The following is a 144,179-nucleotide window of genomic DNA, read 5'->3' as shown; positions in this document are numbered from 1 at the left end:
GGAAACCAGTCCAACGACTTGCCTGGCCTCTATTGTCTAGAAAGGCCTTTTATACCTTTTCGATTGTACATAGAGATCAATGGATAATACAAAATTATGCAGCATCAGCAGCCCTGACTCTTATCAAAACCAGGCTTTCTCTCTACATACCCATTGTATACACAAGTCATAGGTGATTTACATCATCTTCTGGCCAGAGGGCCAATTAACATTTTACAGCCCTTTTCTGATAAGGGTTTGTCAACCAGAAGACTTATTTGTGTTGTTCTTCCCAAAGTCTGGTGCCACTCTCAGAAAGCACTAAATAAAGTTACATTCTTACATAGCAAAGATACAACAATTTATAACAAGTAAAAGGAGTACAGTGATTTATAACAAAGAAAAGTAATTAACTCAAAAGTCTAGTGTTGCTAACATCAAAACTACTATATTTCTATTTCTGTATCCCAATTACATTGATTAATATCCTCCAGGTGCCTAAAAGATAAAGAATATGGAGGCCTGGCAGCAGTCATTGACTCAACGGTGAAAACCTGTCACCAATATAATTTTTAGCTCTTTAGAAAAGGCTCTGTATCTTTAAGATGCTTTAAGCTTTGTGCCTCTCAGGGTCAGGGGTGCTGTAGGCAATTCACAAATTGTAAAAAGTCCGGGGGAACCTGTCAGGCAACTTAGAGAGCCATCAGAGGGGTTTGAGCTGAAACACTCCTATATATATGCAGGAGACTATTAACTGGAGCCCTGAGTTAACTCTTTCCAGAGAAAAGTGGTGGTGTGCAAGCAGACTCTGGTATTTTGGGGGTAGATGTTCAGGAAAATTCAGGGGGAACCCCTGAAGCTAGATCACGCCTTTGCGTTTTGTCTGGCTTCCTTCCTCAGGACCGTTGTCACGGGCGGGCTTCCTCACGCTGGCTCCCGGCAGTACATCATGAGAAATGCCAGGCTGGATGAAGCACAAGCTGGAAATAAGATTCTCGGGAGAACTATCAATAACCTTAGATATGCAGATGATACCACCTTTATGGCTGAAAGCAAAGAAGAACTAAAGAGGCTCTTGATGAAAGTGAAAGAGGAGAGTGAAAAACTCAACATTCAGAAAACTAAGGTCATGGCATCCTGTCCCATCACTTCACAGCAAATAGATGAGGAAACAATGGAAACACTGAGACTTTATTTTGGGAGCTCCAAAATCACTGCAAATGGTGAATGAAGCCATGAAATTAGAAGAAGCTTGCTCCTTGGAAGAAAATCTATGACCAACCTAAACAGCATACTAGAAAGGAGACATTACTTCACCAAAAATGTCCATCTAGTCAAAGCTATGGTTTTTCCAGTATTCATGTATGGATGTAGGAGTTGGACTTTAAAGAAAGCTAAGCACTGGAGAATTGATGGTTTTGAACTGTGGTGTTGGAGATGAGTCTTGAGAGTCCCTTGGACTGCAAGGAGATCCAACCAGTCCATTCTAAAGGAAATCAGTCCTGAATATTCATTGGAAGGACTGTTGCTGAAGCTGAAACTCCAATAGTTTGGCCACCTGATGTGAAGAAGTGACTTATTGGAAAAGACTCCTATGTTGGGAAAGATTGAAGACAGGAGGAGAAGGGGACAACAGAGGATGAGATGGTTGGATATAATCACCAACTCAATGGACATGAGTTTGAGCAAGCTCTGGGAGTTGGTAATGAACAGGGAAGACTGGTGTACTGCAGTTCATGGGGCTGCAAAAGTCAGATGTGACTGAACTGAACTGAACAAGAGGCTCTTTAGTTCCCCTTCACTTTTGGCAGTTAGAGTGATATGATTTGCCTATTTGAAGTTGTTGATATTTCTCCCAGCAATCTTGATTCTGGCTTGTGATTCATCCAGCCCAGCATTTTGAATGATGTACTCTGCATATAAGTTAAATATCTTGGTGACAATATACAACCTTGTTATATACCTTTCTCTTATTTGTTTTTGTTCATTTGCTAAGTCATGTGTGACTCTTTGCATTGGATTATTTGAGACCTCATGGACTATAGCATGCCAGGTTCCCCTGTCCTTCACTATTTCCCAGAGTTTGCTCAAATTCAAATCCACTGATTCATTGAAGTTTCTCTTATAATTTCTTTCAAATTTCTCATTGCAGAAGTCACGATCTGAGAAGCAATATATATGTATATATGTGCATGCTAAGTTGCTTCAGTCTTATCTGATTCTTTGTACCCTATGGACTGAGGGCACCAGTCTCCTCTGTCCATAGGATTCCCTAGGTATGAATCCTGGAGTGAGTTGCCATGCTGTCCTCCACACTTCTTTCAAATTTTTCATTGCAGCAGTCACCATCTGAGGCTCAATATACATGTATATATGTGCATGCTAAGTTGCTTCAGTCTTATCTGATTCTTTGTGACCCTATGGACTGAGGTCACCAGGCTCTGTCCATAGGATTCTCTAGGCATGAACCCTGGAGATTCCTCCTTGCCATGCCCTCCTCCATGCCTTCCTGACCCAGTGAAGATCCCAACCTCTGTATGTATATAAATTATATATATGCAAGTTATATATATAATTTATTTTATTTTCTTCTTGACTACATTCTTACAACTTTAGTTTTTTAGAACCCTATACTCATTGCCTATACATGCCTGGAACAATGTCATCATTCAGTTTATATTCCCCAGACGAATTGCAATTATTTCTCAGTAAATATATGGAATACATGATATCCTGGAGAGAAAGCTAGAAGTTGGACAGCTTTACAAGTTTGAGATGACATAGGAAATTTCCTAAAGAGACAGTATACACAAAATATTAAAATTAGTTAGGCAATTATAATTAAATGTAATTAAGTAAAATATAAACAATAGTTTTTCAACACTGTGAGCAATGTCTGTTTTTGTGAAAATAGTCATGCTATTATCTCCTTTTCTTGTAGTCACACCCACCACATGGAACCAAGAAACAACAAATGTTTCAGAATTTTTTCTTGTATTTTCAGAGAAACCAATATGGCAGTCTCTCATATTTGGGCTTTTCCTCTCCATGTACCTGATCACTTTGGAAACCTGCTCGCTGTCTTGGCCATCAGTTCAGACTTCCGTCTTCACACACCCATGTACTTCTTCTCCAAACTGTCCTTTGTAGACATTAGTTTCACCTCCGCCACCATCCCAAAGGTACTGCGGAACATCCAGACTCAGAGCAAAGTTATAACCTGTGATGGCTGCATCACTCAGGTGTATTCTTTCACACAGTTTGTATGTTTGGATGACTGTCTCCTGACTGTGATGGCCTATGACCACTTTGTGGCCATCTGCCTCCCCATGCACTACAGGATCATCTTGAACCCTTGGCTCGGTGGACTGCTGGTTCTGATTAGCTGGATCATCAGTGTCTTGGATTCATTCTTACAAACCTTAATGGTGTTGAGGCTGTCCTTTTGTAGAAAAGTAATAATCCCTCGCTATTTCTGTGAACTCAAAGAGTTGGTCCAACTTGCTTGTTCTGACACATTTCTTAATAACATGGTGATGTATTTTGCAGCTGCCTTGTTGAGAGGTTCACCCTTAGCTGGCATTCTTTATTCTTTCTGTAGGATAGTTTCTTGCATATGTGGACTCTGATCAACTCAAGGGAAGTATAAAGCATTTTCTCCCTGTGCATCTCATCTCTTGTTTTTTCGTCTCATTTTATTGTACCTGCTTAGCAGTGTACCTTAGCTCCGCTGCTCCCTACAGCTCACACTCAAGTGCAGTGGCTTCAGTGACATACACTGTGGTCACACCCATACCGAGCCCCTTCATCTACAGTCTGAGGAACAAAGATATAAAGAGGGCACTGAAAGTATTCTTTAGAATGACAACTATAAAAAGTCCAATTGCTCTGAACTGAAGAAAGAAACACAATTGAAAGATTTCAAGCCTCAGAGCCAGAAAATGAAAATTTTGATCAGATCATGGAAGTAGATCTTGCTCCTTTTATTTCTTCACATAATTTATGTAACTCACTTGATTCAGCCTAGTAATTTCTCTCATATCCGAGACTTGTTCCCTTTATGGTTCTCACTGTCTCAAATTTGTTCTCACACTTGGATCTGAGCAATTTGGGAATTGCTGTTTATAATATTAGTCAATAGAATTGTTAAGAGCAATTTATTCTCAAATAATATTTATGGTACCAATTGTTTTTCTTATGTTTTAATAAAGAACAGTCATGCGTTATACTTCTCCTATGGGAAAACTAGTGTAAACACTCATGGCTCTGTATATGTTTATAACAGATCAGTGACTTCATGTTTGTATACAACATCCCTTTGTATATCATCATCTTAGCTGCTCTCCCTGATATTCTCAACTTCAACATACATTGTGTTTTGTTCATTGTCACTGAATTTTATTCTCTTTGTCAGGATTATATTCTCTTACTCTGTTTCCATAATACCTACCATAGTTATAGGAAAAAACGGAGTATCACATATGTGTCTCCATGTGGAGTTTCTACTGTAATATAAATTTGAATAAATCATTTGACATCACAAATATGTGAAATATGTGGGGAAGGAAAATGTTAAAATATAGTTCATATCTCTAGGCAAAATATTTTACTTTCCTATACTACTCAAATTATGGAGATCAGTATTCACTTGAAGAGTGTTTTATCTTGGAGTCAAGTAGTTGATGACTTACTTTATGGGTTTTGTAAAGTTGAATTCTCATTGAAAACATCCAATTCTGCCTACAGGTGAATCTTCCATTGGTCTAAATGAAATATCTCCCTCTTTTATAAAATAGCTGGCATAATTTAAAGTGCTTCAAATATTCATTATAAATATTATCCATTATAAGTCATCTTTATGATCAGGAATCTTTTCATTCATTTGATCAAGAGTGACTCACAAGAGAAGTTCAATTCCTGCCTAGAACTTTGATTCAGGGTCATAAATTTTTCTCCATAAACATCCATTTCCTTCCAAACTTCATTGATTTCCCCAGAAAGTCATATTTTAATATAGGTTTTTGAAATAAACTTCAACAGTGGAATTATCATTAATTTTGTGTCAATATAAAATCAAATGTCAGGAATAAGAATCATTAAATGTTTATAATTGTCTTCATTTCTATTCCTTTTGATTACTGTATCAGCAAGCTATTGCTGCATAACAAGTCATCCTGAAAGCAAGCGATTTGACACTATGTTTTACTAAAATGATACCATATGTAATGAATTGTTTTTATTTCTGCTGGGATTCTCCTGTGTCTTAATTTACCTATAAGTGAGCTAGGGTGGCTCTGTTAATCTTGGATGAGAGTTCTAACATACTGGGGCCTCAGTTAGCTGTAGGCTGATCTATCATGCCCTTGACTGGGACAGACAGGCCCTGCTCCACATGTCCTCTCATTCCCTGGATGGCTCACCCAGATTTGTTTACATTTTTTAGATAATTCACAAAGAGATCATCAGAAATTCATGAAATCCTCTTAAGGCACATCATCATTTTCTCCATATTCCACGGGCAAAAGCAAAATTACACAAACAAAGATGAGTCCAGAGTAGATACACAGATAGAGAAGTAAACTCCATGACATGATGGAAGGTATCTAATGTCACTTTGTAAAATACATGGATACAGATAAATGTGGAGAACTGGGGCCATGTCTGCAAATAGTCTAACACAGAATACATTTCAAGTTATTATAGTTTTATTGTCTTTAAAGGTGAGTCTTCTTGAGGCAGAATGTATTTGAGTCTGGTTTTTTAATCCATCCAGGCACTTTGTGATGTTTATTTGGTGTGTTCAATCCATTTACATTTAGTGTGATCATTGGTAGATAAGGACTTACTTATTGGTAGATAAGTACTTCCATTTCCACTTTTGTATTCAGGTTGCTCTGTTTTTCCACTGTTTCTTTTACCTTGTGTTTCCATCGGCCATTTCAAGTTGGTGAATTTCTATGATGTGTTTTTCAATTTCCTGTTTTTTGATGTCTTACGTCTCTACTCTAGATTTATAGTTACCATGAATTACTATGAAATGTCTTATAGATGAAATAGTCCTTTTCCCACCCATAGCATCTTCTTTTCATTTGTATATATGGTTTTATTGTTTCATCTTCCCCTTTTGCATTTTAATTCCCTCAATTATCCCTTTTTATATTGTGAGTTTGTTAAAGTAACAGCAGTTATCATTTATTTTTTCTGTCTCCTTTATATTTTATGCTATAACGAAGTGTTTTAAAATTTATTCTGATAGAATTTTACAATTTTCTGATTCTATCTATTTAGCACCTTACCCACTTTTGAATGCTTTTGCATTTTTGTTTTTGGGAGTGTGTCACATTTATTTTTTTAATTTTTATTGGAGTATAGTTTATATACTTTATATTGGAGTTATATATATATATTTATATATATATATATATATATATATATATATATATATATATATATATATATTGGTGTATAGTTGATTTATGGGTTTCCCTGGTGGCTCACATGGTAAAGAATCTGCCTGCAATGCAGCAGACCTGAGTTCGATCTCTGGGTTGGGAAGATCCCCTGGAGGAGAGTATGACAACCCACTCCAGTAATCTTGCCTGGAGAATCCCATGGACAGAGGAGCCTGGCAGGCTACAGTCTATGGGGTCACAATGAGTTGGACATGACTGAGAGACTAAGCACACACAATTGATTTATAACATTGTATTAGTTTCAGTAACATAGATACATTTATCTATTTTTTTCCAGATCCCTTTCCCATATAGATTACTATAGAATACTGAATAAAGCTCACTATGATATACACAAACATATATATATATATAATATATATATGTTACATATATAAAAACTATAAGGTCCTTGTTGGTTATCTATTTTATTAGTCATTCATTTATTCTTTTTTTTTTTTTTTTGTCTGTGTCAACAGCATGTGGGATCTTAGTTTCCTGACCAGGTATCAACCCCATGCCTCCTGCAAAGGAAGTGTGGAGTCTTAACCATTGCACTACTAGGGAAGTCCTCTATCTCTTTTATATACAGTGGTGTGTATTTTTTAATTGCAACCTCCTAATTTATCCCTTCACCCCATGTTTCCCTTTTGGTAACCATACATTTGTTTTCTATAACTGTGAATATGTTTTATATTTTCTAAATAAATTCACTTGTATCATTTTTTTTTGCATTCTACATATGAGTGATATCAAATGATATTTTCTTTCTCTATCTGACTTACTTCACTTAATAAATAATCTCTATGTTGCTGAAAAAGGCATTATTTCATCATTTCTATGGTTAACATACCATTGAATAACACAGGAAAATATCTTCAACATTACCAGACAAATGCAAATCAAAACTACAATGAGGTTTCACTTCATACCACTCAAAATGGCCATCATAAAATGTCTATAAATAATAAATGCTGGAGAAGGTGTGGAGAAAAGGAAATGCTTCTGTGCTATTGGTGGGAATGCAAATTGGTACATCCAATATAGATAACACTAGGAAAGTGTGGCCTTGGAATACAAAATGAATCAGGGCAAAGGCTAACCGAGTTTTGCCAAGAGAACATTCTGATCATAGCGAACATCTCTTCCAACAACACAAGAGACAGCACTACACATGGACATCACCAGACGGTCAATACTGAAATCAGATTGATTATATTTTTTGCACCTGTAAATGGAGAAGCTCTATTACAGCCAGCAAAAACAAGACCAGGAGCTCACTGGCTCAGATCATGAACTCCTTATTGCAAAATTCAGACTTAAATTGAAGAAAGTAGGGAAAACCACTAGACCATTCAGGTATGACCTAAGTCAACTGCCTTACAATTATACAGTGGAACTGACAAATAGATTCAAGGGATTGGATCTGATAGAGTGCCTGAAGAGCTATGGATGAAGGTTCATAACATTGTATCAGTTCAGTTCAGTTCAGTCACTCAGTCGTGTCCGACTCTTTGCGACCCCATGAAAAAGGGGGCACGCCTTTGCTGCGGCATGCCAGGCCTCCCTGTCTATCACCAACTCCCGGAGTTCACTCAGACTCACATCCATTGAGTCGGTGATGCCATCCAGCCATCTCATCCTCTGTCATCCCCTTCTCCTCCTGCCCCCAATCCCTCCCAGCATCAGAGTCTTTTCCAATGAGTCAACTCTTCGCATGAGGTGGCCAAAGTACTGGAGTTTCAGCTTTAGCATCATTCCTTCCAAAGAAATCCCAGGGCTGATCTCCTTCAGAATGGACTGGTTGGATCGCCTTGCAGTCCAAGGGACTCTCAAGAGTCTTCTCCAACACCACACTTCAAAAGCATCAATTCTTCGGCACTCAGACTTCTTCACAGTCCAACTCTCACATCCATACATGACCACAGTAAAAACCATAGCCTTGACTAGACGGACCTTAGTCGGCAAAGTAATGTCTCTGCTTTTGAATATACTATCTAGGTTGGTCATAACTTTTCTTCCAAAGAGTAAGCATCTTTTAATTTCATGGCTGTATAGGAGGTGGTAATCAAAACCATCTCTAAGAAAAAGAAGTGCAAAAAGGCAAAATGGTTGCCTGAAGAGGCTTTACAAATAGTTGAGAAAAGAAGAGAAGCTAACGGCAAAGGAGAAAAGGAAAGATATACCTATCTGAATGCAGAGTTCCAAAGAAGAGCAAGGAGAGATAAGAAAGCCTTCCTAATGCAAAGAAATAGAGGAAAACAATAGGATGAGAAAGGCTAGAGCTCTCTTCAAGAAAATTAGAGATTCCAAGGGAACATTTCATGCAAAGATGGGCACAATAAAGGACAGAAATGAGTGGACCTATCAGAAGCAGAAGATATTAAGAAGAGGTGGCAAAAATGCACAGAAGAACTGTACAAAAAACTTCTTAATGATCTGGATAGCCATGATGGTGTGGTCACTCACCTAGAGCCAAAAATCCAGGAGTGTGAAGTCGAGTGGGCCTTAAGAAACATTACTACAAACAAAGCTAGCAGAAGTGATAGAATTCCAGCTGAGCTATTTCAAATCCTTAAAGATGATGTTCTTAAAGTGCTGTACTCAATATGCCAGCAAATTTGGAAAACTCAGCAGTGGCCACAGGACTGGAAAGGCAATGAAAGTCACAAAGAAAGGCAATGCCAAAGGATGTTCAAACTACAGCACAATTGTACTCATCTCACACACTAGCAAAATAATGCTCAAAATCCTTCAAGCTAGGCTTCTACAGTTATGTGAAGTGAAAATTTCCAGATATATAAGTTGGATTTAGAAAAGGCAGAGGAACCAGAGATCAAATTTCCAACATCTGCTGGATCATAGAAAAAGCAAGAGCATTCCATGAATACATCTACTTCTGCTTCATTGACTATGTTATAGTATTTTACTGTGTGGATCATAACAAACTGTGGAAAATTCTTACAGAGATGGGAATATTAGACCACTTTACCTGCCTCCTGTGAAACCTGTATGCAAGTCAAGAAGCAATACTTAGAACCAGACTTGGAACATTAAGAATAACAGAGATGTGAAAACTAGCTGGAAACATGTATATAGGATAATCTATTACCACTAAGGATGTGGGAGAATTTTCATTTTCTCTTTTTGTTTTTAACAAAGATTGACACATTAAGAATATTAAAGCAGAAACTAAATGATTTTGGTAATAAAAAATTAAAAAGCTTTGGATGGGATACAATGTACATTACAATGACTATAGTTAATAATGCTCTATTGCATATTTGAAAATTGCTAAGGGACAGTAGATCCCAAAAGCTGTCTTATCAAGAAAAAAAAAAAAACACTGTAATCATGTGGCGACAGAATCTGACTATATTTACTGTGGTTATCATTTAGCTGTGTAAACAAACAGTGAATCATTATGCTGCACAACAGCAAAGAACATAACTTCATATGGCAATTATACCTCAAATTCTTAAGAAAAAAAGCAATGGTTAGGACACTATATGACTGACCAGTAGATCTGACCAATAAAACTAATAAGCTCTTATACTATCCCCACAAAATTTTCAAAGAATTCAATAAAAAAGAAATAGCAATATTCTGACATCACAATATAAAACAAAGGATTTGTACAGACTTTTTAAAATAGAGAAACACTAAATGACTAACAAGCCCACAAATATATTCAGCCTCATAGGTAATAAAATATCAGTAATTGCAAAGTAAAGTTCATTAGCATATTCCAGTGAAATAAAGACTGTTTCATTGTGAATACCCAGACTGACAGAAGATACTATGATACATATGTTTCCTGCACAGCTATCATAACAGTGTATTTGCAAATAGTCCTCGGTCTAGATCTTTCTCATACATGTGGAAATATAGTCCAAAATTCCCCATCTTGCAATAAAAAGACATGCCTTCACTTACTGTATCTCCTTCCACAGATAATACCTTATTTGTCTATTACTGTTATTAAGAAATTTAGACTTATCTTTTCCTTTAATGGAAGCAGTTTATGCCTCACATTTCTTCTAATTGAACTTCCATTCAGTTCAGTTCAGTCTCCCAGTTGTGTCTGACTCTTTGCAACCCCATGGACTGCAGCACTCCAGGACTCCCTCCCTGTCCATCAACTTCTCCCAGAGCTTGCTCAAACTCATTGAGTCAATGATGCCATCCAATCATTTCATCCTCTGTCATCCCTTTCTCAACCCGCCTTCAATCTTTCCCAGCATCAGGGTTTTTCCCAGTGAGTCAGTTCTTCGCATCAGGTGGCCAAAGTATTGGACTTTCAGCTTCAGCATCAGTCCTTCCAATAAATATTTAGGACTGATCTCCTTTAGGATGGACTGGTTGGATCTCCTTGCAGTCCAAGGGACTCTCAAGAGTCTTCTCCAACACCACAGTTCAAAAGCATCAATTCTTTGATGCTCAGCTTTCTTTATAGTCCAGCTCTCAAATCCATACATGACTACTGGAAAAACCATTGACTAGACTGACCTTTGCTGGCAATGTAATGTCTCTGCTTTTTAATAAGCTGTCTATGTTGGTCTTAACTTTTCTAAGCAGCAAATTCCTTTTAATTTCATGTCTATGTCACCATCTGCAGTGATTTGGAGCCCTCAAAATAAAGTCTGTCACTGTTTCCCCTGTTTCCCCATTTATTTGCCATTAAGTGATGGGACCAGATGCCATGATCTTAGTTTTCTGAATCTTGAGTTTTAAGCCAACTTTATCACTCTCCTCTTTCACTTTCATCAAGAGGCTCTTTAGTTCTTCGCTTTTGGCTATAAGGGTGGTGTCATCTGCATATCTGTGGTAACTGATATTTCTCCCGACAATCTTGATTCCAGTTTGTTCTTCATCCAGCCCAGCATTTCTCATGATGTACTCTGCATAGAAGTTAAATAAGCAGGGTGACAATGTACAGCCTTGACATACTAGTTTCCCAATTTGGAACTGACTGTTGCTTCCTGACCTGTGATTTCTCAGGAGGCAGGTTAGGTGGTCTGGTATTCCCATCTCTTGAAGAATTTTCCACAGTTTGTTGTGATCCACACAGTCAGAGGCTTTGCCATAGTCAATAAAGCAGAAGATGTTTTTCTAGAACTTTCTTGTGTTTTTGATGATCCAACGAATGTTGGCAATTTGATCTCTGGTTCCTCTGCCTTTTCTAAATCTAGCTTGAACATATGGAAGTTGACAGTTCACATACTGTTGAAGCCTGAACTTCTATTATTACTATTTAATTGTCAGCACTAACATTTGCATTTTGGAGTACAATGTTCAATTTTAGTTTTTATCATCATAAACACACTGATTATTAATGATAGGAAAGCCACCAAAAGATGATAGTTATCTCTGGCCTCTGGAGTAGGCTAGGATTGGTCCTCAGGTGAACTCAGGTACAAGTTTCTGGCTCCCATCTTCTCTGATCCTCTCCTATAGTTTCAGTGGAGCCCTCAGACTCAACTCCTTAGGAACTTTGAGATGGAGATCCCTGTTGAAGTCCCAGTTCCCCACTAAGTACTTGATAATGCAGACCCAAGTTCCTTCTCCATACAAGACAAGAAGAAGAGATCAAGCATTAATCTTCCAGTCAGATTTAGTACTACAACTGAAAAGATTACATTCCATCAAAACTAAAGTAGCACAGGCTGAGGGATTGCAGCAGAGGAGGTATTTACAGCTTCCTGTAGCTGGTTCATTAGACATGTTTTCCTCTTGTTGCTCCAATCTCTAAGTACATTATTTCCCTTGGGGACACTAGACTGGACAAAACGGAATTCTCTCCTTCTGATTCTCTCATTTTAGAGACGGAATTATAAATTAGGTGAATTCAGTTTTTATTATTCCTTTAACTCTCCTGCTTTCAAAGCTCTGCTGCTGCTACTGCTGCTGCTAAGTCGCTTCAGTCGTGTCCGACTCTGTGCGACCCCATAGACGGGGGCCCACTGTCTCTGGGATTCTCCAGGCAAGAACACTGGAGTTTGTTGCCATTTCCTTCTCCAATGCATAAAAGTGCGAAAGTGAAGTCGCTCAGTCGTGCCCAACTCTTAGCGACCCCATGGACTGCAGCCTACTAGGCTCCTCCATCCATGGGATTTTCCAGGCAAGGGTACTAAACCTCCAGAACCTCATCACCCTGCTGAGTTCAAATTTTCTCAAAAGTGCAATATTGATGATTTGTCTTAAACAGATTCTTTGGGTCTTGAAAGCTTTGATTTGTGGTGGGAACACAGCCATTGAAATTTCTAAGAACGACTATTCCCCTCTTCATAAAGGGGGATAATTTTGCTCTTTTAGTATAAAATCATAGTGCTATCATTTTTGATTTCATGAAAATTTTGCAAATTCAGCTAGGATTGCCTACTTATATCAGAAATTAATAGCTGTCATTTAGTCACTTATTATAAAACATAAATATAAGAGACAAACAGATATTGTTATCTACCACTGGCTTAACATATTTAAGCCATATTAAGTTCAGTTCAGTCACACAGTGGTGTCCAACTCTTTGTGACCCCATGAACTGCAGTACACCAGGCCTCGCTGTCCATCACTAACTCCCAGAGTCCACCTAAAGCCCTGTCCATTGTGTTGGTAATGCCATCCAACCATTTCATCCTCTATCATCCCCTTCTCCTCCTGCCCTCAATCTTTCCCAGCATCAGGGTCTATTCCAGTGAGTCAGCTCTTCACAACAGGTGGCCAAAGTATTGGAGTTTCAGCTTCAACATCAGTCTTTCCAATGAACACCCAGGACTGATCTCCTTTAGGATGGACTGGTTGGATCTCCTTGCAGTCCAAGGGACTCTCAAGAGTCTTCTCCAACACCACACTACAAAAGCATCAATTCTTCAGTGCTCAGCTTTCTTTAAAGTCCAACTCTCACATCCATACATGACCACTGGAAAAACCATAGCCTTGACTAGACGGATCTTTGTTGACAAAGTAATGTCTCTGCTTTTCTTTTTTTCTTTTTCTTTCTTTTTGTTCACATTTATTTATTTTAATTTACTTTACAATACTGTATTGGTTTTGCCATACATCAACATGAATCCACCACGGGTGTACACGTGTTCCCAATCCTGAACCCCCCTGCCACCTCCCTCCCCATACCATCTCTCTGGGTCATCCCAGTGCACCAGCCACAGGCATCCTGTATCCTGCATCAAACCTAGACTGGCGGTTCATTTCTTATATGATATTATACATGTTTCAATGCCATTCTCCCAAATCATCCCACCCTCTCCCTCTCCGTCTCCCACAGAGTCCAAAAGACTGTTTGATACATCTGTGTCTCTTTTGCTGTCTCGCATACAGAGTTATCATTACCACCTTTCTAAATTCCATATATATGTGTTAGTATACTGTATTGGTGTTTTTCTTTCTGGCTTACTTCACTCTGTATAATAAGCTCCAGTTTCATTCACCTCATTAGAACTGATTCAAATGTATTATTTTTAATGGCTGAGTAATATTCCATTGTGTATATGTACCACAGCTTTCTTATCCATTCGTCTGCTGATGGACATCTAGGTTGCTTCCATGTCCTGGCTATTATAAACTGTGCTGCGATGAACATTGGGGTACATGTGTCTCTTTCAATTCTGGTTTCCTCAGTGCGTATGCCCATCAGTGGGATTGCTGGGTCATATGGCAGTTCTATTTCCAGTTGTTTAAGGAATCTCCACACTGTTCTCCATAGTGGCTGTACTAGTTTGCATTCCCACCAACAGTGTAAGAGGATTCCCTTTTCTCCACACCCTCTCCAGCATTTATTGCTTGTAGACTTTTGGATCGCAGCCCTTCTGACTGGTGTGAAATGGTACCTCATTGTGGTTTTGATTTGCATTTCTCTGATAATGAGTGATGTTGAGCATCTTTTCATGTGTTTGTTAGCCATCTGTATGTCTTCTTTGGAGAAATGTCTATTTAGTTCTTTGGCCTGTTTTTGATTGGGTCGTTTATTTTTCTGGACTTGAACTGCAGGAGTTGCTTGTATATTTTTGAGATTAGTTGTTTGTCAGTTGCTTCATTTGCTATTATTTTCTCCCATTCCGAAGGCTGGCTTTTCACCTTGCTTATAGTTTCCTTTGTTTCGCAGAAGCTTTTAATTTTAATTAGATCCCATTTGTTTATTTTTGCTTTTATTTCCAGTATTCTGGGAGGTGGATCATAGAGGATCCTGCTGTGATTTATGTCAGAGAGTGTTTTGCCTATAGTTTTGCCTATAGGAGTTTTATAGTTTCTGGTCTTACATTTAGATATTTAATCCATTATGAGTTTATTTTTGTGTATGGTGTTAGAAAGTGTTCTAGTTTCATTCCTTTACAAGTGGTTGACCAGTTTTCCCAGCACCACTTGTTAAAGAGATTATCTTTAATCCATGGTATATTCTTGCCTACTTTGTCGAAGATAAGGTGTCCATAGGTGTATGGATTTATCTCTGGGTTTTCTATTTTGTTCCATTGATCTATATTTCTGTCTTTGTGCCAGTACCATACTGTCTTGATGACTGTGGCTTTGTAGTAGAGCCTGAAGCCAGGCATGTTGATTCCTCCAGTTCCATTCTTCTTTCTCAAGATTGCTTTGGCTGTTCGAGGTTTTTTGTATTTCCACACAAATTGTGAAATTATTTGTTCTAGCTCTGTGAAAAATACTGCTGGTAGCTTGATAAGGATTACATTGAATCTGTAGATTGCTTTGGGTAGTATACTCATTTTCACTATATTGATTCTTCTGATCCATGAACATGGTATATTTCTCCATCTATTAGTGTCCTCTTTGATTTTTTTCACCACTGTTTTATAGTTTTCTATATATAGGTCTTTAGTTTCTTTAGGTAGATATATTCCTAAGTATATTATTCTTTTCATTGCAATGGTGAATGGAATTGTTTCCTTAATTTCTTTTTCTACTTTCTCATTATTAGTGTGTAGGAATGCAAGGGATTTCTGTGTGTTGATTTTATATCATGCAAATTTATTCACTGATTAGCTCTAAAGATGCCACAAAAAAAGAAAACTACAAGCCAGTATCACTGATGAACATAGATGCAAAAATCCTTAACAAAATTCTAGCAATCAGAATCCAACAACACATTAAAAAGATCATATGCCATGACCAAGTGGGCTTTATCCCAGGGATGCAAGGATTCTTCAAAATCCACAAATCAATCAATGTAATTCACCGCATTAACAAATTTAAAAATAAAAGCCATATGATTATCTCAATAGATGAAAAGAAAGCCTTTGACAAAATTCAACATCCATTTATGATAAAAACTCTCCAGAAAGCAGGAATAAAAGGAACATACCTCAACATAATAAAAGCTATATATGACAAACCCACAGCAAACATTATCCTCAATGGTGAAAAATTGAAAGCATGTTCCCTAAAGTCAGGAACAAGACAAGGGTGCCCACTTTCTCCACTACTATTCAACATAGTTCTGGAAGTTTTGGCCACAGCAATCAAAGCAGAAAAAGAAATAAAAGGAATCCAGATTGGAAAAGAAGAAGTAAAACTCTCACTGTTTGCAGATGACATGATCCTCTACATAGAATGTCTCTGCTTTTCAATATGCTGTCTAGGTTGATCATAACTTTCCTTCCAAGGAGTAAGCATCTTTTAATTTCATGGCTACAGTCACCATCTGCAGTGATTTTGGAGCCCAGAAAAATAAAGTCAGGCACTGTTTCCACTGTTTCCCCATCCATTTTCCACGAAGTGATGGGACCAAATGCCATGATCTTAGTTTTCTGAATGCTGAGTTTTAACCCAACTTTTTCACTCTCCTCTTTCACTTTCATCAAGAGACTCCTTAGTTCTTCTTCACTTTCTGCCATAAGGGTGGTGTCATCTGCATATCTGAGGTTATTGATATTTCACCTGGCAATCTTGATTCCAGCTTGTGCTTCTTCCAGCCCACTGTTTCTCATGATGTACTCTGCTACTAAGTTAAATAAGCAAGGTAACAATATACAGCTTTGACGTATTTCTTTTCCGATTTGGAACCAGTCTGTTGTTCCATGTCCAGTTCTAACTGTTGCTTCCTGACCTGCATATAGGTTTCTCAAGAGGCAGGTCAGGTGGTCTGGTATTCCCATCTCTTTCAGAATTTTCCACAGTTTATTGTGATCCACATAGTCAAAGGCTTTGGCATAGTCAATAAAGCAGAAAAAGATATTTTTCTGGAACTCTCTTCCTTTTTCGATGATCCAGCAGATGTTGGAAATTTGATCTCTGGTCCCTCTGCCTTTTCCAAAACCAGCTTGACCATCTGCAAGTTCTCAGTTCACATATTGCTGAAGCCTGGCTTGGAGAATTTTAAGTATCACTTTACTAGCGTGTGAGATGAGTGCAATTGTGCAGTAGTTTGAGCATTCTTTGGCAATGCCTTTCTTAGGGATTGGAATGAAAACTGAGCTTTTCCAGTCCTGTGGCCACTGCTGAGTTTTCCAAATTTGCTGGCATATTGAGTGCAGCATCATCATTTAGGATTTGAAATAGCTCAACTGGAATTCCACCACCTCCACTAGCTTTGTTCATAGTGATGCTTCCTAAGGCCCACTTGACTTCACATTCCAGGATGTCTGGCTCTAGGTGAGTGATCACACCATCGTGATTATCTGGGTCATGAAGATCTTTTTTGTACAGTTCTTCTGTGTATTCTTGCCACCTCTTCTTATTATTATAGAAGCTGTCAAGTTTGGTTTTCTGGAAACTGTCAACCTCCTACTCATTAGAGCAGGATTACCTGAAGTTTTCTGAACTGACAGAGGTTTGAAACTTCTCACTCAGAGGTCACCTCAGAGTACATTTTCACCTATCCATGTTAGTTATAGTTAGAGAACTACCAAGTCACAGAACTCTCTGCTCAAACCAATGTACCCGGAGAAGAATCCAGAGTGCCCTGTGTGTGTCTTTCCTTTCTTGAGAATCATGCTGTGTGGGAACCTAACAAACTGAACTTTTGACTCAAGCCATATGTTCCAAATCAGAAATATAGTTTGTTTTATTCACCTTAGTTTTATTCAGATTGACAACTGCCTACTTTCATCCCTGAGCTTTCTGAAAGAATGAAGCTGGTTGTCATGCCTTGGTAGGAGTTCTTCTCAGAGTTAGTTATAGCAGACTTAAATTGAAGAAAGTAGGGAAAACCACTAGACCATTCAGATATGACCTAAATCAAATCACTTATGATTATACAGTGGAAGTGAGAAATAGATTTAAGGGCCTAGATCTGATAGATATAGTGCCTAATGAACTATGGAATGAGGTTCGTGACATTGTACAGGAGACAGGGATCAAGACCATCCCCATGGAAAAGAAATGCAAAAAAGCAAAATGGCTCTCTGGGGAGGCCTCACAAATAGCTGTGAAATGAAGAGAAGTGAAAAGCAAAGGAGAAAAGGAAAGATATAAGCATCTGAATGCAGAGTTCCAAAGAATAGCAAGAAGAGATAAGAAAACCTTCTTCAGCGATCAATGCAAAGAAATAGAGGAAAACCACAGAATGGGAAAGACTAGAGATCTCTTCAAGAAAATGAGAGATACCAAGGGAACATTTCATGCAAAGATAGGCTCAAAAAAAGACGGAAATGGTCTGGGCCTAACAGAAGCAGAAGATATTAAGAAGAGGTGGCAAGAATACACAGAAGAACTGTACAAAAAAGATCTTCACAACCCAGATAATCATGATCTGTGATCACTAATCTAGAGCCAGACATCCTGGAATGTGAAGTCAAGTGGGCCTTGGAAAGCATCACTATGAACAAAGCTAGTGGAGGTGATGGAATTCCAGTTGAGCTGTTTCAAATCCTGAAAGATGATGCTGTGAAAGTGCTTCACTCAATATGACAGAAAATTTGGAAAACTCAGCAGTGGCCACAGGACTGGAAAATGTCAGTTTTCATTCCAATTCCAAAGAAAGGCAATGCCAAAGAATGCTCAAACTACTGCACAATTGCACTCATCTCACATGCTAGGAAAGCCATGTTCAAAATTCTCCAAGCCAGGCTTCAGCAATATGTGAACCATGAACTTTCTGATGTTCAAGCTGGTTTTAGAAAAGGCAGAGGAATCAGAGATCAAATTGCAAACATCCGCTGGATCATGGAAAAAGCAAGAGAGTTCCAGAAAAACATCTATTTCTGCTTTCTTGACTATGCCAAAGCCTTTGACTGTGTGGATCACAATAAACTGGAAAATTCTGAAAGAGATGGGAATACCAGACCACCTGACCTGCCTCTTGAGAAACCTGTATGCAGGTCAGGATGCAAGTTAGAACTGGACATGGAACAACAGACTGGTTCCAAATAGAAAAAGGAGTACGTCAAGGCTGTATATTGTCACCCTGCTTATTTAACTTCTATGCAGAGTACATCATGAGAAACACTGGACTGGGAGAAACACAAGCTGGAATCAAGATTGCCGGGAGAAATACCAATAACCTCAGATATGCAGATGACACCACCCTTATGGCAGAAAGTGAAGAGAAGCTAAAAGGCCTCTTGATGAAAGGGAAAGAGGAGAGTGAAAAAGTTGGCTCAAAGCTCAACATTCAGAAAACTAAGATCATGGCATTTGGTCCCATCACTTCATGGGAAATAGATGGGGAAACAGTGGAAGCTGTATCAGACTGTATTTGGGGGGGCTCCTAAATCACTGCAGATGGTGACTGCAGCCATGAAATTAAAAGACTCTTACTCCTTGGAAGAAAAGTTATGACCAACCTAGGTAGCATATTCAAAAGCAGAGACATTACTTTGCCGACTAAGGTCCGTCTAGTCAAGGCTATGGTTTTTTCAGTAGTCATGTATGGATGTGAGAGTTGGACTGTGAAGAAAGCTGAGCACTGAAGAATTGATCCTTTTGAAGTGTGGTGTTGGAGAAGACTCTTGAGAGTCCCTTGGACTGCAAGGGCATCCAACCAGTCCATTCTGAAGGAGATCAGCCCTGGGATTTCTTTGGAAGGAATGATGCTAAAGCTGAAACTCCAGTACTTTGGCCACCTCATGCGAAGAGTTGACTCATTGGAAAAGACTCTGAGGCTGAGAGGGATTGGGGGCAGGAGGAGAAGGGGACGACAGAGGATGAGATGGCTGGATGGCATCACTGACTCGATGGACGTGAGTCTGAGTGAACTCCGGGAGTTGGTGATGGACAGGGAGGCCTGGCGTGCTGCGATTCATGGGGTTGCAAAGAGTCGGACATGATTGAGTGACTGTACTAAACTGAACTGAACTGTCTGCTCAAATAATGGTTCTCCCAGGATCCACTCAGCCCTTCTGTGTCTTTAGGTTCTTCAGAAACCTGCTGTGAATGATCCTGAACCCCAGCTTTGGGTTAAAGCTCTCTTTTCTGCATCCAAAGCCTAGTTGTGTTTAGACTGAAAGTTACTTGGAAAACATTTTGCTTGCTTGTGTTTTATTCAGTTCCACCAATTCTTTAATCATATCCTGTTGGTTTTGGACATCAAAGGAAGCTGCTTTCAACTCCTTGTTAGACGGTCATCTCAGAGTACATTTTCACCTAAGCAGACTAGGTAGACTCAGAGCACTCTCTGGTCACAGAACTCCTTGTTGAACACCAGTATTCTCACAGGAGGATCAAGTGCCCAGGTTGTTTCTTTACATTATTCTGAATCACGCTGTGAACACAGAAACCAGAGCTTGCTTTCTAAAGTCTCTCTTTTTTTTTTTTTTTTTTTTTTTTTGCCTCAGAAAGCTTAGATTTTATAGTGTAAGTTACCAAGAAACCCCTTGGTGGCTTTCCTTTGCTTCTGATCAATCACTTCCAGGTCTGATTCTTGAATTTTCTCAAAGAGAGAAGCTGCTTTCACCTCCTGTGAGGAATTCATCTCAGAGCATATTTGCAGGTCACCAGCTGAGCTGTAGTGAGAAAAGTAACTATGCACCAAACTCTCTGCTCAAAGCAGTGTTCTCCCAAGGAGATCCTGTGTGCCCTGTTTGTGTCTTTACATTTTGATTCAGAAATTAGGTGTGCGTGAACATCGCAAGCCAAATTTGTGATTCAAGCTGTATTTCCTGCTTCAGGCAACTAGCATCTTACAATACACTGCTCTCTTTGGTTTCCTGGAGATTGACAACTTCCTACTCTAATCCTCAGGTTTTCTGAACTGACAGAGATGTTTGCAACTCCTCACTAAGAGGTCATCTCAGAGTACATTTTCACCTATCTGTTAGTTGTAGTTAGAGAACTAGCAAGTCACAGAACTCTCTGCTCAATCCAGTGTACCAGAGAATAATCCAGAGTGCCCTGTGTGTCTTTCCTTTCTTGAGAATCATTCTGTGTGGGAACCTAGCAAACCGATCTTTTGACTCAAGCCATACATTCCAAATCAGAAATCTAGTTTGTTATATTCAACTTCATTTTATCCAGATTGACAACTTCCTACTTTCATCCCTGAGCTTTCTGAAAGAAAGAAACTGGTTGTCATGCGTTGGTAGAAGTTCTTCTCAGAGGTAAAATCCACCTATAAGTTAGTTATAGTTAACTGCTCAAACAACGGTTCTCCCAGAAGGATATGCTCAGCCCTTTTGTGTCTTTACATTCTTCAGAAACATGCTGTGAGTGATCCTTGAACCCCAGCTTTGGGTTAAAGCTCTCTTTTCTGCATCCAAAACCTAGGTGATTTTACATTGAAAGTTACCTGGAAAACACTCTGCTTGCTTGTGTGTTATTCAGTTAAACAACCTCCTTGAGCAAATGCTGTTGGTTTTGGAAACCAAAGCAAGCTGCTTTCAACGCCTTGTTAGAGGGTCATTTCAGAGTACATTTTCACCTAAGCTAGCCAGTTAGACTCAGAGTACTCTCTGGTACTATCCAGGACAGTGGCCCCTGGTTCAGGGACCACATGGTTCCTCTGTGCCTTCAGGAACAGCAGAGGTAGGAGGAAACCCCCGCAGCAGTGTCTCTGGAGGTTGTTGGCAGTGAGGCTAGGGCTGGATGCGCCCTTGGAGCTCCCCCATCAACTGCTGTCACCTTCACAATCACTCCATGGGCTCTGGCCGATTCTTCACACTTTGCAGGTGAGAAAATTGATCAGCTGATCTGAATCATCATCATCTTTTCATTTTTTAACAAACGGCAGAAAAACATAGAGAAGGAAGCTGGTGGGAAATGTGAGAATTTAGCAGCAAAATCACACGTTTCCTAGTCTCCCTGCCGGGTCATAATTCAGATCATCCAGGGCTGGCCACGGGTTTTCCTTGTGGAAGCCGTTACTCAGGACTCTTGTGCTGGGAAAAAAAAAAAAAACAGGATCCCTGGAATAACATTTGTGCAGAAAATAGGAAACTCTCCCCACAGTGCCTCACATCTTGGCAGTAGAATTGCACCAGCAAACTGCATTTTACAATAAAGGCTGGAGGTGAGTCGAGGCATTATTTTCATCTCCAAATGGTCATTTTTAGGTCTAAGTTGTAGAAAAAAGAAATTCAAATAAGATAAATAGCAGAACCGTAGTCTAGCTGGCCCACAGAAAACAAACAAATCATTTGTCCTCCAGGTTAATGGAACTCTATATTGCCCTATCAGAGCTGTATTTTTCTCTGTGTCCCCAATTTAAGATTACTTTTTAAAAAAATTCAAACCCAAATGTGTTTTGCCACATTTGTAGGCAACATCTCGAATTTTACAATTAGCTGATATCAATTTTCAAAAATGAGACAGTCAAACACAGAGACATCCCTGAGTCAGGAGAGAGAATGCCTGTGGCTTTTCAAATTAGGGCCAAAAAGATGGGAGACTGGCATCCAGACCTTCACATGTGGAATATGCTGGCACTCTCATCTGAGGTGTATTAGCATATTCACTTCCTTTCAAAAATTTGTTTGAAGGTAAAATAACTGGAACTGATTTTCACAACAGTTAATCAACTCCTATCCATTTGGTTCTGGACTCTCAATGTGAAAATCTAATTGCTATAGTTGAATATATACTTAATTGCAAGATGTTTTATTTTAGGAAGTGAAAGCTGTGCTTAGCTTTTTTCTATTGGGAAAAAGATATTATGGCATTTTGATAGTTGTGCAATTTTTGGAGAAAGGTTTCACATTATTTCTAAAGCATTTTTCAAACAGATGTCAGTTCTACCCAAACACAAATCAACTAGAAAATTAAATAAATTAAACCATCAACTTCTGTTTCGTTGACAGGAACTGACTTCTTAGTTTACTGTCTACAGACAAATGTGATTCTGAGTATTTATTACATTCTATTAGTTAAGCTAAGACAGCTCAAATAAATCCCAATACAGTTGTCTCCTGGTGCAACCTCTTCTACCTACTTATTTATATGTCCTGGAAACCAGGCCACTCTACAGTCATGCAATTCAGAAAAAATAAAGGGCGTGCCCTCCCCCCATGACTGCCCTCAGTGCCGAGGGAGCCGTGCTGGATTCTGGGCTCTAGTTAAAGGACTGCAGTGAATCTCCACAAGCACCATGAAGGAACGCATAGATTACTGTGACAAGAAGGCAGAGGGTGGGTGTGTGACTGGCTTCTAATCACTGCTCAGGGCTCTGGCCAAACCCAGTCTTTGAAACCAGTGAGCTCTGGATGCTCAAGTCCCTCCTCTGAGATTTCACCTGAACCACCAATTTCCATATCTCCAACCCACTCCAGTATTCTTACTTGGTAAATTCCGTGGACAGAGGAAGCTAGCCGGCTACAGTTCATGGGGTCACAAGAGTCAGACATGACTGAGTGACTCTCACTTTCACAAGAACAAATGAGAAAATCTAGCTTTTCTTTCTCACCTGAATTGGGGAGGGAAACTGAAACGCATTTGTCACAGTCCGGGGCACAGAGTCACCAAAAGATGAGCCTTCATCACAGAACTCGAGAACCTTCCCATCCCCTCATACATCGTACCTCCATATTAACAGGCTCCTTGTGTAATAACAGGAGTAAAATGAAAATAATTAAATGTCTCAGCACTTAAGAAGAAGCATCTAGGGAAAGCCAAAGATGACAGGGAGATGAGAACAAGAAAACACCAGAGACTTTAGCCTCTGAGGCCAGTATCTACAGCAAATGGCAAACACACCCCAGCCCCTGGCAGATGAAAAGAAAACCTCACATAAAAGAACTATTTACTTCAGTTCCTCTACCCAGTGTATCATGTCTGATATTCAACAAGAAATTACAAGGCACACTAAAAGTCAAAACAGCTTGAAGAAACAGAACTACCATCAGAACCAGACTCAAAATATGGCAAAGATGTTGGAAAGTATGAACATGCCCAGAGACTGAATAAAGGAAGAGGGCAACATGCACAAATGGCAATATAAGCAGGCAGGGAAACACTAAGAAAGAATGAGAAGGAAATGCTGAAATCAAAAACACCATATCACAAGTGAAAAGCGCCTTTGATGGGCTCAGCAATAGACTGGACACAGCTGAGGAAAGAGTCAGTGAGCTTGAAAAAAGGTCAATATAAACTTCCAAAATCAAGGTGCAGAAGACTTACCCCAAAGTGAAAGCTCTGAAAACTGAAAATCAGTTAATGTAATCTATCACATCAACAGGCTAAAGAAGAAAAGTCATATGATCATAGCAATAGATGCAGAAGAAGCATTAACAAAACCTTCCATCTCACCACTGTTTTTCAATATTATCTTGGAAGTCCTAGCCAATGCAATAAGAAAAGGAAATAAGCCATTTGCAGATAGGGAGGAAAGACATAACACTGTCTGTTCACAGATGATGTAAACTTCTATGTATAAAATCCCAAAAAATAAGTTTAAAAAACTTGTGGAACTAATAAATGATTATAATAAGGTTTAAGGATGCAAAGTTAACATAAAAAAGTAAGTTGCTTTCCATACATCAGCAATGAACAAGGAGAATTTGAAATTACACAATACCATTCGTGTACATTTTCACCCCCAAAATGAAATGCTTAGGAATAAATCTAAAAAATATATGCCAGATATATATGAGAAAAACTACAAAATTCTAATGAAAGAAATCAAAGAAAAAATAAGTGGAGAAATAATTTATGTACATGGATAGGAAGACTCAATAGCATCAAGATGTCAGTTCTTCAGAACTTAATCTATATATTTACTGCAATCTCATTCAAAAACCTATTTTTTTTTGTAGATTGATAGACTGGTTATATACACATATATATAAACAGCTAAGGCACAGACCAGCCAAAAAAATATTGAAGGAGAAGAACAAAATTAAATGACTGACACTCCCTGAATTCAAGGCTTCCTATAGTGCTACAGTGTGGTATTGACAAAAGAGTAGGCAAATAAGTCAGTGAAACAGAATAATAGCACAGAAATAGACCCACAAAAATACAGTTAACAGATTTTTGATCAACAAGCAAAGATAATTCAATGGATGAAGAATAGTCATTTCAACAAGTGGTGCCAAGACAACTGGACTTTCACATGTAAAAAAAAATCAATCTGGACCCAAACTTTACACCTTTTACAAAAATCAACTCAAAAATAGTCAACTCAAATCAGAGATCTAAATTTAAAATGCAAAACTATAAAACTCCTGAAAGATAACATAAGAAATAATCCAGATGACTTTGGGTTTGGAATGACTATTTAGATATACCAAATGCATCATCCATGAAAGAAAAATTTGACAAGTTCAGTTTCATTAAAATTTAAAACTGCTCTGTGGAATATACTGTGCTTCCCAAGTGGTGCTAGTGGTAAAGAACCTACCTGCAAATGCAGGAGACATAAGAAACGCATGTTCGATCCCTGGGTAGAGACGATCCCCTGGAGGAGGAAATGGCAACCTGTATTCTTGCCTGGAGAATCCCATGGACACAGGAGCCTGGAAGGCTATGGTCCGTGCGGTCGCAAAGAGTCAGACACGACTGAAGTGACTTAGCATGCATGCACATGAAATATATTGTTAAAAGAACGAAAAGATAAGCCACAGACAAGAAGAATAACTTTGCAAAGCGTATATGTGATAAAAGACTTGTATCTAACCTGTACGAAGAACTCTTAAAACTCAACAATAAGAAAACAAACAACCCAATTAAAAAATGGGCAAAAGATCAAACAGATATTTCATCAAAGAAGATATTCAGATGGCAAGTGAGCATATGAAAAGATGTTTACCTATCCTATGTCATTAAGGAATGGCAAACCAAAAAAGTTACACACCTATTAACCTGGCTAAAATTGAAAACACTGACAGCGTCAAATGCTGGTGAGGATGCAGAGCAACAGGAACTCTCGTTCATTGCTTGTGTGCAAATGGTTCATCCACTATGAAAGACAGTTTGGTTTTTTACAAAACTAAACATACTCTTACCCTATCATTTAGTAATCACATTTCCTGGTTTTTACTTAGAAAAATTGAAAACTTATGTCCACACAAAACTCTGCACGCAGACGTTTAAAGTAGCTTTATCCACAGTTGCCAAAACTTGAAGGCAACCAAGATGTCCTTTAGTAGATGAGTGAATAAATAAACTGCTGTGCAGCCAGAAATGGAATATTATTCAGCTAAAAACTGCATGGACTGCTACCTCCAGTATAATGTTCTGCAACAGTGCTGGTACTGGGTATGATTGCTTTTTCTTGATTTCAGTGAAAGTACTCTCCTCTCAGGGCTCCCCAGGTGGTGCTAGTGAAAAGAACATGCCTGCCAGTGCAGGAGACATAAGAGCCACAGGTTCAATCCCTGGGTCAGGAAGATTCCCTGGAGGAGGGCGTGGCAGGCCACTCCAGTATTCTTGCCTGGAGAATCCCATGGACAGAGGAGCCTGGTGGGCTGTAGTCCATGGAGTTGCAAAGAGTCAGACACAACTGAAGTGACTTAGCACACATGCGCTCATTCTCATATTAAGCATGAGAATGTATTTTATACTTAATATATTTCTTAATAGTAAGGAAATATCCATCTATTACATTTTATTCCATGTTATCGTAAAGAATGTTTTTAGAAATACTTTTGTGGCAACTCTGAAGATAATCATGCAGTTTCTTCTTACGATTATTGATGTGATGATTATATGAATAGGTAAATCTTACAGACACATCCTAGCATTGCTAATCACCTTGCATTATTTCTAATGTGCTACTGACTTTGTTTCTAGACTTTTCTTACCTTTTCTGCATTGACATGTACTGGCAGGTTGTTGAAAACCTGTAATTTCCTTTGGAACAATGTTTTCAGATTTTTGTCACTAATGTTATATTCATTTTCTAGAAAAAGTTGGAAGTTTACTTTCCTTCCCAGTGCTCTAGAAATTTTTATTTTGTTTTTGTTTGTTGTTTTTTTTTTAAATATGTGTCCAAGTCCTAATTCTTTTTTTAATAAATTAACTTATTTTATTTTGGGGGTCTTCATTGCTGCATGCAGGCTTTCTCTAGTTGCAAAGAACGAGAGCTGGCTACTCTTTAGCTGCAATGCACTGGCTCCTCAATGCAGTGGCTTTCCCTGTAGCAGAGCATGGGCTCTGGAGCACAAGCTCGGTAATTTCTGTGCACGGGCCTCTCACTGTGGTGGCTTCTGTTCATGCAGAGCATGGGCTCTGGGTGCACAGGCTCCATTGTTGTGGTGCATGGGCTCAGTTGCCCCCACACCCTGTGGAATCTTCCTGGACTAGGGATCAAACCCATGCCCCCTGCGTGGCCAGGCAGATTCTTATCCAGTGTACCACCAGGGAAGTCCTGGAAACATTTTCAAGGTGTTGGAGACAGCTCTGTTCTGTCACAGAAATAAGCTATGAAAAGAGAGCTCATCATCTGATTCCAGAATGAAATGTCTCTATACATTTAAAAATATATGACCTAGGGGGAAATTTTAATGATGAGCCACAGGTTACACTAGACTGGAGTCTATGACTTTCTGATTCTGCAAAAAGATTGAAGTAAAAATGATTATTCTTCTTGTCCAAACAGGAGTCAAGGTTAAGGATACAGGAGCCAGTATAGAGGTGGGTGTGATGACTGAGCCATGAGAAAACAACTTCAGACCCACAGTCTTGAGATGTGGTTCCTTCCCATCATTTGCATGGTTTCTACGTCTGCATTAGGTGGCTGCTTCTGTTCAGGCCACCGGCAAGTGGTGCCCATGGACTTTACGGCTGCAGGGACCACAGGCATGTTGTGTACAGGGACCACAGGCATGTTGTGTGCAAGTCAGGGACACACTCAGCGTGTGCTGGTCTCACACTACAGCAGGCATTCACCTCAGGTCAGTGGGTAACATGAGGCAGACTCCAGCACTGGACCAAGCTGATGGACGCACCCAGACCTGGAGGAATTCAGGTGTTTCCACCCTGAAATCCTGGAAGCTGGTGGTCATGGCTTGAAATAAACACCAGGGCTATTTGGTTGTGTGTGGAGACAGAGTCAGCCTGCAGGCAATCGGTGCACACACAAGGCCATGCCGGGGCGGGAGCACCATGCCCCGACACCCGGAAGCCTGGGGCTCCCTGATGCCAGGGTCCAGCCCCGGTGGATCCAGGGTGATTCGAAGGTGGGGACGGAGTCGGTGTCCTTGGAAAAATACATATTTAATTACAGATATATAGAGAGATTAGAAATGGATAGTGTAGTAGGAAGATTAGTAGAGAAAAAGAGGCTGAATAACTTGGATTACGTGGAATAGCATCCATGCTCCAGATGGGAATTCAGCCAGAAAAACGAGGAGCAAGAAAGAACGACATAGTGGAATCAGTCTTTCCGGAAACTGATCCAATTTCTTTATTTTGGGGTTTTCTTATATACCTTTTGTTACACATAGGGATGAATACAGAGTCACGCGGGGGTCAGCAGTCCTGACCTTTATCAAAATCAGGTGCTTCACATAAATGTAAAAAAAAGGTCTTAGGAATATTACATCATCTTCTGGTCATGAGACCCGCTGACATTTTATGATCCTTTCTTTCTGATAACCAAAAAACTTATTTTTTCCAAGGGTGTTTTTTCTTAAACCAGGCACTACCCTCCAAATAAAGTTACATTCCTATAGGGTGAGGGTGTAGTGAGTTACAATCAAGAAAGGAATTTATTTAACCCAAGGTTAACATGATTAATCTTAAAGGTTAATGCTTATTTCTCCTATATGCTTAAAGGTTAATACTTATTTCTCCTATATGCTAGTTATATTCATTATAAGGGCAGGGAACATGGAGATTTAGCAGCAAACATCAGTCCAACAAATGAAAATCCTTTCACCAATGCTCCCCTTAAGATCTATTTAGTCTTAAGATAGTGATAAAGTTACATTTTTACATAGCAAGGACACAGTGATTTATAACAAAGTACAGTGATCTATTACAAAAGAGAAAATTCATTAACTCAAAAAGTCTAGTATTGCTAACATCAAAAACTACTATATTTCCTTTTCTATATTCCAAATACATTGATTAATATATTCCCAGGTGCCTAAGGATATGGAGGCCTGGCGGCAATCATTGACTCAACATGCTAATTAAGACTCAAAATACTCCAAAACTCTCTGTGCTGTTTATGGTTGAGAGGTAGTAAACAATCATGTGCATAGTGGCAGGAGTATGGATAATCCTGTCACACAAGCTAGTCTGTCAGCAGCGAGGTTTGACCTGAGACATCCTTGTCCCACCCAGGGGAGGGAATTAGCAGCAATTATTGACCCAACAAATGAAAAACCCTTCACCAATATAATTCCTAACCAACCCACTATACTAATAATTTCCAACTCCCCAAAAGAATTTGCCTTTAGTAAGTCTAAAACATCTCGTGCCTCTCAGGTTGGGAAGCTGTAAACAATCACATGTGGCCGGACGAACCTATACAGGTGCGCTAGATAACCTTCAGAGGAGTCCGTAAGCTGAAACACTCTTGTCACGCCCAGGAATTTTTATTGCCTTGGAGCTGCACGTTTACTCCTTCTCCGAGAGAAACGGTTATGGGGGAGAGCCCCCCGTAAAGTCAGAGGTGTAGGTGAGAGCATAAAACAGACTCTGGTTTTGGGGTAGATGCTCGGGAACAGGGGGTTTCCTGAGGCTTGATCACGCCTTTGCGTATGCCAAGCCTCCTTCCTCATGACCTTTGCCATGCGCGGAGTTCCTCATGATGGCCCCCGGCACCCTGAGGCTCTGGCTGTGTGTCTTTTGTGTTCACTTAGTCCCCGGAGCAGACAGCTGCACACAACGCTTCCACCCTGGTCGCCGCTTCTCCCCGCCCTTGTTAACTGATTGGTCCCCTTCGCTTGGGCCCCTGTCCATCTCTGCTCCTCACAGCTCCTCGGCCGAGGCCTTGAAATCCATCCTCAGATGTGTGTGTGGAGCGTGAGCTCCCAAGGGCAGGGATCTCCAGCTGCCCCGTTACTGGCATCCAGAGCACACTGTACACCTCAGGGTGTGTCACATGGCTCTCTGGTGTGCGTGTATGTGTTAATTTCATGAATGGCGGGAAGGATCTTGCTGATGCCACTCTTCTGTGATGCTTTCTTGTCTCCACCATGTCTGAGACATCTGTCCACGTGCTGTATCAACACCTCAGTCCCCTTCAGCATGTCCCACCTGCGGGGATGTGGGTCCCTGCATGCTCCTGGGCCGACACCCTGCGGTCACTGCCCAGGACTCTGCCAGCCCCACTGTGGTCACCAGCATCCCATGGGTACCTTCCCAGGGTGTTCAGAACCGATGTGGGTCTCCTGGTTGCTACTCAGTGCTGCACTGCTCTTCGTCTCCAGGGACTTAGGAAATATGCACATGGAGTGTCCATGCTCCCTCTTCTATGCACTGGGGAGTGGTTTCCTATGGCCACGTCGACAAGTTCCCCCATCACTGCACTCTTATTCTGCTGCAGGTCTGAGGACGGCACCTAGGACTGGGTCCAATCAGGTTGGGTTCCTCTGGGGGTTCTGGGAGATCAGCTTCTCCGGCTTCTTCAGCCTCAGGAACTCCAGGTTCCCAGGCCCTGGCTCTGACTCTCTCTGCCTGTTCCCGTCCTCCCAGCTACTTTGTGGCCCTGCCTCCCTGTTAGGTGGACTCACCCAGACAGCTCAGTAGAGTCACACCTACACAGCTCCTCTGCTCAATGAGGTGGCCTCATCAGAAATTCTGGACTCAGAACCTGGACACCTTTGAGGGAGAAGATGTCCATGTTCTGCCCACCACAAATGCTGTTCCAAGTTATTTGCAAAGTTTTCTGTTGGATTTTTTTGTCTTTTTCTGGATGATTTGGGGAAGCTCTTTATATATTTTGGAATATAATCCTGGTGGTGCTGGTTTAGTTGCTAAATCGTGTCCAACTCTTTGCAACCCCATGGACTGTAGGCGACCAGGTTCCTCTGTCTGCGGGATTTCCCAGGCAAGAATATTGGAGCAGGTTGCCATTTCCTTCTCCAGGGGTTCTTCCAGATTCAGGGATCAAACCCAGGTCTCCTGCACTGCAGGTGGATTCTTTACCAACTGAGCCACCAGGGAAGCCCCAGTATAATCCTGGTTGTATGAAATATGCATGGCGTGGGTTTCTGAACTCTATGGTAAACTTCACTAAGATTGACATAAGATTCTATCTTTTAACTTTATGAATTGTGTTTTGAGATCCTTGTTTAAAAATCTCTCCCTGGCTACTAAGATCCTTACTGTGATTGTCCTGCTTTCATCTCTAACATTGGAGAATGAGTCTCTCTGGAGTCTACCTCTGCACCAAGGCTTTGATGAGGCACTAGCTCTGTTTTTACCCATGCGGTCATTTTCTGCACACAGACTAAACGACCCGCTACGTCTCCTGCATCACTTATCTGGGTCACTGTTTAAACTCTACTTGTTCCCATTCATCTGTGAAAATGTTCCTGTGTCAGTACTAGACTGAATTTTTAAAAATATTGTCATCGTTGGAAAAACAATTTCTAGAGGAGAGAGCAGTACACATCCGCACACGGTCCCTGCCCGGCTTCTACAACAATAGGCCCCCTGCTCACACTGTTTGCACTGTGACTTACCGTTTTCCCTCCTGTGTTCCCTTTGTAACAGAAATCGCATCTACTGACAGGCATTTCTGCTTTCATATTAGTTTAGAATAAATTTGAGGTCAACAAAAAATCCAGCTGACAGAGAAAATTCATAGTTTGAAACACTTGTAATAATAAAAAGGAATAACTGAAAGTAGATTGATTAAGCTCGTGACTCAAAAAGCTGGGGAAAGTATAAAAAGTAACCTGGAGGGAAAGGATTACTGAAGATAAAAGTAGAGTTTCATGAGAGGGAGAGGGAGAGGGAGTGACAAATAACTCTTTGGAAAATAAAGTAGATAAACCATCCGATAATGTCATCAAGAAGCAGGGGGGTGGGAAGCACAGACACGAAGGAGGAGGCAAGAGTGAGGAGAACCGTGAGGCTGCAGTGACCTCAGGTCACATGCTCCATGAGCTTCGGCCTGCTGGAACCTGCTGGGCTGCTCATGAATGCAGAGGCTGGGGTCCCTGGGGAGGCCTCTTCCTGGCCCAAGGACGGGCCCTCTTGCTGTTCCTCAGTGACCTCTGCCTCTTCTTACAGGTCACCGATCCCACTGCAGGCCCCCATCATGACCTCATCCAACCCTCAGCAGCTCTGAGGGCCCCTCCAAACACCCACACAGAGGGTGCACTTGGGGGACATTCTGTCCAGACCAGCAGGTTCCTGCACCACCACCCCACCTCCTCTCCTTTCTGCTGCGGACACATGAGGGGCCTGTCCTGTGGCCGGCGGCCACGTGAGGCCTCTGGAGCTAGGGGACCAGCCAGGGTCTCTGACCCTCCCACAGCCTTGGGACGAGATGCTCCCGTATCATCTTAGCTGCCTGGGGGCACAGGTCCCCATGATGCCTAGAAAAGCCTCCTTCTGAACCAGAACAGGCTGTTTGCAGAGCCCAGCAGGGGCAGAGCATGGCCACGGCCACTTCCCCATGCCCTGGGTCCCCGTCTGTCCAGAAGGGGCTTCAAGCTTGCTGGGTCTTTTAGGTGGCATTCAATACAGTTCTGGGAAGGTAAGCAGCTGAGCACAGGTAAAGGGCCAGTCCTCTGGGCAGGTGAGCACAGGTGAGGGGTTGTTTTCTAAACTGGTGGTTGCAAAGGGCAGGCTGGTTTCCTGGGCTGGTTTCTGCAGGCTGTGGTTAGGGTTCCACTTTTGCACCTAATCTGGCTTTATCAGTGCACACGGCACTCGCTCTCCCCTTCTGAAATGACAAGAGCTCCCTGTCTCAGGCTTGACTGGAGCAGAGACCACTGCCTGAGGTCACGGTGGTAGTCTGCTGTCCCCTCACTGTGCTCAGAGCCCAGCTTTGCTCCTGATCACCCTTCCTGGGTGATGCACAGGACTGATCCCCCACCAGGAGTGACCACTGGCCATTCTGGCCATTTTGTTCTCCTCTGAGTGGCCGCTTTATGCGAGGGCTTTGGCCACATCAGGTCAGCCCCCTCAGGTGGACTTTGTGGGAAGGGGCCTTCAAACGTGCAGAAGGAGGGACCTGTGAGGGGGTGCCCTTACATTTCTTCTGCAAGGTCAGCCCCTGCCCTCCAACCATAGAGAGGGCCCAGGAGACGCCACTACCCTAGTGACAAAACATGGGGAGAGAGACAGCCTTCTTCCTAAGAATGGCACCCCCGCACTTCGTGTTCCTTGGGACAAGGAGAGTCCTAGGGCTGTGTCAGACTCCACTGCAGGCTCGTCCTCTGCTCAGACAGGCTGGACGCTGGGCATTTACTGATGGGCATTTGTACAGAGTCTGTCCTGGGGAAACATTCAAGCCCAGAGTCGGAGCGGAAGGTTTTCCAGGGAAGCCTGGTGTCAGTCATGGCAGCACTTGGCTGTGACAGGTGCACAGCTTAGGGGAGTAGGGGGTCAGGCCCCCAGGTGAAGCCCCAACCTCAAGCTCTTTGACGTCAGTGGTTGTGTTCCCACATAACTCCTGTGCTCACAGAAAAGTAAGATCAAGTGGATTTGCAGCTGTTATTCTAAACATTCCCTTTGTGAGTAAAAAAATCCACCCATCGGGTTATGAAACTACCACAATCCTGTTATAGATCAAAGAGCCCTGCTTCCTGTGACCTGAAGGGAAAACAGGCCGGAATGTTCCCTGGGGAATTGGTGGTGGGGGAGGGAAGCAAGAGGGAGGGCTGACCAAACCCAGCCTGCACAGTCTACGGCCTCCACAGGGGATGTTGTTCAGGAGTCAAGTTCACAGTCCAGAGAAATGTCTTACTCATTCTGGTTGTGAACCAAACCATTTGAAAACTTTTTAAAAACCCCAACATTTCACACTAAGTCAGCAATTCAGATAATTTTTTTTAAACGTTTCAAAATTCTTCCTATAGATTTTACACTCACTCAGAGGATACAAATACACTTTCCACAGGCTCAGAACTCGTCGTGTGTGTGTGTGTGTGTGTGTGTGTGTGTGTGTGTGTGTGTGTGTGGAGGGGCAATATCACACAAGCCAATAAAATAATAATAAAAGGTCAGAGTAGCAGCAGTGAAGGGAAACAGTCCTGGCCTAGAGGAGGGACACACAGGTGCTCCCCGGGATCTCCCCACCATATGGACGGCCCACACAGGAGCCTGAAGGGAGGGACGGGGTGGGGGGGGGACACTAAAAACCAACTTCTGGAACCGGGGTAAAGCAACTTCACTTCAGACAAAATGATTAAAGCCAAGTATGTTTAGTTGTTTGGCTCACATATGTGAGGGAAAATGAAAGAAGGAATTCTCAAAAACAGGTGGAAACTTCCCAGGATGCACCAGGAGCCTCAGGAAGAAGGCAGTGTGGGACCTCCGGCCGTGGCCACGATGGCCTGGGCTGGAAACTGCTCCTGCTCCTCCCAAAGTGGCAACATTAGAAGCTACTTAGAAAAATAGAGGAATTGCAAGGGTTCCGAAGTGTAAATGGTATAAAGTAGAATCTACCTGGTGAGAGCAATGCACCCACCCCCACCCCCAGGCACTGAGACTGCCCCCTCAACACACACACTCCCCCACCAGGTGTCCAGGTGGCTCCTTCCTTCCTCGGGGAACTGGGATGATTCCATCTGGAGAGGGGCCGGGGGGTAAGCTTCCCGTTGAAGGAAGTGCAGTTATTACTGAGTTCCTTGTGGCCGAGAATCTGCAGACAAAATGCTCTAGAGGAGACACCGAAGGAAGAGAAGAGGAGGAGGAAGAGCTTTCACTGCCCACACACGGAAAAGCCTTTGCCGAGGAGCAGGGGCCGGGGGTCCTCACAGGCCAGCTGCCTCCTCATCTCAGGGCAACTGGGTGCTGTTCACAGGCCTCCCTCAGCTCCCGTTTGCTGAATGAACACTGACCTCAGCACAGGCTGGGGTCTCAGGGTCTGTGTAAAACATCTGGGCTCTGGCAACTTGTTTAAAGATAAGAAGAGAGAACTTGGGGGGAATTTAGACATGACTGAGTGGGGTTGGTGATCTCTTCTCTGAAGGAAACGGGCACATTTACAGGTCAGGAAGCAGAGATGAACATGTTAAACCATCCTGTGAAGACTGTTTTTTTTTTTTATTTTCCAGTAGGAATGTCTTCTGCATCACCCCCAGATGTTTCTCTTACCTTGGCTGGTGACTTTTACCTGCAAAAGGTCAAACATTGTTTTCCTGCTTCCTTTTGTTGGGAGAGTGTGTAATTTCCTTGGTTCTGTCTTGCCACAGCAAAAATTTGAAGCGACAGACGGACCAGTGTTACAGCTCAGTTTTATTGACAATCAAAGGAAAATACATCCTCGAGGCGTGAGGGTGGGCCAACCCAAAAGACTCTGCGAGAAGAGAAGCCCAAAGCTCAATTTTGGCCCCTCTTTTTACATGTTTTTCCCTCCCCCTGAGCCTGCCCTGTGTAAATTGGGCTAGCCAGGAGGGCTGTTTGTTCTACCTGAGGTCCTCATTCCGGTCCTTGGATCTTCCTTTGTTCTATTTTCGTAGGCTTTTCCCTTCTTTGTCTTTTAGCCACCGCCATCCTGAACTCCTTTTTCCTATTCTAACTACCTAACACTTTCCTCCTGTAAAAATCAAGAATTCTTTCTAACACATGTTCTTAATCATACTTGATGCTCATCTTCCTCTAGTCACGTTCAGTATACAATTGTGACAAAAGTGACTTTTTTTTTTCATTCCTTGTCGGGCCAAGAATGCTGCCATGGAAAAATAATTCCTGCCTGCTTTAAAATCTGTAGGCATCAAATTGAAATCATGGCTAATGGCTTAGCTCATCATTTGGAGCCTCTGGCTAATCTACCCAGAAGGTGGGAGCAGGGGTGTGGCTCTGAAGGTGATCCTGCAGGACGACCAAGGAAAATGAGGGCAGAAACCAGAGAGAAGAGAGAGGGAGACAGACAGGACACAGGAGCTACTACCTCTGATTAAAAATTGCTTTAAAATTACATATAAATAGTGCCAGCCAAGTGGTCTGCCTGTTCTGGGCTGTACTTTCTGTGTGTCAGTTAACTCTTTTTCTCCCAGGACATCAGTAAGACTTTCTCACTGCCTTTTAAATCTAGTAAATATTGACTACCTCTGTGAACTCTTTGTAGAACAGAACCCTTCCTACCAACTTGTATCTCTTTAACTGGAAGGGAAATTTACTTTCTCCTCTTCCCCAGTAGAGCAGCCCTTAGGGGAAGAAATCTCAGAATCTTGTTCCACTGGAGAGGTAAGAGCATAAATATTATTCTGAAAGAAATTGTACCCATATTAGACTCCATGAATATGGGATTGGAAGTGGGAATTCATGTGGCCCCCACTGAAACATGATACAGTGCCATCAATTGAAAAGTCAGCCTTTAAGGGTCAGGTTCTTAATACATACAGTCATCCCCCGTGTCCTCAGGGGTGTGTTCCAGAATCCCCAGTGGAAGAGCACTGGACCCTACATATGCAATGTGACTTCTGTCCACACACCCCAGGACAAAGTTCACTTTACAAGCCAGACACAGTCTGATGGATCCCCAGTATCACTCCTCCTGGGCTGTGGGGCTGTTAAGTAAAATCAGAGCCACTTGAACACAGGCTGTGACACCTCAGCCACCACTCTGATAACCAAGATGGCTACTGGTGAGGGATGAACAGGACACTCTGGCCAAGGGCCAATACACACCCTTGGTGGGACAGAGCAAGGTTTTGAGAGGGTTAACAGGCAGGAAGGCTAGAGAACCCCAAGTGGAGGTAATAGACTGCAAGTGTCAGACATTTTTTTCCCTTCTCTATACAAAATTAAAAGGAGGTTTCTTTTAAAATTCTGTGTTGCCATGACAACACCTAGTTTCACCTGAACTTAACTTTTCTCAAACCTTGAGCTAACCAATGCATTTTTTAATGGAAATGTTTTTTCTTAAGATATGTTAATGAACTATGTATTTACCTTAGACTCTGTCTTTCTTCAAGTGGGTTCCACATAAGACTCAGAACCAATAATGGCTCAGCAAACCAGTATGTTTTACTCACGGAAATGTTATCTTAAACTATGTTAATGAGACTGTATTTGCTTGAAAATCTGCCTTTCTTCAAGATTCATGTCAATTGTTTTATGGCCCAGGATGACTCACCTTGTGCCACTGCTATCTCAAAATGCAGGTTGTGGGTGAAGACCTGGTGCCACTCTCTGAGTGAGACATTTCCTTTCTCTAACTAGCAGCTTGCTAATAGGTATATAACTTCTTGCTAAAAACCAGCAAGGGGGCATTCTTTCTGTACCCTTTTGATGTCTATGTCAGAAGCTTTGCTATCTCTTTTATACTTTGATAAAACTTTGTTACACAAAAGCTCTGAGAGATCAAGCCTCGTCACTGGCCTCGGATCAAATTCCTCTCCTCCTGAGGCCAAGCATCCCGGCATCTTTCATGGCTTATAGCAACAACTTTTCAGTTTCATCTCTGTGCTCAGACGCCACACAATTTAAAACTTATGAAGTGCTTACTTCCAGAGTTTTCCATTTAATATTTTCAAGTCACAGTTGACCACAGATAACTGGATGGGGGCTACAGTCTTTATTTAATCTTTTTTTTAAGAGCTCTGAGAGGTTTGCTTGTTTGGCTGCACTGGGTCTTAGTTGCAACACTCAAAAGCTTTTTGTGTGTGTGGTGCCTGGGCTCTCTAGTTGCCCCATGGCACGTGGGATCTTCATTTCTTCATCAGGGATCGAACCCATTTCCCCTGCATTAGAAGATAGATTCTTAATCACTGGACCACCAGGGAAGTCGCAGGGCTACAGTTTTTAAAGGAACAATGGCCAAAACATACAAAGGAGGAGCCTGGCCCACAGCCTGTAGTAGCCAGCCCGGGGGGAGTCCCTTCTCTGCAGTGACAGCCCAGGAAACAGCCTGCTGAGGTCACATGTATAGGAGGTCAGTCTCTTGTTTCCTGCAACCAGTCCAGAAAGCCCAACAACCTCCTAGAACAGTCAACCAAGTGGCTGGGACTGGATCATCACTGACTGCTGCCCTGAGGACAAGCCAGGGACCCCAGTCCAGAGGAAGCCCTTCTAGCCAGCCCACTGGAAACAGTGACAGACTATTTTCTTGGGCTCCAGATACACTGAGTATGGTGACTGTAGCCACCAAATTGAAAGACGCTTGCTCCTTGGAAGAAAAGCTATGAGAAACCTAGACAGTGTATTAAAAAGCAGAGACACCACTTTGCTGACAAAGGTCTGTATAGTCAAAACTATGGTTTTTCCAGTAGTCATGTATGGATGTGAGAGTTGGACTATAAAGAAAGCTGAGCACCGAAGAATTGATGCTTTTGAACTGTGGTGTTGAAGAAGATTCTTGAGAGTCCCTTGGACTGCAAGGAGATCAAACCAGTCAATCCTAAAGGAAATCAGTCCTGAATATTCATTGGAAGGACTGATGCTGAAGCTGAAGCTCCAATACTTTGGCTACCTGATGTGAAGAGCCAACTCATTGGAAAAGACCCTGATGTTGGGAAAGATGAAGGCAGGGGAAGAAGGGGGTGACAGAATGAGATGGTTAGAGGGCACCACAGACTCAGTGGACATGAGGTTGACCCAACTCAGGGAGACAGTGAAGGACAGGGAGACCTGGAGTGTTGCAGTCCGTGGGGTCGCAAAGTCAGACACAACTGACCAACTGAAGAACAATGAGTGGGAGGATTATTCCAGATATTTTGGGGAAGGGGTGGAGATTTCCAGGAACTTGGCCACCACCCGCTTTCTGTCTTTGATGGCTTGTCAGGTTGTGCCCTGCCCACATGCCTCCTGTTTCAGAATCACTGGTGAGCTTCCACTATATGAGCCGTGATTTCAAATGCTGCTGTCAACTTACTCTGCAGGACATGATGGAAGGGATGCGGTTCTGTCACTGAGCTTGCCTTAACCTCCTGCCATGCACTACATTTCAGATGTGATGTATGTTTCTCTGGTCTTAGATCCACTCATTTTAAGCAAAGACATTCATTTAGTTTGCAGAATGAATACACGACTCTAGAACCTATCTTCCCTAAAGCCCTTTTTATCAGCTATGAGCTATGCTATGTCATGAGAGGGTAACAGACAGGAAGGCCAGGGGTCTCCAAACTGAGGAAATAGGCTGCAAGTGTCAGACATTTTTATCTATCTTAAGCAGCAGGAGGAAACAAACTAGCGATATTTTTTCCCTTCTCTATACAAATTTAAAAGGAGGTTTCTCTTAAAATACTGTGTTGCCATAATGACACCTGGTTTCACCTGAAGTTAACTATTCTCAAACCTTGAGTTAACCAATGCATTTTTCTTATGGAAATGTTTGTCCTAAGCTATGTTAATGTACTGTGCACTTACCCCAGACTCTGTCTTCAAGTCTGTTCTGCCTAATGGCTCAGAACCTACTTGACAAACCATTATGTTATACTCAGACATTGCTCCCCAAATCTATGTAAACAAAACTATTTGTATGGTAATCTGCCCTTCTACAAGATTCAAGTCAATCTTTTTATGGCCCTGGATGACTCATCTGGTGCCAAGATTACCCCAAAATACATCTTATGGATGAGGGGCCTGGTGCCACTCTGAGTTTTTAAGACATTCCTTTCTTTCATTAGCAAACTGCTAGACTATATAACATCCAGCTGAAGACTAGCAGGGGGTACTCTTTCTGCCCCCTTCTGATGCCTATGTCAGAAGCTTTCTCCATCTCCTTTATACTTTGCTGCTAAGTTGCTTCAGTCGTGTCTGACTCTGTGCGACCCCATAGACGGCAGCCCATTAGGCTCCCCGTCCTTGGGATTCTCCAGGCAAGAACACTGGAGTGGGTTTCCATTTCCTTCTCCAATGCATGAAAGTGAAAATTGAAAGTGAAGTCACTCAGTCGTGTCCGACTCTTAGCGACCCCATGGACTGCAGCCCACCAGGCTCCTCCGTCCATGGGATTTTCCAGGCAAGAGAGCTGGGGTGGGGTGTCATTGCCTTCTCCACCTTTATACTTTAATAAAAGTTTATTACACAAAAGCTCTGAGTGATCAAGCCTCATCTCTGGCCCCGGATTGAATTCTCCTCCGGAGGCCAAGAATCCCGGTGACTTTTCGTGCTTCAACAACAACCTTTCAGTCCATTCAATCAAACTGATCACAGGGACCACAGCCTTGTCTTCAATGAAACTATGAGCCATGATGTGTAGGGCCACCCAAGACAGAAAGGTCATAGTGGAGAGTTCTGACAAAAAGTGGTCTACTGGAGAAGGGAATGGCAAACCACTTCAGTATTCTTGCCTTGAGAACCCCATGAACAGCAAGAAAAGGCAAAAAGATTTGAAACTGAAAGAAGAACTCCCCAAGTTGGTAGGTGCCCAATATGCTACTGGAGAAGAGTGGAGAAATAACTCCAGAAAGAATGAAGAGATGGAGCCAAAGTGAAAACAATGAAAAGTTGTGGATATGACTGGTGATGGAAGTAAAGTTGGATGCTCTAAGAACAATACTGCATAGGAACCTGGAATGTTAGGTCCATGAATCAAGGTAAATTGGAAGTGGTCAAACAGGAGATGGCAACAGTGAACATCAACATTTTAGGAATCTGAAATAAAATGGACTGGAGTGGGTGAATTTAATTCAGATGACCATTGTATCTTCTACTGTGGGTAAGAATCCCTTAGAAGAAATGGAGTAGCCCCCATAGTTGATAGAAGAGTCCAAAATGCAGTACTTGGGTACACAATGACAGAAAGATCTCTGTTAATTTCCAAGGCAAACCATTCAACATCACAGTAAATCAAGTCTCTGCCCCAACCACTAATGCCAAAGAAGCTGAAGTTGAATGGCTCTGTGAATAACTACAAGACCTTCTAAAACTCACACCCCCAACAGATGTCCTTTTCATCATAAAGGACTGGAATGCAAAAGTAGGAAGTTAAGAGATGCCTGGAGTAACAGGCAAGTTTGGCTTTGGAGTACAAAATGAAGCAGGGCAAAGGCTAACAGAGAACACACCAGTCATAGCAAACACCCTTGTCCAACAACACGAGGTGACTCTACACATGGACATCACCAGATGGTCAGTACAGAAATCAGATTGATTATATTCTTTGCAGCCAAAGAAGGAGAAGCTCTACAGAAACAACAAGACAGGGAGCTGACTGTGGCCCAGATCATGAACTCCTTATTGTAAAATTCAGACTTAAATTGAAGAAAAAGGGAAAACCACTAGACCGTTCATGTATGACTTAAATCAAATTCCTTACGATTATACAGTAGAAGTGACAAATAGTTTCAAGGGATTAGATCTGATAGAGTGCCAGAAGAACTACGGACGGAGGTTCATGACATTGTACAGGAGGTAGTGATCAAGACCTCTCTAAGGTGGGGAAAAATGCAAAAAGGCAAAACTGTTTTCTGAAGAGGACTTACAAATAGCTGAGAAAAGAAGAGAAGTGAAAGGCAAAAGAGAAAAGGAAAGTTATATCCATCTGAATGAAGAGTTCCAAAGAATAGCAAGGAGAGATAAGAAAGCCTTCCTCAGTGACCAATGCAAAGAAATAGAGGAAAACAATAGAATGGGAAAGACTACAGATCTCGTCAAGAAAATTAGAGATACCAAGGGAACATTTCTTGCAAAGATGGGCTCAATAAAGGACAGAAACGGCGAGGACCTAACAGAAGCAGAAAATATTAAGAAGAGGTGGCAAGAATACACAGAAAAACTACAAAAAAGATCTTCATGACCCATATAACCACGATGGTGTGATCACTCACCTAGAGCCAGACATCCTGGAATGCAGAGTCAAGTGGGCCTTAGGAAGCATCACTATGAACAAAGCTAGTGGAGGTGATGGAATTCCAGTTGAGCTATTTCAAATCCTGAAAGATGATGTTGTGAAAGTGCTGCACTCAAAATGCCAGCAAATTTGGAAAGCTCAGCAGTGGCCACAGGACTGGAAAGGTCAGTTTTCATTCCAATCCCTAAGAAAGGCAATGCCAAAGAATGTTCAAACTACTGCACAATTTTACTCATCTCCCATGCTAGCAAAGCAATTCTCAAAATTCTCCAAGCCAGGCTTCAACTGTGCGTGAACCGAGAACTTGCAGATGTTGAAGCTGGATTTAGAAAAGGCAGAGGAACCAGAGATCAAATTGCCAACATTGATGGATCATCGAAAAAGCAAGAGAGTTCCAGAGAAACATCTCCTTCTGCTTTATTGACTATGCTGAAGCCTTTGACTGTGTGAATCATAACAAACTGTGGAAAATTCTGAAAGAGATGGGAATACCAGACCACCTGACCTATCTCCTGAGAAATCTATATTCAGGTCAAGAAGCAACAGTTAGGACTGGAAATGGAACAATAGATTGGTTCCAAATTGGGAAAGAAATACGTCAAGGCTGTACATTGTCACCCTGCTTATTTAACTTATATGCAGAGTACATCATGAGAAATGCTGGGCTGGATGAAGCACACTGGAATCAAGATTCCTGAGAGAAATATCAATAACCTCAGATATGCAGATGACACCACCCTTATGGCAGAAAGTGAAGAAGAACTAAAGAGCCTCTTGATGAAAGTGAAAGAGGAGAGTGAAAAAGCTGGCTTAAAACTCAGCATTCAAAAAACAAAGATCATGGCATCCGGTCCCATCACTTCATGATAAATAGATGGGCTAACAATGGAAACAGTGACAGACTTTATTTTCTTGGGTTCTAAAATCACTGCATATGGTGACTGCAGCCATGAATTTGGAAGACACTTGCTCCTTGGAAGAAAAGCTAGACAGCATATTAAAAAGCAGAGACATTACTTTGCCAACAAAGGTCCATCTAGTCAAAGCTATGGTTTTTTCAGTGGTCATGTATGGATGTGAGAGTTGGACCATAGAGAAAGTTGAGTGCCAAAGAATTGATGCTGAGAATTTTTAATGTCACTGGAAACTTCTTACTGTGTGACATTTAACGAAAGACGCTGCATGAAAATTTTGAAATGAGAGTATAGGGTTTTTTGTTGTTGTTCTTTTTTTTAAGATAGAGAAGAGGCTTCCCTGGTGGCTCAGAGGTTAAAGCATCTGCCTCCAATGCGGGAGACCCGGGTTTGATCCCTGGGTCGGGAAGATCCCCTGGAGAAGGAAATGGCAATCCACTCGAGTATTCTTGCTTGGAGAATCCCATGGACAGAGAAGCCTAGTAGGTTACAGTCCACGGGGTCGCAAAGAGTCGGACAGGACTGAGCAACTTCACCTTAAGAGTGAACAGAAGAATTCTTACACCCTTAAGCAGAAATCTGGAATGAGGTTTCCCCAAATGGAGTGGACGTCATGTGTGTTTGTAAGTGTTGACTTAAAAAGATGCACAACTTGAGAGCTGTGAGTTCAGTTTTATTTAAGGCAGAATGAGGACTGCAACCTGGGAGGCAGCACTTCAGATAGCTCTGAGAGATTGCTCCAAAGCAGCGTGGAGGAAGGTCAATATATAAGGTTTTGGTGAAGGGGAAGTTCAATACCATTAAGCACTCATTTTACAAAAGGTTTTTTGTGTTTTTTTTTTGTTGTTGTTGTTGTTGTTGTTTTGCTAGTCATGAGGATCTAATGTCACCATGAAGAAATTCAGTGCTTCTCTAGATATGAGGATTTGCAAGGACTAAGATCATAAAATCTGTTTCTAAAAACACCCATCTAAAGACATGTCCCACCAGATTCCCTGGAGCACAGAGTGCCTCACTCCGCCCTGAACTCCCTGAGGGGTTTTTGAAGGTCAACAGCTATAGCAGCATGGGGTTCAGTTTCTGTAGAGGTAGATGGCAAATGCATTTGTTGTTCGGTCATTGGCAATGCTCTTGGCAAGTGTCAATCTGTAATTGACAGTAGTTTCCCATCGCCTCTGACACATTACAAACAGGGTCTTACAAGGACACCAGTTATCTTACAACCTGGAGTCGGGAGTCTGCAGCCAGTTTCCCTGGCCTAAACTCAAGGTGTGGGCAGAATTATGCCCCTTCAGGAGGCCTGGGTGGGGGTTTGTTCCCAACTTGTCCAGCTTTCAGAGGCCGCTGTCCTCCCTGGCTCATCCCGCTCCCTCCATCTTCAGCGATGCTGCCCCTTCTCTGGGTACACTCACATTATCCAGACTAATCTTTTCATTCTAGAGTCAGTTGTTAACAAATGCAATTTCATTTGCAGCCTAAATTATACTTTGACCTAACATACCCATAGGTTCTGGGGGTCAGGTTTGGGGGTCATCAATCGGCCGACCCTAGGGCAAGTGGTGGAACTCAATATTAGTTTTCAGTTCAGTTCACTTCAGTCGCTCAGTCGTGTCCGACTCTTTGCGACCCCATGAATCACAGCACGCCAGGCCTCCCTGTCCATCACCAGCTCCCGGAGTTCACTCAGACTTGTCACATCATCGAGTCACTGATGCCATTCAGCCATCTCATCCTCTGTCGTCTCCTTCTTCTCCTGCCCCCAATCCCTCCCAGCATCAAAGTCTTTTCCAATGAGTTAACTCTTCGCATGAGGTGGCCAAAGTACTGGAGTTTCAGCTTTAGCATCATTCCTCCCAAAGAAATCCCAGGGCTGATCTCCTTCAGAATGGACTGGTTGGATCTCCTTGCAGTCCAAGGGACTCTCAAGAGTCTTCTCCACAATTCAAAAGCATTAATTCTTCAGCACTCAGCCTTCTTCACAGTCCAAATCTCACATCCATACATGACTACCAGAAAAACCATAGCCTTGACTAGATGGACCTTAGTTGGCAAAGTAACATCTCTGTTTTTGAATATACTATCTAGGTTGGTCATAACTTTTCTTCCAAGGAGTAAGCGTCTTTTAATTTCATGGCTGCAATCACCATCTGCAGTATTTTGGAGCCCCCCAAAAATAAAGTCTCAAACTGTTTCCACGGTTTCCCCATCTATTTCCCATGAAGTGATGGGACCAGATGCCATGATCTTCGTTTTCTGAATGTTGAGCTTTAAGCCAACTTTTTCACTCTTCTCTTTCACTTTCATCAGGAAGCTTTTTAGTTCCTCTTCACTTTCTGCCATAAGGGTGGTGTCATCTGCATATCTGAGGTGATTGATATTTCTCCCAGCAATCTTGATTCCAGCTTGTTTCTTCCAGTCCAGCGTCTCTCATGATGTACTCTGCATATAGGTTCAATAAGCAGGGTGACAATATACAGCCTTGACGTACTCCTTTTCCTATTTGGAACCAGTCTGTTGTTCCATGTCCAGTTCTAACTGTTGTTTCCTGACCTGCATACAGATTTCTCAAGAGGCAGGTCAGGTGGTCTGGTATTCCCATCTCTTTCAGAATTCTCCAGTTTATTGTGATCCACACATTCAAAGGCTATGGCATAGTCAAGAAAGCAGAAATAGATATTTTTCTGGAACTCTCTTGCTTTTTCCATGATCCAGCAAATGTTTGCAATTTGATCTCTGGTTCCTCTGCCTTTTCTAAAACCAGCTTGAACATCAGGGAGTTCACGGTTCACGTATTGCTGAAGCCTGGCTTGGAGAATTTTGAGCATTACTTTACTAGCGTGTGAGATGAGTGCAATTGTGTGGTAGTTTGAGCATTCTTTGGCACTGCCTTTCTTTGGGATTGGAATGAAAACGGACCTTTTCCAGTCCTGTGGCCACTGCTGAGTTTTCCAAATTTGTTGGCATTTGAGTGCAGCACTTTCACAGCATCATCTTTCAGAATTTGAAATAGCTCAACTGGAATTCCATCACCTCCACTAGCTTTGTTCGTAGTGATTCTTTCTAAGGCCCACTTGACTTCACATTCCAGGATGTCTGGCTCTAGATGAGTGATCACACCATTGGGATTATCTGAGTCGTGAAGATCTTTTGTACAGTTCTTCTATGTATTCTTGCCACCTCTTTTATCTTCTGCTTCTGTTAGGTCCAGACCATTTCTGTCCTTTATCGAGCCCATCTTTGCATGAAATGTTCCCTTGGTATCTCTCATTTTCTTGAAGAGATCTCTAGTCTTTCCCATTCTGTGGTTTTCCTCTTATTTCTTTGCATTGATCGCTGAAGAAGGCTTTCTTATCTCTTCTTGCTATTCTTTGGAACTCTGCATCAGATGCTTATATCTTTCCTTTTCTCCTTTGCTTTTTGCCTCTCTTCTTTTCATAGCTATTTGTAAGGCCTCCCCAGGCAGCCATTTTGCTTTTTTGCATTTCTTTTCCATGGGGATGGTCTTGATCCCTGTCTCCTGCACAATGTCACGAACTTCATTCCATAGTTCATCAGGCACTCTATCTATCAGATCTAGGCCCTTAAATCTATTTCTCACTTCCACTGTATAATCATAAGGGATTTGATTTAGGTCATACCTGAATGGTCTAGCGGTTTTCCCTACTTTCTTCAATTAAATCTAAATTTGGCAATGAGGAGTTCATGATCTGAGCCATAGTCAGCTCCCGGGCTTGTTTTTGTTGACTGTATAGAGCTTCTCCATCTTTGGCTGCAAAGAATATAATCAATCTGATTTCGGTGTTGACCATCTGGTGATGTCCATGTGTAGAGTCTTCTCTTGTGTTGTTGAAAGAGGGTGTTTGCTATGACCAGTGCCTTTTCTTGGCAAAATTCTATTAGTCTCTAGCCCTGCTTCATTCCGCATTCCAAGGCCAAATTTGCCTGTTATTCCAGGTGTTTCTTGACTTCCTACTTTTGCATTCCAGTCCCCTATAATGAAAAGGACATCTTTTTAGGGTGTTAGTTCTAAAAGATCTTGTAGGTCTTCATAAAACTGTTCAACTTCAGTTTCTTCAGCATTACTGGTTGGGGCATAGACTTGGATAACTGTGATATTCAATGGTTTGCCTTGGAGACGAACGGAGATCATTCTGTCGTTTTTGAGATTGCATCCAAGTACTGCATTTCAGACTCTTTTGTTGACCATGATGGCTGCTCCATTTCTCCTGAGGGATTCCTGCCCGCAGTAGTAGATGTAATGGTCATCTGAGTTAAATTCACCCATTCCAGTCCATTTTAGTTCACTGATTCCTAGAATGTCGACGTTCACTCTTGCCATCTCTTGTTTGACCACTTCCAATTTGCCTTGATTCATGGACCTGACATTCCAGGTTCCTATGCAATATTGCTCTTTACAGCATCGGATCTTGCTTCTATCACCAGTCACATCCACAACTGGGTATTGTTTTTGCTTTGGCTTCAACCCTTCATTCTTTCTGGAGTTATTTCTCCACTGATCTCCAATAGCATATTGGGCACCTACTGACCTGGGGAGTTCCTCTTTTGGTATCCTGTCATTTTGCCTTTTCCTACTGTTCATGGGGTTCTCAAGGCAAGAATACTGAAGTGGCTTGCCATTCCCTTCTCCAGTGGACCACATTCTGTCAGGCCTCTCCACCATGACCCGCCCGTCTTGGGTTGCCCCACAGGCATGGCTTGGTTTCATTGAGTTAGACAAGGCTGTGGTCCTAGTGTGATTAGATTGACTAGTTTTCTGTGAGTATGGTTTCAATGTGTCTGCCCTCTGATGCCCTCTTGCAACACTTACCATCTTACTTGGGTTTCTCTTACTTTGGCGTGGAGTATCTCTTCATGGCTGCTCCAGGAAAGCACAGCCGCTGTTCCTTACCTTGGACAAGGGGTATCTCCTTACTGCCACTGTTCCTGACCTTCACGGTGGGATAGCTCCCCTAGGCCCTCCTGTGCCTGCGCAGGCACCACTCCTCGGGTTTCTCCTCCCGGCCGCCGGCCCTGGCCTCTGGCCTGGGTGGCTCCTCCCAGCTGCCGTCCCTGGCCTCAGGCGCGAGGTGGCTTCTCCTGGCCTCCCCTGACCTCGGACACAGGGTGTCTCCTCTCGGCTGCCACCCCTGCCCTCAGACGCGGGGTAACTTCTCCCAGCCGCTGCCACTGACCTCGGACGTGGGGTAGCTCCTCTCGGCCGCACTTAGGGAGCCGGCCTGCAGCCGCCTGCGCTTAGGGAGCCGGCCCGCAGCCGCCTGCGCTCAGGGTAGGGATGATGTCCATTTGTGATTTTATCTGAGTATCCAGGCAGGAAGATTCCGCCTCATCTCAGCGATGATGTTTTGGAGATGATGTCGATGTCATGTCACCATGGGGGCGGGATGGAGGGGGTTCCAAGCCCCTTAGGGACACTTGCTGTTAAGTGGAGGTAGTCTCACTAAGTCCCAGCCCTCCAGACAGCATCTTTCTTGTTCAAACACTGAACTCGGTGACATGCACCCAGCAAACATCCAGCCCCTGCCTTGGGGGGGCCCAGGCTGTGGCACCCATCAGGAGGGTTCCCTGCTGGGGCCGTGACGTAGGGCTTGGGGGTGAACATGAACTTGCTCCCCTACCTGTCTGGCTCCAGACCGTCCATCAGCCTTTTGAGCCTGGTCTTTCGCACTCTGGGTGGTCACTGGGCTGGGCTCCAAGTGACACGCACCACTCTTGGCTCACGTGCTGGTCTCCAATCTCTAGACTGTGGTCCCTGGACCTCCACAAGGCATTCAGAACATGACTCCCCTACTCCCTGAAGCCCCGAGTTGGCATCTTGATCCCTCTGGGCCAAGTCACCTGAGATGCCACAGTTATAGTAGGGGCTTTCTGACCTCTTTCTTCCTGAAAGCAGCACATGAACTTGCCTGTGAGGATGGAGCCCTTTAGTACCAGAGGGAGCAGAACATTTTAATCACCAGAGACAGGGATCTGGGCAAACCCAGTAACACAACCCTTATCCCCCACTGGGTCCCTTATATTTCCTAGTCTTCTCCCACCATTTCTCTTTTGTCATAGCCCCAGGACTTATCATATTTTTGTTTAAAAAGTGTACGAGCTCTGGATCCTAACCACTTCTTCAGTCCTCATTTTTCTTATGAAGACTGCCCATGTGGACAAAAATATTAAATAAAATCTGTATGCTTTTCTCATGTTAAAATGTCTTATGTTGGTTTAATTTACAGGCACCATCATGGAACCTAAGAGGGTGGAAGGAAGCTTTTACTGCCTGCAAAATGTCGAAACCTAATTCCTGTTTCAATGGAAACTGTGATTTGGCTTAGCTAGGATGGGTTATCCACTTGACAACTGAGTAAAATTGGCCTTGAGCAGGAGTCTATAGTGTAAGGAATGCCCTGTCATCAGTGATGAGGTAGATGGAGAATTCTCAGGGAAGGGGCTGACTGGGAGAGTCATGCTGGAGGCGTCTGCTAGGCTCCTGCTGGAGCCCTGGAGTCAGGTTGGTTTTAAACCCCAAAGCCTGCGTCGGCCAGCCCTGCACATTCCCTCCCGCCAGGCCTCTTCACTGGGTGATGAAGTTACTGCAGATTGGATAATTCCTTGTTACTTTATGTTCTTCATTGTTTACCAGGTGGCCTATTATGGTTTTGCATTATCCTTGTAAGCAGGAGGAAAAAAGTGAATGTTTTTAAAAGATATTGACTCTTTTAACATCAGTGTTAAGAAATATGTTGCTATTAAGCAGAATGAAAAGGGACAGGCAAACTGCACAAGAAAAAGCAAATACAATTATTGAGAAGAAGGGAGGGAGGAGAAGGAAGGAAGAAGGAAAGACGGCCGCATCCTGACACGGCGACGGAAACTACCGGCGCCAAGGTCACCAGGGTCACCCGTCACCAGGGTCACAGGCTTGGGCTTCCTCCTCCAGGTCCGCAGCCCTTGTAAAGACTGTGTGGTTGTTTTGCCCTGTTGCTTCTTTCCATTTGACACCTTAAAAAATGAGCAATTCAGTAGTGAGATGGAATCTACTGTGGGTCCGGGAAAGTCAAGAGATTCTGCGCTGCCCAGGGCCACCAAAGGTCAGTGTAGTGGGTTCTCCTGTGTGGGTGTGTTGGGGAGTTTGTGTGGTATGTGTGCATGTGGTGTCCCTAGAATGTATACGTGGTACAAGTGTGGCACCTGCGCTAAGACGGGGTGTAGGTGGGCACGGACCGACGCCAGCCCTGCAGTCACCGCTGAGGTGGCAATGTCGGCAGGACCCTGGCCCAAGTACCCTCTGCCACCCGAGCGCCTCCCACCCATGAGCCAGGCTCAGCAGCCTGTTGAGGAGCCCCCGGGTGGAGACCACAGACTGAGTTGGTGCCAAAGTCAATGCGGAAGCCAGGGAGCGGCGCCCGAATCTCCATGCTCCTGGGAGGAGAGGCCACCCCCAGGGAGGTGGAGAGGCCTCTGGGAGGCTGGGGCCAAGGGGGGACCCAAGAGGAGGAGAGTCTGCCGGGGTTGGGCTCAGGCAGGGAGACAGCCCCAGGGCACCCCTAGCCACCTGCCCGCCCTAGCCCTTTGCTCTGCGTGCTGCTAGCCCTAGGCCACCAGGGGAGATGAGACCTGCCCCTTCGCTGCCTCTCGTCAGAGAGAAGAGGCTCTGCCCAGAGCCTCAAAGCCCGCAGCTCCCTGCGGAGCCTGTGCTGACAGCTGACGGTCCCCAGCACTCACAGGGTTATGACTTTTGTTTCCACATTTCTTCAGCATGTAAAATAACTTTAGATACAGTGCAACCTCTTATCACGATTATTTTTCAAAGACATATACAAACTACAATACATAGAAGAGATAAGCTAGGAGGATTTACTGAAAAGCCCAGGGAATTACACTCCGTGTCTTGTAATAACCTACAGCAGAATATAATCTGCAAAACACCAAATCAATATGCTGTACACTTAAAACTAAAACAATTTTGTAAGTCAGCTGTAGTTCAATAAAAAATAAAATCAACGGGAAATAAATATTATACTTGTTAATTAAGATGTTGGGAATGAGGTACAGCAGATACAAAAAGGCTTTAAAAATAAAGATGCTAGGGGCGGCAGGATGCTGGACAGTAAGGGTACTTCTTGTTCCTCTCAGGGTTTTATTGTATTATTTACCCTCTTATTTCTTTGGAGAAAACAGGGTTAATTAAAAGGCCCAGGCCCTTAGTCTGGTAGGAACTGCTAACAGCCAGCAGGAGACAGCAGAGCAGGCTCCTCCTGGGAGGGGAGGGCAGGTCGTCGGGGGGTGTTCCTCGGAGGGGGACTGGGGACTGTGGGATGATTTGGAATTTTCTGTGCTTTCATGGTTCCGGAGTGTGAGGGGAACGAAGACTGAAGCTTGCTCCCTGGGCGGCTATTTGGACAGTTGCTAAAGATGGTGAGATTTACGCCAGCAGGGTTCTGCCTGGGGGGGCCAGCCCAGGACGGAGCAGGGCAGATTCACGATAGAAATTCACTTACAGAAAACATCAGGGGTTGGGGGTCTTGCTGGAGACAGCCAGGGGGTCAGATTCCCTGGGTGGTTTGCAGTAGTTCCACTGAGCTGACCAGGGGGTGTCTTGCTGAGACTGGTCAACACAGGCCAGCAATACCAATGCTGACGGTCAGACACTGAAGGTCGAGCCAGGAGGGGCCGAGTTTGGGAGGGGAGCAGGGCTGTGTGCCTCACAGAGGGCTTCTTGTGGAAGGGGTCCAGGAGACAGGACTCAGGTCACAGAAGCAAGCGCTTCACATGAGTTTACCCAGAGATTTGGTCTGGAAGCAGGGCTTTAATAGTGTAAGAGGAAGGTTAGATCCGGAGCACTGACCTGGAACACCTAGGCTCACAGAGGGCAAGGCCCTCTTGCCGAGCTTCACAGAGAATGCATGTTGTGTCTTTATGCTGAGGACGCATCCTGCCGTCCTTACTTCATCCACGAAACCTTCCCATTATTGACACCAAAATGACCTCCCAGAGTCACAGAGTTTGTAAGTCAAAGAGCAGAACTATTTATACCCCCTAAGGAAATTTTCAATTTGAAAAATATAGAAAAGACAAGGCTATATATTGTCATCATACTTATTTAACTTACATGCAGAGTACATCATGCAAAGTACCAGGCTGGAATCAAGATTGCTGGGAGAAATAACAACCTCACATACACAGATGATTCCACTTTAATGGCAGAAAGGAAAGAAAAACTAAAGAGCCTATGATGAGGGTGAAAGAAGACAGTGAAAAGCTGGCTTAAAATTCAACATTAGGAAAAGATCATGGCATCCAATCCCATCAATTCATGGCAAATAGATGGGGAAAAAATGCAAACAATGACAGATTTTATTTTCTTGGGCTCCAAAATCACTGCAGAAGGTGACTGCAGCCATGAAATTAAAAGATGCTTGCTCCTTGGAAGAAACGCTATGACAAACCCAGACAGCGTATTACAAAGCAGACAAAGGTCCATATAGTGAAAGCTTGTTTTTCCAGTAGTCAGTGTGGGAGCTGAACCAGAAAGAAAGCAGAATGCCAAAAGAACTGATGGTTTGGAATTGTGGTGTTAGAGAAGACTCTTGAGAGTCCTTTGGACTGCAAGGAGATCAAGCCAGTCAATCCTAAGGGAAATCAACGCTGAATATTCACTGGAAGGACTGATAATGAAGCTGAAGCCCCAATACTTTGGAGAATCCAGGTGTGCTGCAGTCCATAGAGTCACAGAGAGTTGGACATCACTGAGCAACTGAGCAACGAAAGTACAAAAATAGAAAACAAATTTCCCAAAAATATACATGTGATTGTTAGTAACATTTATGCTGTATATTACATTTAATGGTAGAAATGCAAGCTTTTATACTTTCACTATCATTATGCATAAATTTGGATATAGTCACTGAAGTTATCATAAAATTTTAACATGAAAAATAAAATAAATTAGAACAATTGTTTGTTGTAAATTTCATATCTGTTACAGTGTGAAAACTGTTTATATTTTATAGAGTAGCAAATTTCTTAAAAATTGAAAACAGCAAATACTTTTTGATCACCTTGCATATATATTTGTCCTTGTGTTAGTCTCTCAGTGGTGTCCAACTCTTTGTGATCACATGGACTGTAGCCCACCAGGCTCTTCTGTTCATGGGATTCTCCAGGCAAGAATACTAGAGTGGGTTCTCATGCCCTCCTCCAGGGGATCTTCCCCACCCATGGATGGAAGCCAGGTCTCCTGAATTGCAGGCAGATTCTTTACCGTCTGAGCCACCAGGGAAGTCCAATATAGACTAGATACATAATATATGTAATACATAGTTTGCTATCTAAATATGTCAAAATTCATATGTGTATATATATATAACTACAGAAGTCAAAGTGGAATTTTGTTACTGATTCTCAAGCTTAATTCCCACAGGTAGCCAGTACTGACGTTTGGTGCAAATCCTCTGAGGCTCTGTTTCTTTTTTTTAAGTAAAGCTAAAATTGTAATCCAGGTCAATGTGCTCCAAATTCTGGGTTGTTTTCTTTTTTTTTTTCATTAAATAGGACAATGTATATAAAGTACTAGTGAACGCCTGGTGTTCAGTAGCCCTCAGTAAGCTGTAGTTGTGTTTCACTTCTGTCGACACAGCTGAATGGAATTAGTGAGCAGATTCCTGGTGCAAGTTTTGTTCTCAGCACCACACAGGATGTACTTGAGAGGATGTGAAGGGTACAGAATGTCATTTTAATATTACCTACAGGTAAGGGAGAACTCAGGTAGCTCAGTCATAAAGAATCAGACTGTAGTGCAGGAAATGCAGGATCGATCCCTGGGTTGGGAAGATCCCCTGAAGAAGGAAATGGCACCCCACTCCAGTATTCTTGCCTAGGAAATCCCATGAATTTCCCAGAGGAGCCTGGTAAGCTAGAGGCCATGGGGTTGCAAACAGTTGGACATGACTGAGTGACTAATCAACAAACAACAGTTACTCTTCAAGGGACAGACGTAATGATATATCTTTGAGCTCTATGGGAACTAAGGCCCTCACCAGGAGGAGGTTGAAAAATGGGGTTGACCCTCCGGAAGGCAGACAACTAAAGTGTGGATTCTGTTGACCTTTCCCCAGTTCTATGCTGATTCTCCCCTACTCAAGCCCCTCATGAATATGCATATACCTTAGCTTAAAGCTTAAGACCTTCCCGGTTGTGCTGTTCAGGAAACACTGCTTTTGGAAAGATCCCTGGCATTCTCCTTATATGCTGCTGGTAAAAGCTGTTGTTCAGTCACTAAGTCATGTCCCTTTGCAACCACATGATCTGTGGCCCACCAGGCTTGCCTGTCCATGGCAAGAATACTGGAGTAGGTTGCCATGTTCTTCTCCAAAGGATCTTCCCCACCCAGGGATCAAACCCGGTTCTCCTGCATTGCAGGCAGATTGAGTCAGTGATACCATTGAACCATCTCATCCTCTGTTGCTCCCTTCTCCTCCTGTCCTCAATCTTTCCCAATATCAGGGTCTTTTCCAATGAGTTGGCTCTTCACATCAGGTGGCCAAAGTATTGCAGCTTAAGCATCAGTCCTTCCAATGAATACTCAGGGTTGATTTCCTTTAGGATTGACTGGTTTGATCTCCTTGCTGTCCAAGGGACTCTCAAAAGTCTTCTCCAGCACCTCAGTTCGAAAACATCAATTCTTTAGCACTCAGCTTTCTTTATGGTCTAACTCTCACATTCATACGTGACAAGTGGAAAAGCCATTTCTTATTGTTGTTCAGTCCCTCAGTCATGTCTGACTCTTTGCAGTCCCATGGACTGCAGCATACCAGGCTTTCCTGTCCTTCACCATCTCCCAGCACTAGCTCAAATTCATGTCCATTGAGTCGGTGATGCCATTTAACCATCTCATCCTCTGTTGTCCCCTTCTCCTTCCTTCAATCTTTCCCAGCACCAGGGTCTTTCACAGCACCACAATTCAAAAGCACCAATTCGTTGATGCTCAGCCTTCTTTATGGTCCAACTTTCACATCCATACATGACTATTGGAAAAGCCATAGCTTTGACTGCACCTTCCCCAGCAAAGTCATGCCTCTGCTTTTTAATATGCTGTCCAGGTTTGTTATAGCTTTTCTTCCAAGGAGCAAGCATCTTTTAATTTCATGGCCACAGTCACCATCCACAGCAATTTTGGAGCCCAAGAAAATATAATCTGTCACTGTCTCCACTTTTTCCCCATCTATTTGCCATGAGTTGATGGGACCGGATGCCATGATCATAGTTTTCTGAATGTTGAGTTTTAAGCCAACTTTTTCACTCTCCTCTTTGACCTTCATCAAGAGGCTCTTTAGTTTCCTCTTCACGTTCTGCCATTAAAGTGGTATCATCTGCATATGTGAGGCTGTTGATATTTCTCCTGCCAATCTTGATTTCAGGTTATGAGTCATCCAGTCCCACATTTCACATGATGTCCTCAGTATATAAGTTAAATAAGCTGGGTGACAATGTACAGCTTTGTCATACTCCTTTCCCAATTTTGAACCAGTCTGTTGTTTCATGTCTGATTCTAATTGTTGCAGACCCTTCCTTCTCCCAGTCTTTGGCTTAGTGCTGTCTGCTGGCTGACACCCACCAAGAGGTGAACCCAGTTTTCCAGTAACACAACCACCAGCATGTGGCGGCTCAAATGCTATTGGATACCCCTGGCTTCATGGCCCCCATGACTGGAATGATATGACTTCACATTGGGCTGCCTTGTCACCCAGATGGGCCTCTGCATCATCCCCTCCTGGGGTGAGGACGTGCCGTGAGTTCACTGGGACTCTGGTTGCTAAGAGGTTTTAGTCCAACTCTCATATCCATACACGACTACTGGGAAAACCAAAACTTTGATTAGACGGGCCTTTGTTGGCAATGTCTCTGCTTTTTAATAAGCTGTCTAGTTTGGTCATAACTTTTCATCCAAGGAGTAAGCATCTTTTAATTTCATGGCTGCAGTCACCATCTGCAGTGATTTTGGAGCTCAAAAAAATAAAGCCTGTCACTGTTTCCCCTGTTTCCCCATTTATTTGCCATTAAGTGATGGGACCAGATGCCATGATCTTAGTTTTCTGAATGTTGAGTTTTAAGCCAACATTTTCACTCTCCTATTTCACTTTCATCAAGAGGCTCTTTAGTTCTTCGCTTTCGGCTATAAGGGTGGTGTCATTTGCATATCTGAGGTTACTGATATTTCTCTTAGCAATCCTGATTCCAGTTTGTTCTTGATCCAGCCCAACATTTCTCATGATGTACTCTGCATAGAAGTTAAATAAGCAGGGTGACAATGTACAGCCTTGACGTACTACTTTCAATTTGGAACTGACTGTTGCTTCCTGACCTGAGATTTCTCAGGAGGCAGGTCAGGTGGTCTGGTATTCCCATCTCTTGAAGAATTTTCCACAGTTTGTTGTGATCCACATAGTCAAATGCTTTGTGATGTTTTTCTGGAACTCTCTAAGAATTTTTGATGATCCAACAGATGTTGGCAATTTGATTTCTGGTTTCTCTGCCTTTTCTAAATCTAGCTTCAACATCTGGAAGTTTTTGGTTCATGCACTGTTGAAGCCTGGCTTGGAGAATTTTGGGAATTGCTTTGCTAGCGTGGGAGATGAGTAAAATTGTACAGTAATTTGAACATTCTTTGGCATTGCCTTTCTTAGGGATTGGAATGAAAACTGACCTTTTCCAGTCCTGTGGCCACTGCTGAGTTTTCCAAATTTGCTGACATATTGAGTGTAGCACTTTCACAGCAACATTTTTTAGGATTTGAAATAGCTCAACTGGAATTCCATCACCTCCACTAGCTTTGTTGGTAGTGATGCTTCCTAAGGCCTACTTGACTGCATTCCAGGATGTCTGGCTCTAGGTGAGGGATCATACCATGGTGGTGTGAAGTCTGGGTCATGAAGATCTTTTTTGTGTAGTTCTGTGTATTCTTGCCACCTCTTCTTATATCTTCTGCTTCTGTTAGGTTCATACTATTTATGTCCTTTATTGTGCCCATCTTTGCATGAAATGTTCCTTTGGTACCTCTAATTTTGAAGAGATCTCTAGTCTTTCCCATTCTATTGTTTTCCTCTGTTTCTTTGCATTGGCCACTGAGGAAAGCTTTCTTATCTCTCCTGGCTATTCTTTGGAACTCTACCTTCAAATGGGTATATCTTTCCTTTCCTCCTTTGCTTTTGCTTCTCTTCTTTTCTCAGCTATTTGTAAGGCCTCCTCAGACAACCATTTTGCCTTTTTGCATTTCTTTTTCTTGGGTATGATCTTGATCCTTTGAAAAATGTATATATCTATATAGTTTTAACATTCTTATATAGTCCCATGAAGAAAGAGTTCCTTAATTTCTAGTGGGTACAGTATTCTTCAGTAAGTATTCTCTGGTTCTAGGCCAGTTTCAGGTATTTGTGCCTTGTGGATCCAGAGATATTTGGGGCCCTGGTGGGTGTGCCTGTGTGTTTATCTAATGATCCTCCTGACTCAGTGAGAAGGGAGAATGGGGTCTCCTGGGCTTCTTGCCACAGGCATGGGTTCCAGGTAGCTGGCTGATAGGTAAAATTTCCCCTTCCATGGTGTGGCTCAGATGGTTAAGAATCTGCCTGTAACCCAAGATACCCACGTTCGATCCCTGGGTCAGAAAGATCCCCTGCAAGAGGGAATGGCAACCTGCTCCAGTATTCCTACCTGGAGAATTCCAAGGACAGAAGATCCTAGAGAGTTACAGTTCATTGGATTGCAAAGAGTTGGACACCACTGAGTGACTAACACTTTTACTTCACATGCCCTAACCACTAACCCTGCGAGGACTCCCATGTCCCTCACCACTGGGTCTGTTCTTGGGGGTTCTGCAGGGTCTCCCAAAGACAAACTCAGAGCCTCTCTTCCTTTTAAAACTTTTCCTGGTCATTACATCTGGAAAACCTCAAAAGGTACAGCTGATGGTTTTTTTGCCCCCTCAGAGTAGTAAAATTACAAAACTTGTGAAAATGGTATAGAAGCCAATGATTCTGGATTTCTCAACTAATACACATTTGTTGTGAAAATACAAGCAATACTGAAGCATATCACATTAGTAAAAAGTTTCTCTGCGAGTGTTAATTTGCTGGGCAGAGGATTCCTGGGTTTAAATTGTAATAGATACTAACACAAGGTACATCCTTGCAAATGTTCACCATCTTGACAGGGGAGAAAAGGACCTCATGTTCATGAGCAGGAAAGGGTTCTTATGTTCATTTGCATTTCCCTGATTACAGTGGAGCCCAAAACTTTGTTTTTGGGCTCCAAAATCACTGCAGATGGTGACTGCAGCCATGAAATTAAAAGATGCTTACTCCTTGGAAGAAAAGCTATGACCAACCTAGACAGCTTATTAAAAAGCAGAGACATCACTTTGCCAACAAAGGTTCCTCTAGTCAAAGCTTTGGTTTTTCCAGTAGTCATGTATGGATGTGAGAGTTGGACTATAAAGAAAGCTGAGCACAGAAGAATTGATGCTTTTGAACTGTGGTGTTGGAGAAGACTCTTGAGAGTCCCTTGGACTGCAAGGAGATCCAGCCAATCCATCCTAAAGGAAATCAGTCCTGAATATTCATTGGAAGGACTGATGCTGAAGCTCAAAGTCCAATACTTTGGCCACCTGATGTGAAGAACTGACTCCTTAGAAAAGACCCTGATGCTGAGAAAGACTGAAGGCGGGAGAAGGGAACGACAAAGGATGAGATGGTTGGATGGCATCACCGAGACAATGGACATGAATTTGAGTAAACTCCTGGAGTTGGTGATGGACAGGGAGGCCTGGCGTGCTGCAGTCCATGGGGTCACAAAGAGTCGGACACGACTGCGCAAGTGAACTGAACTGATTACACTGGAGTTGAATATCTTTTATATTTCATTGTATGGCTCCTTTATGAGACAGAAAGTAAAAGTTATCCTGTATTGTACTTGGGGTTTGGGTAAGAAGCCAGAGAGCCGGGTGGGCCGGTCCTCCTCTGCCACAGGTTGGGGTTCGCTCGCCATGACTGTGACTAAAACGCAATACTGAGAAAAAGTAACAAGTCTCGGTTGTCATAACTGTCACAAAGTCCCCTCGACTGCCCGTGAACTACACCACGTGTGGGTCATCTTACTTGCTGGTCAACGTCAGGCTCCCGGAAAGCAAGCGTCTGGCGCGCAACACGGCGGCTTCCAAGGTGGTGTAGCCAGCGAGCTGCCCGCTTTCTCCGCGGGCCTTCCGCTCCGAACGCAAACATATTCCGGTCCCTCTCCCCGCACCCGCCTGGGCCGAGCCCACCGTCTGCCGCCCATCCCGGGGCTCGGCCGCACCCTCCCCTCGGTGGCAGGTCCGCATGCCCAGTGCCTCCACCCTCTGCGGTGCCAGCTAACATTCGCGCTGTTACCCACCGGAGCTCCAGGCGGGACGCCTGCGCACCCCGGGGACCACCAGGCACCGGGGCCGGCCGACCCAGCCGGAACCCGAGCAACCACCACCTCCAGCCCCACCCACCGCGCCCGAGCCGCGGACACTGTGCTGTGCGCATGCGCACCATGCCCGCTCGGCGTCCGGTGGTTGTCGCCATGGTGACCGGAGCCCCGGCCGCCCCGCCCCCCGCGCCGCCGCCCGGCGGGCCTGGCCGCGACCCAGTTCGGGGTGAAGGGTGAGGGGTGAAAGGGTCAGCTCGGGGTGGGGGTGCGCTCGGGGTGAGGAGGTATCACGGGGTGAGGGGTGAGCAGGTCGGCCGGATTGCGGGGAGCTTGGGTCAAGGGGGGAGCGGAGAGGGTCCGAGATGAGTAGGGGCTAGGTGACAGGAGCTTGGGTGAGGGGCGAGGGGTGAGAGGGTCGGTTTGGGTGGGCGGCTGCGGAAAGGACCTCGTGGGATTATGTTAGTGGGTGAGCACCTCTCAGAGGAGGAGGAGCCTCTGGGGGTGGGGGTCGGTCGGGGGCAGGGCCTGGCCGGGGGTGGGGCGGTGGTGACCTGAGAGGGGCGACGAGCAGGGGAAGTGAAGGCCCGGGGGGTGTGGCCCGGGTCTGGAGGTGGGCCCGGGCCCGGACGGACGCCGGGTCTGGTTGGGTGAGGGGACCGAGCCCTGTCCGGGAGGGGGCGGGGTGGGCTGGGGAGGGCCCGGTCCGGGGGTGGGCCCGCCCCACAGCCCGGCCCCGCCCGGCCCCACTGGCAGCGTCCGGTCCTCCAGGAGCCGCAGCCCGGGCGTCCGTGCTGCGGGCCGGCCGAGGAGGGGCACGCACGGACACCGGCGCCCGCCCGCCCGCCTGCAGCATGTGGAAGCTGGGCCGAAGCCGGGTGCTCCTGGACGAGGCCCCCGAGGAGGAGGACGGCCTGCGAGGGGGGGCGCCGCCCGCCACCGCCCCCGCCGCCGCTCAGGTGAGGGGGCGCAGGGGGGGCGGGGCGCGGGAGGCGGGGGTCGGGGAGGGAGGCGCGGGTCGGGATGCGCGCGGCCGAGGCCTGGCCGCGCAGTGGGGTAAGCGCACAGGTGGGGCGCGCAGGTGAGGCCCGCGCCGCGCGGCCCTTTAATTTCCCGAGGCTGGTCCGGGCCCGGCGGCTGTGTCCCGTGGTGAACCACCCCCCCCCCACCCACCGCCACGTTACGAGTGACTGAACCCAGCGCCCCGCCGCCCCTCGCGCGGGTTTGGGATGGCGGGCGCAGTTCCCGGAGGTGGGAACCTCGGGCCGTGGCCTTCCAGCGGCGCGGGGGGACCTGCCTGCCGAGTGGACGCGGCCCTGGCCCCGGCCCGGGCCCATCAGTCCAGCGCCGAGTCCGGGGCCGCGCGGCGCGCTGGGCTGGACTCACCGGCGAGGCCTGGACTGGAGCGGGGCACCGTCCCGCCGGCGAGGTCAGGAGCTTCTGGGGACTGCAGCCGGCGCGCCGAGTGCGCTAAATACTTCTTCAGATAACAAACAGACCTTCACCTCTGTTTAAACCCTCGGTTGGAGGAAGAAGGCAGATGGCCTTTATTTAGACAGACACTGCCGTTACAAGTTCGGAGATATGCCTGGAATGTTTAGAATGTTTTAATTAAAAAGGACCCCAGGTGGATCCTGTGCGCGTTACGTACGCTCCCCTCCACCCCACCCCCAACGCAGCGTTCCTTTTCCTATGCAGTGAAATTAGGTCAGAAATTGAGCTTTTTATGTTAACAATGACGGTGGTCATACAACTTCTTGTTTGTTAAATGTTTGGAAACCCTCTCCTGTTGCTGTTGGCGTAAGACGGAAGTTAATGGTGATCTATGTCTGTCTTCTGGGCACTTGGAAATAGTTCACGAGATTGTTTCTTTCCCAGTTGGTTCTAAATAACTTCCCTTGGAACTGAAGTTCCTTCATTTGGGTGTTTTTTTAGTGGGAGTTAAATACCCTTGGATAAGCATTTAAATATCATCCCTGTCTGAAGGGTCTTTCAGAAACCATTTCTTGGTAGTTTTAGTGCTCACCCTTCTGTTTACTTTTTAAATCTCAAAATTTTATGGTTATTCTAAAAAACAGCTTTCTTAAATATAATGTTGAGAATTTAAGTGCAGTTTAAATGTGGTTACAGAAAATTTAATTCTGTAAATAAATATTATTGGTCAAAGATAAGCAGTATTGTTTCTGAATGAACTTAAAATTTAATGATCTGTTTTATAATCTGTTCTTCTATATTCTGCTTCTGTTTCTCCTAATGAATCCCAAAACACGTTTCTTCCCCTTCTAAGTTAAATTCAGTTCAGTTCAGTTGGTCTGTCGTGTCCCACTCTTTGCGACCCCATGAACTGCAGCACACCAGGCCTCCCTGTCCATCACCAAATCCCACAGTTTACTCAAACTCATGGCCACTGAGTTGGTGACATCATCCAACCACCTCGTCTTCTGTTCTCCCCTTCTCCTCTTGCCCTCAATCTTTCCCAGCATCAGGGTCTTTTCAAATGAGTCAGCTCTCCCCCATCAGGTGGCCAAGTATTGGAGTTTTAGCTTCAACATCAGTTCCTCCAATGAACACCCACGACTAATTTCCTTGGGATGGACTGGTTGGATCTCCTTGCAGTCCAACGGACTCTCAAGAGTCTTCTCCAACACCGCAGTTCAAAAGCATCAATTCTTCGGTGCTCAGCTTTCTGTATAGTCCAACTCTCACATCCATACATGACTACTGGAAAAACTATAGCCTTGACTAGACGGACCTTTGTTGGCAAAGTAATGTCTCTGCTTTTTAATATGCTCTCTAGGTTGGTCATAACTTTCCTTCCAAGGAGTGAACGTCTTTTAGTTTCATGGCTGCAATCACCATCTGCAGTGATTTTGGAGCCCAGAAAAATAAAGTCAGCCACTGTTTCCACTGTTTCCCCATCCATTTGCCAAGAAGTGATGGGACCAGATGCCATGATCTTAGTTTTCTCAATGTTGAGCTTTAAGCAAACTTTTTCGCTCTCCTCTTTCACTTTCATCAAGAGGCTCTTTAGCTCCTCTTCACTTTCTGCCATAAGGGTGGTGTCATCTGCATATCTGAGGTTATTGATATTTCTCCCAGCAATCTTGATTCCAGCTTGTGCTTCTTCCAGCCCAGCATTTCTCTTGTACTCTGCATATAAGTTAAATAAGCAGGGTGACAGTATACAGCCTTGACGTACTCCTTTTCCTATTTGGAACCAGTCTGCTGTCCCATGTCCAGTTCTAACTGCTGCTTCCTGACCTGCATACAGGTTTCTCAAGAGGCAGGTCAGGTGGTCTGGTATTCCCAGCTCTTTCAGAAGTTTCCACAGTTTATTGTGATCCACACAGTCAAAGGCTTTGGCATAGTCAAGAAAGCAGAAATAGATGTTTTTCTGGAACTCTTTTGCTTTTTCCATGATCCAGTGGATGTTGGCAATTTGATCTCTGGTTCCTCTGCCTTTTTCTAAAACCAGCTTGACCATCTGGAAGTTCACATATTGCTGAAGCCTGGCTTGGAGAATTTTGAGCATTACTTAACTAGCATGTGGGATGAGTGCAATTGTGCAGTAGGTTTGAGCATTCTTTGGTATGACCTTTCTTTGGGATTGGAATGAAAACTGACCTTTTCCAGTCCTGTGGCCACTGCTGAGTTTTCCAAATTTGCTGACATATTGAGTGCAGCACTTTCACAGCATCATCTTTTAGAATTTGAAATAGCTCAACTGGAGTTCCGTTGCCTCCTCGAGTTTTGTTCATAGTGATGCTTCCTAAGGCCCACCTGACTTCATATTCCAGGATGTCTGGCTCTAGGTGAGTCATCACACCATCGTGATTATCTGGGTCGTGAAGATCTTTTTTGTACAGTTCTTCTGTGTATTCTTGCCACTGCTTCTTAATATCTTCTGCTTCTGTTAGGTCCATACTATTTCTGTCCTTTAACAGAGAAAAGTTGGAAGGATAGGAGATTAAGCACCCACATATATACTACCTAGACATAACCATTGTTGTTTAGTCGCTCAATCCTTTCCAACTCTTTGTCACCCCATGGACTCCAGGCTCCTCTGTCCATGGTATTTTCCAGGCAAGAATACTAGAGTGGGATACCGTCTTTCTCCAGGGCATCTTCCTGACCCAGGGATCGAACCTGTGTCTCTTCAAGTTTATAGAATTACAGTCTATACAGTTTTTTTTTTTTCCTCTGTGTGTAGTTGTATGTGTGTTTTAATAGACTTTTTTTTTTTAGGTACACAACAAAACTCAGTGGAAAACAGAGTTCCCATATACTCTCTGTCCCCACAGATGTACAGCATCCCCCATACTAGCAAAATCCCATTTGTTACAGCCAAGGAACCTCCACTGACACATCATTATTGCCCAGAATCCACAGTTTACATTAACTTCGTATTGTCTTGGTATTGTCTCTTCTGTGGATTAGACAAGTATATAGTGACATGACTTCACCATTATAGTGCCATGTAGTACAGTTTCACTGCCCTAAAAATCCCCTCTGCTCTGCCTATTCATCCCTCCCCTGCCCCCCGCAACCACTGATCTTTTTGCTGTCTCCATAGTTTTGCTTCTCCAGAATGTCAGAGTTGAATCATAAGATATGCAGCTTTTACAGATTGACTTCTCTTACTGGCTGAGCAGTGTGCATTTAAGGATCCTCCGTGTCTTTTCACGGCTTGGTAGCGCATTTCTTTTTAATGCTGAATAATATCCCATTGTCTGGATGTACCAGTTTACCAGTTCACTGCCGGGTGGTACCTTGGTTGCTTCCAGGTTTTAGCAATTATAAATGAAGCTTCTATAAAACATCATATGCAGGGTTTTGTGTGGATGTTAGTTTTTAACTCGTTTGGATAGATACCAAGGACTGTGTGATTCCTGGATCGTAGAGTAAGAGTATATTCTGTTTGTTAGAACCAGACTGTCTCCACAGTGGCTGCACCAGTTTGCATGCCCACCAGCAATGAGTGAGACTTCCTGTTGCTTCCTGTGCTTGCCAGCATGTGACGTCAGTGTTCTGGATGTTGGTCATTCTGATAGATGTGTACTGGCATCTCACTGTGGCTTAATTTGCATTTCCCTGATAACATTTGATACAGAGCATCTCTTCATCTTGATCATTTGCCATCCATACAGGCTACCCACTCCAGTATTCTTGGGCTTCTCTTGTGGCTCAGCTGGTAAAGAATCCGCCTGCAATGCAGGAGACCTGGGTTTGAACCCTGGGTTGGGAAGATCCCTTGGAGAAGGGAAAGGCTACCCACTCCAGTATTCTGGCCTGGAGAATTCCATGAATTGTATAGTCCATGGGGTCACAAAGAGTCGGACATAACTGAGTGACTTTCACTCACTCCTGTCTCTTTCAGTGAGATGACTGTTCAGATTTTCTTGCCCCATGTTTTAATTGAGTTGCTTTTTTCCCCTTATTGTTGAGTTTTAAGAATTCTTTGTGTATTTTGGATAGCAGTCATTTATGAAACGGAGAAGGCAATGGCAACCCACTCTAGTACTCTTGCCTGGAAAATCCCATGGATGGAGGAGCCTGGTGGGCTGCAGTCCATGGGGTTGCTACAAGTCAGATAGACTGAGCATCTTCACTTTCACTTTTCACTTTCATGCAATGGAGAGGAAATGGCAACCCACTCCAGTGTTCTTGCCTGGAGAATCCCAGGAGGAGCCTGGTGGGCTGCCGTCTATGGGGTCGCACAGAGTCGGACACAACTAAAGCGACTTAGCAGCAGCAGCAGGTTATCAGTTACCCCTTTCATAGATCACGTCTTTGGTGGTGTTTCCCCAAAGGCGTCTGCATTTTATCCTGGGTTATCTTCTAGGAGTGAGATTTGACTGCAGTTTCTATCTTACTTTATCAAGTGTATCTATAGTTTGATGTGTTGAAAAAACTTCGCTATAGAAAAACAAAGACTTTTTGTGGCAAGTTAGTCATACTCTAAATTTAGTTCATTTCATCAGGTAGATTGATATTTATCCCAAAGCCAGCTTCTCTTAAAATTAAATTTTAAAATTTATGACAAGTCTAACATAAAACTTCTGCCTACAAAATTTTAAAGTTGAAAGAAGTAGGAGTTAATACAGAAGGATTTAATGGATCTGTTAAATTGTGTCTCATTAGAAAGACATTCTCATTCTACTTCATTTTCAGTCTGTACCTTCCCCCCACTCCTCCCTGTCCCCTCAAAAAAGTCAGTTCATATTAAAACATGTAGGCTGGGAGTGCCCTTTGTCTTATTCCAGAAAAGCATTTAATTTGTGTTCAAATCTGGTCAATCAACTTACTTGAAAGTCAGGTCACACAGCTATAATCTGTGTCGTTTTTTAAAAAAAGAAAAAATAGCTTAATGTTAGGTTCTAGTAAGTTTGAAATGTGAGGCATTCAGTCATTCCTGGGATTTAAGGAACACGTAACTGTTACTAAAATAGCTTTAACATTATAGAAAGCAAATTTATCTGAGTCTCTGTAGGCGATTACCCTTTTTTGTCATGAATATGCATCTATTTTGTATTAAAGTATAACAGGTTTTTAAGCTGAAACATTTATTGTAATCATTTAAAAAGAGAGATTTAGAAGTTTTAATGAATCTAATGTTTGTTTAAACAACATCTGCTATGCATATAGTAAAACATTTCTGGATGTTCAATATTGGGTCTTCTTCCTCTTTCCAATAGGAAGTACTATTATTTTTCTTAATATAGCTATCCATGAAGCATTTATGTACATACATAAATGTATGTTTAAAATCACATATTTGCTTTTCCACCGCAAACATTTTTGTGTACTTGGAATGGTTCCCTCAATAAATAATGTATGTATCACGGGGCACTTCCTGTCTCAGGCCTACAGCTGGGGAAAAAACCATCCTTAAGGCTGGGTATTATTAAATGCTAGAATTTATCTGGTTGGGTGATGGATGTGGAGGCGGCTGTCTTTAGGCGCTGCTCCTGGGAGCGGTGTGAGAGTGGTAGGAGGAAAAGTTGGTCTGAGATGATCCGCATGAGGGAGGGTTCAGCTGGTTTTCACTTGCTTCAAGCTGCCCTGAACAGGGTCCTGAGTGTTAGTTGCTCAGTCATGCCCAACTCTTTGCAGCCCACCAGGCTCCTCTGTCCATGGAATTTTCCAGGCAAGAATACTGGAGTGGGTTGCCATTGCCTTCTCCAGCTGCAGTTGAATGTCTTCAGAAACAAAACTCAGGGCATTTGGGGCATATTTTCATTTAAATATGAAAAAGCTTTATTTAAAAATTTAAAAGACTTTATTTAAAAGTTTAAAAGGCTTAGACATACTCTGTAGGCATTCCACAAAAAGTCAGAGAACGTTTCAGGTGTTTTTTACTCTGCTTTGAGGATAGGAAAAACCAAGAATCTTAGTTGAGATAACACAGAATCTTTCTTGTGTGGTGCTGGGAGGGGTCTGTTGAAGTCTGTTAGGGTGAGTTAGTGTGTTGCCTGTGAGGTCAACATTAATAACTATGCAGTGTATGTTAAAGTTTTATACACTTCCCAGGTGGCTCAGTGGGAAAGAATCTGCCTGCCATTGCAGGAGACCTCAGTCTCTTGAATTGAGAAGATCCCCTGCAGGAGAAAATGGCAACACACTCAAGTATTCTTACCTGGGAAATCCTGTGAACAGAGGAACCTGGCGGGCTACAGTCCATGGGGTCTCAAAAGTGTCAGACACGAATTAGCGACTAAACAGCAACAACAACGAGGTTTTATGCCGAAACACGCACAAAACAAGGATATATATTGAATGATTGAAGAAAATGTGACCAGAGGCTCACAGGAACTTGACCCCGTATTTCCTGTAAGAACAGCAATTCAGTATTTGCTGATTGATAGCTGTCTTGAATATTGAAAATCGACTGTATTTTACATTTGAGTAACTTAAGGAAGCTAAAGAACTTGTATAGTTATGTAGCTACAAACAGGAATTTGAATCCAGGTTTCATATTTTATATTTAAAGTACTAGGGCTTCAGTAATTAGTGCCTTAAACATTGAGAAAATTATGTCTTGCCTCAAATTTCAGTATAACAAACATCCTAATATACTTTTATTTTTTTTTTTTGCTGTGCTTAAGTATTGTAATAATGAGTATATTTAAGAAGTCTTACTGTGGAAGGTAATGGCTCTCTGGTGAATTAGCAGGTGAAATACAGAACTGTTGTGCACACACCCTTTTCTTTATGCACCTCGCTTTTAACTTCATTATTTGAAGAAGAGCAGGTAGAATTTAAGCTGATTCTTGAAGAAAGATAGTGAGGGAGGGAGGAAATGGCATAGCTTTGGACCCCAAATAGCTTGGGGAATAGAAAACAAACCAGTTTAATTGGTATAGAAGGTTTGTACAGGGAGAACTGGGAAACCCCACTGAGGGGTTTAGACTTCATCTTGGAGGTAAATATTGAAGGCCTTTGAGTCATGGCTTCCTGCCGCTTCGCAGGGAATTCTTGTCTGGGGAGGAGGGCTTAGAGGCGAGGTGCAGGTGACACAGGTAGGATCCTGGTAGCGGAGTTCAGGCTGAAATAAGAGCCTGAATTCTAGAGGGATTAGGTTCAGGACAAGCGGGAGGAAGCGAACTTGCCAAGCCAATGGAAAAGAGAGCTGGTGCCTTTTGAAGTGAAGGTCAGAGGCTGAAGGGCACCTGGAGTGATGAGGAAGATGATGTCACCTCTGAGCAGCAGGGAATCCTGGGCGCGTTGACTATGGACATGTGACTTAGAGGCAGCTTCTGCCAGACGCCCACATGGCTGAGCCGCACAGGTAGAGTGCTGGGTAGGACCCAGAGGACTCATCATTTGTGAGAAAAGTGCAAGAGCCTGGCTCTCTGTTGATGAATGAACTGGGACCACTGGAAAGGGAGTTGGTAGCCTGGCGTCAGCAGACAGTCCTGGTTCCCCACCCCCTCTCAGCAATTGTGAGACATGGGCCCAGTGAGTGCATTATTCACTCTGCAGAGCCCCTGTTCTAAGCCAGAGGGTTAGAGCAGGAGTGGAGAAGCTGACTGTAAAGGGCCACAGGTGTCCGTCACAGATGCGCAACTCTGCGCCTGTCGTGTGCAGACAGCTGTGACCTGTGTTGGTGAACAAGCGTGGCTGTGCTCCAGTAAAACTGTATTTACACAGGCAGGGCTGGGCCAGTCTTTGCTGACCCTGGTTTAGAATAAAGGATCTTTGAAGTCTATACTAATTATGAGGCAACCTAATTCATTAGAGTTTTGCAGTGTGGAATTTGTTGTGATTTAGGGTACAAGTAGGAAGTCTTAGTTGCTAAACTTGGAAATTAATGGCAGATGCTGAAGTTCATTTATATTCTTCCTGGGCTTACATTTTGTTAATTGGCCAGTGAACATTTCTGTATCTTTCTGTGCTTTCACATAAATTGTCTACTACGGTCCTTTATTTCCCATTCCATGATGAATGAGTCATGCTATATAGTCAAGGAGACAACATTAAGAACAGCATAGTGATCTTCTGCATCATCTCAACCCAAACAGCACGTGGAGGCTTAGGGAACCGGGAGGTGTTTTGTCAACAGTTAAGAACTGTATAGTGGTGTTCATCTTAGTTCTGCAGAGCCTAGGGACTGGCAGGTGCCCTTTAGGGAGAGACTGCTGACTTCCCACTAACAGCACGTGTTTGTCGTGTGTACAGCCCCCCAACTGGAGACTTCACTCCCAGCATGCCTTGCACCAGCAAGAACTCTGCATCCAGGTCTGGGCAGTCACGTGGGAGGAACCAAGTGTGCTTGCCCTCCTGCTTCCCGTTCCCTGGGCACTTTGGTCAGTGATGGTGGGGTTGTCCTCTGCCCCCAAGGGGGTTGGGTAAGGTGGGGTATGGTGTTGGTGTAGTGTTCTGTTCTGTTGTGCTGTATTCTTGCAGCAAATTTTATTATAACTACAGGCTTTATGACATACATCTACCCAGTTCAGTTCAGTAACTCTTTTCCACCTTATGGACTGAAGCACACCAGGGTTCCCTGTCCATCACCAAATACCGGAGTTTTCTCAAACTCATGTCCATTGAGTTGGTGATGCCATCCAACCATCTCATCCTCTGTCGTCCCCTTCTCCTCCTGCCCTCAATCTTTCCCAGCATCAGGGTCTTTTTAAATGAGTCAGCTCTTCACATCAGGTGGCCAAAGTATTGGAGTTTCAGCTTCAGCATCAGTCCTTCCAATGAACACCTAGGACTGATCTCCTTTAGGATGGACTGGTTGGATCTGCTTGCAGTCCAAGGGACCCTCAAAGAGTCTTCTGCAACATCACAGTTCAAAAGCATCAGTTTTTTGGCACTCAGCTTTCCTTATGGTCTGACTCTTACATCCATATGTGACTACTGGAAAAACCATAGCTTTCACGAGTGGACCTTTGTTGCAAAGTAATCTTTCTGCAAAGTAATGTCTTTTAAACATGTTGTCTAGGTTGGTCATAACTTTTCTATCAAGGAGCAAGCGTTTTTTAATTTCATAGCTGCAGTCACCATCTGCAATGATTTTGGAGCTCAAAAAAATAAATCTGTCACTATTTCCACTGTTTCCCCATCTATTTGCCATGAAGTGATGGGACCAGATGCCATGATCTTAGTTTTCTGAATGTTGAGTTTTAAGCCAACTTTTTCAGTCTTCTCTTTCGCTTTCATCAAGAGGCTTTTTAATTCTTCGCTTTCTGCTATAAGAGTGGTGTCATCTGCATATCTGAGGTTATTGATATTTCTCCCTGCAGTCTTGATTCCAGCTTGTGCTTCTTCCAGCCCAGCATTTCTCATGATGTACTCTGCATATAAGTTAAATAAGCAGGGTGACAGTGTACAGCCTTGATGTACTCCTTTTCTGATTTGGAACTTGTTGGAGTCTGTTGTTCCATGTCCAGTTCTAACTGTTGCTTCTTGAGCTGCATACAGGTTTCTCAGGAGGTAGGTCAGGCAGTCTGGTATTCCCATCTCTTTCAGAATTTCCCACAGTTTGTTGTGATCCACACAGTCAAAGTCTTTGGCATAGTCAATAAAGCAGAAGGAGATGTTTCTCTGAAACTCTCTTGCTTTTTCGATGATCCAACGGATGTTGGCAATTTGATCTCTGGTTTCTCTGCCTTTTCTGAATCTAGCTTCAACATCTGGAAGTTCACGTTTCATGTAATGTTGAAGCCTGGCTTGGAGAATTTTGAGCATTACTTTGCTAGCGTGTGAGATGAGTGCAATTCTGCGGTAGTTTGAACATTCTTTGGCATTGCCTTTCTTAGGGATTGGAATGAAAACTGACTTTTTCCAGTCCTATGGTTACTGCTGAGTTTTCCAAATTTGCTGGCATATTGAGTGCAGCACTTTTACAGCATCCATCTTTTAGGATTTGAAATAGCTCAACTGGAATTGCATCACCTCCACTAGCTTTGTTGGTAGTGATGCTTCCTAAGGCCCACTTGACTTCGCATTCCGGGATGTCTGGCTCTAGGTGAGTGATCACACCATTGTGGTTATCTGGGTCATGAAGATCTTTTTTGTGTAGTTCTGTGCATTCTTGCCACCTCTTCTTATATCTTCTGCTTCTGTTAGGTCCATGCCATTTCTGTCCTTTATTGTATCCATCTTTGCATGAAATGTTTCCTTGGTACCTTTGATTTTCTTGACGAGATCTCTAGTCTTTCCCGTTCTGTTGTGTTCCTCTATTTCTTTGCATCTACCCAGTGGCCTGCTCTATGTCATGTACCAGTTACTCCATTCTCCCTCTTCTGTATCTATTAAACTTTAAAATAAAACTTTAGTATTTCCTTGTAACGATTATATCTCATTTTAGATTTTCTTTGCTAGGTATTTAGCTGTAGCTCATAGTAAGTTTATTGACTGAAGATAAATAATACTTCTTTAAAAGAAAGTTGTTTTATAGTGGTATTTTACACAATAAATGGAAAAGTTTTGTGCTAAGGTGTAATTATAGACATTGGTTGATGTGGCAAGAAAGTGTGCTAAGAAATTTTACAGAGAAAAAACAGTGTATAACTATATTTAAGAGTGGTCATCTTCACACATTTCCATTTTTATCATAATAAGTATGTATATCCCCATGTTGTTTTTTTTCCTGACGCCAAGCAGTTCTCCAGTCCTCTGACACCAACTGGGTGTCATCCGATTCAGTTGCGTTCTGACACAGCCTCAAGTTAGCACAGACCCTCCAGGTTACGGGCTCAGTCACATACAACTGCCCTCACATCAGAAGTCAGCCGCCAACAGGTGGCAAGGCAAACCTAAGAGGAGCGAAGGCAGCATGGTTGTGCAAAGGGAACCGCAGATCTGTTAACCCGCAGACACATTGCCTTGACAGTCAATGGTCCAGAAGAGCTCTTATGACTCCAGAAACCAGTTAAGAAGTTGCAGTCACCCAGGCCAGCACAACGCCAAGAGCAGCTGCACTGAAGTGGTGATAGGCTGCTTCACTTCCCTCACCCACAAGAGCCACGTCCACAAGTGCCCCTCAGCAGGACTCTCAGTGAACAGCTTCCTGGTTACATGCACAAGAGAAGCTCCTCACAAGCCGATTTCTCTCACCTGACTGGCATGATTGGCACCCGTGGGGCCACTGAGAACAAGGAGAGTTCAGCTGCTTGCGGCCAGAGAACCTGCAGCCCCACAGATGGATGCTGGAGGGAGAAGCAGCTTACAGCTCTGGGCAGTGAGAGGTGGAGAGAAGACACGTCCCCAGAGAAGGTTTGGAGGCTCCAGGATCTAGCCAGGCTGATTGGTGCAAGTCTTTCCCTGTATGAAGCCAGTTCAGAAAGACTGGGAGAGGTGGCAGTTTTTACAAATGCCCAAATCCCAGCCAAAAATAATGAGGCCGATGAAGAAACAGGGAAATGTAGCCCAGTCATAGGATCAAAATACATATCCGGAAACTGACCCTAAAGAAGCTAAGGTGTGTGAATTAACGATGAATTCAAAATAATAGTCTTAAGCTGTCGTATGTTATGAGAGCACAGTGAACTAATTGCAGTTGTGAAAATGAACAAAATGTAAATATCAACAGAAGAAAGAAAGAAAAGAAAATGTAGTCACTTAGTCATGTCCAGCTCTTTGTGACCTCATGGACTGTGTAGTCCACCAGGCTCCTCTGTCCATGGAATTGTCCTGGCAAGAATATTGGAGCGGGTTGCCATTCCCTTCTCCAGGGGATTTTCCCAGTCCAGGGAAACCCAGTCTCCTGCATTGCAGGTGATTCTTTACAGTCTGAGCCACCAGAGAAGCAAATATCAAGAAAGAGAAAGTATAAAAAAGAACCAAACAAATTCTGGAGCTGAAGAATACAATAACTAAATTGAAAAATTCTCTAGAGTGTTCAACAGCAGGATTAACCAAGCAGAAGAAAGAATCAGAATTTGGAGACAAGTCACTTGAAATTATCAAGTCAGGAGCAAAAAGGAAAAAGAATGATGAAGAGTGTGGGAAGCCTCGGAGGCTTATGGCACACAAAGAAGTAGACTAGTATATGTCACGGGGGAGACCTAGAAGGAAGGTCATGAAGCTTCTGAAACTCACGGCAGGATATGGACATCCAAATTCAAGATGCCCAAAAGAGGCCTGGACCAAAACACATTGTAATAAAACTCACAAGGCCGAGGCAAAGAGAATCTTGAAAACAGCAAGAAAAAAGTGAATTGTCACAGGGGAGCTCCCATAAGGTTCTCAGAGGTGTTTCAGCAGTGACATTATAGGCCGAGAGGGAGTGGGGCGATGTATTCAAAGTGCGAGAATAAAAGAAGAGCGCCAATCAAGGAAATTGGATCCGGCCAAACTGTCCTTCAGAAGTGAAGGAGAAATAAGACTTCGCAAGAGAAGTAAAAGCTGAGGGAGTGCACATCACTAGACTTGCTTTGCCAGAAATGCTAATGACAGGGTGCAAGGTGTGACGTGAAAGCGCACAAAAACATAACACTCTGTTAAAGGTGGATATACAGACAGGTGTGGGGAGGCTCAGTCATGCCCAGTTCTTTGCCACCTTATGAATTGCAGCCCATGAGGCTCCTCTGTCCACGGGATTTTCCAGGCAAGAATACTGATGTGGGTTGCCATTTCTGTCTCCAGGGGATCTTCCCAACCCAGGGATCGAACCCACATTTCCTGGAGCTCCTTTGTTGGCAAGCAGATTCTTTACCTCTGAGCTACCTGGAAAGCCCATATGGAAAGGTCCAAAATCTGTAATACTGTCATGGTGGTACATAAATTAAAAAATAAAAACGGCTAACTACAGTAACTATAAAATATAAAAAGATATAATTCGTGATGTTTATAACATAAGTAGGGGGAGATGTACAGGAGTAGAATTTTTGTATGTGATTGAAATTAAGCAGTAATTAGTTTAAAAGATTGTTGTAACTATAAAAAGTGTTATGTAACCTCCCCGCAAAGAAAATGCCCATAGGATATAAGTGGAAGATGAGAAAGGAATCAAAGCATGTCACTGCAGAACACTAAGGAAGCATGAAGGCAGGAAGCAAAAACAGAAAAGAGGAGCAAATAAACTGTAAGACAAAAAACAGTCAACAAAATGGAAATGGTAAGTGCTTCCCTGGTGGCTCAAATGGAAAAGAATCTGCCTGCAATGCAAGAGATCTGGGTTCAATCCCTGGGTCAGGAAGAACCCCTGCAGAAGGGCATGGCAACCCACTCTGGTATTCTTGCCTGGAGAATCCCATGGACGGAGTAGCCAGATGGGTCATAAAGAGTCAAACACAACTGAATGACTAACATTTTCACTTTCACTATCAGTAATTACTTTCAGTGTAAATGTCTTAAAATCCCCAATCAAAAGATACAGAGTAGCTGAATAAGTGTAAAAAATAAGTATGCAGGTACATCAAACAAAAATTTGAGTCAAAGATTCTCACAAGAGACAAAGAGGGACATCATATGATTATACATAACACACACACACACACACCCACACCCACACCCACACCCCCACACCCCCACCCCCATCCCACCCCCCACACACCCACCCACCCACCCACCCTGTAAAACTTTCAGTTTTCCAGCACTGAGCAGGAGAGGTTAAATGACTGGTCGGCCATCGCTCACTGAGTCAGTTTAGCCCCCCTCAGCCATCAGGGGAGGCAAGGCAGTGGGACTGAAGGAGAATTGTGACTAGGAGTTGCTTTTCTGGTGACCAGCCACCCCACCCCACCCCACCCCCAGTCCTGAAGTTCTGAGGCCCCCAAGACCCCTGTGTCGTCATATTAGCATTCAAAAGACTACAAATTCCCAGACTTTGGTGACTTTGTGCCAGGAAACAAAAATCAAGTATTATTTTTACTGTACTAGATCCCCAATATTTGATTTATTGTAAATGTATGTGGATTTTATGTTAAATTTTTTATTAAAATATGTAAATGTTTTCTTAAAAATCTTTAAAAAAATGATGGAAGTCTCGATTTTTTTCTGTGTGTTTTTCCTGTTGCTTTTATGCTGAGAAAGGCATTTCCTTCCTTGAGATCAGATTCTCCTTAGTTCCTTTATGGCTTCAGTTAAAAGGAACAGCTCTTTCATCTGTGTGGAATTTATTTTCTGTGAAAATAAGGATTTAAGTTTTTCCTCCCAGAATAGATAACCAATTGTTGTAAGTCTGTTTTGTTTTTCTTTAAATAATTTTTCTTTTACCCTCTTTGTCACATCACTGTTACTAAAATTCTTCTCTATTAGGCTTTGTAGGGTTTTCCCTTCTCTTGAACTCTGTATTCTTGTTCCATTTCCACAGTTTACTTACTGAAGTTTTATAATGTATTCAATAACTGGTGGCACAAATTATGTTTTCTTAGCCTTTTAAAAATGTTTTGTGAATTAAAAACATTGCATGCCACATTCTTAAAAAACAGATTTTTGGAGCCATCAAACCACTACAGCTGCCCAGTGGTGAGCCCAGAGGGCACTCAGGCTGGCAAAGCACAGGATTCTGGCCCCAAAAAGTGAGATGCACGGCAGAGGAACGATTTCAGTGAGCCCAGACTCTTGCAACTTGCCGTGCATAGAGAAGCACTAAATTCCTTAACTTGGTTTTCTTTAATTATCAGGAATCTTCGGATGTTCCCCTACCTGGTCTGTGTTGCAATATTCCTGTAGACCCAGCTGCCGCTCTCTCCCTCTTCAGAGCAGTCCCTCAGGGCTACCTGGGAGCTGCCCCTGGCTTGCGTCCTCAGGAAGCTCTTCAGATGAAACTCTTGTCAACTTTTAGGTTTTGTTTTTTTTTCTCCCAGTTGACTACTTTCCTGCTTTCTTTAGTATGTATGTGTCTTACTGAGCTAGATTATTATCTTCTTTTTTGTTTTTAATGCACCTTTTGTTTCATTTAGAGCAGTTTTATATTCACAGCAAAACTGAGGGTGAGGCGCACACAACTGGGGAAACCCCACTCCTCCACCTTCTGTTTCCACACATGCACAGCCTCCCTCTCTGTCAGCATTCCCGCCAGATGGGACGTCTGTAACAGTCGGATGTATTGTCATCTCCCAGAGGCCGTGGTTTACATCAGGGTTCACTCCTGGCCCATTTCGTGGGTTTGGACAAACATGTAACAACACATATCCACCATTATAATGTCACACAGAGGGGTTTCATAACCCAAAGATCCTCTGTGCTCCACCCGTTCTTCCCTCTTCCAAGTGAAGTGAAGTCACTCAGTCGTGTCCGACTCTTTGCAACCCCATGAACACCAGGCTCCTCCATCCATGGGATTTTCTAGGCAAGAGTACTGGAGTGGGTTGCCATTTCCTTCTCCAGGGAATCTTCCCGACCCAGGGATCGAACCCCGGTCTCCCACATTGTAGACAGACGCTTTACCGTCTGAGCCACCAGGGAAGTTTCCCTCCTCCAAACCCTGGTGTTATTACCGTCTCCACAGTTTTGCCTTTTCCACAGTGTCACACAGTTGGAATGTATTGTATGTGGTCTTTTTATATTGGCTTCTTTCACTCAATATGCATTTAACTTTCCTCCATGCCATGTCTTTTCATGCCTTGGTAGTTCATTTCTTTTCAGCTGAATAATGTCCCATTTTCTGGAAATACTAAGTTTATTTATCCATTCACTTGCTGAAGGACATCTTGGTTGCTTCCACGTTTTAGAAGTTAAGAATGAAGCTTCTGTAAACATCCATGTGCAGGTTTATGTGTGATCATAAGTTTTTGATTCCTTTAGTTAAGTACTAAAGCATGTGATTGCTGGACCTTACAGTTGTTTGTTGTTGTTCAGTTGCTAAGTTGTGTCTGACTCTTTGCAACCACATGGACTGCAGCAGGCCAGGCTTCTCTGTCCTTCACTGTCTCTTGGAGTTTGCTCAAATTCATGTCCATTGAGTCAGAAATGCCATCTAACCATCTCATCCTCTGTCGCCTCCCTCTTTTGTCCTCAATCTTTCCCAGCATCAGGTTCTTTTCTGGTGAGCTGGCTCTTCGCATCAGGTGGCCAAAGTATTGGCGCTCTAGCATTAGTCCTTACAATGAATATGCAGGGTTGATTTCCTTTATGATTGACTGGTTTGATCTCCTTGTGGTCCAAGGGACTCTCAAGAGTCTTCTCCAGCACCACAGTTCAAAGCATCAGTTTGTGACACTCAGCCTTCTTTATGGTCCAGCTCTCACATCCATACATGACTAGCAGAAAAACATAGCCTTGACTGTATAGACCTTTGTCAGCAAAGTGATGTCTTTACTTTTTAATATGCTGTCTATGTTTATCATAGCTTTCCTTCCAAGGAGCAGATGTCTTTTAGTTCCATGGCTGCGGTCACCATCCACAGTGATGCCCAATAAAATAAAATCTGTCACTGCTTTCACTTTTTCCCCATCTGTTTGCCATGAAGTGATGGGTCCAGATACCATGGTCTTAGTTTTCTTTTTTTTTTAATGTTTTATTTATTTATTAGACATGCAGCATGTGAGATCTTAGTTCCCCAACCAGGGATTGAACCCATGCCCCATCCATTGGGTGGGCAAAGAATCTTAACCACTGAGAACCACTGAATCCCAGAATCTTAACCACTGGACCACCAGGGAAGTCCCAATCTTAGTTTTTTGAATGTTGAGTTTTAAGCCAACTTTTTCACTCTCCTCTTTCACTTTCCTCAACAGGCTCTCTAGTTCCCCTTTGTTTTCTGCCATTAAAGTGGTTCCATCTGCATATCCGTGGTTGTTACTTCTCTGGGCACTCTTGATTCCAGCTTGTGATTCATTCAGCCCAGCATTCCCCATGATATATACTTTGCATGGAAGTTAAATAAACGAGGTGACAGCATACAGCTTTGTTGTACGTCTTTCCCAATTTTGAACCAGTCAGTTGTTCTGTGTCTGGTTCTGTTGCTTCTTTATCCGCATACAGGTTTCTCAGGAGACAGGTAAGGTGGTCTGGTATTCCCATCTCTTTAAGAATTTTCCACAGTTTGTTGTGATCCAAACAGTCAAAGGCTTTAGTGTAGTCAGTGAAGCAGAAGAACATGTTTTTCTGGAATATTCTTGCTTTTTCTCTGATCCAGTGGATGTTGGCAATTTGATCTCTGGTTCCTCTGCCTTTTCTAAACCCAGCTTGTATATCTGCAAGTTCTCAGTTCACGTAATGCTGAAGTCTAGCTTGAAGGATTTTGAGTATAACCTTACTGGCATGCAGAATGAGTCCAATTTTACAGTAGTTTGTATCCTCTTTGGTACTGCCTTCTTTGTAATTGGAATGAAAATTCACCTTTTCCAGTCCTGTGGCCACTGCTGAGTTTTGCAAATTTGCTAACATAGTGAGTACAACACAGTAACAGCCTCATCTTTCAGGATTTTAAATAGCTCAACTGGAATTCTATCACCTCCACTAGCCTTGTTTGTAGTAATGCCTCCCAAGGCCCACTTGATTTCAGATTCCAGGATGTCAGGCTCTAGGTGAGTGACCACACCATTGTGGCTATCCAGGACATTTTTTATGTAGCTCTTCTGTGTATTCTTGCCACCTCTTTTTAATCTCTTCTACTTCTGTTAGGTCCTTACCATTTCTGTTCTTTATCGTGCTGATCCTTGCATGAAATGTTCCCTTGATATCTCCAATTTTCTTGAAGAGATGTCTAGTTTTTCTCATTCTGTTGTTTTCTACTTCCTTGAACTGTTCTTTGAAGAAGACCTTATCCTTGCTATTCTCTATAACTCTGCATTCAGTAGGGAATATCTTTCCCTTTTTCCTTTTCCTTTTGCTTCTCTTCTTTCCTCAGCTGTTTGTAAAGCCTTCTCAGACAACGCTTTTGCCTTCTTGCATTTCTTTTTCACTGGTTTTTGTCACTGACTCCTGTGTCATGTTACAAACCCTCAATCCATAGTTCTTTGGGCATTTTGTCTTCCAGATCTGATCCTTTGAATCTGTTAGACTCCTCCACTATATTATAATCATTAGGGATTTGAATTAGGTCATACCTGAATTGCCTAGTGGTTTTCCCTGCTTTTTTCTATTTAAGCATAAGTAGGATAAGGAGCTGATGATCTGAGCCACAGTCAGCTCCTGGTCTTGTTTTTGCTGACTGTATAGCGTTTCTCCATCTTCAGCTGCAAACAATATAACGAGTCTGATTTTGGTATTGACTATCTGGTGAGTCCATATGTAAAGTCATCTCTTCTATTGTTGAAAGAGGGTGTTTGCTATGACCAGTGCATTCTCTTAGCAAAACTCTGTTAGTGTTTGCCCTACTTCATTTTGTACTCCAAAGCCAAACTTTCTTGTTACTCCAGCTATCTCTTGACATCCTACTTTTGCATTCTAATCCTCTATGATGAAAAGGGATTAGTTCTAGAAGGTCTTGCAGGTCTTCATAGAACCAGTCACCTTCAGCTTCTTTGGCTTCAGCGGCTGGACATAGACTTGGAATACTATGATGTTGAATGATTTGCCTGGGAAACGAACCAAGATCATCCTGTTGTTTTTGATATTGCACTCAAGTACTGCATTTTGGACTCTTGTTGACTATGAGGGCTATTCCATTTCTTCTAAAGGATTTTTGCCCACAGTAGTAGATATAATGGTCATCTGAATTAAATTCACCCATTCCCATTCCTAAGATCTCAGTGTTCACTCTTGACAACTGCTGCTTGAGCATGTCCTACTTACCTTGATTCATGGACCCAACTTTCCAGATTCCTATGCAGTATTGTTCTATATAGCATCGGACTTTACTTTTACCACCAGACACATCCACAACTCAGCATTGTTTCTGCTTTGGCCCAGCCACTTCATTTTTTCTGGATCTATTTCTCTGGTCTTCCCCAGTAGCATACTAGACACCTTCCGACCTGCAGGGCTCATCTTCCAGTGTCATATCTTTTTGCCTTATCATGGGGTTCTTTGCGGCAAGAATACGTTAGTGGTTTGCCATTCCCTCCTTCAGTGGACCATATTTTGTCAGAACTCTTAACTATAACCCATCCATCTTGGGTGGCCCTGCACAGCATGGCTCATAGCTTCACTGAGTTATGCAAGACTCTTCGCCATGACAAGGCTGTGTGTGAGCCATGAAGGGGGATTTTATAGTTAGAGTATATTTATTTGCATAAGAAACTGCCAAACTCTTCCAAAGAGACTTTTCCAGTTTACGTTACTACCAGCAGTGAATGAGAGTCATTTGGTGGTGTCAGTATTTTGTGTGTTTTGGACAGTATCTTAAGACCTGATAGGTGTGTCTTTTGCAGATGTTTTCTTCAAGTCTGGATTTTCTTCTCTCTAGAATTTTCACTGTTTTCGTTGTACTCCACACTCCTGAGGGCTGTGATGTGGTGCCAGTGGGGGCGGCGGCTCACTGCCTAAAGGGACTCGGGGAGAAGCCCGGGGCTTAGACTTTCTTCTCTGACTCTGCCCTGCCTCATGTGGAGAGCACACTACCAGACCTGTATCTGAGAAGAAATTAATATTCCCTAATATTTATTCTTGCCATTTAAGTAATTTTTTTTAGGTAATGATTTTTTTAAATTTTCATTTATTCAAGTTTTTAAATATAATCTGTCAAGGTAACATGTAAAAGTTTTTTCTGGACATTTTAAATGTTCTCTTGAGAACAGCATTTTTTCTATCGTCTTTAATTGCAATAAAGCTATTTAGTTTTGCGCATTTATTTTATATTTAGCCATTTCATTAGGTCTAATGGTTCTTCGTTTGATGCTTTTTCCATCTTCTAGTTATATGATCTTTGCCTAAATAATAGTAATTGTATTTTCCTTCCCAGTAGTTCTAACTCTTTTCTGTTTTATGCCTTGTACTGATTAGAACTTACGGAATAATACTGAGTAATAATGTGGAAGGGCGGCCATATCTTTTTTCTGACTTTACTGGGTTATGCCAGGTAGAATATCATTTATTTTGTAAGCATTCTCATACGTACAATGTTTTGAATGCCTGTATTTGTAAGTTTAATGAGAGGTAGGTTTCATAGATAGTTTTTTGGCTGGCCAAGAGATTGATTAGTGAGCATTTAAAAATCTTCAAAAATGTAGATCAGCAACTATATTTAAAGTGAGGGTGGAGGAGGGACCTAAGATCCAGTCCCCTGGCTCTCTCTTCAGGCGGAGGTCAGCATTTGCCACGTTTAATGAGTTCTTGGCTGAGTAGGTGCTGCTTTTCTGGTAAACTGCAGATACACGCAGGGCCCTGACCTGATCTGCATTCCCAGTATTTATGATATCTTTATTCAGAAATATTAGCTGAAGTGTAGGAAAATCTGAATTGCGAAATGTTCCCCTTCCTAGATTTTTTTTTCAGGATTGAGTCCATCAAGATCTAGTTCCTCTGATTTGTGAGATGAGGATCTTTATTTTAGGTGGCCCTTCAAGGGCAGAAACAAATACTCTTAGCCTGCCGGCGGCAGCCTCTGGTGGGGGTGGGGGGCGAGGGTGGTGGCCCTTGAGAGCTGCCAGTGGTCTCGCCCAGCCCGTGTCCCCGTGGTCTCGTGGGACTCCTGCCCCTGGAGCAGGAAAACTGAGTTTGCCATTTCCCAGTGCCTGTGAGGCCTGCCCATCCCTGCAGCCACTTAAAGAGAACCACCCATGTGCTGATATGGAGCTTCTAGTCCAGATGGCATCCTGTGTCGACATGTGTGAGCTGAGGAGTCAGCAGGGTCGGCAGAGGCTTGCTGGCCACTGGGTTTCTGCTGAGCATGTTGGTCTAGAGGAGCTTAATGTGACTGCGGCCAGTGTGTCCCTGGCAGGCCGGCTCTGGTCCAGTTTCCTGGGGGTCGTTCGTGCAGGCTCTGTGTGGAGTCCCATCGCTCAGTCTTCATGCCGTTGGACATACTTTTCTGTTAAATTTGTGTGTGTGTGAAACGGTGGCTGCTGTTAGTCGTCTGTGCCAGGACTCAGGCACGTCAAGAGCATCACGGCCGTTGGAGTCGTGTCCAGGCATCTCCAGAGGAGCGAGAAGGCCAGTGTGCCGTGCTTTCGTTGTGCGCTGCTGCACCTGTGAACCTGCTGCTAAGAGTTTTGTGATGTGACCAGATGTTCCCAGCATCTTCCTCTGTTGTCGGCCAAGGCTGGTGGAGGTGTGGGAGGAAGCTTTCTGACTCCTGGGTGTGTCCTGCATGCCTTCCACAGCATGCTAAAGTACAACCATCCCCCTTAATTCATTCACTCAAATGGTACATATTAAATGATTCTTGGTGTAGTCACAGGTATGTGACTATAACCTACCAATTCAGGACACTTGCAGGACCTCAGGAAGAAGCCCTGTGGCTCTCCCCCCACCATTCCCTCCCCAGGCAGCTGCTGGCCCATCTGTGTCACTGCATCTGCACTGCCCTTGACGTTTATTTGAACAGAAGGTCGTGTCGTGTGTGCACTTTTGTGACTGACCACTTTCACTGAGCATAGTGTTTTAAAAGGCTCATCCATGCTATAGCTTATGTCAGTACTTAGTTACTTATTTTGACTGGATCATGCTCCATTTTATGAATTTATCACAAACGTTTGGTTGTTTCCACTTTTTGGCTATTATGAATAATGTTGCTGTAAACATTTGTGTAAAATATTTTGTGGGGCCGTGGCCTTGTTTTCATTTCTGATGGGTATATATCTAGGAGTGGAATTTCTAGGTGCCTCAGACTGAATGTTTATTCTCCCAGATTCATATGTGAAATCCTACCCCATGTGATGGGGGCTAAGCAGTGGGACCTTTCAGAGGTAATTAGGTGATGTTCCAGAACCCTCATGAACGGGACCCCCAAGAGCTCCCTGCCTCTCCCACCACATGGAAATACACCAAGCATAGCCAGCTGTGAGGCAAGAAGAGTGCCTTACCATTCAGCCTCTGGTGGCACCTCATCTTGGACTGCCTACCCTTTGGACTGTGAGGAGTACGCTTCCATTGTTTATAAGCCACCCAGTCCATGGGCTTCTGTTAACAGCAGCTCAGATGGACTTGGACACTGGGTCACATGGTTTCTCTGCATGTAATCATTTTAGAGACCTGCTGGCTGTTTCCTCCACGTGAAGGCATCATTTTTCATTTCCCCCAGTAGTGTGTTAGGGTGTGATTTCTCCACTTCCTCACATATGTATTGCTCTGACTTCTTGATTCTAGCTATCCTCGTGGGTGTAAAGTAGTATTTCACTGTGGTTTGACTTGTATTTCTCTGATGACACATGTGTTGAACATCTTTTTGTGTACTTCCTGGCTGTTTGTATAACTTCCTGAGGAAGTGTCTATTCTGATGCCTTGTTCATGTAAAAAATTTTAGTTCTCTCTTTATTATCGAGTTGTAAAGTTCCTATGTGTGTTCTAGATACATAGAAGAACTGTATCAGATATACAATAAAATTTCAGTTCAGTTCAGTGGCTCAGTCATGTCTGACTCCAACCCCATGAACCACAGCACGCCAGGCCTCCCTGTCTATCACCAATTCTGAGTCCGCCCAAACCCATGTCCATCGTGTCTATGATGCCATCCAACCATCTCATCCTCTGTCGTCCCCTTCTCCTCCTGCCCTCAGTCTTTCCCAGCATCAGGGTCTTTTCAAATGAGTCAACTCTTCGCATCAGGTGGCCAAAGTATTGGAGTTTCAGCTTCAGCATCAGTCCTTCCAATGAACACACAGGACTGATCCCCTTTAGGATGGACTGGTTGGATCTCCTTGCAGTCCAAGGGGCTCCCAAGAGTCTTCTCCAACACCACAGTTCAAAAGCATCAATTCTTCGGTGCTCAGCTTTCTGTATAGTCCAACTCTCACATCCATACATGACCACTGGAAAAACAATACCTTGACTAGACGGACCTTTGTTGGCAAAGTAACGTCTCTGCTTTTTAATATGCTGTCTAGGTTGGTCATAACTTTCTCCTTCCAAGGAGCAAGCATCTTTTAATTTCATGGCTGCAGTCACCATCTGCAGTGATTTTGGAGCCCCCCAAAATAAAGTCAGCCACTGTTTCCACTATGTCCCCATCTATTTGCCATGAAGTGATGGGACCAGATGCCATGATCTTAGTTTTCTGAATGTTGAGCTTTAAGCCAACTTTTTCACTCTCCTTTTTCACTTTCATCAAGAGGCTCTTTAGTTCTTCTTCACTTTCTGCCATAAGGGTGGTGTCATCTGCATATCTGAGGTTATTGATATTTCTCCCAGCAATCTTGATTCCAGCTTGTGCTTCCTCCAGCCCAGTATTTCTCATGATATACTCTGCATAGAAGTTAAATAAGCAGGGTGACAATATACAGCCTTGACGTACTCCTTTTCCTATTTGGAACCAGTCTGTTGTTCCATGTCCAGTTCTAACTGTTGCATCCTGACCTGCATACAGGTTTCTTAAGAGGTAAATCAGGGGGTCTGATATTCCCATCTCTTTCAGAATTTTCCACAGTTTATTGTGATCCACACAGTCAAAGGCTTTGGCATAGTCAATAAAGCAGAAATAGATGTTTTCCTGGAACTCTTGCTTTTTCAATGATCAGTGGATGTTGGCAATTTGGTCGCTGGTTTTCTAAAACCAGCTTGAACATCTGGAAGTTCACGGTTCACGTATTGCTGAAGCCTGGCTTAGAGAATTTTGAGCATTACTTTACTAGCGTGTGAGATGAGTGCAATTCTGCGGTAGTCTGAACATTCTTTGGCATTGCCTTTCTTTGGGATTGGAATGAAAAGTGACCTTTTCCAGTCCTGTGGCCACTGCTGAGTTTTCCAAATTTGCTGGCATGTTGAGTGCAGCACTTTCACAGCATCATCTTTTAGGATTTGAAATAGCTTCACTGGAGTTCCATCACCTCCACTAGCTTTGTTCAGAGTGAAAGGCCCACTTGACTTCATATTCCAGGATGTCTGGCTCTTGATTATCTGGGTCGTGAAGATCTTTTTTGCACAATTCTCCTGTGTATTCTTGCCGCTTCTTAATAGCTTCTGCTTCTCTTGGCTGTGAAAATAGCTGTGAAAAGAAGGGAAGCGAAAAGCAAAGGTGAAAAGGAAAGATATACCCATTTGAATGCAGAGTTTCAAAGAATAGCAAAGAGAGATAAGAAAGCCTTCCTCAGTGATCAATGCAAAGAAATAGAGGAAAACAATAGAATGGGAAAGAACTAGAGATCTCTTCAAGAAAATTAGAGATACCAAGGGAACATTTCATACAAAGGTGATAAAGTATATATTTGTAAATTATTTCGTTCTGTGGATTGTCTTCACTTTTTTGCTAGTGTCCTTTGAAGCACAAAAGTTTAAAATTTTGATTATATTCAGTTTATTTTTTCCTTTGTTGCTCATGGTTTTAGCATTTTATCTAAGAATATCCAAATCTAAGGTCATAAAGATTACCACTGTGTTTTCTTTAAAAGTTTTATAATTTTAGCTCTTCTCTTTGTTTGTTTTTTTTTTTTTTTATCTGTTTTGTGTTAGTATTTGTATATGATGTGAGATAACGGTCCAGTTTTGTTCTTTTACCTATTTTTTCCCAGTTGTCACAGTGCCACTTATTGAAAAGATGATTCTTTTTCTATTTGTCTTGGCACCTTTTCAAGAAAATTAGTTGACCTTGGAGGTGCGGGTTTGTTTCTGGATTCGCAGTCCTGTTTTCACTGATCTGTTTCTTTTTCCATTTGCCAGTAGTATCCTGATTACTGTTGCTTGGTAGAATGTTCTGAAATAGTAAGAGTGAGTTCTTTTTCAAGATCATTTTGACTATCTGAGTCTCTTCTGAGTCCATATGAATTTTAGAATCAGCTTAATTTCTATAAAGAAGTCAGATAGAATTGCAGTGCATTGAATCTGTAGATCTGTTTAGGGGGAGAATTACTGTCTTCATAGTGTTATGTTTTCTGATCCATGAACATTGTATGATTTTCTCATTTATTCAGACCTTTTAAAAGTTTATTTCAGTAATATTTTGTAGTTTTCAGGAAAAAACTTTGAACTTTTGTAAGCTGTATTCCTAAGTATTCTTTTTGATGTGTTTGTAAATGGCACTTTTCTTCCTTTGATTGCTCATTGTTGGTATATACTGACGACTGATTTTTGTATATTGATCATGTATCCTGTCACCTCATTGAACTGGTTAATTCTAGTAGGTTTTTAGGGGTTTCCTTAGGATTTTCTCTGTAAAATATGTCATCTACAAATAGAAGTGTTGTACTTTTTCCTTTCCAGTCTGGATCTTTTTTATTTCTTTTTCCTTTGTCTCGTTCCTCATTCAGGGGAAAGCTTTCAGTATTTTACCATACAGTCTGATGTTAGCTGTGAGTTTTTCATAGATGCTCATTATCAGATTGAGGGAGCTCTCTTTAAAAAAAAATACTAATTTATTTTTTAAAATAGCATGACAAGCAAAAGAAACACTGAAAACTTATTGCTGCCATACGTGGCACAGATACTGACAGTTTTATTATAACTGTGCAATGTGTGTGAGCTACAGTTAAAACATGAATGTTCGTGTCTTTGATTCATTTCAAACTATTTCTCATTTCCTTTTTGAGTTCTTGTTTGACTCCTTGGTTAGTTAGGCATGCATTGTTTAACTTCCACCTAGTTGTGAGTTTTTCCTGCTACTGACATTTCATTCCTCGGTGTCAGAGGAATGATCTGACAACTGTGAACAGTTTTATCCTATTAAAAGTATCAAATGCTTATTTTATGGACTAGCATTGGTCTGTGTTACATGCGCACTGAGAAGAATGTGTGTTCTGCTGTTGGACGGAGTGTTTGTTGGTACCTGTTAGGTCTCCTTAGCTTGCAGTGGTCTTCATGTCCTCTGTCGTTTATTTCTGTCTAGTTCTAGCCAGTGTTGATACTGAAGTCTCTTCTGTTGTTGGGTTGTCTAGTTCGCTTTTGATTTCTCCACATTTTTCCTTTCCGTATTTTTTCTGTTATTATATGCCTGTATGTTTTGTTATATACTTCTGATGGTAAGATATGACAGTTTCTGTTTATCCAATTTCCATTCCTTCCATTTATCATTATGAAATAATCTCTTTATCTTTAGCAACTTCAAAAATCCTAATGTTTATCTTATTGATATAGCCACTTCAGCTTTTTTTGTGGTTGCTGTTTGATTGATTTACCTTTTCCCTTCCTTTTACATTTACTCTTTTTTATCTCTGAATCTCAGTTAGTCTCCTGTAGGCAACATTTAGTTGGATCAGTTTTGAAACACAGTATGACAATCTCTGCCTTTGATTGGATTGTTTGATCAGTTTACATTTAGTAGTATTGCTTAGTTGAAGTCATATTGCCATATTTTGTTTTCTGTATGTCTCCTGTCTTTTTCGTCCAGTGATTCCTCCTTTAGGGCTTTCTTTTGTATTAAATGTGTATTTTCTAATGTAGGACTTTGCTGGTGGCTCAGATTGTAAAGAATCCACCTGCGGTGCAGAAGACCTGGGCTCGATCTCTGGGTTGGGAAGATTTCTAATGTAACATCCTAATATCTTATTGTTTTACCCTCTGTAGTCCAATATTCCCACCCACCTCTTCTATGGTGTTATGGGCAAATATATTACACCTCTGTTACATAGGCCTAGCATACGTTAAAAATACATTAGTTAGTAAAAATACTAACTTCTTTAAGTTAGTTATAAGAAGTAAAAACCATGCATTTTTACTGTGTTTTGTGTTGCTAATTACATAATTACTTTTACCAGTGGTCTTTGTTTTCTCATGTGGGTTTGAATTACTGTTTGGAGTTACTTGCTTCAGTCTAGACCATTATTTAGTGTTTCCTATAAGACAGATCTGGTAGCAACAAATTCTCTCAGATTTGCTTATTTGGGGAAGCCTTCATTTCACCTTTCCGAGAGATGGCTTTGTTGGGCTCAGGACTCTTGTTTCTCAGTGTTTTCATGCAGCGCTTTGAGTATGTTGCCTTGCTCCCTTCTGGCCTTCGTTAGTTCTCTGAGAGTCAGCTCCTACTCTGACTGCAGCTTCCTTGGTAAGAGACCAGATGTTTTTCTCTTGTAGTTTTCAAGACTTTCTCTTTGTATGCTGTGGTGAAGAAGATGTCTGGTCTTCTCTCCAACCCCCATTCCTAGCACAGAGGTTCTAAACCCTTGGGATTCCTGAGGGTCAGGAGTCATTGTTATGCCAGGCATATGACTCCCCTGTGCCCCTCCATTAGCATAAGGATGGGCCTTGTTTCTGGTACCAAAGACTAGGCATAAGAATAGACGTTTGGGGTTTTCAGCCTTGTCACCCCTAGGGAATAGAGAGGGCTAGAGACGGAGTTCTTTCACATAGGCAATGATTAATCAATCATGCCAACAAAATGAAATTCCAATAAAGACTCAGTAGAGCTTTATGGTTGGTGAACATGTTGATGTGTGTGTGAGAGAGAGAGGCAGACAAGCTGACTCTGAGTTCACAGGGAGACTACAGGAAGCTCTGCATTCCCCACCCTCTGAATTTATTTCCCTTTGATCAGAAGTGCAGGTTAAGTGAGCCCCTGAAGTGAGGCTGGTGACTTTCGTAAAGACAGTCTTGAGGAGGACTGAGCCTTGAACCTGTTGAGTCCGAGACAGACTCCAGGTGGTTAGCCTCAGGATTGATGTTGACTCTGACTTTGCTTTACAGCAGTCTGTGTGTTTGTGGGTCTCAGGATTGGTGCTGGCGCTGACTGTGTTACTGCAATGTGTGTGCTTGTGGGTCTCTGTGTTCATCCTACTTGGAGTTTCTTGAGCTTCCTGTTGTATGGAGTTTTGGTTTTCAATAAATTTGGTAATGTTCTGTTATTTCTTTGAGTTTTTTTGTGTGTGCTAATTTCTCTCTTCTTCTGGTACTCTATTTTGCATATGTTGATGCGCTTAATGGTATGATGCATTTTTCTGAGGCTTTTCATCTTTTTCATTTTTTCTCTCTGGTTTTTGGCTTCAAGTTCAATAATTCTTTATTCTCAAAATTAAGAACTACTTTTGAGCCCCCTGTGGACAGACGGTAAAGCATCTGTCTACAATGTGGGAGACCCGGGTTCGATCCCTGGGTCGGGAAGATCCCCTGGGGAAGGAAATGACAATCCACTCCAGTACTCTTGCCTGGAAAATCCCATGGACAGAGGAGCCTGGTAGGCTACAGTCCATGGGGTCACAGAGAGTCGGACACGACTGAGCGACTTCACTTTGAGCCCCTGTAGTGAATTTGTAATTTTGTTTATCGTACTTTTGCCCTCAGAATTTCTGCCTGGTTCTCTCTGGTTGCTTCTGCCTCTGCCCTTTTTTATGGGGCGCTGCAGTGCTGGCCTGCCTTCTTTTGCTTCTTTAACGGCACTTCCTTCTGTCCTGTGAATGTGTTTATGATGGCTATTTTGTCAAATCAAACATCTGGTTTGCTCTCAGAGTCAGTTTGTTTGTCCACTTTCTTTTTGGTCTATGGGCCTTCCCTTCCTCCTTTTTTGGCTGCTTCAGAATTTTTCATTAGAAAATGGCCATTTTATTCTATTTAAATTTTTTAAAACTAAGGTATAACTAGGATATAACAGTATATTAGTTTCAGGTGTACAGCATAAAGATTTGATATGTGTACTGCAAAATGAGCACTACAATAAGTCTAGTTAATATCCATCACCGTACACAGTTAAAAGTTTTCTCTTGTGGCGATAACTTACATGTGTATCATTAGCTGTAGTCACCACACTGTACATTACAGCACCATGCCCGTGACTTACGTATTTTATAACTGGAAGTTTGTGCCTTTTCCCCCTCTGCCTCTGACAGCCGCGGTCTGTTCTGTCTCTGTGAGTACTGTGTGTACATGCTAAGTTGCTTCAACTCTTTGTGGGGACTGTAGCCCACCAGGCTCCTCTATCCATGGGATTCTCCAATACTGGAGTGGGTTGCTGTGCCCTCCCTCCAAGGGATATTTCTAACCGTATCTCGAGTCTCCTGCACTGTCAGGCAGGTTCCTTACCACTAGCACCACCTGGGAAGCCGTGTGTGCCGGGTTCTTTTTTGTTTTGCTTTGTTTTTGATTCCACAAATAAGTGAGATCACACAGTATTTGTCCTTATCTGTCTGACTTATTTCACTGAACATAATGTCCCCAAGGTCCATCCATGGTGCAAACAGCAAGATTTCATTTTTTATGGCTGTATAATAAACCGTATGTGTGTGCACATCACATTATCTTTATTCATTCATCTGTTGATGGACATTTAGGTTGTTTCCATGTCTTGGCTATTGTAAATAGCATTGCAATGAACATGACATACATATATCTTTTCCAGTTAGTGTTTTCATTTCTTTTGGATCAATACACAGAAGCAGAATTGCTAGGTCATTCTATTTTTAATTTTTTGTGAAATCGCTATGCTGTTTTTCGTAGTGTCTGCACCAATTTACATTCCCGCCAGCCATGCACAGGGTTCCCTTCTCTTCACATCCTTACCAATACTTGTTATTTTTTGTCTTTTTGATAAGAGCCGTTCTCATAGGTGTGAGGTGATTTCTTGTGATTTTTAATTTGCATTTCCCTGAGGACTATTGATGTTGAGTATCTTTTCACGTACTTGTTGGCCAGCTGTATGTTGTCTTTGAAAACATGCTGAGATCCTCTGCCCATTTCTTACTCAGGTTGTTGCTCAGTTATTTTCAGTGGTAGTCGGGGAAGGGGTGGGAACTGCTGTGGAGCTGCGTCTACTCTGACTGGCTCCTTTGAGGGAGGCATGTCTGAGGCTCGACCTCAGGGGCGCCCCTTGGCTTCTCTCTGCTGGGTCTCCTGCAGTCTCACTGCTCAGTTTGGCTGCATCTCAGGTCCCTACTACCTCCTGCTCTGGACAGCTTCTCTGTGCTGTTACAGCAAGGTGGGTGCCTGTGGGAGGGTCTCTGGTCCATGGGTCCAGAAGCTCCTGCAGGCTCACAGTGTCTCGTGTCCTGCTGTTCCTGAAGGGCCTCTGAGCCAGGCTCTGGAGCGGGTGTAGAGGCCATGACCAGCTTCTCTGAGTGGCACCCACTCTTGGAGCCAAGAGCTTGCTGGAGGCGAGCAGCAGCCTGGGGTCTCCTGGTGCGCTCGGGCTGCCACCACGTGAGCCAGGCCAGGTGAGTCTCTGTCCCTTGATGGGGGCTGGATGGAAGGAAGGAGCCCCCTCTGGGGCCCATTCCTGGGGAGCCTCAGGGTGAGAAGTGCAGAAGCCCAGCCCCTCACCAGGGGCCTGGGGGAGACTTTACTCTGTGCTACAGCCAGCCAGGGGCCTGGGGGCTGTGGTTGGGTTCAGGTGCAACCAGGGCTTGCTTGCCTTTTGTACATTTTCTTAATTTTGAGTTCACGCATTTCATTTCTCAAAATGATGATGGAGGGGTGGGAGTGCATGAGGTAGAAGTCTTGCGTCAATTCCGCTGTTCCTGGCGATCATCTGGCCGTCAGTGTGGAGAGAGGACACCCCTCTGCCACACTGTGACTGCGGGCGCAGCTCTGCTCCGAAGTCAGACTCTCGTTAATCATTGCTGGAGTCAGTTGTTAAAAACCAGCATTTAGGATCGATGCTACTGAGTGTATCTTTCTCTCTCCAGTAACTTTCAAAGGGAACAAGGGATTAAGATGTGAGTTTATTTTATTTATTGATTGTTATTTCCAGCTCTTACATATACCCATCAATCTTTTTAAGTTTATTTTTGCAGTAGTTAACTCAGAATACTGTCGTGACCTGTAATCACTGGCTTCCTTTGGTCTGTTTTATGTTTGTTTTGTTTGTCTTATATGTTTGTTTATGCAATTTGGAATTCCTCTGTTTTGACACTTAGAACAAATTAGGTTAGGTTCTTACTACTATTTTCAGTTGTATCATTGCAGATACTTCAAATTTTAGTATTGCTCATGAGTATATGGTTGTTATATACAGTTAACGACCAGCTTGTCATCTCACTGTGGGAGTGGAGAATGGAACCTAAATTTCTGGTAGGATTGTGGACTGTTCTGAGGGGCACCTTGTGGGCGCTCCACCAGCTTCCCTTCCTGCTCCACCCACTGCCGCCGGCTCACTGGCACCCCTTCTGACTGTGAGAGCTCAGCGGCTTGCCTTTGAGGCCACAGCCAAGCTGGCCTTTTCTTGGGACAGAGGCCCATGGTGGTGCTGGTGGTGCCATTGGCTCAAGAGGGAGGTGCAAACAGCCCAGGACCCAGTGCAAAGGCGGGGCTCCAGCCCTCCCCCTTCGGCAGGGCCCCAGAGCTGCCCCCTGCTCACAGGAAGCAGGAAGGCCAGCTGGAGGAGAGCAGGATCCAGTGCCCCAGGTGCCCTCAGGCCCAGGGCCCACCTGGCTGTGCTGCTCCCTGGCGGCCATTTCCTTCTAGGGCTGCCCCCCGGAGGGCATACACTGCACCGCATGAAGTCTGGGCTCTGAGAAGAGCTGTGTTTGCTTTCTCTCTACCTAAGCCTCGTTGATGTATTGGTTATCTGATAATGTTGGGTTTTGTCAGCTTTTTATTCCCATTGCTGTGACTGCAGAGGGTATTCAGAGGCTGCAGGAAGTAGGGGGAGCAGATGGAATTTTCCTTTGGCTTCTCGCAACAGGTTAAGTTCATCTGTCTAAAATATTTCTAGCAAAAAACCCCACGTATTTTGGATTTTGGTTGGCAAAGTGAAGGCCTGTGTTTCTTCATCAGGATTGCTTTTTCCAGTTTCTTTGTGGCACCTTTGTGTTCATAGGATCAGGCTGCTGTAACATAACACCAGGGACTGGGGTTCAAAGGGCTCTGGTGAGACCAGCAGGACACTTCCTGCTGGGCTGCATCCCATCCCATCGCCTGGCTCCACCTGCAGGGCCTGATCAACCCCCTCACCCCCACATACCATCACGTCCCAGGATTTCAGCAGGGGAATTCTAGGGAGAGACATCCATTTAGACCATTGCTTTCAATGAGCCAAAGACCAACGTTTCTCCTTTGGCAGGCCCTCTGGCCCCAGAGTTTACCTGTTATTAAAGCCATCGAGCAGTCAGAGGCCAGTGTGCATTCACATGGACAGTTAACCCTCCTGCTGGATGGGTCCTTTCCAGCACTTGGCAGACCTGCTACCCAGTTTGCACTGAGGAAGGTTGTAGTGGGCAGTGTGTAGAGGTTCTGATTTTCAGTTCCATAAGTATGCCACATGTATAAATGATGTTTGTTTTCATCAGGCCTACAAGATTATGTGAAGGTTGTGATTTATACTAGTTACATAAATTAAGTCATCATTTAAGGTTAATTTTTATTTCGGCTAAACAGTTTGTTAAAAAATTTGGTGTGGAAAGGAAAAATTTGCTTTTCCCCACTGTAATTCTACTCTGAATAAGTAACTGCCACAATTAATTACCACTACAGTTAGCCACTTAGTTTTCAAATCGCTCTTAAGAGGACATAAAGTGGAAGTTTTTTAATGCAGTTTAAAAACTTTGAATGAATGTATTAGTTTGGTTCCCCAATGTGCAAAGCAGAGGACAAGTTGTTTTGTTTTACGTCTCATCACTGTCTCTGAATAGCTTCTGGTGTGTTTGATTCTAAATGCACCAATATCTCTGTGTTCACTTCCTGAGACAGTGAAGCACAAAGTCGGGGACCTGGAGTGTAGGTGGGCAGTGCTCGCAGTGAACTGGGAATATAGAGGGCCGAGTGCTTGCGGGAGACTGGGCGTGTAGACAGCCAAGTGCTCCCGAGGAACCGGGAGTGTAGAGGGCTGAATGCTCACAGGGAACCGGGTGTGCAGGCGGCTGAGTGCTCACGGAGCAGCCAAGCACTGGCCTTCTCCCCACTGAGGTGCTGGGTGCTGACAAGGTGGTGCCCAAGCAGGTGCAGAGACCCACTCACCTCTCTGGGGACAGTGCCTGCTACCCTGTTCCTTCTGGAAATCTCAGTTCACACCTCATGTGGTAAATAGACCTGCTGGGGACTTTTTACCAGCTTCAAGACTCTTAATAACACTTCCTGACTGCACCCCAAAGCTAAACAAGAGAAAGAAAACCAAAGGAAAAAAGGGCATGTTACCGAGCAGACAGTGTCCTAGGCAGCAGGGCATGCAGAGCTGCTGGGTGCTCTCTGTGACAGAAGATCCAAGTCCTTTCAGGCCCAGAGCCCACCCTTCTCTCTGGTCCAGAACCAGAAGGCTCGCCTGACAGGGTCTCCTCCTGAGACACTCGGGCTGAAGACCTAGTCACATGACTGGCTTCTCCCACATACTCAGAGAGCCTTCCCAAGTCAAAAGGTTCTGTTTTGTTTTGCCCATTTTCCTACTAGGTCGTTTGATTTTTTTTTTAAATTGTTCTATAAAACTCTTTATATTGAAGACATTAGGTTTTTATCATTATACATTACAATCTTTCCTAGCAAAGTAGCTTGTCTTTTTGTTTTCAAATTCAGGAAGAACTGTGAAGTTTATAATTAAAAGAAGAGTACCCATTTCTCCCCTCCCCACCATGAATTCTGCTCTCAGAAGATACCACTGTTAATGTTGAAGCTCTTTCACAAGATACTTGCGAGCAGGTTTGCAGGCTCAGTGCCTGTCTCACGTTGCAGTGGGACCCTGTGGAAAGTGGTCTCCCTAGGGACTGAGCCCTGTGCCTGTGAACTGTTTGCTCTTTGCTACTGTGTTTCAGAGGAGGGTGCTATTCAGAGCAGTCTTTCTGTTGCATAAGAGAGATGTTTCCCAGGGGGCAGGGTGAGGTGTGTTTTATTAGACTTGTTAGATTTCTGGGTACACACTTGCCTGCCCTCAGACCCTGGAAGATGCCACTCGTCACGGCCTCTGTTGTGGGTCAGACATCTGCTGACATCTCAGGCTGCATTGCTGGACATGTCCCTCTCTGCAGTGTCCAGGCGGGCACTGTCCTCCAGTGGCTGAGAGCTGTGGTCTCCACAGTGGGGAGCTTTGTTCTGAACTGGGGGCTGCTTCTCGTGGCCACTGCGGATCTGCCTTTCATTGATTTTCTCACGAAACTCCTCTTAACTGCATTCGTATCTTGAGTGTCTTAGCTCTGCCCTGCATCGGTTCCTATCTGGTGACTTTCCCTGTTCTCCTCCACCCAGAAAACTCAGTATCTGCCTGGCAACACCTCATGCTCTTTCTGCCCACCATCTGTCGTTTAGTTTCGTGGGGCCGCCTCCTCCGGTGGCCAGTCCACCACTCCAGGTTGCCCTTTTCCTGCTCCTTCTGGCAGGGACACGTGATCTAAGACTGAAAATGGACTGAAGGGGATGTGGTGGGTCTCATCTCTGCCTGCCACCCAGTTCTCCAGTTCACAGCTCTTGCTCCTCCCTCCAGAGGTCCTGTCTGCATATAATGTATGAACACAGGACATGTCAATATGCACACGTGTACACAGATGTCACATGTAGAAAAAGTGAGCCTGCGAGTCCCCAGATATGCATGGACAGCTGGTAGCACGTTGGCGTCTAGCTGGTGGGCTTGGGTTAGTCCCCACAGCCCCTTCTGCCTGTCTAAATGAGGCCTCAGCTGACAGACGTTCAGGCCACCCCCTCAGGATTCCACAGTACATTTTCCTGCTCATGCTTTTGGCACAAAGATGCACTTGGCTTTGAATCAGGAACCTCTCTCTTCTCTTCTAATAGCATGAATAATTGAGTTGACTGTCAACTGATTTGCCTATTGAAAAGATACAAACATTGTTGCACAAGTGACCAAACAAACCAAGAACTCAAAGTTTAATTGGTGGTTGATCAGGAACATTTTTTCACATTTCAGGATTGCTACATGTATTTGTTACTGTTAGCAAACACAGTTGTAGCATCACACACTCTACAACAACTGCCTGTCTTCTTGTGCTCTGCTGCTGAGTCACTTTGATCTGTGCATTTCCACTGAGGAGCAGGTCTACAGCAGACCATTGTACAGTACGTAGTTTTCAGAGCAAGTCACGTTGAAGCCTTAGCTGTTTCTCTTCTTAGTCTAAGGAGTTTCTGTAGAGTTTACTGCTGAGTTTCATCCTAACAGATTAAAAGGGTCAGCTGGATGGATGCAGAGCCCCCATCTGGGGAGCAGTGTGATAATCAATTGTAATCTCACAGTAACTTCTAATGATCCTTATATTTACATGATATCAATTATAATATTTCTTTCTTTTAGAATTTTGTTGAGTTGGTTCTTTGTTTTCCTTGGTGAGTCTAGCTAAAGGTTTGTCAATTTTGTTTATGTTTTGAAAGAACCAACTCTTTTATAAATCTTTTCTGTCATTTCCTTGTTCTCTGTTTCTCCTCTTTGTCACTCTATTTTACTAACTTTGTGCTCAGTTTGTTCTTTTTCTCATTGCTTAAGGCATAGAGTTATGTTATTCAGGATCGTTACTTTGTCTTGTGACCTTCTTTCTTAGAACTGCTTTTGTTGCATCTTGTAAGTTTTAGTATGTTGTGTTTTTGTTTTTTTTTTTTTGTCTGTCTCAAGATACAGTTTTATTTCCTCTTTGATGTTGTTCAGGAGAGTACTGTTTAGTTTGCATGTATTCATGCAGTTTCCACTTTTCCTCCTCTGATGGTATATGTTGCAGTCAAAAAAGATACTATGCTTACAGTCTCCTAAATTTGCTCAGACTTGTTTTGTGGCCTAATATATAGTCTATCATAGAAAAGGTTCCACGTGTGCTTAAAAGAATGTGTATTTTGCAGTCACGTTATAGAATATTCTATATGTGTTGTGAGGTTCCTTTCATCTGTAATGTTGTTCAGACTGTTTCCATATTGATTCTCTGTCTGATCTGTATCCATTGTTGAGAGTGTGGTATTAAATTCCCTAGCTATTATTGTACTGCAGTTTCTCTTTTCAGCTGTTAGTAGTAGTTGTTTTGGCTGCACCATGCAGTTTGTGGGATCTTAGTTCCCCAACGAGGGATCATACCCAGGCCCTCAGCAGTGAAAAGGCTAGGTCCTAACCACTGGACCACCAGGGAATTCTGTTAATTTCTGCTTTATACATTGATGTGTTCCAGTGTAGGGTGCATAAATATTTAACAACTGGATCTTCTTGATAGAACTGACCCCTTTATCATTATATAGTGACCTTCTCTGTCCCTCTTCACCATTTGTAAAGTCTGCTTTGTGTTACATAAGTATAGCCATCCCTGCTGGTTTTGGGTCACCATTTGCTTGAAGTTAGTTTTACATCCATTCACTCAGGCTATGTGTGTCTTTAAAGCTAAAGTGAGCCTCTTTGTAGGAAGCCTATAGTTGGGTCTTGTTAACCCATTACAGTTTACATATATTTTTGTGTATCCAAGGACAGATTACTGTAGTTGGAATTATTTTTAGTACTTTTTTCCTACTTTTAAATTAGAATTATAAGTGATTTATGCACCACCATTACTGTATTACACTCTTGAGTATAAATTTGCCTGCACTAGTGAGTTTTACTCTAGCTTCTTGTTTATTTTCACTCACAGAACTCCTTTAAGCATTTTTTGTTAGGCAGGTCTAGTGCTGACAAACTCCCTCCACTTTTGTTTGTTTGGGAGAGTCTTTATCTCCCCTCATTTCTGAAGAACAGTTTTGCTGATATAGAAATCTTGGTTGATAGGTTTTTTTTTCTTTTGTTATAATATCCTATGGTAATTATAATTCAGTAAGTAAATTAAGAAAATGTTTAGTAGTTAAAAAGTGGCACCCCACTCCAGTACTCTTGCCTGGAAAATCCATGGGCCAAGGAGCCTGGCAGGCTGCAGTCCATGGGGTCGTGAAGAGTCAGACACGACTGAGCGACTTCCCTTTCACTTTTCACTTTCAAGCGTTGGAGAAGGAAATGGCAACCCACTCCAGTGTTCTTGCCTGGAGAACCCCAGGGACGGGGGAGCCTGGTGGGCTGCTGTCTGTGGGGTTGCAGAGTCGGACACGACTGAAGTGACTGTAGCAGTAGTAGTATATCATCTCATCCTCTCCTGGCCTGACAAGTTTCTCGAGAAATCTCTCCATATTGGGGTGAAGGGTTCCTTCGTATGTAACTAGTCTCTTTCACTACTTTCAAAATTCTTTGTCTTTGAACAATTTAATTATGTGTCTCAGTGTCGATCTACTTGGGTTCGACTTATCTGGGGTCCTTTGGTCTCATGGATCTGGATATCCATTTCTTCCCCCAGGTTTGAGACATCTTCAGCCCTTATTGTTTTAAGTATACTTTCTGTCCCTTTCTCTCTTATTCTGTAATTCCAGCAGTATAGATACTGTTTCTCCCGATTGTGCTCCACAAGTCCCTGTGACTGTCTTCATTCTTTCTCTTTCTGTTTTTCCTTCTTCTCATACTGGATAATTTCAGATGTCTTTGTATCTGTGCATTGTCAAGGCTAGTTTTGATGCTCTCTATTAAAATTTTTGTTTTGTGATTATGTTTTTAAGATTTTTTCTTTATGGTTCCTATTTGTTTGTTCCATGTGTTGTTTTCCTAATTTCATTTAGTTATCTTTGTGTTGTTGTGGTTCACTAAACTTCAATAGGGTTATTTTGAATTCTCTGATAGTTCATAGGTACCACATTTCTTTAGGGTCAGTTGTTGAAGTTTTATTAGCTCCCTTAGGTGCCATGAAATTAAAAGAAGTTTACTCCTTGGAAGAAAAGTTATGACCAAGCTAGACAGCATATTAAAAAGCAGAGACGTTCCTTTGCTAACAAAGGTCCATCTAGTCAAGGCTATGGTTTTTCCAGTGGTCATGTATGGATGTGAGAGTTGGACTATAAAGAAAGCTGAGCACCAAAGAATTGATGCTTTTGAACTGTGTTGTTGGAGAAGACTCTTGAGAGTTCCTTGGTACTGCAAGGAGATCCAACCAGTCCATCCTAATGGAGATCAGTCCTGAGTGTTCATCAGTAGGACTGATGTGGAAGCTGAAACTCCAATACTTTGGCCACCTGATGCAAAGAGCTGACTCACTTGAAAAGACCCTGATGCTGGGAGGGATTGGGGGCAGGAGGAGAAGGGGACGACAGAGGATGAGATGGCTGGATGGCATCACTGACTCGATGGACATGAGTTTGGGTGAACTCCGGGAGTTGGTGATGGACAGGGAGGCCTGGTGTGCTGCATTCCATGGGGTCTCAGAGTCAGATACAACTGAGCGACTGAACTAGGTGGTATCACATTTGTCTGCTGTTTTGTGATTTCAGGCTCCAGAGCCATCAGAGTGACTCCAGGCAAAGGCATTTGACAGGAGAGCCCTGCAGATGCACTTCCTTTTCTCCATCCCTTATTACTCTGTTTGTTCGAATCTAAGGTGCCAGGCGTTGATTATATCCTGATTTCAGAAATGAAAAAGTAACAAAATCATTTCTAAGACTCTACAAAATGTGTGGTGGTGCAGCCTCCCTACCCCTCAGCACCCCTCCACCCTCGGCTGGGAGCCCCATCAACCTGATGTGGTTTGGCTGAAGTTACTAAACACGGGTGACTGTCTTCAGCCACATGGAGACTGCCCGCAGCTGATGGCTGAACTCACTGTGCAGACACACAGATAAGGCAACGTGGGCCAGCTTCTCCACTGAAGTGTCAGTTTCACGACCACTGGGTGACTCGACTGTGACCTGTGTATTCACTGCATCAGGTCTGATCTTCTCTTAACCTTCCATTAGGTTCCAGGAGCAAGTTTCCGAGGCTGGAAAGAAGTGACTTCTCTGTTTAACAAGGATGACGAGCAGCAGCTGCTGGAAGGGCGAAAATCCCCCAAGTCCAGAGCGTGAGTAGCCGCTGTCAGGGGAGCAGGCATTCCAGAGACAGAGGGCAGGGCCATGAGAGGGGACAAGAGGGGCTTCCTGCCCTGTGAGGAGATGGAAATGAGTTGTTCTAAGTATAAGCACTTTGAAAGACTATGGAAAAATGGAAAAAAATTTTAAAAAGTTTCTCAGACCAGCTCTTGAACTTCCAGCTGTAAACTGAACTTACAAGCCTTAAAGCAGGTGGTAGCCACATGTTTAAGGTGGGCAGGTGGCAGTTGTTCTAGAGAGTCAAGGAAAAACCCAGTTAAAAATGCAGATTGCCTGTAAACTGTACTTACTTGCTGACAATGCTGCTAGTTAAATATTTTGAATTTAAAAAATATATATTTAGGGAATTCCCTGGTAGTCCAGTGGTTAAAACTTGGTGCTTTCACTGCTGTGGGCCTGGGTTTGATCCCTGGTGGGTGAGCTAACATCTCACAAGCCATGTGACATGGCCAACAAAAAAATGTACTTAAAGATGAAAATATAAATTTAAATTTGAAAATATAAATGGTGTTGCCAACAGCAGGTGAATCCTGGGGAATCTGACCATAGAGAGGCTTCTCCTCCATGGACAGGGCACCTTGGCAGCACTCAGGACCCATCAGAGCCATCCAGTCCTCCCCCTCCTCTGACCACGTGATCGTGACCTCCCCACCCTCTCTTTGAGGACTGTGTCAGTCAGTCCTCTGGGCTGTCTGGGTGGCAGCTAACAAGCCAGCGTCTCCTGGGGGCCTTGAACCTGTGTGTGTTCTGCCCCTCAGTCCAGTTAAACAGGACTTGGAAGGTTGGACCTATGTTCTGGGGATGCTCTCCGCAGCCAGGCCAGGGGACCCGCGGCCAGGGTGCTGTGTCGTTTGTGGGGACCCACCTCCAGTTGGCTACATTTTCCTCAGGGCACACAGTGCTCTGAGCTCGGAACATCTGAGGCTGCAGCTGAATAAGCCTGTGGCAAACTGACTTGGTACAGGGAATAATCTCTGTTTCTGAATCTGGGATCTGGGGCTTCTTTTCTCACATATCTTCAGAGACAAGCTCGGCCTTCTGTGTGCCTTGAGACAGCTTGCTTTTCTGTCTTCTCCTTGAGGCTGACTTTGCTTGATTTTTTGCCAAGTGGTGGTACCTTAAATATGGCATTCACAAATTTTGTTAATCACATGTACTCACTGATTTTTCCATATTAAAATTCAGGTTTTACATATCTATGTTTGAGTTTATTTATAAAATAAATACAGCTTGACATCCTAGGATGACTGATCACCAACACTTAACTCTTTCGTCTCCTGTAGCACTAACTTACGATTAAAAGAAGAGTTGAAGACAGAGAAGAAGTCTGGATTTTGGGACAATTTGGTTTTGAAACAGAACATACAGTCTAAGAAACCAGATGAGATTGAAGGTTGGGAACCTCCGAAACTTGCCCTTGAAGACGTGGCAGCAGACTCGGGCGGCCCTTCGAGTGACCGTGAGTCTCGGCCGGGCTGGCCGGAGGACACCAAGGGCTCCACCAAGTACACCAGCCTGGCCACCGCAGGGAGCAGCTCGCGCTGGAGCCTCAGGTCGGCCGGAAAGCTGGTCAGCATCCGCCGGCAGAGCAGAGGCCACCTGACGGATGACTGGGAGGAGCTGGAGTGACCGTCCAGCCCGCACATGTCCTCACACCAAAATCTGCCTGACCGTGCACCTTTGAATCTCATCTCCTTCGCATTCCTAGAGTCTGCAGCGTCGTGGTGTTTATCAGTATAGTGTCCCGTCTGGTCTTTCCCAGATGAAAACCACAGAGGATCTGCTCTGTGCTGTTTCATTTGGCTTTCCTCTTCAATTGCCAAGTGAGGAAATTCCAGGAGTCCTGTGAGTTCTCAGTGGACACGCACAGGGTCCACCTGTCATCCGTGTGCCGCTGACCTTAGATGGGAAGTTCACCGCGGTGGGGATTTGCTTTTTGCCACAAAGCTGTCTTTCTGTGTCCTGAGTTGCAGTTCTGTGTTCTGCGACCCGATCCCTGTCTCTGCATGTAGCACACACCTGTATTCTACGACACAAGAATGTAGCGGCCACACACTTCTTTTCTGTTGTCAGAAACCTGCAATCCAGGTGTAACGTGGGTCTTCCAGAGGTCACGTCAGTCACACTGTGCTAGCTCTTCGTTCATATTAAACCATAAAATATGCAAGCAGATTAAATGCTGGAGAAGGGAAGGCTGTATCCGATCCCCAGAAATACACTGTCTGCAAACACAGCTTCACCTCCCACAAGCATATTAGATGGTGACAGTGTTCCCATCTTGAGGTTCCTGAACTTTTAAATACTGATGTTTCTTTTCTTCTAAAGTTTGTTCTCTTATTTTGATTGCAGACTAAAGAATGCTATAAAGCATGGATCAGTTTTAATAACTTGACACTTAAATTTGTTTGGAAAATATTAACTTATTAAGAGTTGAAATTGTAGGTAAAATGCTGAAAGTGCCTCTTTTCTGTAACACCCAGGGTTTTGTTTTTTCCAAATGAGACTGTTGGACCCTGAGAAGCTGTGTGTTGTGCCTGGTTCAGGAGCGTCACTGAACATCTCTTGTGTCTCTGAACTTGCTCATTGTCTCCTTGACAGGTGGGCCCCAGGTCAGGTACGCAGCACGCATGTCCTCAGCAAGACAGACCTGACCCACAGGAGGACCACGTGTCTCTGAGGTCAGAACAGGTATAGGGGTTTTTGATTAAAAAGAAAAACCTCCAGTTACACTGTGCATTCCTCTCTTGCGAAAGCCACTGCCTTCAAGGTATTCAGTGAGCAGATCTGTGCTGTTCCACACTAGGGGTGTCCTTCAGCATTTCTGTGGACTCCAAGGGGTGAAGGGGGTGACAGAGTGCCTGCCTGTCACCTGCCATTTCTCAGTCGGTCAGTCTGTGTACACCCAGTCATCTAACTACCAGCCGTCTAGCCACAATCGACATGTCAGCTAACCATCTGTGTCTGTCATCTGTGTAGCGTCTGTCAAAATCACCGACGTCCTTCTCTTTCTAATAGACAAGTTTACTTCACCGAGCCTTGAAAGGGGGACATGTGAGTGGTGGTAAAATCCTGTTTGTCTTAGAACCTTGAAGTGGTTAATAGCGGAGTTGAAAACCGTGTTTCCTCAGGTAAACAGTTCAGCTCATTGACTGGAGTCCTTCTCCCTAGAGACACTTGCTGTGACTGAGATGAGCTGTCTGAAGCAGGAGCTTCAGGCTCATCTTGGGCTAATCCTGTGATGAGGTGCAGGGAAGGGACTTGTGTGTTTGAGGTTCTGGGCAGAGTGCTCGGGGTGGGGGCAGGTGGGACAGCCTCCAGCTCGGGGAGCCCGTGCCGGTGTGCTGCGATGCTAAGTGCCTGTGATCCCCTTGGGGACACACGTGATGCACAGCTGGCAGAACGGCCCCTCATGCCCCTCATTCCTCACAACCGAATGCAAGCCAGACTGGGGTTGGATTATGCACGTGAATAATACTTTTCTTATCTACAAACGTTAAGGTAAAAATGAATTTTTCTTCTGTTGTATCTGATTAAAATAACTGTGGATTTTAATATAAATATTTATTGGTGTGCTTTGGGGGAAAGATATTTTTTTCTTGATGGAATTTACCAAAGCAACTTTATTTTGTTCACTGGCTGATGAGAGAGCGGGTCTGTCTAAATTCTGTAAACTGCACAGCTTCTCTGAAGAGTGACGTGTCTGCTCTTTTGCCTATTGTTTTGTCATTAACAGGAAAGTGATTGGTTTTAAAGGAAGTTGAATTCATCCATAATGCTGAAGTTTTTTAAAATAAAAACATGGTTTATATCCTGTTAGTTTGCAGTTATTGACATCTGCCTCTGACGACTTAGAGCTGATGACATCTTCTCAACACTTTGTCTTTCAAGATACCAACGAAATATGTAGATTCATGGATAAATGACCAACTTCAGCCTCAGTCATCAGGATGTAGCTTTTACATGAACAGCCTTCAGACGCTATTTATAGTAGTAGGCACTGTCAGCTATGGGGTCGCAGAGAGTCAGACATGACTGAAGCGAGTTAGCAGCAGCAGCAGCAGAGCCCCATGTCTGAGCCACCCACCCTGGGCCCTGCTTTTTTCCAGTCACTTGAAGGGGAGCCTGAAGCAAGCCTCCCCTTCAGCCGCCAGCCTGAGTAGGTTCTTTCATCATTTTTTAACATTTCAACTCTTCTTTGCAAACAGTGGCCTCTTGGTGAGAAACCCTGACTCCCGTTAGGACCTGGGTAGCACCTGTGGTGCTGTCTCGAGCCAGGTGGTAAGCACGCGTCCCACCAGCCTCCTTCCCAGTGGTGTGTGTCCTGGGCAGCCTTGTCCTCGCCAGCCTCGTGGCCTGTGCCCTCCCCCAGGTCCTGCTCCGCACCTTCCCCTGGGGGCCTGCGGCTCTATGGTAGCCTCAGACCCCGACCCTGGGGTTCTCACTCACTTCACCAGATGCTCCAAATCTTGTGCAGGCAAAGGGCCTTCTCTTCTCTCTGCCCAGTTTACTTCTAGCCATTTAGCTTCTTTCCAGATTTTATGGTTAAGTCTCAATTGATACTTGACCGAACAAAAGATAGGCAGGACACTATTTATAGTAAGCTTTAAGACAGGAACTGGCTAAAATTTTTGTAACTGATGAAATAGCCCACAGGGGGTGCAGATGGTGCTGAGTGACTGACCAAGGCAGTGGCTGCCACTTGCTGTCTGGCAGAAGTGTGCTTCTGGTGGTGGGTGTGAGGCAAGGAACCCTCTGAGGGGCTTCCATGGCACCATGCCCCAAAGACAGATACCACCACTTCCTGTAGTTGCTGCTTCACCATGGGGGCCTGCATGTGATGCTGTCGTGGTGAGTGCACATCCCCAGAGCTGTGTCCTGTAGTTTGTAAGTGTGTTGCATCCCGGCCCGGCCCAGCCCAGCCCAGTTGGCGCTGGCCAGCTGCCAGACTGTTCAGCCAGCTGAATGCACTGAAGTTTTCAGAAAAAGCACTTCTCTAAATGTCTTTCAGTTCATATTGTGAAGAGTCTGTGCCCCCAAAGGACACAATCAATAGAGTAAAAAAGGCAACCTCGGGAATCAGAACATGTTTAAGTCATCTAGCTGATAAAGGCTTAAGTGTCCAGAGCTGTAGTAGCTCCTTCCACATTCAACAACAAAACCACAGACAACTCAATTAAAAGGCAGGCAGGTTCTTGAACAAGCACAGGAAAAGATGCTCAACACCACTCCACGACAGAGAAATGCACATCAAAGCCACAATGAAATAACCACCTCCCACCCACTTGGATGACAACTATCAAACCAAAAACCCAACCCCATAACCTAACAAGTGTTGCGAGGACAAGGATGGTGAGAAATGGAACTATTCCACACTGTCAGAGGCAGCACCATTTTACATTCCCACCATGGAAAATAGTATGGTGGTTCTTCAAAATATTAAACGTGTATTTACCATACGGTCCTGCAATTCCACTTGTGGGTATATCTCCAAAGAGAGATTTGTATAACGTGTTCACAGCAGCTCCAAGTAGGGAGCACCTCCACACCAGCAGGTGATGAAGCAGCAGAATGTGGAGGACAGGCAAGCCCACAAGGGAGGGAAAGCCTAAGCCACACTACAACATGGATGAGACAGCGTGGATGCTAAAAGATGCCAGTTGCGCAGCGTGTCTTCAGCAGTCCAGTCCAGAGAAGCCAACTAAAACCGCCAAGTGCAAGGCTGGTTCCGCCAACAAGTCGACACGTGACCACCTCTGTGGATGCAGAAAGGGAACTCAACAAAACCCAACACCCCTTCATGTAAAATGCCCCAACAACATGGGGCTGGAAGGCAGCACCTCACCCCAAGGCACCCAGAGACGCCCAGCTTGCAGCACACCCACAGGCGAAGGACAGACAGCCCCCAGGGACCGCCGTCCTCACCCATGGGGGTCTGGCGGGAATGCTGGCAAGGAAGGAAAAAAGGGTATCCCGCTGAAAGGAGTTGATAAGCCCCCTTCACGTGCAGACCTCACAATGTACATCTGCATCCCAGGGAGTCAACAAACTACCACTAGATCTTTTTAGTGATTTCAGCAAAGTTCAGTTGACTCAGTCGTGTCTGACTCTTTGCGACCCCATGAACCACAGCAAGCCAGGCCTCCAACATCACCAACTCCCGAAGTCCACCCAGGGATGGGTGACTGGATGGGTGGGATTCAGTGATGCCATTGAATCATTGAATTCAATGATTCAATTCATCCATTGAATCAGTGATGCCATCCAACCATCTTGTCCTCTGTCATCCCCTTCTCCTCCTGCTTTCAGTCTTTCCCAGCATCAGGGTCTTTCCAAATGAGTCAGCTCTTCGCATCAGGTGGCCAAAGTATTGGAGTTTCAGCTTCAAAAGCAGCCAAGTTAAGAGGACTTCCCTGGTGGCTCAGACGGTAAAGCATCTGGCTACCATGTGAGAGACGTGGGTTCAATCCCTGAGTAGGGAAGATCTCCTAGAGAAGGGAAGATTTCCTAGAGAAGGAAATGGCAACCCACTCCAGTACTCTTGCCTGGAAAATCCCATGGACGGAGGAGCCTGGTAGGCTACCGTCCACGGGGTCGCAGAGTCAGACACGACTGAGCGACTTCACTTTCTTTCTTAAGAGGATACAGAATCAGTGTACAAACACCTTACGTCTTGTTTGTGTATGATTCTAAAAGTGGCATTTACAGCAAAACACCAAACCCTTCAATACTGTCCCAAAAGGAGATGTGGTTCTCTGTGGACAGCCCTGACCACGCACAGCCGACCATGTGAAGCCCCGAAAGCAGCTCCTGTGTCAGCTGCAGAACCTACCGTGGCTCCTCCCGACTCACAAGTCACAACCCGGGTCAGAAAATGTACCTCAGTGCCAAGGCGGACACCATGGATGTGCTGACGGTGCTTCCTGGGGGCGAGGCTTCCCACAGGGGTGCTGCGGGGCCCCTGCAGCTGTCCAGCGAGCACAGAGGGCACGCAGGTGCCACAGCATGGGCAGGGAACGACGCTCAGGAATGCCACAAAAAGCTGCGGCCCAGGACAGCCCCCCTCTTCCTGATCTGTGCCATTCGATCATGGGGAAACGACTGGTCGGGGCCCAGGGACAGTGTGCATGGTCTCTCTGCCCCTCCCCAACTGTACCCCAGTCACATCCCCGCCCACTGCTGGAAGTCCTGCATGTGGGTTCCGGTCCAAGCATATCTACTGCCTGTGGAGATGGGCTGATTAATGGGGAACAGCTACACAAGTCTCCCAAGACTTTTCATGTTGTTGAGGGGGAAGAACTCACTTTAGGAGGTTAATGTCTTCTTAAGAAATTAACACAAAAAAGACCAACACCCCAAAAGTAAACACACATTAGGTAATTTGCCAAAAGTAAAACAGAACAGAGATAAAAGCGACCAGCAAGCTTTCAGGAGAAACGGCCCCCCTCACAGCCTCTTCACACATCCATCTTCAGGGGAGAAAGATGCCACCACCCACTGTCGCCACTGCTCTGGGAATGTCCCTGCAGATTTCTGACTTGCTTCCCGGGCTCTGCTTCTTATTTGACATGAGGAGAGCATCATCAGATGGATGTAAGCACCTGTGCAGTGTTGCTGATCACAGAGTGATTCTTTCCAGCTGCATGGTACCGTGTCACCAATAAAAACTATTTCCACAAACTCTTGTGAAAAAAGAGCTGGCTGTAAAATGAAAACAATATATATGCCATTGATGGTTTTATGAAAAGCTTCCACCTGATTCACACACAGGGAAACTATCATCTGACAACTAAGCTTAGTTTTGGCTGCACCAGTTCGGCACAGAATGTGTGCTGAAAGCACAGACTCTTTATTTACAAATACGCAAGACTGCACATTTCCACCTGCTAAGAAGAAGGAAGCAGAAGTGACTGGGTTCGGGTCCCTGACCCTGTTCATTTCTCCCCTGCATCTGCCGGGGCCATTCCAACGTGCTTTCTGGCAAGCACAGATATTCTGGGTGCCATGGTTATGCACCAGTTTTATTCTCCTATAAACCTTTATTTTCAAAGTTTTCTAAAATGTACATGCAATATTTTTAAAATAAAATTATCTTTGAGAGGTTTCAATGAACGATTATCAAAATCATTGACACTACTTTTTTCAGTAAGATGCAAAACTGACAAAGTTAAAACAGGTAGACAAACATGATTTATTACTCTGCTAGAAGAGGATTCCAAGCAGTGGCCACACCAGGCTCCCCAGGTCAGGGTCCTGCCTGTTGGCGTTGGGCACGAGCCCTGGACCACAGCCCCAGACGCAGGCCCTTGTGGGTCTCAGCCGTCTGCACAATTCACAACCCACTGCTGCGCATCCAGGAGACAGGCACATACTTCCCTGGATCCTTCTGTATCTGAGAAGACTCGTGCAGACACAACCAAAACAGTTAATATACATCTTAAGAAAAATAAATATTCTGTACAATGTCATTACAAGGATCAGTGATCTACCCTCACCCCAATCACTACAAAATCGGAAAACCATCATTTGCGCTAAGAGGCATAGTCTTCTTGGCTGTTGGTGTCAGTTCAGCACAGGATGTGGTGCTGAAAACACACTCTTTTTGAACCATATTTACAAATACACAAAGTTCCAAATTTTAATGTGCTTAGAAGAATTTTTTAAAGAGAGAAGCAGAAATGATTTTGCTGGGGTTCCTTGACCCTATTTCAAAGGTGGATTTTGCTGGGGTTCCCTGACCCGGCTTCAGAGGTGGAAGCCACAGGCGCCCCTGCCCACAGGCCCTTTTCACGTTGTCTCCAACGCAGGCTCCAGGTTATGGTGGGCCTGGCCAGGCCCTCAGTACTTGAAAAGGTCGATGAAGTGCTGCGGGGACACAGGTGTGAAGCAGCTGTCCGGGTCAGCGGCCGTGCAGGGGTGGCCCGAGTCCTGTGGGAGGGGCAGGGCGTTACCACACACGCCGGGAGGGAAGACAGCTCAGAAGTCACCAGGCATTCACTTAAATGCACCTGGACCCCACTGCACAGCTATGTGGACAGCAAGCGAGAATTAGGAACACGTGGCTGCTCAGCGGGGAGAGTTTCTGCCAGTGCATGGGGCACAGGCGGCCCTGAGTCAGGGGGCCAGGAGGAGCCCGCACTTCTCTCCTCCCCACCCCCACCCCGCTCTGGTCATCCTGCCCCCTCCCCCAGCGGTGGATCAGGATCCACTCTGGAACTGCCCTGGGCACCACCCCCCCATGTTCACACGAGGGCCCAGCACCATGTCCCACAGCAGACACACCCAGGGCTCGCTTGTGTCAGCAGAGAGAACAGCCTCAGGACCTGGGGGTGAGTTAGGCCAGTGTCTGGAGATGGGACTGCTCCCCCCAGCCAAGCCTACACCCCTGGTCTAAAGGCAGCTCATGGGACCCCGATGGTGGCCAAGTAGGAAGGCCAGTCACACGTCAGCAGAGGCTGCGGCCTCACTGGCCCAGCCCCAGACAGGGGACGCGCACAGACGCAGGCAGAGAGGAGGTACCTCGAGTAATAAAGCAAGGCGGCAGTCCTGGAGGTGGCGGAGGAGGAGAGCAGTGAAGGGAGGAAAAAAGGGAAAACAGGGTTAGGAAGAGCCAGGCCACACCAAGACTCAGGCTGAACATGGATCACTTACGAAAACGACCAATGTCACTGGGCAGTGAAACCGAGGGGAGAGCTGCCCCCAAGGCCCCACACAGCAGCCGGAAGCCATAGGACCCACAGGCTTCTGGGACCGACCTGGCTTCCACCTCCTCCAGTCTTGGGCCCACAGCTGGTGAGACAGCAGAGCTAAGTGACCGTCACAACTTCACTGAGAACACGCAGAGCAGCAGGTCACACTGGGAACGTTTCTAGCAGGTTTCCCTGAAGCCCACTCACTCCCTCTTTACAGTCTGAGTCAGTGGAATTAAGTGAACAATGTAGGTTCCACGGGAGCCAGCTCCTTTCTGCTCACCCACGGTTTTCAACTCGAGGTCAGCAGCAACTTGGCGCTCTCACCACCAGCTGGCTGGCCCCCGGCCCTCACCACAGCCCGGGGGTCCGCGGGGCTGGCTGTCGGCACAGGGCGGGACCAGCGGCCTCCTGGCTCCCGCTGCACACTGCAGTGTGGGCCTGGCAGTGGACACAGTCCTGATCCCCGCTGTTGACTGCATTCACTCTGTCTGGCTTCCAGCCCACTCCACACCTGGCTTTAGCTGAAGTTCCTGAAAATCAGCTAGAGGACGGGGTGAGCACAGTGGCCTCACAGGAAGGCCACCCCATGGAAGGTAGAAAGACCTGAGCTGGGTCTGTGTGCAACTCCAAGACCTCCTTTTACCTTGCCGACGTTCCCCTAAAGGCAAAGCAGAAAACCTGACAGTGTCCAGAGAGTGAAGCCAGGTCAGACAGGATGGCTTGGGGCAGCTGGGGCGGCGGCGTGAGCTCGGGGCAGAGCCCCAGCCTATGTGTGTGGAAGAAGACAGGTCTGGTGGGACGCGGGCAGCACAGCCACAATGGGTATCGCCCCACTGTGGCTGAGCACCATGAAGCCTCCACACAGCTGGCCTGCCCTCACAGAGGCACCACGAAACTGGGCTGAGGCCTGCGGGGGCCAAGCTGTGTGTGGGGGTGCGGTGGCCAGCCGGGGGGCTTGCTCAGGAGCTGACACAAGCAGCAGGGTCCACCACAAATTCCAGACACTCGTCTTTTCCTTAAATTTCCACCCATAGACTCAGAAGAAAGTGGAATGGCCTCTGGGAGAAAAAGCTGCCATGCGACCCCACAGATGGACAGAGACAGTCCCCATGGCTGCACAGAGGTCAAGGCGCTCGGCCTTCAAGACTGTGAACAACGTTTCAGAGCCCAAAGGCCAGCAAGACACTCATTCTGAATTTTCATAAACAAAAGAATCTGTAGGCAAATTCTTCTGGAAACCCAAAAAATTACCTCTCAATTTTTAAAAATCCAGAACGCCCCTACTTCTTGATACTTCACCTGAACATTCTGTAAGTCAACACACAAAGCAGCGAGGGTGTTTCCCTGTTCACTACATCAGAGACAGCATTCTCAGATGGCCTGCCACATGCAAAGATGGGGACACACCACTGCTCCCAGTGTCTCCGGAATAAGCCTTTGGCTCGGGGGAAGCGGCATACAGAGCAGTGACCAAGATCGTCTCATCCACTGGCTCGGCCCTCAAGCTGCCACATGTCTGGGACCACCCTCTGTGTGCTGTGGCAGACTGGTTCACCTGTGTCCCGCCAGCACCCTAGCAAGACTGAGCGTGAGGTGCCCCTGGCCTGGAAGAACAGGTTCCACAGAACCACCACTGCAGCCGTGCAACACCTTTCCTCTTGTTAACTGTGCAAAACAAGCCGTGCCAGACTCCAAAACAAGTCAGAAATAAAGTGGTCTCCGGCTGGCCCCCTGCAGCACCAGCAATAAAGCCTTGTTAACACAGGGACTTCCACCGTACAACCACAGGGGTACAGGTGAAAAAAAAGCCCACGTTATCATGTATATAACCTGAAATGAAAACAATTTAAAGTAGTCATTTGTTTTTCAGGAGTTTAGAGTTTGCCTCATAATCCAGCCAACAAATTACAGATAAACAGAAAACAAAAAACAGCCACGGTGCTTCAGACCAGGCAGAAGACACGTGGCCCCGTGGCCCCACGGGAGGACCCCGAGCAGCAGGGGCAGACGGCCTGTCACCCTTCTCCCCAGTGAAATTTCACAACGTTAACAAGTTCAGGCTCAAGGCAAACTACGGAAATGGTCTTTCTAAGAGGAGGTGAACAGAAGCACCCGTATCTCCCCCAGAAAATTGTTTTTATCAGAGACTGGAGAGGAGAGGAAGGGACCAGAGAGGAAGAGGATGGGCCTGACAACTGCGGACACAGCTCAGTCTCCACAAGAACCAGACATGCTAAGCTCGGCTCAAAAAAACAGGAGGAGCCTGGGCACTTCCATGGGCCTCTCCTCTGCTCCAGGGCTGTGCTATGAGGAAAGCCCCGGGAGGCACCACTGCTGGAGGTCCTGACTGTGGCGCAGAGGCCAAGTGTGGAAAATGGGGGTGGGGGTGGCCTCCCTTGACTTCCAGAAGAGGCGGGGATCCCGACCCTCCTCTCAGGCCGGGCCATGAGAACAGGGGGAAGCAGCCTGCCAGGACTCGGGCCGCAGCACAGTCAGCATGCTCGTGGCCAGGGGCCAGGTCATGCCCTACCATCCTGCACCAGATGAGGTTTGGTGGCCCCAATTTCAGGTCCAACCACAGTTCTGATTTGGTGAACCTGCCCCTGGCCCCAGTCCCTGGTGAGACACCATCATGTCATCACACTCTACACTCGGGTGGACAGTCCCTGGTGAGACGCCATCATGTCATCACACTCTACCCAGAAAGACATCCCTGGTGAGACACCTTCATGTCATCACACTTTATACCCAGACAGACATCCCTGGTGAGACCCCATCATGTCATCACACTCTACACTCGGGTGGACAGTCCCCGGTGACACGCCATCGTGTCATCACACTCTATACCCAGAAAGACATCCCTGGTGAGACGCCTTGATGTCATCACACTCTATACCTGGATGGACATCCCTGGTGAGACCCCATCATGTCATCACACTCTATACCTGGATAGACATCCCTGGTGAGACACCATCATGTCATCTCACGCTACACTCGGGTGGACATCCCCAGTGAGACGCCATCATGTCATCACATGCTATACCCAGAAAGACATCCCTGGTGAGACACCTTCATGTCATCACACTCTACCCTTGGGTGGACATCCCCAGTGAGACACCATCATGTCATCACACTCTATAACCGGATGGACATCCCTGGTGAGACGCCATCATGTCGTCACATGCTACACTTGGGTGGACAGTCCCTGGTAAGATGCCATCATGTCATCACACTCTATACCCAGACAGACATCCCTGGTGAGACCCCATCATGTCATCACACTCCATACTCAGGTGGACAGTCCCTATTGAGATGCCATCATGTCATCACACTCTACCCTAGGGTGGACAGTCCCTATTGAGAAACCATATCATCACACACTCTACGCTAGGGGGGACAGTCCCTATTGGGACACCATCATGTCATCACTCACTACTCCCAGCTGGACAGTATGTCTCTCCAGCAGCACAGGTGCTATCCTTACCTTCCAGAAGAGGATGCTGCAATGCCGGCAGAAGTGCAAGGTGTCTCCGTACTGCTCCTTGGTGGGGTAGTGCTTCTGAAGCGTAAAATACATCAGCTTCCACTCCACATGGCCTTTTTCTGAAAGGATCAAGTGTCTACAAAACTAGACAAACAGACCTCTGTTCAGAAGCAGATGACTTGCATAGCAGCGTCATGTGCACAACAACTTTAAAAGGCCACACACTGCAGGAAACATTCAATTATCTGAAATTAAATTTGAGCTGAATCTATACAATGGAATACCATGCAGCTGTTCAACAGACTTAAAGGTTTTTATCTGGAGCGATGTCCATGATGTCTATTAAGTTAAAAATAAGTTACATGTTATCGAGTGTGACAGGGACTGGTAACCAGAATGCAGAAAGTATCCAAATACAAAATGGGCAAAGGATTTGGAGACACACACAAACAGGCAGCAAGCACATGAAAAGATGCTCGGTGTCTTGGGCCCCAGAGATGGCAGGAGGTGGCACCTCACACCCTACGGGGCAGCGACCACACCCTCAGAGGAACAGGCACGGATGGGATGCTGAGCAGGCGGGCTTGGGCGTGGCCAGGGGCTGCCCGACGCAGCAGCATCTTCATGGTTCCTCACAATGTTACCCTCCACTCGGGAGCCCCGTGCCCCCCAGGAGAAGGCGACCACGGTGGCCCTGTGGCCTGGCTGTGCCCGACCCTCACCCTCTGATCCAGCCGGGAACCTGCTTGCTGCCTCCACCACCTGACTTTCTCCTGGATAGGTACGTGACCCCTCAAGTCTGCGAGCCTGTGTCTGAGGAGTCACATGACATCTGGCCCTCCCTGGGGCCTCCCTGGGGCAAGACTGACTGCTTTGGCCCTGCACGCTGCTGTGTGTGTCATGGGCACCCAGCTGGCGGTGCTGTGCTCCAGAAGCCACACAGCGCGGGGGTGGCAGGGAGGGGCAGCGAGCGATAAGTGGGAGACACACAGCATCCACCAGAACCTAAGGCTGGCCCCATCCTGGGAGGGCAAGGTGCAGGGAGCAGGTGCCTACCGTGAGTCTCTGAGGGGACACGCTGCCTGGAGAGGGGCCTCCAGTTACAGGAAAGACTAATGGCCCATCCTTGACAGGAAGAAACTGCCCGGTTCTGCTGCTCTGTTCTGGGTCATTTTTAAAATTATGGCTTTTTCCATTGAAAAGCAGGCTTTCCCGTAGTGATTCTAGCCCACTCCCTGAAGCAGCCAGGCTCGGCCATCAGGGCCGCAACGCCCACTCACCTGCTTCTCCCCAAAGTGGTACTGGCAGAGCTTCTTCCACAGCTGCCGGTCCTCGCTGAGCGCGGACAGTGTCGGGGTCACCTGACCCAAGGTGACGATGTCCCAGCCATCCGAGAGCCTGTACAGGATGTTGCTGAGCATGTGCACGGGGAGGTCGCTGAGTGTCAGGCCACTGTCCACCTGCTGGGATGGCCCGCACACTTACTCCAGCGGGGATGCGGGAGCACGTCGGTCACAGTGCCGTCTCCCTCCTCCCCACTCCTGCCAGATGACATGCTGCAGCGACCCTGGCTGGACCTGGGGCCCCGGACACTGACACCCGAGTCCCAGAGTACACCGGGTGACGTGGCGTCAGTGCACGCCAGGGACTTGGGGACAGTGGCACCTGGGGCACATGGCCTGGTCACAGTCTGGAAAGCAGACACCCCACATGTGTCTTACAAGCGAGTGGCCCTCTCAGCACAAGCCCCTGAGCATGGGAATGAGGCTGCCTGGACATGGAATGTCAAATCACCCCTGCTAACTGCAGGGCCTTAGCTAGGGAATCATCACTCCCTATAAATCTCGCATTTACATGACAAATACATGGCCCAAGGTCACCTCTGAACCCAACCACAGATAAACCAAACACAATCTAACACACTTTGGTGAATGGGGTCAACATTTCTCTTGGTGAAACCAGTTATCAGAATAAACACAAAACATCCAAGACAGCAAGAAATGGAGATGAAATCACCAACCCCGAGAAGCAACAGCAGGTGAACAGAGTCACCACTATACGGTGCAGTCTTAATTTACCCAGTGTTATTCTAGTCTAAAATATCTAATCTAGTAGAATAACGGAGGCAGAAGATAGGATTAGTGAAATAGAAGATAGAATGGTAGAAATAAATGAATCAGAGAGGAAACAAGAAAAACGAATTAAAAGAAATGAGGACAATCTCAGAGACCTCCAGGACAATATGAAACGCTCCAACATTCGAATTATAGGAGTCCCAGAAGAAGAAGACAGAAAGAAAGATCATGATAAAATCCTTGAGGAGATAATAGTTGAAAACTTCCCTAAAATGGGGAAGGAAATAATCACCCAAGTCCAAGAAACTCAGAGAGTTCCAAATAGGATAAACCCAAGGCGAAACACCCCAAGACACATATTAATCAAATTAACAAAGATCAAACACAAAGAACAAATATTAAAAGCAGCAAGGGAAAAACAACAAATAACACACAAGGGGATTCCCATAAGGATAACAGCTGATCTTTCAATAGAAACTCTTCAGGCCAGGAGGGAATGGCAAGACATACTTAAAGTGATGAAAGACAATAACCTACAGCCCAGATTACTGTACCCAGCAAGGATCTCATTCAAATACGAAAGAGAAATCAAAAGCTTTACAGACAAGCAAAAGCTGAGAGAATTCAGCACCACCAAACCAGCTCTCCAACAAATTCTAAAGGATATTCTCTAGACAGGAAACACGAAAAGGGTGTATAAACCCGAACCCAAAACAATAAAGTAAATGGTAACGGGATCATACTTACCAATAATTACCTTAAACGTAAATGGGTTGAACGCCCCAACCAAAAGACAAAGACTGGCCGAATGGATACAAAAACAAGACCCCTCTATATGCTGCTTACAAGAGACCCACCTCAAAACAAGGGACACATACAGACTGAAAGTGAAGGGCTGGAAAAAGATATAGAGACCAAAAGAAAGCAGGAGTGGCAATACTCATATCCGATAAAATAGACTTTAAAACAAAGGCTGTGAAAAGAGACAAAGAAGGCCACTACATAATGATCAAAGGAACAATCCAAGAAGAAGATGTAACAATTATAAATATATATGCACCCAATATAGGAGCACCACAATATGTAAGACAAATGCTAACAAGTATGAAAGGGGAAATCAACAATAACACAATAATAGTGGGAGACTTTAATACCCCACTCACACCTATGGACAGATCAACTAAACAGAAAATTAACAAAGAAACGCAAACTTTAAATGATACATTAGATCAGTTAGACCTAATTGATATCTATAGGACATTTCACCCCAAATCAATGAATTTCACCTTTTTTTCAAGTGCTCATGGAACCTTCTCCAGGACAGATCACATCCTGGGCCATAAATCTAAACTTGATAAATTCAAAAAAATCTAAATCATTCCAAGCATCTTTTCTGACCATAATGCATTAAGATTAGATCTCAATTACAGGAGAAAAACTATTAAAAATTCCAACATATGGAGGTTGAACAACACACTTCTGAATAACCAACAAATCACAGAAGAAATCAAAAAAGAAATCAAAATATGCATAGAAACGAATGAAAATGAAAACACAACAACCCAAAACCTGTGGGACACTATAAAAGCAGTGCTAAGAGGAAAGTTCAAAGCAATACAGGCATACCTCAAGAAACAAGAAAAAAGTCAAATAAATAACCTAACTCTACAACTAAAGCAACTAGAAAAGGAAGAATTGGAGAACCCCAGAGTTAGTAGAAGGAAAGAAATCTTAAAAATTAGGGCAGAAATAAATGCAAAAGAAACAAAAGAGACCATAGCAAAAATCAACAAAGCCAAAAGCTGGTTCTTTGAAAGGATAAATAAAATTGACAAACCATTAGCCAGACTCATCAAGAAGCAAAGAGAGAAAAATCAAATCAATAAAATTAGAAATGAAAATGGAGAGATCACAACAGACAACACAGAAATACAAAGGATCATCAGAGACTACTATCAGCAGTTGTATGCCAATAAAATGGACAACGTGGAAGAAATGGACAAATTCTTAGAAAAGTACAATTTTCCCAAACTGAACCAGGAAGAAATAGAAAATCTTAACAGACCCATCACAAGCACGGAAATTGAAACGGTAATCAGAAAGCTTCCAGCAAACAAAAGCCCAGGTCCAGACGGCTTCACAGCTGAATTCTACCAAAAATTTAGAGAAGAGCTAACACCTATCCTACTCAAACTCTTCCAGAAAATTGCAGAGGAAGGTAAACTTCCAAACTCATTCTATGAGGCCACCATCACCCTAATACCAAAACCTGACAAAGATGTCACAAAAAAGAAAACTACAGGCCAATATCACTGATGAACATAGATGCAAAAATCCTCAACAAAATTCTAGCAATCAGAATCCAACAACACATTAAAAAGATCATACACCATGACCAAGTAGGCTTTATCCCAGGGATGCAAGGATTCTTCAATATCCGCAAATCAATCAATGTAATTCACCACATTAACAAATTGAAAAATAAAAGCCATATGATTATCTCAATAGATGCAGAGAAGGCCTTTGACAAAATTCAACATCCATTTATGATAAAAACTCTCCAGAAAGCAGGAATAGAAGGAACATACATCAACATAATAAAAGCTATATATGACAAACCCACAGCAAACATTATCCTCAATGGTGAAAAATTGAAAGCATTTCCCCTAAAGTCAGGAACAAGACAAGGGTGTCCACTTTCACCACTACTATTCAACATAGTTCTGGAAGTTTTGGCCACAGCAATCAGAGCAGAAAAAGAAATAAAAGGAATCCAAATTGGAAAAGAAGAAGTAAAACTCTCACTGTTTGCAGATGACATGATCCTCTACATGGAAAACCCTAAAGACTCCACCAGAAAATTACTAGAGCTCATCAATGAATATAGTAAAGTTGCAGGATATAAAATCAACACACAGAAATCCCTTGCATTCCTATACACTAATAATGAGAAAGTAGAAAAAGAAATTAAGGAAAATATTCCATTCACCATTGCAACGAAAAGAATAAAATACTTAGGAATATATCTACCTAAAGAAACTAAAGACCTATATATAGAAAACTATAAAACACTGATGAAAGAAATCAAAGAGGACACTAACAGATGGAGAAATATACCATGTTCATGGATTGGAAGACTCAATATAGTGAAAATGAGGATACTACCCAAAGCAATTTACAAATTCAATGCAATCCCTATCAAGCTACCAGCCATATTTTTCACAGAACTAGAACAAATAATTTCAAGATTTGTATGGAAATACAAAAAACCTCGAATAGCCAAAGCAATCTTGAGAAAGAAGGATGGAACTGGAGGAATCAACTTGCCTGACTTCAGGCTCTACTACAAAGCCACAGTCATCAAGACAGTATGGTACTGGCACAAAGACAGACATATAGATCAATGGAACAAAATAGAAAGCCCAGAGATAAATCCACACACATATGGACACCTTATCTTTGACAAAGGAGGCAAGAATATACAATGGAGTAAAGACAATCTCTTTAACAAGCGGTGCTGGGAAAACTGGTCAACCACTTGTAAAAGAATGAAACTAGATCACTTTCTAACACCGCACACAAAAATAAACTCTAAATGGATTAAAGATCTAAATGTAAGATCAGAAACTATAAAACTCCTAGAGGAGAACATAGGCAAAACACTCTCAGACATAAATCACAGCAGGATCCTCTATGATCCACCTCCCAGAATTCTGGAAATAAAAGCAAAAATAAACAAATGGGATCTAATTAAAATTAAAAGCTTCTGCACAACAAAGGAAACTATAAGCAAGGTGAAAAGACAGCCTTCTGAATGGGAGAAAATAATAGCAAATGAAGCAACTGACAAACAACTAATCTCAAAAATATACAAGCAACTGATGCAGCTCAATTCCAGAAAAATAAACGACCCAATCAAAAAATGGGCCAAAGAACTAAATAGACATTTCTCCAAAGAAGACATACGGATGGCTAACAAACACATGAAAAGATGCTCAACATCACTCATTATCAGAGAAATGCAAATCAAAACCACAATGAGGTACCACTTTACACCAGTCAGAATGGCTGCGATCCAAAAATCTGCAAGCAATAAATGCTGGAGAGGGTGTGGAGAAAAGGGAACCCTCCTACACTGTTGGTGGGAATGCAAACTAGTACAGCCACTATGGAGAACAGTGTGGAGATTCCTTAAAAAATTGCAAATAGAACTACCTTATGACCCAGCAATCCCACTTCTGGGCATACACACCAAGGAAACCAGAACTGAAAGAGACACATGTACCCCAATGTTCATTGCAGCACTGTTTATAATAGCCAGGACATGGAAACAACCTAGATGTCCATCAGCAAATGAATGGATAAGAAAGCTGTGGTACATATACACAATGGAGTATTACTCAGCCGTTAAAAAGAATTCATTTGAATCAGTTCTGATGAGATGGATGAAACTGGAGCCGATTATACAGAGTGAAGTAAGCCAGAAAGAAAAACACCAATACAGTATACTAACACATATATATGGAATTTAGGAAGATGGCAATGACGACCCTGTATGCAAGACAGGAAAAAAGACACAGATGTGTATAACGGACTTTTGGACTCAGAGGGAGAGGGAGAGGGTGGGATGATATGGGAGAATGGGAATTCTAACATGTATACTATCATGTAAGAATTGAATCGCCAGTCTATGTCTGATGCAGGGTGCAGCATGCTTGGGGCTGGTGCATGGGGATGACCCAGAGAGATGTTGTGGGGAGGGAGGTGGCGGGGGGGGCGTTCATGTTTGGGAACGCATGTAAGAATTAAAGATTTTAAAATTTAAAAAATAAAAAACTTAAAAAAAAAAATTAAAAAAATAAATAAATAAATAAAATATCTAATCTGCTGTCAAGGTAAATTAATTTACCACCTCATCACCCATAGGACCAGCTGTTTTTAATAATTACCATCCCCACTGTCTTTCCAGTGACACCTATAAGCCATTAAAGTCTTTTGGCCTGAATCCATCTTACGACAGTTTAATATGTATTCAGGAAATGTAAAGAGAAAGAAACCTTTAGAAAAGCTGTGATAGTCTTCCACATACACTTAGAAGTCTCAATGGCTTCTGTGATGTAACAGCAGAGACTACTCACTAGCAGGCCAGAAAGCACATACCTCCGTCATCTGAAGATTCTGCAGCTGCTGCTGCCAGCGGAGAACGGTCTCCAATCGGCAAATCCAGATGTTGATGTTTCCCACCAGCACGGACTTCCCTACTCCTCGGATCAGAATGCACAGGGTGGAGCTGAGGTCTTGGAGAAGATCCTTGATCAGGCGAGGATTTTGGTGGTCACCAAGAACTGCAATAAACAAAAACGAAACAATGCAACGGTACAGGCAGCCCCCACTGTCAAAAATGACCTGCTTCCGGGCTTCCCTGGTGGCTCAGTGAAGGATCCATCTGCCAATGCAGGAGAGCCACGGGTTTGCTCCTGGATCCAGGAAGGTTCCACACGCCTCAGAGCAACTCAGCCTGTGAGCCACAACTATCCAGCCCGTGCTCCAGAGCCTGGGAGCCACAGCTGCTGAGCCCATGGGCTGCAGCTATTGAGGCCTGAAAGCCCGAGAGCCTGTGCTCGCCAACAGGAGAAGTGGCCACGATGAGAAGCCCACGCGCCACGGCCAGAGAGGAGGCCCGCCCTCCGCAACCAGAGAAAAGCCCGTGCGGCAGCAGGGCCTGGCGCAGCCGAAAGTGACGGAGCAAGTGGCTTTCAAATGGCCTGCTTCCGCACCCACGGGCCTCTCAACAGACACCACAGGTAAACAGAGTGTGGCTCATACACACAGTGCACTACCGCTCAGCCTCAAACAGGGCAGGAATGCTGACACGCGTCACGTGAAACCCGAAGACCCTATGATAAGAACCAGTCACAAATGGACAAGCGTTGTTTGATGCTCCTGATATGAGGCCCTTGGAACAGTCAAATTCACAGAGCATGTAGATGGCAGGTGCTGGGGAGGCGGGATTAGTGTGTATGAGGACAGTGTGTCAGTTCTGCGGACAGCGTGTCACCACTGTGGTGGCCACAGCCGCAGGGACGCGCATGTCAGTTCTGCATTTAACGTGTCGCCGCTGTGCAGGCCACAGCTGCAGTGATGTGACTATGCTCAGTGCCACCGAGCTGTGTACTCGAGATGCACAGGGAAGATGGTATTTTATGTATATTTCACCACAAAAAGAAAATAATGATCTAATTTCACTGCATATCCAAAGTGGCATCATTTTTGAGATATCACAAGTATGATGAGATTTGAAAACTTCCAAATGCTGTCTAATAGTGTATTTGTGGTTGAGTCTACAATTTTGTCTTTAAAACCATCTCTACTTTCTTTTATACTTAATCATAAATAGAACTGATAGTTAAAATGGCACATATATGCATAAACTCTTAAAGTTCCATTTATTATTGGCCATTAACTAATCAAGACAAACATTAAGTTAAAAAGAAAACTACAGGCTTATCTGATGCATAAGAACTAAGTCACAACCTTGCTAATTACAGAATCACTATACAGCAAAAGTGAGCCATGACTAGTTAACCATGAAGGAGTACGCATCCGTTTTAAAACTCAGGGATTACTTTCTCAGGGACTTCCCTGCCAGCCCAGTGGCTAAGACTGCACTTCCAATGCAGGAAGCATGGGCTCAATCCCTGGTGGGGGAACTAAGATCCCACACGCCTCAAGGTGTACCCCTCAACCTGTCTTTCTCATTACAATATATTCTTCTGTGTCCAAAAGCATCTTTTAAAGAACACCACCAAGAACATCAAGTACCAAGCAGCCAACCTGAGCCCATCACATTATCTGACACCATCAATACTGGGGGTAAGTCAAAGAAAAAGCCAATCTCCTTGTACTAAGTTTCTAACTAAGACTGAGATCAGTAGAAACTCCAGTGCTCGCCTTACCCTTCTGAACGATCTTATCCAGGATGTTGAAGTAGTTCTTCTGGGCCACACCACTCAGCGAGGTCAGCTGGGACTTTGCAATCAGCTGCAACAGCTTGTGGGGGGAGGTGGTTACAGGTGAGCATCACCTCAGAAGGGAAGCCCACCTCCCCACCCCAGTAACCAGAGAAGAAAGCAAAGGGTATAGGTAGGGCTGCTGCTCACCCTCCGCCCTCCAGTCCCGGCTGGTGTCCCGGCCACCCCTGCTGCACTCTGTGCCCCCTCTGACCGCCCCAGCCTCACAAGAGCCAGGCCTTCCCTGATGGCCCCCCAGCACATCTGTCCCTCTGTCTGTCCCTCCAGCTTCCTTGCCAGTGCTGCCCTCCCACTGCTCCTGCACGTCCATTTAGCCCCGATGTCCACCTGCCTCCCAGGCCCCCCCTCTGTCAGAGGCTGGCTGTTCTCAGCACACGGAAACTGTTGCATCCCTCCTCAGCTCTGCGGGAGGAGAGGTCCTGGTGGCCGACAGGGAGGCCAGCGGGGAGGACGCGGCGGCAGGGCTAGCTTCTCGGTCACAGAGCTGCCCCTCCCCTCTGCAAGTCAGGGACACCGGTCATCACAAACACCACTCATCTGTAGGAGTCTCCAGTGACCCACGCCCAGCTCTGTGCACCGGATCAGGAGCCCCGGGTCAGCCCATCCCGCCCCCTCACATCCTGTGGCTGCTGTGCCCGCGCAGCCCTCACTGTGGCCACGCCTGTCTGCGGTGCTGGGCAGACCAGCACCTGCACCCACCCGTTCATCTGTGGCCCGTACTGCTCCTGAGCAATCTGAGCCCCTCTGGGTGAGCCGCAAACACATTCCAGAACCCCGATCACATCTGCTCTTGTGTCTCTGAAAAGGGGTTCTTCATCCCTCCTCTCCAGCCCTCCCTGCTGCCTCTGTCAGTTGCAGAGGGAGCAGAGAAAGGGCCAACTCACACACACTTACACACTCTCGCACATACTCACACTACTGTGTTGACTGTGGAGGCCAAAACGACAAACATGACAATCACAAGATAACTGCTGGGGAGGATCACGCCACTAATTCTAGTGTGTCTATACACGTGTCCTGTGCCGCAGTGATTACAGAAACCACACCCCAGGCCCAGCTGGAGGTCACGTAACCAGCCAGCGCTCTGTCCTTACAGGAGCATTCCTACAGGCCGAGTACGCACCACAGCCTCGTGGCACTATTAAAAATCCCAATTAACAGTTTCATGACTCATCACTTACTCTTGGCCTAGGACAGTCAGGTGAGTAAACTTGCTAGGCAAATAAACACAAACAATAAATGGAATATAGAGTGAGATCCCTTATTTTCTGAATTCAGGAAAAGGTAAAAATTTCTTCTAAAAATGTATCATTAACACAATAAGGCTTCTATGCAGCTCTGCTCTGTATCAATTCTCTTCTCTCCACTACCTTGCTCCCCTCTATCGAGCAGGGCTCCTGCTCTGGGAAAAACACAAAGTAGAAAATGCATATGAAACCACCGGGCAAGAAACCCTGAGAGAAACTCCCGCTTCTCCTTCTGTCTCCAACGTGACACGTGAAGTGGGCTGGAGGGCGCTTCGATCCTCCTCCTCCTGACCCCCACCCCTATCCCATGGTTTTCCACCAGGAACAACCACAGCTTTTCGCAGCTGCCAAAAGCATCTTAAACATGTGACATGATAATCTTTAGGGCGCAACCACTCCACGTGTCCTCCGGTGGCTGTGAAATGAATACTCACCCTGACCACGTAATTGAACCTTCGGATGTCCTGGATCGCACTCGAGAAGTCTAAGCGATTAAAAGCTTCTCCCAAAGTACAGTAGCCGTGTCTCTGGGAAAACAGACACAAGTTCCATCAAATCAGCCAACCGGGCAAAATGAATGGGCAGCTAATGGGAAGCAGTCTGTGCAACTATTTTTTTTTAATTTTTGCAAAGGATATTCATTTTTACTATGATTTATTCCATATTTAGATTTAATATTAGAGTAAAATTAAAGCCATTCTAAGTCTTTCATTTATGTGCAATCAATTATGTATATGCATCGATGTATATGCATCGACACTCTACACCACTGTAGACACAAAGATAAATACTGATTCAGTCCAGTTCAGTTCAGTTGCTCAGTCGTGTCCGACTCTTTGCAACCCCATGAATCGCAGCACGCCAGGCCTCCCTGTCCATCACCAACTCCCGGAGTTCACTCAGACTCACGTCCATCGAGTCAGTGATGCCATCCAGCCGTCTCATCCTCTGTCGTCCCCTTCTCCTCCTGCCCCCAATCCCTCCCAGCATCAGAGTCTTTTCCAATGAGTCAACTCTTCTCATGAGGTGGCCAAAGTACTGGAGTTTCAGCTTTAGCATCATTCCTTCCAAAGAAATCCCAGGGCTGATCTCCTTCAGAATGGACTGGTTGGATCTCCTTGCAGTCCAAAGGACTCTCAAGAGTCTTCTCCAACACCACAGTTCAAAAGCATCAATTCTTTGACGCTCAGCCTTCCTCACAGTCCAATCCTCACATCCATACCTGACTACTGGAAAAACCATAGCCTTGACTAGACGGACCTTAGTTGGCAAAGTAACGTCTCTGCTTTATACCTGTCAATTTATTTTGTTGACATGCACCTGGGGAGGCCCAAATTAAGCCTAAAATAACAAAATAACCAGATGTATTCTAGGCTGTGCAACTACAAATACATAAATCATGCTTGGCCACTATAAAAAGGACTCTTCTATGAACACACATGTTGCCATTCAATTCCTCTGGAGGCAGTCCTGTGTTCATCCAGCCACTCAGGATCAAGGCTGAGATGCACCTGAGTGGTGCAGGAGGTTTGAATACCAGTGTTTAGGTGGAAAGGGCTGGAGGCAATGGGATGTGACAATGGGCAGTGTTCGCTGGGAACAGGGGGCCGAGCACCTCAAAACCCAAGCATGTGGTAATAAGGCTCACGGGTTCAAGAGTCAAAGACCACGAAGGAAATGTGACTTTTTCTTCATTACCAGAAACACTGCTATTTCAGATGTTTTTCCTTAATGATATGCCCAGGTTCTATATTAAGTGCTGTACGGATTTGAACCCTAGGTTTCAGAAGACACTTTAAACTCTATCTCTGTTTTTGAACACTTAGAACACAGAGAGGTTTTCAGTTCAGCATTGTGAGGATAAAGCATAGGAATAATCACAGAAGACACGAGGAGACAGACACGCCTCGTGTTTCAAACAGAGACAGGAGCGGCCCCAGCAGGGCGGGCGGCACAGGGGACACCTTGTCTCCGACACAAAACACACCCCCAAACCGCAGCAGCCTCGAAGTGCACAGAAGTCAGCAAGACACACTCACTGTAAATGCTCACACCACTAGCTGCAGAATGTTTCCCTGGGAGCTGTGGAGGGAGCGTCGATCATAACATGAAACCCATCACAGCGGTAACGCTTCTCTTTCTCAGTGAACAGCATCCAGACACTGGTGCAGCAGACTCCTTTCGGGCAGCCAACCATCTCACAACAGGGCTGGGAGTCGCACATGTGCACCACACGAGCAGCAGACACTTGGTGGACCCAGAGGAGAACCCCAAAGGTGCGATGCTACGTGGAGGGGGGGCCCTCCCAACGCCGGCCTGTGCCCCTGCCCCGCGGACCCAGCACCATCCGAAGCCTCACAGCCCCTCCCCTGCTGCCTCGTGTGCACCAAAGCAGGACCTCTGCTCTGTCTTGGAGTCTTTCATGAGCTCATATAGGTTCTCCCAGTGGCACATCCATTTAACAACAGCAACTACTGCCAAACGGCTCAGATTAACTCCCTGTCTCAGGATCTAACCCTTAAGTTTCTAGGAAATGTGGCTGGCTTCAGAACATCCACTACCAACACTGCCAGAACACTTCACTCACGCTAACATAGTCTAAACACATGCTAAACGACTCCTCCCAAATCATTTCCCCCAATTGTCACAAAATAAGACAAAAGCAAAAGGGTCTTTCAGGTTACAGATGGAAGCAAGCTTCTCCAGATACCAAGCAGAGAAAAAGGAAACAGACAGCTGAGGTGAACAGACCAGACCTTCCGCCAAGAAAGGGGGATGGCAGGGCCTGAACTGCTCTTTGCAAATTCCAACTTAACTACCAACACCACCTTCACTACTCTACAAATAAACGAGGGTTTACAAGCTGTTCCCACCCTCCCAGGACACACAGGGGCCAAGACACAGCCCCACCAGCAAAAGCAGCTCACTGTGAACAGCTCAGGGAGGGTGGGGAGAAAATATCAAAGCACCTGTGGGCCCAAACTTGTTCTGAAACAGCCCTCAGATAAATCAGATCTGTACGGGGCACTGACATGCACCACTCACACCACACACACACACACACACAGAGGCACATACACCACACACACGCACACTCACCACACACACACAGAGGCACATATAGCACACAGGCACACACACACTCATGCACATGCAAAGACTGTCTGAAAGACCCTCAGAAAGCTTTCACCTGTCAATTTGGACACTGATTTGATGTTGCAAAAGAAACAATTTACTTAATGTGACATCACACAACCAACAGAAACAATACAAAATATACTCTTATTTATAACAGAATACTTACTTCTCTCGTGCTTTCTTTATGGACATAGATCCAGTTTTCACGATAGAAACCTAGAATAAAAATTTGTTTTTAACATCTGGTGACTCATTACCAAATGAAGATTTTGAGGAGCTTCAAAAGCTGCACATGTAACAACACTGCTGCCATGTGGACAGGAGACCCCCTGACTCGGCCACGTGCTTCGCTTCCCAACATCAGTTTATGAAGTGCTGAAAAGTCTTCGCGTGAAAGAGGTCACGGCACGGCCACGTCTTGGTGACTTAGAAGAAAATAGTGTCACCAGTGACTTCTGCCATCTCCAAACATAAATGGCTATAAATGTGCATTTTGTATATACCCTAATAAAAATTCTCTTCCTCTTTCATTGTCCCTATATGGTATTCCATTTCAATACGCTTTCCACATAACTCCTGTCCCAGAGCTTCAAGGATCGAGACTACACTGTCCATGGGAGCCTCCAGGGGGCACACGACTGATCACACTAACAGGCCCTCAATGACTCAGGGCTGAGCACACGCACAGGCACCCTCTCAGAGCTGCCCCATCTGCAGGCCCTCGCCCACCCTGCCTACAGGCTCCAGCTCTGACCACGACTATTTCCTGTTTTGAACCAGCAATGTCTCCTGCACCAAAGCAGTGTCAAGGCCTCTAAAGGTCAGTTTCACTGCTTGGGAGTGAACAGACCTGAATTCAGGACCGCTACTGTGACTCAGTGGTAAAAAACCCAGCTGCAATGCAGGAGACACATTCAGGGTTCAGTCCCTGGGTTGGGAAGATCCCCTGCAGGAGGAAACGGCAACCTGCTCCAGTATTATTGCCTGGAGAATTCCATGGGCGGAAGAGCCTGGGCAAGCTCGCAAGGAGTAGGGAATAGTGACTAAACATACATAATTCAACATTCAGACAGGCTGTTCTGTGGGTTTTCCTGTCTTTTATTTCTTGCTGTAAATCTTACTGATGACTCAGTCAAGCAAACGGCAGAGCTGCAAGACTCTGACCACCAAGTCTGACCTCTGGACACACTATTGCTTATGTAACTGGATCAGCATTTCTGCCCTAGAAAAGCACTGTCAACACAATCCAATTTATCAAAACAGTCAAGAAGCAAACATCATGAGATTATTAATGAAAATGATCTTACACTGAGTATTTGTGTCATTTCTAAAATGGTCCTTTTTCCTTTTTTTGGATGCATATTCATGCTCTTCATTACTGAATATTTCTTCATCTTCACTATTTAAGATACTGAAACAAAGATACATTAAAATATTTTTACAAGGATTTCTTCATTTGGATTTTCTTCTGTAAAATAAATAAATAAATAAATTTTCGTTTATTTGGACAACAAATACTTTTACAATTCAGGAGCCCAAAATAAAAATCATGTTAAAATCTGAAGGCAATCACTTAATTTTCAAAGCAATAAATCACACGTTTGAAATTACAAGGCTAATATCTAAGTTTTTTGTTTGTTCTGAGAAATCTGAGGTTTATCCTGGTTCTTATCAGAAAGTTATATCAGGAAGTGATGTACACGTTTTAGAATCTCCTAAGGATTTTGACATGCTCAACCAAGGTCATTGCAGACTTTAAAACTTATATTTATAATATATACACTGGAAAAAAGTACCTGATACTAATGATCTGCTGTCTCTCTGATCCAATGCTGAGGAAACACCCAACATTTCTGCTTGTCCCCACATTTCCAAAGACTCAAATAGAACTATTACTGCACTGGCACGTATTCCTACGAAGCATCAATCAAATAATGCCGCCTGTTAGGGCCTTTAACTGAAGCCAGATGAGGTAAAACATGTCTTTTATCCACTGAAATATATGTAATTTAAAGCTTTCCCATTTTTTTTCTTTTGGATGAAACAAGATAATAAAATCATAAGGTGATAACTAAACAATCTGAAAAACCTTTCTTTAGGAAAAAAAAAAAATCTTCCTTGTAGTTAAAAACAAAAAAAGACTAGGCAAAATGCAGCCCACCCCCTTCAAAAGTGAAGATGCACGCAATGTTTGCTCTCGGCACACTGACCCTGGACAGCTTTCCAGCTGGTGGTAAAGAGGGGCTTCCTGGAGATTCTGGCCAGCAGAGGTCCAAGCACCGATGCTCAAAACCAAGGAGGTCACACCGCTGCCTTCCTCGCCACCACTCTCTGACAAGAAAATTGTACACAGGCACCATCCACTAACCCGAATTTACTTTTAATAAAAACAGCTGAATTTGCCAAATGAATGCATTCATCACTGTCAGAACAGACTTAAACAACACTGGCAACAACTGTAAATCATCAAGACAGGCAAAAGAGCACTTACCCAAAACAAAGCACTTAACATTCAGTGACAGGTGCTAAGTAACACCAATTCATGGAAATTGGATGATCCTGTCTGTATCTCATACCTAGTTACACACTAGTTTGCTGTCACTGATTCAAGCACTAAAGGCAGAAGCTCTCAAATCTGAACAGCTTTGCTAATGACAATCACAAAGGCATCCAGGAGGAGCGGAACCACACTGCTCCCCAGAAAGACATCAGAGCAGTGGAACCCAGCACAGGGGATGAGGGAGCTGCCCGGCATCCTCCCCACCCCACGCCCCGCCCCTGGAGAGGAAGGCTCAGACACACGTCTGGCTGGGCGAGAGCAGTGAGGGGCACTGGGGAGACACACCCACGTGTGCTCTGCCAAACTCTGCCCTGGACAGGCCAGGCCGCCAGACTGCCCCTCATCTAAAGGGAGGGAACGGTCCAGGACAAACGTCCAGGAGAAAGCACAGACACCTGTGCACTTAAGCTGTCTGGCTCACGCTGTCCGTTCAAAATACACAGTTGAGAATTAGGTCAATGTGAGATAAAAATATGCAGTATGATCCACGGCAAGACCCGTGACTCGGAGGAAGAGGTCCCCTGACCTCCCACTCCCCAAATGCTGCAGGACACTTGTGGCATGGACAGTGAGTGACACGCCATGGTCTGCTCCTGCATCTGCAATCACCTACTTCCATCTGGGAAGGAGCACGGCCCTCAGCGGCCCCTGCCACTCACACACCAGCTCGTGGGGACAGGCGTCTCCCACCTCCCTTCTCCGACTAGGAGGAAGGCAGCCCTGGGGTGAAGCTGCACCCTGAACCGCACAGGGACCCGCACAGCAACAAGACACGTCACTTCAGCCCCAAGCAAAGCCACAGCACCATTCAGGCCTCCAACAGAAACCTCTCCCATCTGGCGCAAGCCATTATTATGGGCCTCGGACGTAGGCCACCAGCACCGCGTCTTTGCATTTCTTCCCCTTCCTCAGTTATGTGTGCATGTGTAATCGCTTCAGTCGTGTCCGATTCTTTGTGACCCCATGGACGGTAGCCTGCCAGGCTCCTCTGTCTGTGGGGTTTTCCAGGCAAGAATACTGGAGTGGGTCGCCATTCCCTTCCCCATCCTCAGCTATAATCGGAAGTTAATAATAACAACACGTATCTCTCAGAAAGCTGTAAGGAGTAAATGCTTTAAATAAAAAGAAGATAGCAGCATCTGTGTGTGGGCAGCAGGCACTCCACCAGGCTGAGATTCTGGCTAATAACCTGTCTCCCCCACCAGCCTGTCTGGGGCCGATTCTCAGCCAACTGGTAAGTGCCGGGGCTTCAGCAGACACGACATTAATGTTGGACGGGACACGCCGTGACTCTGCTGAGCTAGACTCACATGCCGGGGCCAATGTCACAGTGGCTGTTCTCTCCCTCCAATTCCTGGCTCCACGCATCACATCTTTTCCAGCCGTCTTCGGTTTTCATCCAACTCCATCCCGGAGATCTCCAGTCCTGACCCAAAAATGGCATAGTTCGCCTATAAAACATGGGTTACTTTATGTTAAAAATGTGTAACTGATATGGTTCTTTTCATTTAGAACATGTCTTCATTAATTTTAATGAATACAATCCTATTTAAATGTCTTTATGTGCCTTACATGCCGGCTACGCACAAAGATAAGACAGTGAAGATAACACGGTACCTCAGTTGTCCTAACAGGGTCAGACAGATGAGGACTGGTGGGTTTACTAGCCCAGTCCTGCAAGTGTCATGAAAGGTGTCCCAGGGCTGACATCCCAGCTCACGCCTGAAGAACAAGCAGTCAGAGAGTGAGGAAGAAAGCGGGAAATGACACTAAACAGAAAATCCACTCAGAAGTTAGAAGCAAAGGCACAAGACACTGATGCTCAGCCCTGTACACAGTCGAGTTTGGTGAAGCTGACCACGTAAGGGGAGGAGTGGGCAGTGGCTGGCATGAGAACGCAGAGGCCACCTCTGCAGACGACTCAAAGGAGCTGGACTGCACTCTGAGGACACAGAGTGGCCAACAAAGGGACCTCTGCAGGGAGGCGACTCAACCAGATCTGAGCTTCACAAAGACCTCAGGCTACTCAGTCTCTCTGCCAGCACCTCACGTCTTCCCAGTAATAAGAGTCCTCTGAAATTACAGGGCTGCTGCCCACCTTCCTCAAGAAAATACCATGTCTTGTTCAACTCTGTATCCCAATACCTGGAATGATTCCAGGCACACAGGGAGCTCACCGATCACTGAATGAATGGAAGAATGAATGAAACACAAGCAGATCCATCACTCAGAGGAGAGGGTGAGGCAAGAGAGTAAGGTAGGAAAACCATCAGCATCCAGACAGTATGACCACAGGAACCGCGTCTCAGACAGAGACCAAACAGAGCGGGGCAAGGAGAGTCAAGGCACAAGCGCTAAGACTCACTGGCATGTGAGGGACCGGCAGATGAAGATGAGCCAGGAAAGGACACCAAAAAGGAAGGGCCACAGATGCAGCGGAAGTGGGAAGGCAAGACAAGGACGGATTCAAAAAAGAGACGATCAACAGAGAAGTAAGTGTGATAAGGAAGCCAGTACGGTAAGAACTTTACAGTATACACTGTATTCAGCTGTACAAAAAGGTACTTGATAATTCAACAGGAAGTTTCAATAGAGTAACTGTGTTATATTAACCTCATGTCCAAAGTAAATCTGGGGTATTTCCCTAATATCACACATCATATCACAGAGTACACAGGAGATTGAAGTGTTTCAATACCGTCTCCCAAATATATTTAATATAACTCACAAAAAATGAGCTATTAAACAGGCATTTACACGGGCTTTAAAAAGACAAAACAATTTCAGGGAGAAATTATAAGCCTTCAACAATATTCCTGAGTTAACTGCAAGTGCCCAACATGAAACGTATGAAGTAATTTTCCGCCATACCAAGAGGATCTCAAAACCTTGTTAAACTAATTAATAATCAGAATACATCTTTTTTTTAGTCATATATTATTTAAATCCTTGCTTTAGAAAATAATTGAAAACAATTCCTTAAATCTCAACAGTACATAAATAAAGCTCGTATTATACTCTTGTTTCACAACTACAGATCACCCTGAAAAGCAAAAGCCGCCACCTCTGTCCAGTCAATCCAGATAAAACACAAACAAGAGAAAAATGTCTGTTAGGACCACTCTTACAATTGCCAAAGTATCTTTCAATATCATATTTAAACTGCATTTTAGAAGAATCAAATGGCAACTGTACAGAATATTGCCAATAGGTCCAAGATACAATTGCTTCAATGACAAATATATAAACACAGACTGAATGTGTTATGCCAATCCCAAAGAAAGGCAATGCTAAAGAATGCTCAAACTACTGAAAAACTGCACTCATCTCACATGCTATCAAAGAAATGTTCAAAATTCTCCAAGCCAGGCTTCAACAGTACGTGAACCATGAACTTCCAGATGTTCAAACTGGAAAAGGCAAAAAAAACAGAGATCAAATTGCTAACATCCACTGGATCATTGAAAATGCAAGAGACTTCCAGAAAAACATCTACTTCTGCTTTATTGACTATGCCAAAACCTTGACTGTGTAGATCACAACAAACTGTGGAAAATTCTTCAACAGATGGGACTACAACACCACCTGACCTGCCTCCTGAGAAATCTGTAAGCAGGTCAAGAAGCAACAGTTAGAACTGGACATGGAACAACAGATTGGTTTCAAATCAGGAAAGGAGTATATCAAGGCTGTATATTGTCACCCTGCTTATTTAACTTATATGCAGAGTACATCAAGAGAAATGCTGGTCTGGATGAAGCAAAAGCTAGAATCAAGATTGCCAGGAGAAATATCAATAACCTCAGATATGCAGATGACACCACTCTTACGGAAGAAAGCAAAGAACTAAAGAGCCTCTGATGAAAGTGAAAGAGGAGAGTGAAGAAGTTGACTTAAAACTCAACATTCAGAAAACTGAGATCATAGCATCCGATCCCATCACTTCATGGCAAATAGGGGGGGAAACACTGGAAAACAGTGACAGACTTTATTTTTTTGAGCTCCAAAATCACTGCAGATGGTGACTGCAGCCATGAAATTAAAAGACACTTGCTCCTTGGGAGAAAAGTTATGACCAACCTAGAAAGCTTATTAAAAAGCAGAAACATTACTTTGCCAATAAAGGTCTGTCTAGTCAAAGCTATGGTTTTTCCAGTGGTCATGTACGGAGATGAGAGTTGGACTATAAAGAAAGCTGAGTGCCGAAGAACTGATGCTTTTGAACTGTGGTACTGGAGAAGACTCTTGAGAGTCCCTTGGATACCAGGGAGATCCAGCCAGTCCATCCTAAAGGAAATCAGTCCTGAATATTCACTGAATGCTGAAGCTGAAAGTCCAATACTTTGGCCACCTGATGTGAAGAGCTAACTTATTAGAAAAGACCCTGATGCTGGGAAAGATTGAAGGCAGGAAGAGAAGGGGACGACAGAGGATGAGATGGTTGGATGGTATCACCGACTCGATGGACATGAGTTTGAACAAGCTCAGGGAGTTGGTGATTGACAGAGAGGCCTGGTGTGCTGCAGTCCATGGGGTCGCAAAGAGTCGGACATGACTGAGAGACTGAACTGAACTGGTTATTACATTATGCATCCCTTCCCTAAAGGTATACCAGTATACTCCTTTGACGAAATGAAAAAAACAAATGAAAGCCCCCTCCACATACAATATATGTAAATACATTTAAACATAATTGCAGATGAAGGTAGTCAAAATGCACGAACTGACAGTTATAGAATGAACAGGTGCTATGGATGTGGTGTACAACAAGCTAGTTGAAGCTGCTGTACATTATACACGAATGTTATAAAGACAGTGAATCTTGTGACTTCTCATCATGAGGAAAAATACTTTTTTTCCTATTTCTTTTCTGTTCTATCTATATGACATAATAGATGCTCACTAAACCAACTGTGGTACTCATTTCGTGATGTATATAAACCAGATCATCATGCTCTACATATAACATTTGGTTTAAAAAAGTGAAAAGAAAGCTACCATATGATTCTGCAATCCTAGTCCTGGGCATATATTTGGAGAAAAACATGATCTGAAAAAATACATGCACCCCAATATTTGCTGCAGCAGTGCTGACAATAGCCAAGACATGGAAGCAATGGACAGAGGCCTAATTAAAGATGTGGTACATATATACAATGGAATATTACTCAGCCCCTAGGAAGAATGAAATAATTCCATTTGCAGCAACATGGGTGGATGTAGAGATTGTCATACTGAGTGAAGTTAAGTCAGAGAAGAATTATCGTATGACATCCGTGATGTGTGGAATCTAAAAAGAGATGATACACTCAGTAAGACTCACAGACTTAGAAAACAAACTTACGGTTGGAGAGGGTGGGGGAGGGTGAAGGGAAGACATAGTTTTGGAGTTTGGGATGGACATGTACACTCTGTTATATTTAAAATGGACAACTAACACGGACCTCCTGTACAGCACATGAACTCTGCTCAATGTTATGCACCAGCCCGGATAGGAAGGGGGGTTGGGAGAGAATGGATACATGTATACGTATGGCTCAGTTCACCTGATACTTTCACTGTTTACTGGATATTATCACAACATTGTGAATCAGCTATACCCCAATACAAAATAAAAACATTTAAAAACTTATATCAGTGCTATCAGTTCAGTTCAGTTGCTCAGTTGTGTCCGACTCTTTGCGACCCCATGGACTGCAGCACACCAGGCTTTCTTGTCCATCACCAACTCCCAGAGCTTGTTCAAACTCATGTCCATCGAGTTGGTGATGCCATCCAACCATCTCATCCTCTGTTGTCCCCTTCTCTTCCTGCCTTTAGTCTTTCCCAGCATCAAAGTCTTTTCAAATGACTCAGTTCTTCATCAGGTAGCTAAAGTATTGGAGCTTCTGCTTCAGCAGCAGTCCTTCCAATGAATATTCAGGACCGATTTTCTTTACAATTGACTTTGCAGCCCAAGGGACTCTAAAGAGTCTTCTCCTACATCACAGTTCAAAAGCATCAATTTTTCAGCACTTAGCTTCCTTTATGGTCCAACTGTCATATCCATACATGACCAATGGAAAAATCATAGCTTTGACTATACGGACCTTTGTCAGCAAAGTAATATCTGCTTTTTATATGCTGTCTAGCTTGGCCATAGCTTTTCTTCCAAAGGGCAAGCATCTTTTAATGTCATGGCTGCAGTCACCATCTGCAGTGATTTTGGAGCCCCCCAAAATAAAGTCTGTCACTGTTTCCATTGTTTCCCCATCTATTTGCCATGAAGTGATGGGACCAGATGCCATGATCTTTGTTTTCTGAATGTTGAGCTTTAAGTCAGCTTTTTCACTCTCCTCTTTCACTTTCATCAAGAGGCTCTTTAGTTCCTCTTCACTTTCTGCCATGAGAGTGATGTCATCTGCATACCTGAGGTTCTTCTCACAGCAATCCTGATTCCAGCTTGTGCTTCCTCCAGCCCAGCGTTTCACATGATGTACTCGGCATATAAGTTAAATAAGCAGGGTGACAAAATACAGACTTGTCTCCTTTCCCAACTTGGATCCAATCCATTGTTCCATGTCCAGTCCTAACTGCTGCTTCTTGAGCTCCATACAGATTTCTCAGGAGGCAGGTCAGGTGCTCTGGTATTCCTATCTCTTGAAGAATTTTCCCGTTTGTTGTGATCCAAACAGTCAAGGCTTTGGCGTAGTCAATAAAGCAGAACTAGACGTTTTTCTGGAATTCTCTTGCTTTTTCTAGGATATAATGGATGTTGGCAATTTGATCTCTAGTTCCTCTGCCTTTTCTAAATTCAGCTTGAACATCTAGAAGTTCTCGGTTCCTGGACTGTTGAAGCCTGGCTTGGAGAATTTTGACCATTACTTTGCTAGTGTGTGAGATGAATGCAATTGCGTGGTAGTTTGAACATTCTTTGCCATTGCCTTTCTTTGGGATTGGAATGAAAACTGACCTTTTCCAGTCCTGTGGCCACTGCCGAGTTTTCCAAATTTGCTAGCATATTGAGTGCAGCACTTTCACAGCACTTTCATATGTCACCAATATCTCAGTAAAACTGGGAGGGGAGATGTTATGTAGAAAAATGTCCCTTGAAGAATTCTCTTTAACAGGAACAAACTGTAACAATTAAAACATCTAAAAGAGGCTTTGTTTAATATATGTTACTACACCAGGGGTGTAAGTGACTATAAATAATAATTGTGTGAATATTTATTATCATAAAAAGATATTCATAGTATATTAAGTGGAAGAAGTTTTAGGAAAATATAGGTGATACTTCTGTGTATTTCTACATGTGAGCACAAGTTTATACATGTGTGCACAAAAAAAGTCTAAAAGCAGATAAAATGTAAACAGTGAATACCTCTGCATGTTTGAATTTCAAGTGATTTCATGTTTGAATTTCAAGTACATTATATTTTCTTGAGACATTTTTATTTTTAATTTTTATTTTCTTAGGTGAACATGTGTTAACCATGTGACAATTTTTATAGAACACAATTCGCTGATGTGAAAGACAGAACTGGCGACGTTGTTAACCTATATTATTTGATTCCTGATGTAGTTGAAGAATTATCCCCAGTATTTCTTTTTTTTTTTATGATTTGTATGCTCACAGGTTTAATAAATTTATTATTTTAGTTTTTTCCTTTCTTGTAAAATTTAGAAGTTTTTGTATAATTAAATTAATAAACTTGGTTTCTCATTAAAAAAACTGTATATGTATACATGTACTCTTGTAATATGAATACTGAGTGAGTGAAGAGAGAACGATTAAAAGAAATTCTGAGTAAAAAGCAAATCATCTGGGAAACGCCCGAAGAAAAATGAGGACACGAGCTTAGCCTTGGAGCATGGTTAGACCTTAAGTGAATGGAGAGGAAACAAAAAATACCAATCACAGAAACAATGGGTGAGAAAAATATGAAGACAGGAATACATGTGACATGATTGAGAATAAGCAGAACAGGCTGGCTAAAATAGAGAAATCTACAGCAAGGCTGGCAGGTATGTTGAAAAGGAGACTAGGAGAATGTTGAATATCAGAGATATTGGACTTTATTCTCTAAGTAATTAAAAGTTTTGAGCAATCTAGCAATGTGAGCAGTGCCATTTTGAGAATCATTTGCCAGTGTCTGAAAGATAAATTGAAAGGGAGAACAGAGGTAGAAAGAACAGCTACTTAAGCAGTAGAAACCTCTTGTCAACACCTCAGCTAACAAAATATTTTAAGACTTTATGACACACATTGTACTTGCCTATGTGAACACCAAGCCCACTCACCACTTAATGCATTTATATTCGGGCCTCACAAGCAATCCCTATAACATTTACACCAAGTTTCTACTGTAAAGTTAAGAGTCATCTTGGGGTTTCCAGTAAGATAATTGATTCCTTTACAACTACCAGACCTTAACAGATAATCACAGTGACTTCAACAACTCTGTGAGAAACAAATTTGGCCTTAATTTTTCAGCTGCTAGGGAGTGAAACGCAGCTAAATGGGCCATGGAAATAATAATAGTACATTTTCAAGGGTTTTATTTTCAACACAGAGTAAAAGATTTGTTTCAAAACAAATGTGTATATTCCATCCTATAAATGTGAATAATCTTCATACTTATGCTTTATACTTGCATATAACCTTTTCTTAAAAACTTATGTATAGTTGATTTACAATGTTGTGTTAGCTGCAGGTGTATAGCTAAGTAATTCAGTCATATACATATTTTTCATATTCTTTTCCATCATAGATTATTACAATATATAACCTTATATAATACTCAAAATGTAATCTTTATGCTTTAGTTCACAAAGCAGAGATCTGGAAGCACGGTGATCACAAACAGTAAACCACCCCGCCTCCCCAAAAAAAAAGCCATCAGGGAAAAGAAAAAAAAGAAAAAACATGACTTGCAATATGAAAGACTTGGCTCTCAAATTTTCAAAAATGTTCCCAGTGTGAGACATCTAACAAATCTGCATATTGAAAAACAGTATTGCTAAACTTTTGGAATGATGACAACCCATCATCTTATATGGAAATATATCTATCTGTTCTACTAAAAGATCTGAACTGCAAGCATTTTACAAGTTTACTTAAAATTACCTTTTTTTAAATAATTTCCAAATACAAAAATAAAAACTAGAAATTATTCCTGAAAAGTATTAAATGTGTAAGAGTAACAACTCAAAGTGTGGCTACTCTTGTGAAATAGCTGGTACACTCTGCAATATTATGCACATTTTACCAACTAATGTCAGAGAGCATATGGGGCTATCCATTGTAAACCTTCCCTTGATGTCTGTTCTATACAGCAGGACATGGAGGTGAAGCACTGCAACAGAACAAGACTCCATGAACTTCATTTACTAGCTCAAACTCTTGCACAAGCGAATCAGAAGTAACCAAAAAATGTCTTTCCTTCAAAAAGTTAACTTTCTGTTAACCAATGATAACAGCAGCAAACATTTACTAGATCTCAGTATGGGGTAGGCATTACTCTAGACAATTCACCTCTACTATCTCATTTAGTCCTTACCCTACCCTACAAGGCAGGAAATGTTACAATCCCCTTTTAAGAGTTTAAATCTGTATTTTACAGCTAAAGGAACTGAGGCACCAAGGTTGGTGGAGCTGGGATTTACAGTCATGGAATCTCAACCTATGATCCATCCCTAGCACAACACTGTTGCGACAGCAATTCCTGGATACCACCATCCATCTCTATCACAACACTTTTATAACAGCAATTCCAGGACACTATATAAAAATAGATGTCATAAAACTGCAGGGGTTTTTTCCCTTATATTTTTTTGGCTTATATGTCATACATCAGATATGATCTAAAGTAATGCCATAAACTTATAGCAGAAAGCCAAGAAGAACTAACGAGCCTCTTGATGAAAGTGAAAGAGGAGAGTGAAAAAGTTGACTTAAAGCTCAACATTCAGAAAACTAAGATCATGGCATCCAGTCCCATCACTTCATGGGAAATAGATGGGGAAACATTGGAAACAGTGGCTGACCTCATTTTGGGGGGCTCCAAAATCATTGCAGATGGTGACTGCAGCCATGAAATTAAAAGACGCTTGCTCCTTGGAAAAAAAGTAATGACCAACCTAGAAATTTTATTAAAAAGCAGAGACATTACTTGGCCAACAAAAGTCTGTCTAGTCAAAGCTATGGTTTTTCCAGTAGTCATGTATGGATATGAGAGTTGGACTATAAAGAAAGCTGAGTGCCAAAGAATTGATGCTTTTGAACTGTGGTGTTGGAGAAGACTCTTGAGAGTCCCTTGGACAGCAAGGAGATCCAGCCAGTCCATTCTAAAGGAAATCAGTCCTGAATAGTCATTGGAAGGACTGATGCTGAAGCTGAAAGTCCAATACTTTGGCCACCTGATGCGAAGAACTGACTCATTAGAAAAGACCCTGATACTGAGAAAGACTGAAGACTGGAGAAGGGAACGACAGAGGATGAGGTGGCTGGATGGCATCAGTGACTCAGTGGACATGAGTTTGAGTAAACTTCGGGAGTTGATGATGGACAGGGAGGCCTGGTGTGCTGCAGTCCATGGGGTCGCAGAGTCGGATACCACTGAGCAACTGAATTGAAAGTAATGGTTGATCTAAATATAAAACACAAGACAAGGAAAACATATGAAAGGAAGCAGAGCTAATGAGTTTTACAAGGCTACATATACCTTGCTTTTTTAAAGTCAGATGGAAAGGAAATGGAGTAACAGTACTTCTCTCAACCACTAAACTGATTTTCAAAACAATAAAAACTATAACTGTAGAGCAAGAGCTATTGCTATATATACTAGGAACAAGCACAAGTTACCACGAAAATAAAAGGCAGTTTCGTATGTAGACAAAAAGCTGGCAAAGAGAGTCTTCTCCAGTATTTATCTTTCATCATCAATTTTGAGAAAATAATTTCCATTGTTCTGAGGTAAGAATGACTGATTCTTCATTTGATAAGCATTTGACTTCTGTTGCTTTCTTTTCCTTACAAGACTTCCAAATAACGCTGACAGATAAAACATGAATATGGCTTCTAAGTGTGGAAGAATCTTATCCAGAGAGATCAAACGAGTGAATCGAGGGCTGGAAATCAGAAATGGGCTTTACCATAAGAAGGCCTGAGAGATAATCACAGATGCCATAAGGAAAAGGAAAAACAGTCCCGAAAGAGGGGAAGTGGAATAGGAAAGAAAAGAGAACGCGAGTTATTTCTGATTAGGGCTGCAAGGAAGGGTATGCGAGAGGCAGGAAAGGAAGGTTCCTCAGGACTCCTTTCAGATGAGTCTTAGCAGGCCACGGCTGGGAGAATGGGCAAACCGGAGCTTACCGCGAAGAGAAGGATGCAAAATGCAGAGGCGTCAGCTCAAGAAAAACAAGGAAGGCAACCGCAGAGGGGCCGGAGCCGAGCGAGGGCAGACGACTGACGCCAGGAGGACGAATCTGGCCTGGGGAGGGCGGAGCCGGAGGGCGGACTCACAAGACGCCGGGCCGAGGGAAGGGGATGCTGGAGACGGCGGGCGGGGGGCGGCGGGCAAGGGGGCCGACCTGGCGGGGGCGGGAGGCGGTTAAGGACCGGGTGGGGTCGTGAAGGAAGCTGGACGGCGTGTCGCGGAGGATGGGCGCGGGGCTGAGGCCGGAAGGCTGCCTCGGTCCCCACCTGACGCGCAAACGCCTACAGTCCCCACCTGGCGCGCGCAGCATCGCACTCCTTACCTAGCGCGCCGACGATCCCGGACCCACCTGGCGCTCAGAAGCCCCACAGTCCGCACCTGACGGCGGAGCGTCAGGCTTTATTGCCGGAAGTTGCCCGCCGCCTACCCGGGAGCGCCACGGGAAAACCCCGCCCCCGGCCGCGCTGATTGGCCGGCGCGGCTCCTCGAGGCCGTGTTGCTACCCTGATCCAGGAGTCCGCGGTGCGCGCGTGCGCAGTGGGCGTTGCCTGCTCTAACAGACTGAGCTGCTGACTGCCAGTTCGCAGTGGGTGCGGCCCGGGCCGGAGGGTATCTGCGCTGCGGGGTCCTAGGTACCCTAAAGGTTGTGGTTACCTGGGTCCTGACTGCCGTGTGGACTGCAGATCGGATCACCCCCACCTGCTCAACTTTCCAACCCAACCGCTGCCCGGTAACCATCTGAAATTCATGATTGTAGCTTCACTTTACGGCCAATTACCCTGTGCACCTAATTACCTTGTATATTGAGTTTAATATTAATATGTTAAGATCGCACTGAATATTCACTGAAAGTTCTGATGCGAAGAGCTGATTCATTGGAAAAAACCCTGATGCTGGGAAAGATTGAGGGCAGGAGAAGGGGGCGACAGAGAAGGAGATGGTTGGATGGCATCAACTACTCAATGAACATGAGTTTGAACAAGCTCCTGGAGATAGTGAAGTAAGGGAAGTGTGGCATGCTGCAGTCTATGGGGTTGCAAAGAGTCGGACAAGACTTAGCCACTGAGCAAGGACAACTACTGAGCTTAACGCCCAAGTCATTTGTGTTTATAAACAGTTTAGAGTACTGCTCGTTTTTTGGAGGTGGAAATGTCAGCCTGTGGGGTTTTCCCAGTAAGGAGACAAGAATGTGGGCTACTGGGGGCAGGGGAGGAGTAGGGCCCTGGTTGTGACCAGTCTCCCCCATCTGTGGAGCAGGACCGGAGGCAGGAGGCTGGGGATTGACTAAGGCCAGAACCTCTCTCTGCTTCGCTTTCTCCACAAGTAGAATGGAGTCGGTAGAGGCACTTACCTCACAGATCTTGATAAGAATTGAGTTAACATGCTCAAAACATTCAGGACAGTGCCTAGTGTACAGTAAGCAATATGGTACATGCTCCTTGTGGCCATGTTTTCGTTTATCTTTGATAAATACTGAGGGTGGACTCTGCTGGGGCATGTGTAGGCAGATAAACATATCTGCAAGTAGAGTTAGAGATAGCCTTGCTGCTCAAATGTAATGTGTGTATCCTCTGACTGGGAACCAGCACCCTGCTTCAAAGATACACTATTGTTCTTATGACAGTATCTCTCTTGTCTCCGCATTCACTCCCTTCCCTAATTAACAGCTGCTTGAACCTGCCTGTTGGGACTTGGAGAAGGTCATGGAGGCTGAATGCAGCCCATTTCCAAGGATTCTGTGCCCAGGAGCCTCATGGGGTCCTGCTTGGTATCAAGGCATATACAATAATGCGCATAATGGTTTATTGGTTGGAACAACCTAGATAGCTGTCTGCAAGGAAGTGGACTAACAGATGGGAATATTCAAGCCGTGGACCATTACCCAGTGGAAGAGAATGAGCCTCTGATACATGCGACAATGTGGATGCTTATTAGGGAGAGTATGTTAGTGAAGGAATGCAGACACGGAAGTGTATGCCATGTAACTCCATTCATGTGAAATTCTAGAACAGACAGAGCTAACGTGGTGATAGAATGACACCTGTGGTGGCTTTGTGGTGCCAGAGGAGGGACAGGGCAACTTTCTGGGGTGGTTTGGAATGAGAATATGTCAGAGCATAAATATCACGGAGCATGTCACTGGAAGTATGTTAAACCTCAATAAACCAATACATATTTTTCATTGGCAGAAACATTTCTATCTGACTTTTCCTGATCAAATTTTATGCAACATGTTGAATTGAAAAAAATCAAACAACCAGCAAATATGTTGAGTGCTTACCCCACACCCAGAATCATATTAAGAATTGTGGGAAGTGCAGAGACACATAGAAACAACTAGGAGTTTGTGCTCTATAATCGAGGCAGGAAATATATGTAACAACAATTGAGGCAGGAACTACATGTTAGAGAGCAATCAAAATTTTAAATAAAAATTCAAAAGAACCCAAGGAAGGGCCAAAACAGTCGCACAAATGACTAGTAAACTTTGATGAGGGGGTCATAGATGCAGAGAAATTACTTTAGCCTGAGTAGTGAAAGAAGATACTAAAATACACTTTGGCAGGTGAGGAGGGAAAGCATAGTCTCCTAACTTAGTAGGGAATCTGACAGGGCACATGTTTTTGGCAGCATCTCTTAGAGCCATGCTCCCTTTCCTCAAATGCAAAGCCCAGATAGCAGGTACTCCAATCTAGAAGCAAAAAATGCTAGGTCTCTAAGTCTCTCCGAGTCCTGGATCTTGAAATTCCATCTACAAGTTCAAGGGAGCATCTGTCCACACAATCCTGTTCCTCAAGGCTCACACCAACCTTCTCCTTATATGGTGATGACAATGACAGTTCTGATCATGACAATGGTGACGTGAGTGGCTGACCTTTACCTACTGCTCACTGCACACCAGGCTTTGTGCTAGATGCTGTGCTTGCCTTATGTCCAGGACTACCCTAGAAGGTCAGTCCTATATTACTGTGTTTTGAAGATGAAGCCCCGAGGCTTCCAGAAAGCTCGGCGACCTTGTTGGAACCCCACAAGTAGGCTGACTCCAGGGTATGACTTGGTTAGTCTGACACCGTCACTGTGTGTCCATCTTCCCTGGGAGGCACCCCACTGGGCAGGGGCTCCTTCCCCTAGCCCTCCAGTGCTTGTGGTCTTTACCATTCACTAGAAAACCACAAAGGCTTCCCAGATAGCACAGTGGTGGAGAATCCTCCTGGCCAATGCAGGAGACTGGGGTTCGATCCCTAGGTGGAGAAGATCCCCAGGAGTAGGAAATGGCAACCTACTCCAGTATTCTTGCCTGGAGAATCCCATGGACAGAGGAGCCTGGCGGGCTACAGTCCATGGGGTCACAAAGAAATGAACAAGATTAGCAGCTACACAACAAAAGACAACCGCAGTTTCTTGTAAATTCTTTCAGTCTCTTAAATCCCAGCCCTGCCCTGCCCTGAGCTTCGCATGAAGACTGTAAGCTCTCTGAAGGCAGGGACTAGGGTCTGATTCTTTACAGAGCCCTGAAAGCCGAATTCTCCATGGAGAAGGCAGAGAGGCTAGCTACCCATTCAGCCGATGCCATTGGATCTCACAACACGAGGACCAGCAACAAGTCCGCCTTCAGAGTCACCTCATATACGGTACTGAGAGCTGGCTCGGCATCTGCCTGGTTAGGGCTTCTCTGGTGGTTCAGATGGTAAAGACTTTGCCTTTCAATGCAGGAGACCCAGGTTTGATCCCTGGGTCAGGAAGATCCCCTGGAGAAGGGAATGGCGACCCATTCTGGCATTTGTGCCTGGAGAGTTCCATGGACAGAGGAGCCTGGCGGGCTACAGTCTATAGGGTCGCAAAGAGTCAGACACGACTGAGTGATTAACACTTCTACTTTCTGCATGGTTAGTTCCATGCTAGCATGTACTTCTTTTATTTCTGTGTTGCTTTATATGAGATCCAAACCATAGATTAAACTCCCATAGATTGTTAGAACTATGCATGGAGCCTAATCTTGTAGATAAGGCCACATTTTCATGACTCAGCTGGTTCACCAGAGCAGCAGATCTGGGCCCAACCTCCCACTGCAAACATGGCAGATGGGTTTCTGTGTCTGCTGTCCTCCAAGCCTGGAATTCTTGATTTTTCACCCTACATCCATCAAATGGGAGACTACCATGGGTTGGGTGCAGTTGGTAAGGTGTCTGCAGCCTTTATCAATAGCATTGCTGAGCGGCCTTTTGAATGGCCTAGACTTTACCAATGGTCACCCTGGCCTCCTATCCCTCTGCTGAGTAGGGGGACAACTGACCGTATCCTCCTGGGAGGAGCACAGAGGCACAGCCTCCGGGAGAGGAGCAAAGTCTACTAAGGGGATCCTTCTTTGTGAGCTAATGCATGAGCGGGGCCTCTCCTGTCCAGTCGTGA

General features: G+C 44.2%; 2 protein-coding genes and 2 long non-coding RNA genes across 29 annotated transcripts; 2 read left to right on the top strand and 2 right to left on the bottom strand.

The window, feature by feature from the left end:
- Window positions 1-58,444: 58,444 nt before the first annotated feature.
- Window positions 58,445-58,852, bottom strand: LOC138428873 (uncharacterized). The gene is made up of 2 exons (XR_011252665.1): window positions 58,709-58,852; window positions 58,445-58,619 (listed from the first exon to the last, which is right to left on the bottom strand). It is a non-coding gene; the product is annotated as an uncharacterized lncRNA (long non-coding RNA).
- A 267-nt stretch (window positions 58,853-59,119) lies between these two features.
- TDRP (testis development related protein) lies at window positions 59,120-102,933 on the top strand. 5 transcript variants are annotated; one of them, XM_069567600.1, is made up of 4 exons: window positions 59,120-59,251; window positions 59,772-59,959; window positions 98,994-99,097; window positions 100,409-102,933. In XM_069567600.1, exons 2-4 carry the CDS (start codon window positions 59,855-59,857, stop codon window positions 100,752-100,754), a joined length of 555 nt encoding a protein of 184 aa, XP_069423701.1. In that variant the 5' UTR covers window positions 59,120-59,251; window positions 59,772-59,854; the 3' UTR covers window positions 100,755-102,933. The 5 variants fall into 5 exon arrangements, with proteins under 5 accessions (XP_069423701.1, XP_069423682.1, XP_069423692.1 ...); XM_069567581.1 differs by having other exon boundaries at window positions 59,168-59,236; XM_069567591.1 differs by having other exon boundaries at window positions 59,229-59,287.
- A 4,356-nt stretch (window positions 102,934-107,289) lies between these two features.
- On the bottom strand, window positions 107,290-140,280 carry FBXO25 (F-box protein 25). 22 transcript variants are annotated; one of them, XM_069567348.1, is made up of 11 exons: window positions 140,092-140,248; window positions 129,660-129,800; window positions 127,097-127,200; window positions 125,956-126,005; window positions 123,086-123,178; window positions 121,330-121,423; window positions 119,534-119,718; window positions 113,579-113,761; window positions 112,299-112,442; window positions 108,642-108,668; window positions 107,290-108,050 (listed from the first exon to the last, which is right to left on the bottom strand). In XM_069567348.1, the coding sequence occupies exons 2-11, from the start codon at window positions 129,791-129,793 to the stop codon at window positions 107,961-107,963; spliced, it is 1,104 nt and encodes a 367-aa protein (XP_069423449.1). In that variant the 5' UTR covers window positions 129,794-129,800; window positions 140,092-140,248; the 3' UTR covers window positions 107,290-107,960. The 22 variants fall into 22 exon arrangements, with proteins under 22 accessions (XP_069423449.1, XP_069423480.1, XP_069423459.1 ...); XM_069567379.1 differs by having other exon boundaries at window positions 113,579-113,758; XM_069567358.1 differs by having other exon boundaries at window positions 140,119-140,209.
- On the top strand, window positions 139,954-141,961 carry LOC138427765 (uncharacterized). The gene is made up of 2 exons (XR_011252170.1): window positions 139,954-140,499; window positions 141,437-141,961. It is a non-coding gene; the product is annotated as an uncharacterized lncRNA (long non-coding RNA).
- The last annotated feature ends 2,218 nt before the right edge of the window (window positions 141,962-144,179 follow it).

The sequence above is a fragment of the Ovis canadensis genome, chromosome 1, assembly GCF_042477335.2.
Source record: "Ovis canadensis isolate MfBH-ARS-UI-01 breed Bighorn chromosome 1, ARS-UI_OviCan_v2, whole genome shotgun sequence".
In the NCBI taxonomy this organism is placed as follows: Eukaryota; Metazoa; Chordata; class Mammalia; order Artiodactyla; family Bovidae; genus Ovis; species Ovis canadensis.
This window is presented reverse-complemented; position numbering and strand designations above follow the sequence as displayed.

Excerpts from the sequence above, each read along its gene's own strand:
- TDRP (XM_069567600.1), top strand. The coding sequence starts at position 59,855 with ATGTGGAAGCTGGGCCGAAGCCGGGTGCTCCTGGACGAGGCCCCCGAG. Across the intron at positions 59,960-98,993 it reads CCGCCCCCGCCGCCGCTCAG|GTTCCAGGAGCAAGTTTCCG; the intron begins GTGAGGGGGCGC and ends ACCTTCCATTAG. Across the intron at positions 99,098-100,408 it reads AAATCCCCCAAGTCCAGAGC|CACTAACTTACGATTAAAAG; the intron begins GTGAGTAGCCGC and ends CGTCTCCTGTAG.
- FBXO25 (XM_069567348.1), bottom strand. The coding sequence starts at position 129,793 with ATGCCATTTTTGGGTCAGGACTGGAGATCTCCGGGATGGAGTTGGATG. Across the intron at positions 108,669-112,298 it reads GCAGCATCCTCTTCTGGAAG|GACTGCCGCCTTGCTTTATT; the intron begins GTAAGGATAGCA and ends CGCCACCTCCAG. Across the intron at positions 108,051-108,641 it reads GCCTTGCTTTATTACTCGAG|GACTCGGGCCACCCCTGCAC; the intron begins GTACCTCCTCTC and ends CCCCTCCCACAG.